The 119564-nt window shown below is 30.5% G+C and overlaps 1 protein-coding gene and 1 long non-coding RNA gene across 2 annotated transcripts; one reads left to right on the top strand and one right to left on the bottom strand.

The window, feature by feature from the left end:
* Nucleotides 1-15035: 15035 nt before the first annotated feature.
* LOC126734300 (uncharacterized) lies at nt 15036-118173 on the bottom strand. Its single transcript, XM_050437861.1, has 14 exons — nt 117806-118173; nt 95540-95617; nt 60533-60708; nt 60337-60478; nt 53087-53201; nt 41487-41609; nt 25957-26135; nt 24406-24584; nt 24261-24346; nt 23973-24202; nt 18204-18392; nt 17382-17534; nt 17201-17325; nt 15036-16183 (listed from the first exon to the last, which is right to left on the bottom strand). Exons 2-14 carry the CDS (start codon nt 95603-95605, stop codon nt 15958-15960), a joined length of 1989 nt encoding a protein of 662 aa, XP_050293818.1. The 5' UTR covers nt 95606-95617; nt 117806-118173; the 3' UTR covers nt 15036-15957.
* Nucleotides 46647-47452, top strand: LOC126734301 (uncharacterized). The gene is made up of 3 exons (XR_007660019.1): nt 46647-46795; nt 46852-46997; nt 47073-47452. It is a non-coding gene; the product is annotated as an uncharacterized LOC126734301 (long non-coding RNA).
* Nucleotides 118174-119564: the final 1391 nt, after the last annotated feature.

Below are 119564 nucleotides of genomic sequence, written 5' to 3'. Positions count from 1 at the left end.
ATTTAATGAGCTGGATAATTCTCAAGCTAATAATCATTAAGTTAATATTCATTTAAATGAATTGGATTGCTATAAGAATGAATTGATACTAAATACGTGCTCTACGGGGTAACTCGAGTTGAAGGCTTAGCATAATTATTTAAGTAATTTGCAGCTGAATAAAATATTGCTTTTACCTTCCAAATCAATACTTTTTATTAATACATTTTTTTAACTCTTTAAAGGTTTAGTTGTTTCTCTCCTTTTTTTAAATGTTATTGTAGATGTAAATATATTAATTTCACATTATTAGAAAAATTATTTTAGAATATATATTCTTAACTCATTATTTACTTTCAATCAATTCAATATTGTAATATTCAGTAAAAAAATATATTGCTTAATAAGAAATAATTATTCACTAAAAATAAAATAATATTAATCTTCATGGATCTTTTTTCGGTTTAATTTTGTTTTCAAAGTAAACCCCAGGTGCGACAATCACTTATTCATTTGAGGCATTTTTTTACCTAAAGGCCAATGTTTTTTGAACAAAAAAAACTAAGTTTCTTTTTATTTATGACAAAACACAAAAGTAGTGTCACTAATTGAAAGAACTCGTCCATTATCTCAAAGAGACCTACGTAACTAGAAAAAAAATAAAAAAACTCCAAGTCTCGGTCTCAAAACATCTTTTTATGTGTCACAAAGGTTACATGTTTCGCTAATAAAGCATTATCAGACCTTATAGCTTGATGACCTTCTAAGTACTTTAGTGTAACTCAGAAAAATGACCAAACAATTAATGGCCAAACTGTCATCAAATTTGATCCTACATATCACCTAAAAGTTATATTATGACGGGAAAATATAAATTAAAAATTAGTCATAATCATAATCCCATTATGGAAATAATCATTAGCATCGGATTACTGAAATAAGAAATATTATTTGATTTTTTTTGTTTAATTATGAGAAAAATTAAATGGAATATTTAAATTGAGTATAATTGTCTGAAAATTATTAATGTGTGTATTTAATTAGTAATAAACTTTATGAAAAATCTAAGAGAACAATTTAAAATGCAAAAAAAATAGAGTTTAAAAAAAAAGAGAAAATAAAAATAGCTTAAGAAAAACTAGACAGACGAATTCTATATTTATTTAAAATCAGTTGATCTGTAAAAACGCATTCATAATATTTTTCGTAAAATTTAGATTTTCCTGATCTTCATAAAAATCTTTCTAATTGCTTTGTATGCATATTTTTTATATAAAATAAACTAGTAGACATTGCTAAACAGGAGAAATAAGAATATAACATAGAAATTTAAAGTCAAGGCGTAATTTTTCTGATTTTTTACTAACTTATCTAGTCTTTCTTTAACTTTTCGTTTTATAATTTTTGTTTTGAGAATGGTTGAAATGATTACTTAGTCCTTATGATGGAAGACATTTTCCACTTTCCACCAAGTTTACTTGACTTAAAATATATAATATAGTGTCTCTATCGTTTATAAGGTAAAATAACCATTTATTTATGATAAACATTTTTAAATATTAATCATAATAATCTTTATCTCTACCTAAAACGCAGCATCAGGTTAATAAAATAGTTTGATTATCATTTATTTTATATTACTATATTATTCAATATCATAACCGATTCTTTGTTAACATAAAATAACTTTTCAATAATATACATATTTAAATTGTTGTTACGATGAAATAGTGAGTCTTGTCGTAAATGTTTTAACATAATGCTCAATAAATTATAATTTAAAATAAGACTAAAAAGAAATAAAAACATAATAACACACCCAATTTGGTACTTCTAGCATTTAAATAAAACGTTTACTTAATAGACTGCTTTAAACAAACAAAATGTATTATGTGATAACGCATATGAAAGTATTTCCATTTTTCTTGGAACCTATTTATGTATAATCATGAGTTTACTATACAGTGTTAAATTTCTTATATATTTAAAAAAAAATTGAAATAAAATTATTAAATATTTAATTATGTCTAATTTGATGATATATTTGTAATAAACTCATGTTATAGTTGTTAAGTTACCTCCTAGGTCACTGTAATTATTTAATAATATTATTTATTATTTCTGGGTATAGTTTTAGTCAATTGTTAACTAAAATTAATCTACATGGAGTTTCTGAAGAAACGGCTTTACATAGCTTAAATTAAAAAAAAACTTGTCATAACCTAGAAGGTTATGGAAACTTAGTACAAGCAAGAGTATTATGTAAGTCTGTTTATATTCGGAGTACTTTGTAGACATTGTACATATTTGGTAATGGGCGGGTGTAATTAATTTTAACGTTTATTTTTACTTATAAATTATTATAGTCTTAGGATTTTTATGTTTTATATATATAAAAATAAAAAAAAAATCTTTAAAATGGCCATAAACAGTGTTATTTAAAGCCCCAATATTTACATGATTTACTATACATTTTTACGATTAGGATATTTGAGTGGAATTGTTTTAATAATTCTTTGGCACAAATAAGATTTTCAAGACATTATCAACATATGAAGACTACAGGCGAAAAAGGATGAGGGTCACAAATCCAAAGTTTTGTGCAAAACAGATTTAAAATTTAAAAACCTTGTATTTTCTTATAGCTTAACTCTTTTTGGAAGTTTTTTTTTTTAAAGTAGGCTTGTGTATAGGTTTTTACTAAAAGAATTAAAAACTACAAATTTTTTAACATAAGCATCTAGAAAAAAAATTTAATTGTGGTTATGTACACAAAATCAGGAAAAAAAAAAAAGGTCCAAAAATTTTTTATTCAGTTACATTTAAATTTTCAAAGTAAAGTTGAGCTTCGACACTACAAAAACATTTTAAATCCTGCAGGTTTTGGTATTTCTTAGCATTGATGGGAATCCTGTTTTCATATTTTAAATTTAGAAGTTCAAATTGTCCTGAAGGTTGATCTAATATACCAACTTTATTGTCTGTATTTTTTAATTTGCCTTTGACTGCTTTTCCTCTCGCTTTTCCTTTTTTGGTAGTTCCCAGTTTTTTTTTTTTGTAGGCACTACGACGCTTGAAATACAGCCTCCATTGTACGAATCACGATGATCCATCATTCTGGGCTCTTCTTTTTTTATGAGCAGTTCTCTGATTGGGCGGGTTTCAAAGGGACATTTTGTTACATAATAGTTTGTTAAATGATCAGTCCAGCTTCGAAAAATCTCTTGATCTTCACAGCTAACTACTTTAAAGGGACTTGGTTTAACGCGGGCATTTCGAATGTGATCATTCCAACCGAAAGGAAGTTCGAAAAAAGCTTTGGAATTGATTAAGGCCATATTACGCTCACATTCCATGTAACTATGTCCTCTAATTGGAAAAACCATTTTTATACACTGAAGTCGGCCTACTTTATGTACAACATAATGAAGCATTCGAAACAAAGTATAATTTTTATTCTGTCCACAACACGAATCACAGAAAATCACAAGTTCTTGAACTTCGGGATTTAATTCATTGAGTATGTAATCAACCAGCATAGAAGCAACTTCGTCTGCTCCTTTTTTTTTGCGGCGGTTTCTGTGTACGTATAAAAAAATGCCTCACCACTGGCTAAAACGTGAATATTAAATAAGTAGAACGATAACTGTTGTTTGTAGTATACGTCATTAGTGCTAATGTTTGGCAGTTGCAAGTTTTTTTGATAATCCATAGCAATAGCTTCAATATGGCGGTGTTGTTGAGCTCTTTTGCGTTCGGATCGTTGCCTTCTTAAGGTGAAGTTGATTTGTCACATGTAATGTAGCAAGGTTTGAAGCCTGTGAAGGAGCCTGCAATTTTTGCTTTATATTCATCGTAACTGCTGCATGTGTCACTGCGCGGGTAACCGAAACTAATATTAAATTTGTTTACAAAGATAGAACGATATGACACATATGAAATTGATCTAGTCGGATGTAATTCCTTAAACATTTGGAATATTTTCTTAACGTTTAACTCCTCTGGTAGGTAGATTTTTTTCGACTTGTGAAGGCTATAGTGTGACTGTCTACCTTTAGATGATCTAATATGACCAAAGACAGCATTAGTGGTTTCTTGGTGTAACTTGTCTGGTCGATTGGAATGTCGACCACGATCATCTTTACCAAGCTTTTGCTGAATGTTTTGAATTCGCTTCGTTGATATTCCATTTAACGACAGCATTGCCTTGTAGCAAACAGGAATCTCTTTGGCCCCGTTATCTCACATTACTCGAACCTTGAAAGAAATTAACTACTGTAAAACAAGTAATGAGCTAGAACAATAATACAACTTACCTTGTAAAATATTTGTAGGAGAATGAGTGATAAACTACATCTTCATCGTTAGCTTTTCTTTGGCGCCGCCTTTTAACTAGCTCATGCGAAATGAGACCTGCCAAGTATAAGGTGTGCTCATTATAGGATTTTATTTCATTAAAGTTTTTAATAATCGCCAAATGGTCTTGAACACCAATTACTTCAAAACATTTTAACCTTGAACAATTACAACTGCTACCAGTTTCATGTGTTTGCAATCTTAGTTTTTTTGACGAGTCAAAAACGAGACCTAATTTTGGCCTTTTTTTGGTAACGCTTCAAGATTCACAGTAAGCCATCTTAAAAATACCGTGAAAAACACGTGAAGCAGACAAAAACTCGCAAGTCACATTACCGCACTTAAAAGCAAAAGCAAACTGCTTCCTGTTGACGCCCGAATTTACTAGCATACAAGATCTTTTAAGAGTGGGGAATTTTTGGACTCTCATCCATTTTGTATAAATCGAGTGGACCATCATCTTTTTTCCCCTGTATGGCATATACCAAAACGCACTTTATATGGTCATCTCATTTGTTTTCCTCGGTACGGTATAATAGACGTAAAATACTGGATTTTTTCCGCGATTTGGCCTGTCTATCTCAATTTTTTGTTTTTTGGACCCTCATCCTTTTTCTCCTGTAGTCTTCATATTATAATATATTTTAAGACATTATATTAAAATACGATTTAAGACAAAATTAAAATTTTAAGCGTGGTTGAAACGCAATACATGTTTAGTTAAAAAAAATATCTTATTACCTATTTTTTTGGCAAAAATGTTAATCTGAGAGTTTAATTATTTAACTTTCTATGCCAACTTTTTTTTTTAAACTATATTGACTCGGGTTAAGGTTATATCCTGCAGGTAGCTTATGCATCCTTAGTGTAGATGCTTTACTTTACCTACTAGCGCTGAATATACAACTGGGTTATTTGCTTCTATTCGTGATCCCATATACTGATTTTTTCTCTTCTTTCCTTGGGTTTTATTTCTTTTTTTGGCCTTCTTCGCTCTTTTTTCCTTTCTTTTTCTGGTTGCACTGCCTTGAAGAAGCCAAAAATCAGAAACAAGTTGCATAGGTCTCCATTTAAGATAAGGAACCTTTGATGATCGCAATACAATCATGATTTTTGCATGTAGTGACTCAAAGTGTAACGAGAAAGTGTAAAGCAGTAAAAACACAAAAAAATTGTTTTATGAATTTTTTCTCATAAATCCAGGAATATATGACGACTTAAGTTTTATCATACGCTTTTAAGATTTTACCATAAGCTATAAATACTACCTACTACCTATATAATACTACTAATAAAGTTATATAATTCACTTGATAGCTTGAATTTCTTATTATATAAAATTTAAAAAGTAATGGAAAAAGCTACGTACTGGCAGTAGCAATTCCTTGTTAATTCGAATAATTACCTATGTATGTTCTCATATACAAGTTGGGGAATTGAAGATTATGCATTGTCTTATTAGCAACACAATTTTCTCTTGTCGATAAGTGCGCGCCTTCAGTTGTCTGATATTTAATGCATTTATTTTTTACAAAATAACAATAATAATATCAGATTGCCTCATTTTGCTGGGTGACTGCACGCTGCGCTGTTGAATTTAAAAATTCTATTATTTTTTTGTCAACTTATTATTGCTGTTTATACTCCTTTCGAAAGACTTCAAATAATTAAATGGTTTTATGGAGGTGATTCGGCAGTAAATAAAGGGATCGATTTCTGGCAAAAAAATAATTTTGAATGTGGTTTCGGATTTTAGTTCATGCTTTTTTCTTCATGATTGTGAAAAATGCCGCACTAAACTGCAAGAACCTTTATCGAAAAGGTCCAGGAGTAAAAATGAGTGGAAGAAATGGTTTGTAGTATCCTAGATCGATCGACTAGGATTGGAGAAAAACTGGATATTAACCATAAAATTAAAAAAATATTTGAAAATAATTAAATATTAAAAAAAAACATATATAAAAATGCTTCAAAACTCCAAGAAACTTATTTTTAACGAGATATTTCCAAGAAACCAGTGGCAAAGAATAAAATTTTGTGAAAGTATGATGAAAAAGCGAATGAAAATAATGATTTCTTTTTTACGAAATATTCTACTTGCTAATGAATCTTCTTTTTCACTACATGAAAAACACAATCTCTCTGTTGTTCAATATTACTTTCGGGAAAATGAGTATGGAAGTTTTGAATTCCGAATACCTTATCCATAAAAATTGAATGTTTGATCTGGTATTTTGTGCGAACATATAGGGTCATTAATTTGCTTTCATGATAGATTACCTTATTGTTTAGCCAAAAAAGGTGTGTTTGAATCTTTTATTTTAACAATTAATCTGTGTTAAATTTATTGTTAAGAGTCCTACCTATTTTGCTACTTTATTATCTTACATATTTTATTTTTATTTAATATTTATTATGCAATTTGAGATTGTTCTATGTAAGCTATATACTGACGATATCAGACAAATTTTTTAGAGATTGTAAGTGAAGCTATTTAACAGCCTAATTGAAAATACTCATTACCATGTTTCGTATAACATTAATGTAAAAGTTTATGTAGATTGTCCTTTCAAATTTGATGTTATGACTGCAGAAATGCTAATGTAGGGTTAATCGTATTAATCTAATAAATATAATTTATGTAGGGTTAATTGACTTTTATACATCTCAGATCTGTAATGAAATTCTTGAGGTACATAACGTAAACATCGCTTGTAAATAATAATAATAATAATAATAAATAATTTTATTGTTCCAATTAATTATAACAATTTTGAAAATACAAAACAAATAAATAAATGAAACAAATGGCCTTTATAGTCAGCTTCTCTCCAAAAGGAGAGGCTGTTAAAGCCGTAGAAAAATTCTGAGCTGTACTTACATTTAGTTACCTGACCTAGGCCTAATAAAACCCAATACATTAATGAAAAGCTAGATGACTCGGTCCATTATGTTAAGCGGTACATATGTACGTATCTAACCGTATTTAAAATGACGCGTATAAAAAGTATATCCCGTATTAAAAAGCATCTTTTATTACGAATACAACCATGAGCACAACATGACTCTGCAATATTTAAATAGGAGAAAATTGGTGCAGTAGGCGGTGAAATATCGAAAGCTGGCGCTGAGAAATATCAACATAATTTTATTGACACATTATAGTATTTCTAAACTTTGTTCTTGTGTCTTGTTGCTACAGTTTTTTTTCTATTATAAAGTAAAATGACCTTTTTTCCTGAGAAAAAGTTTGATTTATTTAAAAAGCTATATTCTATGCTACAGCAGCCGGTTAAATTCGGTCGTATGTATTTGAATAAATATCCAGAAATAAAACAACCCAGTACAAACATTTTTAGATTTGAATCTTAAGCAGTCTGGTGTATTCAAGGAATAAGCCCGGCAATGAAGAAAAAGAAAATAATCTATAAAATAATCTTATAGTATTAGCTCAAAATGAAAATCCGAAAATATATATTAGAAAAGTTGACAATACTACTAGAATACCGAAATCTACTGCCTATTTCCTTTTTAGAAAACAGAAATTTCGCTTCTAATAGGAGAAATGCTCATTATTGACCAAGGGACAATTTCGCACTGTTTGTTTCTGCAGGATAGTGCGCTTGCGCATAATGCCTTAATCGTGAACGTGTATCCATTAAACAGATTTCCAAGATACTAGATAAGTACACTTTCAACAGTTCCATGGCCCTCTAGTGCACTGGACATCACCCCGCTTGATTTTTTTCTCTGGAGATATTGCAAAAGTTATTTTTACAGCTGTGTTTTGAAGGATCAGTTTCCTACTTTTTCGGATGTCCTATTAGGTGTAAGGAACTCCATAAAGTTTAATAACCAAACTATGTTACAAGAATCGAGATCGATCTACAAGCTCAGCCTCGAGTTTTCTGGAAGCACTTAAAAATATCTTTAAAAAATTACTTACTCATGGAAACTGTTAAACTACATATTTGCTTCTTTTTTTTTTAAAGGTGTATACTGATAATAATTTACCAATGCCATACTATTCTATTACAGAAATTTTGGATATGAACGCTATCTCACTAACCCTAGGAGATATTTACAGAGTTGACTCATTTAAACAATTCAATGTCCTCTGGCCCGGATGGTAATCCAGCCTTCATGCTTAAGAATCGTACTTGCACTCTTTCTTGCCTTTTATTTAAACTTTTTAATATGTCTCTTCTTAAAGGATATTTTCCAACTTTCAAAAAAAAAGCTACATTCATAAGCCTGGAGCAAAGGATAACATCGAGCATTAAGACAGCGTAAGTATTCAATCAACTATGGCTAAGGTTTTTGAAGTTTGTCACTGCACGGTTAGCTGGGACTTGTCTTAAATTTATTTGTCAGTGTTTCAACCTAGTTTTTGTGTAGATAAATCAACTGTCACTAATCTTATAGACTATATACAGTTTTTAATAACTTTAATGGAAAACATTTATATACCGATTATAGTAAGGCCTTTGGCCAGGTGATTCAAAAACTTCTAATCGGTAAATTGGAGTTAATAAACATTAGATTCCATGCAAAAAGAGACCCTGTCCTTGCATGGATTTACAGCTTATTGTATGAGAGGTTGCAATGTGTATGAGTCGCTGGATCTTTATTGTCTGAGATTGTGGTCACTTCTGGGGTATAGTAGGGCTTTCACAATAGCTCCTTGTTTTATTTGCTCTTTACTTATGACATCAGCTATAGCTTACTAATTATATATAATTCATTCTAATCTTTTATAGAAATGTGTCATCCATTTCTCTCCAAGAGACCAAACAAAAACAAAACAAAGGTAAGAACACAAAGCGACGGTCTCATCAAATCCATGTAATTTTTTTTTCAAAAGCTACGCGTGTTTCGCTCCTATCGGAGCATCATCAGGCCCTAAAAAATACATTAAGATATTTTTCACAAAAAAAACGCTTATAAATTATGATAAAACTTATTACCTAGACCTACACAGATCACATTACAACTAACAACAAAAGAAAAGCTAGGTTAAGTTAACAATTCCTACAACAGATAAAAATGTATGTTTAAAAAATAAAAAATAGAAAAGTAAAAATGTAAAATGTCACCAGTGGAGAATGATCCAGCAACCTTTAGATTCATAGTCGCGCGTCTAACCCATAGGCCATCAAGTAACATAATCAAACATGGGGAACAATCCGAACTATATTACTAAGTGTGAATATAAGTAAACAATCTTAACAATAAAAACCAAAAATATATAAAATCGATACATCGAAATCTCCTGAAAAGGTGGACAAATTGGTTCTGTCATGTTGTGCACTACACAACTGGATGTGCAAGACTTCTTCTTATTATTCAACTGCAAGACTAACAGATTCGGAAAATTTAGAGACAGGGGAAATGGTATCAGGTACATGGCGAGAAATTAGAAGAGATGGATTAAGCAGCATCACGAATATGGAAAGTCATAACTATCCAACGGAAGCTGAGGCAGTAAAAAATAAATATGCTCAATACTTCGTAGGACCTGGAAAAGTTGCATGGCAAAACGAAAGGATCTAATTAATATTTTACACATTACGTATTACTTTTAAATATGCTTAATAAATGTTTTACTTACCGTTTAAAGTGTTTTTTGTCTCCCTTGATTCAACAATGACTTAACTTAAATTTATCAGCACTTAAAAAACGATCAGCAACTGAAAACCATCCTAAAGTTGGGGTATATAAATCATTTGTAGATGATCCAGTTTTATGAGATTTTAACACCTTGTTATGCTCTAGGATGTAAGCATTCCTGTATACTATATATTCCTTATACTACGAATTTTTGCCTTTGCCGAACTCACATCAAACTGGCTGATTTCTGAAGATAAGAAGAAGACTGAAGACTGAAGATAATCAGACATGATACCAACAATTCTTCTTAAGGCTGCATCCCTTTTAGTTCGATCCTTATAGTCACCAATTTTATTATTCCATAAGAAAAAGGTTGTTGCTCGTAGGCTTCTAAGAACTTTATTAGTAACTCAGTATTAGACCATTTTTTTGAAAAATTCAACATTTTTTTGAGAACGAAAATTAATCCAGCTTATGTTTACACAAATACTGGCGCCAAAAAGTACACGAGCGTTGAACTTTACTGGCGCATGGTTTAGTGGCGCCACTAAACTTGCACCAGTCGCTATTACAGGTTTCTACATGCAATAAAACTGGCGCCAGTCGAACGGCCAGTAATCCCTGCATGTGGAAACCCCGCTTAGACCATGCCAGTTAAGGACTATGTCAGAGCCGCCACAGTATTTTTCTTAGTTTTGTTTAGATTTAATTATGAATATCCTTGATAGTTATAGGGCCTCGCGCAATACACATAACGATAACATATTCTTGCTTAGTATGTTTTTATCGGCGGTTTGTAGTTAAAACAAATGTTTCATGAAAGAATCTTTTATGTAGATCGCTTTAGCTTTGGCGTCGATATTTTTTAAGAGTAGTACCACAGATGTAAATAGCTCCGCTCCACACTCGTGCGGAGCTATTTATATCTGTGGTAGTACCTTTTTAACGTTGAAAGATTTTGATCGGTGAACGGGCTCTTTACCGTGCCGCGAAATTTAATTAGTTTTCTTCTTTTGTCTTTTTTACGTTGATTATAGTTTTAGTACATCGTGTATACTTTTTTAATTGCTTGATTTTTCGTTAATAGAATTGTAGTCAATATTTTTGGGCTTTTATTTCGAACGAACCGTGTATTGGTGTACGACAGGTAGTTTTACATCAATGCACCCGACAGACGAGAAGAGGAAGAAAATCAAATAAAGAAACGAAAATGGGTACATAAAGCTTGGATGAAACGAGAAACTGAAGGAGAATTTATAACTCTATATAAGGAATTGGTTGGTGGATGATGAAACCAAATTTTTTGAATATTTCAGAATATCTCAACATTGTTTTAATATGTTGTTTCATAAAATAGAAAGGCATTTAATAAAACAACACACTCATTGGAGAAAAGCTATTATACCAAGGGAACGATCGATTAGCAGTTTGTTTGAGGTAAGTAAAAATAAAATAATTTTTATTTATGAAAAAAAAAACGTAAAGTTTTATTTATGAATTTTATAATTTTTTAAATTATATTTTTATTTTTTTTTTATTTTTAAATTATTATTATAATTAAATATTATTTTATTTATAAGTTTTTTATTTATATTTGTTAATTTTTATTTATGAAAACAAATCATACAATACAGTAGGTATACAATTTTTTTTTCTTACATCAATTTTTATTTTTGAAACATGATCTACTTTATCTAAATACAATGTTTATATATTCGTACAATCTACGTATTTATTCCGGCTGATAATTACCAAAAAATGATCGGAGTGTATTTGGAAAGGATGTTTGTGTTTGTAATATATCACAGGAGATGTCAAATTTGTATAGTGGCTTTCTGGAGACATATTATTTGAAGATGATTCTTGTGTCGTATCACTGCGAGATATCAAATGGCTTTCACGGTATATTCCTGAAGATCCACTTGGATGTTCACTGGATAATGTCCCAGATGTCTGTGCCGACGCCGTAATCATTCGCATTTCATATTTTTAAACAACATCAAATATTTCTTTTCTTGCTAAGAGTAAATCGTACGAGTTAAACGTTTTTAAAGTAGCACTTATACCACCTAAAAATGCGTCAACGGGATGTGTTGGCGTCGACGTTGATGTAGCAGGTTTTTCCGATTTTTCTTTGATTAAGGACTCCATTAACTGAGAAGATGCCGAAGGTGTCCTTTTTTGAGAAGCTGTTCTTTTTATAGCCATTTTGGGTATTTGGTTAATTCGTTTCACTAGCCTTTGAGTAACGGATGATTGACTTAATTCATCGTCAGTTTGTTTTGATGCAGTTGAAGTGTTTAGTTCATGTACTGCGCCCGGTATTGTGTTCTCCTCTTCACTGACTTTTTCTTCAAAATCTTGCTGTACCTCAGTCTCATCTTTTTGAAATTCAATATTTCCTTTCGTATCTCTTTTATCAAAAATTTTTTTTTTAAATCCTAATGCTTCGGCATATTTATAAAAATTGATTTTTTTTGAGGCTTGTCCACTTTTTGTTACACTTTTTTTATAGATTTCCTGAAAATTTCTCTGATATTATTCCAATTCGTCTAACATGATGACCCTAAAAATAATTTAATTTGCAGTTTATAAACATTAAAATTATCATAAAATAAAGTTTTTCAATAAATAATTTGTTTCTTTTAGGTTCCTAGCTACTGGAGATTCTTTAAAAACTATATCATTTAGTTACCAAATGGGGCACTGTACGGTGCAAAACATTTTTATAAATGAAACAAAAATCTTATAAATGAAATGTTGCCGCAACCTTCAGAATACATGTGGAAAACTATTGCTGACAGCTTTTTTGGAATTTCCCCAACTGTTTGGGAGCAATAGATGGTAAATATTTTACAATTCAAGCACCCCCAAATAGCGGCTCGCAATTTTTTAATTACAAAAAAACGTTTTCTATTGTATTGTTGGCACTTGTTGATGCACATTACAATTTCGTACCTGTAGATGTTGGTGCGTATGGCAAAAATAGCGATGGTGGCATTTTTGCAAAATCCAATCTGGGAAAAGCACTTCAAAATAATAGTTTATCTGTCCCACAGCATGCACCATTAACAGGTACAGATATGGAGGCTCCTTATGTAATTGTAGCTGATGAGGCATTCCCTCTAAAAAACTATCTCATGCGCCCATATTCAGGAAGAGAACTGAATAATTCTAAGCGCGTGTTTAATTACCGTTTAAGTAGAGCTCGGAGGACCATTGAAAACGCTTTTGGGATTTTAATACAAACATTTAGAATCTTCACTAGAAGAATCCAGGCTAAACCGGAAAATGTAGATTACATAATATTGGCAGCTTGTATTCTACATAATTTCATAAAAAAATATGATACCATTACTTATAATTATCCAAATGCAAACTTCGATAATGTTCCGCAACAACAAGTACACCAAAATCTATCTATGCAGGGGGAAAATGCCACTGCTGATGCATTTCAAGCAAGAGAATTGTTTACAGAATACTTTTCTTCAGAAATTGGACGCGTGCCATGGCAAAACGAAAAAAATTAAGTTCATCATTGTTTTTTGTGTGATATCCGGCATAACCTCTAATCTAAAACCTACATACTAATTTTTAATATACGAAGTACCCACTTACCTTCGAGTTTTAATTCTTCTCCTATGATATTCCAAATATTATTTTTAAAACTGACATCCATATATTTTTTGTAGTGACAAGTCATACAATTCTAGATAATTTCGTACCAACTCGATTAATTTTTCATCCATATTCAAACGCAAATTCTAAACGGTTTTCGTTAGTGAAATACACAGTTCCCGACTTTAATACAAAGAACGGAACTGAAACTGAAGCAGCAGTGATGGTAAAAAACGTCACTGCGCCGGACTTGTCTGAAAAAGTTTATTTAAAAGTAATGCAGCGATATTTTATTTTTCACTGACACTGATACTGAACTGATATGGAACTGATGTGTGTAAATAGTCCTTTAACAGTATTATATTGATTTGTTAGAAGCTGTCCAGTGTAAGTCAGGCTGCTGGATTTTAGGTTAACTAATGATACTTCACATATAAATTATCTTGACGCATGTACATTTTTTTACTTCAAATACTAAAATCTAGACGACATTGCAGTTAGATGTTTTTCTTACATAAACTCGCTAATATGCGGCTTAATTTTACTAAACCTCTGAGTCTTTCAAATTTTCATGTTCCAAGTCAGCATACTAGAACTTTTAATCTATTTAAAGTGCCTTTTCATTGTACCAATTATACATACAACCATCAAATTTCTGTAGTGCACTAAGACGTTTTAATGAGATATCTAGTCAGGTTGTTGTCTGGATTTAATTCAATAGGTTAAGTATAAAATATAAGGGACTGCTTTAGTTGATCATATTTTTGTATTTTATTCATTATTGATTATCAAAAGTTTGAACTTTTAAATTTTTTGTTACCTTTTTGTTATGATATTTTTTAAGGCAACTTTAAAAATAATGATTTAATTGTTAATGTATTTTTATGTATAACTAGAGTTCTCTGTTGAAAAATAAATACATAAATAAAAAAGAGTTACTATTTTATTTCAAAACCTTCTATAAAAAACGTTATATATAACACTTTAATCCTATTAAAAAAACTTTAAAAATCAATACTTAATATTTTTTAATATTATGCAAATAAAACATCAAAATAAGAATTCTTTAAAATATTTGTCCACTGTTTTATTTATACCCATAATATATATACAGTTTACAAATTATTATAAATATAATAGCCTCTTTAGTGAATTATGAGCAAGTGGTCAGAAACAAGTTTTTTCTTAAGAAAAAAATGTGAAATGAGCATAATATAAGAAAAAAATAAACTAAATAATGAAATAACTAATACTATTTGTAAGGTATGTCTATACTTAATAGTTAGTTTAAGAAACTACCAATAAGATAACAAAAATAAAGTCTAACTCAAAATACTAGTTGACACTCTGGGTTTAAATAAACAATTTTATACATGATTATATATAGATAGTAAGCAGATTTATATAAAAAATATATTACCAATTATAAACCTAATAAAAAATTATAAACAAAAAAAAATGAACGTGACTAATGTAAATTAAAAAGAAGTATAAAAATCTGCTAACCAAAAGAATAACTAACACTAATATAACAATAAACTTAGTTCATTGTTATACAACTAAAATAAATAACATTTTTAACAAAACATTAATTCTCCTTTGACCCCTAAAATATACTTTATTACAATTATTACATAAAATGTCCACCACCATAATTTTCTAATAAATATTTAAAAATTAAACTATTTCAACTATTATTACTACTATAATAATTTTTAACTTCACGACTTTGATAAATATTTTTAAATTTTATTTATCAGTTATAAAATATAAATTATATTGAGCAACCAATTTCTCAACTTAAACTTTAAGCCCACGTATAATATTTTAGGGGTCAAAATAAAAATAAAATAAAATAAAATAAATAAATATGTACATTGGGTATTAAACATAGGTTATCTACAATCTACAGTATCTATTTCGCATGAATTCACATGCAATATTGCAAATTTGCCCGAAACAGGTGACTTACTACCAGCATGTAAATAATAATATGGTTTAAAAATAATATAGTACCAACCTAAAGAAGAAAAAAGGTTTGTAAATAATTTTTCTGCTCTGAAGGAAAAGAAAGTGTTAATTTTGCTATTAAGAATTAACACAATATTACCACTTTTTTCTCTTCAGGTATAAAATTGTGCACTTTTTATGTTTAACTTTAACAATTTACCATCGCAATGCTGTTAAATTTTAAAGTTGGGATAAAAACTGATTATAAAAATATCTCAAACTATACACTAATATAAATTAATCGCTAATTTTTGTATAAATTGTAAAAAATTTGAAGTTTATATAAACAATGTCTTTTTCTCTTTACAATGATTTAAAAAAATCTTTTATAAGGAGTGTACTATATAACCTTAGCCTAATAAAGATTTGACACGCACACACATATTAGTCTTGACTGCATAAAGTTTTTCCATTAGAACTATTAATGGATAGAGAGGTATCCATGGTACCATTTTGATCAGATATAGCGGAATCTGATCTGGGCATGTGCCCTGTCGAAACATGGGGCTTTAGTAGTTTTAGTCCCATCCAATTGGAGAATATGCTCATTGGAATGGAACCATTTTGCTGCTGTTGTTGAGTTGCTAGATGTTCTTTTTGCAGTTGGTATCTAAAAAAAATTAAAATTATTAAAGATCTGTAAGAAAACGGATAAGGTACCTATAGAATTTTAAAGAAAAATTAGCATAAAAGGAAAAATAACTATACAAAACATATAACAAATTATCCCGATCGAAGATAAAGCGGGAATAATAAAATCTTCTGAATATATATTTTATGCACATACTATTTTCCTAGAAATTAAACATTTTTTTGCCCTGTCTAGGATTATTAGGTAATGTTAATGTCTTCCAGATTTTAGACAATTTTTATGCTATTTAGAGTTACAAATAATTTTTTATATTTTTTAGGTACTTAAAGTAATTTTTCACTTTATTCGAGGCATTTAAAATTTATTCTAGGTATTCAGTTATTTTTGCTTTATGTATCGAGTAATATTTCTGCTTTGAATATACGGAGTGTCCCAAAAATCAATGATAAGCTGAAAACGGGCAACAGCTCGATGCTCAGGGATTCAAAAAAAATCTATCTTGAGTACTTTTAAAATTATAGGCATTTGTATTGCTTCATCATCACTTGCTAGATTATTGGTTCAATAGGGCTGTATTTTTTTTAGTACATAAGTACATGAATTAAAAATAATATTATCTAGGCACTTTAAATAGTTTTTTAAGTTATTCCATTTATTTAAAACTTCTTCTAATTACTTTGTTAATTTTCTTTTATATTAGTTGAAACTATAATAATAATATAATTTTTTTTTGGGATTTTAGGGGTTTTGGTAGTATTTTTTATGTCATTTTTATTTCATTTTCTCACTTTATTTTAGGCATCTAAAATTGCTTCGGGATATTATGTTAATTTTTTTATGTTCTTATTTCATTTCATTCAAGATAATTTTGCTAGAAATATTTATGTTTTAAAAAAATTGTCGAAATTTCTATTTTGACTAAAAGTAATTGAAAATATTTTTTGATTTTATTTCCTACATTTAACGACATTATTTATATTTTTTCAGGTATTGACAAAATGTCTTCACTTTTTTCGAATACAATGAAATACTTACCTATATAATAAAGTTCCAGCAACCAATGCTGATACTACTGCAGATACAGCGACGAGGACAAAAAGAACACTAAATCCAGGTACTGGCATGCATATTCCATAAACAACTTCTTCTCTTATACGCCCCTGAAAATATATTTTTGTAAAACCAATTTTCAAAGTCTTTTAAAAACTCAACTTACTTGAAATACAGTGACGGCTTCTGCCTTATTATCGGGACTAAAAGCTAAGTCAGCTTCTGATATAACCTCGTAAATGCTGCTAACGCCAACGTCTGCACTTCTCGCTTTTCGGTCAGAAATAACCATTGATCGTTGTCGTCTATTTGTTTCTCGCTAAAAGAAGTAATAATTTTTACCAAGAGAAAATTAATAGTATTTCACAAAGCAAATTTATTTATAAGATACAGGGTTACTAATAAGAAGATCTAAATTACCTCTCTGGAATTGGTCATTGCTTATATATCTAAAAGGCTATATAAACTATTTAAAAAAATTCTGCTTAAAAATAAGTTTCTGTACATTTTTGATTATTTTAATTGAAAACAAAAATGTTTTCTTATGACCTATCCATCATAAAGTATCGGCAATTTCCTAGCGGTCCATTATTTTAGAGTTTCGGACGAGGAGATTTGAATAATAACATTGAAGCTGACCTAGGAGTAATAGATCCTCTGCTAGACATCTAGACCTTGTTAATATGACCCTGGAATGAACTTAAAGGAAATCGGATCATATGACTTTAATGTATATCCAAATATAAGATTTTCTATTCAAAAAAGAGTTATAACAAATAAATGTTGACTTCGAATTAACTTTGGATGTCAACTACAAGGTCAGCTTTAAGGTCACTATTCAGGCTCTCAAACTTTTATCTGAAACATTTTTCTTAACAACGCGTATTTTTGCTGATCAGATAATTTAATCACCTTGTACAGTAAGTATTTTATTGTATTTTTTAACTTTTTATTGTATAATTTTCGTACTTTTATTTGATAATCTTACCAAAAATCTTTTTTCTGTTTTATTTTGTTTGTTTCCTGTGGCCGTTGTATTTTCTGTCGATTCTTTGGTTTCAGCGAAAGTGTTTAGTACCACTGGATTACCATCTTCCAGACTTCTTGGTACGGCCATTGGGATGTCCAGTTTCCTGGGTCCGTGTGGGAACTTTTCTCGGTTTATTTCAAATAGTTCCTAAAATTAATAAAGTAATTAAGGTAAGTGTACATTTCGTTGGTTGAGCACGAGAAAAATGTAATCTAGATTGAAAAGAAATATTTTTTGTAGGTAATATTCAACTTAATGTGAATTATATTTAAAAAACTTTCACGAAATTGATATAATTACTTATAGCTTTATCTTGGTTATTTTTTCTATCTTCTAGTACATCTTTAGGTTTTGTTTTATCAATATTTACTTTTAAAAAGATTTCTTTTAATTCTACTTTATTAATTAAAATTTTAAGGCCACAAAATTGCAAAAAAAATATGATATTTATACCCTTCTTGTATACGTTTGTCTTATCGACCGTAAAAATAATATAGAGCAAACGTTCCTTAAAATAAATACCACATGGAAAATATATTTCGCCTCATCAATGAAACTATTCTTCGTATACTTTTAAATTATGCACATTAATAATATTAAACCAAATTTAAGTTTTAACAATTTGTTATAATATCAGATTTAATTTTATTATTATCATAGCTTTATTCTTGTAATTTGAATTGATTTAAAAGTAGTGCAAAATGAAGCTTTGCTTTCTATTTCGGCGAGTTTAACAGTTTGGTGTAACTAGTGCAATCAATAACAGTTTCTTGATTATTAATCCCATAAGAGTTTCTATTTTCCTATCTCTTCAAATTTTATGTTATCCAAATTAGTTTTGCTCTTCTAATTCTGTAAAATTAGGTTATTGATTAGTATTAATTGAAACTTCTAAATTTTTTTGTCTCTTCAGGCTTAAAATTATTTTAAATACTATTTTAAAGAAACAATTGGTTTGTCAAGAAATATATTTATTAGTAAATTTAGGTTGTAGACAAAAAAACGTAAATTTATTACGTCATTTTAAAAATACTTTGTGTGATTCAATATTATTATTGGATAACATTAGCAGAAATAGTCTTTGAACAGAAGTCAGAAATAAATATTTTCCTTAAGGATGTTCGTGCATCCATTGTAAAAATCAGTAATGATATTGAGTAATCTGAATTTAAAAAGGTGTATAAAGAAGAACGTAAAAAAAATAGTTTAAAAAAAATATAGCTTGTTTAATTTTACCAATTAAGTTGAAATTGAAAAAACATAATTTTAAAGACTCATTCAATTAAAAGAAGGCTTAATCAAAGCGTGTCAACGTGTCAAATTTATTTTATTTATATTAAATATTTTTTTAATAAAAAGAAATAACCAAATAAAGTCTTAGAGGTGATTAAAAGCTAAACATTGTTTAATAGCTTTGTTTTAACTGCTATATATACGGAATTATCGATTGGTCTTTAACAATAATAACTTAGTTTCTTATAATAAAGATATTTTATACTTTATTGTATATACAAGAAACAATTATTAATAAAATTAAAATTCAACACTGTTTAATTGTAAATCCGTGGAAAGTAAAAAAAAATCAAAAATTTATAACAAAATTTTAAAATAATTTTTTTTTGAAATATTTATAAATAGAAAATAAAAAAAAGGCTAATTGCCAAAATATATACTTACTACTGACTCATAAGTTATCTTACTTTTGGTAACATATTATGTAAGTAAGAAGATTTGGTTTTAAGTTTTCTTTTGAAACGCAAATTTTGTTCAATGCTTACTTTATTGACGTCTCTTCCGCCTATATTTGGAGTATTTTTTTGTTGTGTAACTTAGCTTAGCTTAGTTGCCCAATTAAAGTTAGTGTGATTAAGGTTAGTGTGAATATAAGTTGAGATTCTTGTACTGCAAGCGACCAGAATTTAACATAACCATGTTACCACACTGACCTGCCCGCAGTGCACCAAGGACATTTAGCCCGTACAAAGTCTTAAAAACCCTCAAATTGTATCGCAACGTTCAGTTCGCACCTATCCTGTGATGCTTAAGCCTTTAAGGAAGCTTTTCTACAGGCCCAAAGGACGCAGATAGCCTTTTTAATTCTAATAAAGTCGAAATTATACCCATTTGTAATGACGTCATTTTTGTTTATCTTTGTTTAGCATATTCCAAACAGCGGCTACAACAAACTTTTGAAAAAAATTGGTGTCTGATGATTTCATCTTTTATATCCGTCAGTGTCAATCAAACATATTGGTTTGTCAACTTGTTCTTGAGCCGACCCCGGTAGCACCGTGGGCAAAGGGTTCACGATGCAATTGTGTGGTCTTGGGTTCGAATCCCGGCATGGGCATGGTTGTTTGTGTTTGTCTTATAAAAAGCAAAACATTGCGGTTCGGAACCCACGTTAAACTGTAGGTCCATAAACAACAATATTGGGCGGCCGTCGAAATACGACGCGAGTCCATTGTATTTGAGGAAGAAGAAGAAGATCCTGTTCTTGAAAGCAATTTCGAAAAGTGTTAGATAATGCCTAAAAAAAGATATAATATGTATAATGAACTATCTCAGCTGATGATTTTAAATATATTGGCTTTTTTTCAACTGGAAAAGGAACAAGTCCGAAACGGAATTGCACTTCAAATGACAAAATGTGATACAGCGAGCCGCAGATGCAACAAAATTGAGCACAACAACGATCGCAAATATAAAGAAGAATGAGATAAAATCAGAACAGGATTACGCAGCCCGTATATCTTCCAAGCAAAAGACAGCAAAAACCAAAATTCCAACATATTTGAAACAGAATTCGGGACACAATTTATTCTATGTACGCCAGAAAAGAATGTGTAATATTGGCAACAATAAGAGAAAAGTTCAGGGAAGAAATTGAATATTTTGAGTTTTCCTTTGACTCCTTAACAGGATGGATCAATAGTATAGGCTTCAAGTGGAAAAAATCAAATAACAGAAAATATTTGATGGACTTGCCAAATATTGTTCATAAAAGCATCAATTTTTTTAGGGAGTATATCAAAAATAGAAATCTAGGTCCGGAAGGTTTTACTCCAGTTTTCATTGACAAGACGTAGATTTTTAGCAAGGGATCATTTCGTAATAGCTGGCAAGATGACACCAAGCACACGGATTCAAGTAAAAATAGTGAAGGTAAAAATTATCTGGTTATATTTTTAGATTTTTTTTTGAATAAAAACTATTGCCCTTGTAAGGGCCCTCTAACTTCATAATTTCATCTATTTCATAGTTTCATATAATTTCTCTCTAAGACAATATGAGGGAATTTAACTCCATACACTACTCGTATGTGCATGAAACATTACTTATTAATTATATTAAATTTATGTTCTGGAAGAATGATTTCTAAAAGAAGAGAATTGAATTATCTTTTATTTTTAAGGTCATCGTTATATCGTGGTCCACGCCGGAACCAAAGATGGCTTCATCAAGGGTGCAAATTTAATATTCAAGAGTCGATTAAAGACGGGAGATTATCATGACAATATGAACAGGAAAAACTTCGAAAACTGGTTTAAAACTCAGCTGGTTCCAAATCTTCCCCCAAAGTCATTTATAATCATGAACAATGCAAGTTACTATTCTGGTTTGTTAGAAGAAATCCCGAGAAAATCTTGGACAAAGCAGAGGCTGACCGAATGGTTGAAGAAAAAGAATATTGGCTTTCCAGTAAAAGCCATGAAAGATAAAATATGGGGTATTGTACGCAGAAACTGCCCTAGTGAAAAAAAGTACTTCCTTGATGAATATGTTAAACCTTTAGGACACACAATTTTGCGACTGCCAGCATATCATTGCCAGTTTAATGCAATTGAAATGGTATGGTCGGAATGTAAACGAAAATATGATCAATATATTTCCAATTTTAAGGGGTCACCTTCAGAAGCTCTGACTACATGGGAAAGGGTAATAAACGAAATTTCTATAGATTATTGGCAAAAATATGTTTTTCATACAGAAAAGGTTATTGAAAAGGCTTGGGAGGCAATACAAGTATGTGATGCCTATGACATTCTGCCACTTGTGATTACGACTGACGAAGACAATATCTCTGATTTAAGTTCTGACTCTGACAATACTGACGAGATTGATTAAGCTTTTTTTGTTCTAGCAAATTTTATTTTATGATCGTCGTTTAAGTATTCTATCATATCGTTGCAATTTCATTAACTTGGTAATGCAATATGGCGTGTTTGTTTTGAGTTTGTATGGTTTATTTTTTGGAATGGTATTTTCATTTTAATGTGTTAATATATTCCTTCAAGCAGCATTTTTTTTCATGAACAAGTAAATTAAATTGTTAATATTTAAGTTTTTCCCAGTGAGTTAAAATAATTTTATACAATGGTATGGTTCACAATTTTTGTAAGCTCGGTTTTGTTACATCTTTTGCTCGTACCGAAGTCTATTTTTCAAATATGTTGTAGATTTGGTTTTTGCGGTCTTTTGCTTGGAAGATATACGGGCTGCGTAATCCTGTTCTGATTTTATCCCATTCTTCTTTATATTTGCGATCGTTTTTGTGCTCAATTTTGTTGCATCTGCGGCTCGCTCTATCACATTCTCAATTTGAAGTGCAATTCCATTTCGGACTTGTTGTTTATGTCCTATTATTTATAATTAATTATAATAATATTTGTTAATTGTTAAGTTTGTTAATAATACAATAAATACTACATGATTTTTTTAAATTTTTTGCGAATGACAGTATATACACGAATATAAAAATATAATATTATGCTGCTAAAATAAATCATTTGTTAATTTCTGAACGTATAAAAATACATAGCAGACTATTAATTTCTGGAGGCGATGGTAAAGTTTCTAACCTAATATTGATTGGCAAAAATATCTACGCCATACGTTTTTTCTCACCTGGATGACGTAACTACAAATGGGTATAATTTCGACTTTTTCTAAATGATCGTACCAAAAGAGCTTACGCACGATACATAGGGCGTTTATCGTCTGTCTCAGCCCACGTTATCATTGTAGGCAATATAAATATTTTTAATTATTACAACAAAAACATCTTTTATTAGTCAAATCGATATGCTGACTTATAGTGGGGCTGACTTTTAGTAGTTCTTACATGTCAAATCTTCCAAAATATTAAATTTTGCATCGCAATGTTATTTCTTTGGAAGAAAATATTGAAAAAAATTAAGGTTTGATATTTTCACTTAGTAATCATCAAATTGCACATAACTTAGAATAAATCATTATTTTCCTACTTTTGCTATCTGCCAAAACTTTAGGGACACACCATGTAAATAGTTCCAAGTCATTTCTTCTATATATCCTAATTCTACCTTATAAAAATAAAAGGTTTTCTCGATAACTCAAACAAAAAAAAAACAACATGAAGCTTTTTTCCGTCATACCAGCGTAACGTTTTAAAAGAACAAACGTAAGAACACAAAAACTTTAATTGAGTAAACATAACGGCAAAAAAGCCATAAAGACAAATGCATACCTGTTAATTACTTTTCTTAAAGGCGATTTCAAATCGTAAAAAACCGCCTTAACGTTAGTTAGGTATGTCTTAAGCTATGTTGTTAAATGCGGTATTGCACCGATGGCATATTATTTATTTGCACATAAATGAGTACATTATCGACCAGTATTTATGTCTGAAGTTATATCAGTTTTATTTTACATTGCTAAGGCAGCTTAAATCTGTATTTTTTTTACCTGATGTGAAATAGGATGTATTTCCATTTCTTCCATATCAAGATCATTATCGTCTTCTAAACTGCTATCTTCATCTTTCGTTTTCTCTTTAGTTGGACGCCTTTCTGTTTTTTCATTTTCTTTTGAGTTTTGCTCTTGCATTGATGCAGGTTTTTTCCACGCTTGTTTTCTTATGTTTTGCTGGTTCATGTTGGCATTTATTGACATCTTTATTGCAGGAACATTCTCACCTATTAATAAAACATTAATAAATAGAACACTTTTGAAAAAATTAAAAAATATGTTTACCTGATGAAATTGCTGCCTCATTTTCATGAATAATATCATCATACAGCATGTCCTGCTCGCTAAGTGATTGATCAACGTCTTGAGTCCTATTTAGATTTTTTTGTATTAAAATTTCACTTTTGTATGTAAAATTATTGATACTGACCTATCTTTGATTTCTGAAGAAGCTATTTTATCATCTTTTCTTTCTAAGGGATGAGGGTGGTGTTCGTAACTGGTATCTAAAGCTGGAGGTTTATTTGGCTGTAGCTGACAGTGGTCTAGACAGCCATGCCTACAAATCTCCACTTTGCATTTGATGTGAACACTTAAGGCATCTGGAAACTTAATTAAAAACTTACTTAATTAAATAGAATTGGAAAAAGAAATAATAAAATAGTAAAAGTGAATGAAAAAAAAAGATAATTACAAAACAACACAAAGATGCTAGAATGAAGGGTATCGTTATATTCTTCTTGCCAATAAACATTATTTACTGAAATCATTAAAAAAGAATAGTGATAGTGTAACATTAAAAATAATATCTAATTAATAAATGGAAAAAAGTAAAAGGATAATTAAAAATAGGCACATTATAATTTAAAAACATCTTTTTCTAAGATTCTCTTGCTTTTATCAGGCTAACTAAAAAATAAGGAACTATAAGTTAACGAAACATAAGTAACATAAGATAAACAACTTATAGGATTATATTAACAACGGAAAAATAGTTAAAAATATAGTAAAACTAGAACTCTAGAAATTTTAGGTACATATGTATAATTTGTACGTTGAAAATATTGCACTACCTGTTTATAAACTTAAAAACTTTTAAATAATTTCAAGAAAATCAGAAAACTAAGAAGTTATTTGTCGGTTTTATGAATTGAATAGAATTGTGATTGCGTCCTGATCCCATAATACAAAATTAAAAACTTTTTTCAAATTTTTTCTATTTTATTGTACTTTACGTAACGAGCTTAAAATATCTCTAAATATTTTTTTTACATTTTGAGCTTTAAATGTTAATTGTGCCAAAAACCTATTCTATCAAGCAATGACAAATAAAAATAAAGAACCTTTAAGAGCTTATTAAATGCAATTTAATATTATAAAATTCTATTTCTTTAATAATAATAGTTCAACTGGATTCATGTTACAGCGATCAATTAAAAAATTATTAATGTACAACCAGATATTGGCACAAAAAATTTAATTGAAGTTTAAATACTTAGAACCTTATTCAAAGAGCACCATAATTGATGAGTATATAAGTGATTATGTATTAAATATATTTTATAAGAAACTTAACTACATAACTTGCCATCACAGTTACGCAATAAAATCACTTTATTACCAGCAGGTACATATTATCCAAATTAACATATTTAAATCATACACCGTTTATCACTTCTATTACTTCATAAAAGTCCGCGATATGAAATTCTGAAATTATAATACAATGATCTGTGTTAATATGTTAATAAGTAATGATATATTGTGCGACAAAATAAACCGTTAACTGCCGATCAGGTTGATTGAATAATTTGGAATTGTAACTGGTATATTTTACCACATAGGGGGTCTAATTGGTATAATATAAACGGCTTTTATTTTAAATATAAATGTATCAAATAAAACTGATAAGAATTATATAGATTTAATTATAATAAAAGCATAATTTAATGGGATATGACGCTATATTTAAAAAACTTACTTTAAATGCATGGAAAAATGCATAAGTTATTACAGATGCTCTCTCATCGGCTCCTCTGGCTTTTAGGAACCTGCTGATCATTTTTGGTCTAAGGACGCATCCGAATTCGTCTGAAAGTTGTATCACGTGACCACCACCATCCGAAGCTACACATGATTTTACTCTCATGTCAAATTCACCTAAAATTGAAAAAAAAAAGTTAACAAATTATTGCCAAAGTTTGCATTAATTATTAAAAACCATCTGCCATCAGTAAAATGCTAATATTGAAGAAATTTTTTTCTGATAATATACAAAGAAAATTGTAACTTTGGAATGTTTTACCACTTTATCAATTGGTAAAGGACTTGACTCCTTGAATATGAGCTTCGCCACATGACCTTAAAAGCAAACTTAACAACTCTTAAAGAATTCCATTTTCGATCGAATACTCAATAATTCATATTTTATTACAAACGTCTGCATCAACTTTAGCCTATAAGTACTAATAAGAGCTCTATTACTAAACTTTTACAACAACTTCTCAATAAATCAATTTTTAATTTTCTTATATATAAAAAACCTATTCTTCAAATAAATATTCATGGATTTATCAAAGAAAATTGCGGCTAAGGTCTGGAAGTTAAGAGATCGACATTGCTGCTTCACAATTTGCATACTATTTTCGTTTTTGTAACCTTACACGGTAACGATATGTCTTTTTATATGAAATATAATATGGCTAGAAAATAGATAAGGAGCGGCTAACTGAGTAAACTGCAAATTATCCTAATCAGGTTTTCGAGTAACTCCAGAATTGTTTATGTTTGCGTTGGATTGATTTTATCTATTTTTGCAATTTATCACTAACAGATAAATATATTTTGGTAGATGTAATAAAAAGTTTAAAAGTTGAATATATCTTTAGACGTAATAATGTAATAATGGGTCTTTATTACATTATTAGAAACTGCAGAATGACAAGAAACTTCTTGTATTTAATAACATATGTTTCTCAAGAAAAACATAATAAATTGACCTGTTCCACTAGCGTACTTGGGAATTCTGCCTTAACAAGGATTATTCCACAGCAATAATTTTAACTATTTAAATCATAACATCTTAATTAAATTTGCATCACCACCCATTCAGAGAAGCACCTCTTGAATCTCATATATTAATAATGACATCTTCTTGTAAACCTGTAAATGTAGGCTACTTCAAGGTTCAAATCTAGAGCCTATTTTGTGTCTAATATTTATAAATGTCAACGGTGACAACGCTGCACGTAATACGAAACAGTGATTTTTGATTTTTATCTGATTAATTCAAATTATTTTAGAAGGTTTTTAAAACAATGAAATAATTAGCTATAGTGTTTTAATACATTGCGACTTCGTTAAAGACCTATGAGTAAATACCCTCTTTTTTGCATTAACAACAAGCAAAATTTCAACTGTCCTCACGTGTTTGTTTACGAGTGTCGATAAAAATATCAATACACGGTCAACTCAGAAACACAGCTTGCTGAGAATTACAATTTGCTGTTTTGCCGGGCTGCTAGTAAGGTCTCTAGGTCGAGAATGGGGTCTGAATCAGTATGCGAAAAATGTACAAAGACAATTTTTCCAAAACTGCGTGCAACAGAATTCAGTTTGTGTAGTAGTTGGTCAATATCAGGGTTAGATGTCGTCTATCTCTCGATTTTGAAGAGGTTGATCGATCTATTCAGTCATCGAAAAATCTACTCAGGCTGTTCAAAGCTCTCATAAAGCTCTGTATCCTCCCTTGCTTCAGCTTGTAATAGTGTTTATTCTCGGTCTCGGCCAGAGCCGTCACTATCAGATTACTGGAATAACTTAGCGACAAAAAATCTATCCATAATCGACCTGATCCCATAACAAATTCTCAAAAGACTGGACCAGGTGATGTTTATTCTGAAATCCAGGATCGCAACCCTAGGTCAAAGAATGTATTAATTTTGAACTTTCCGGAAAGCCATGCAATGGATTCCAGGGCGAGAATTTATTATGGCAGAAAACAGATTATTTTACCAAAATAAACGTATAGCGCGACAATTTTAAAGCATTCTGTTTGGCTAGACATGCTAATAATATTATAATAGGTAATATATATAATTTTAAAGTTTCTCTCTTTAATACAGCTATTGCATCGCTAATCGCTATATTTATAGAATAAAGATCTTTTAAATAATCCTGAAATCCGTCTACACCAGATTTAACTATTTTGCAGCGCCATAAATTTACAAAGGCATATAAAAAGCTCAAAGTCAGGTCTGCAACTAAAGAACACTTGTGTGTCCGTCATATTGATGGAATGCCAAGGGTCTTGAAGAATAATAGCCACAAAAGAGGAAAAAAACAGTCAAACACACATGTTGACATGATGTTTACATGAAAAACAGTTTTTCATGTAAACATCACAGCTATGTAGTGTAAGAGCCTGATAATGATGATAAGTGAACTCATCGAAATGCATAACTATTGACAAAATTTACTCATTGCCGCTTTGTTGAGAAAAGTCGTCCTGCTCTTTCCAACCCGCTATATTATAGCCACTCCATTTTAAGAATGGACTTCTACTTACAAAAATTATCAAGATGCTCTACAATTCATTTCCTCATTTGGGCATGGATATATTCTAACCATCTGAGAGCAATTGAGAAGCTGGTCAAAAAGTATTTCTTCGTTCCCTAGTCTTCAAGGCTCATATTAAAATTTACCAGAATTTTCATATTAAATATAAGATAATGGAGGATATATTTAACATCAATAGTCTTAAAGTAAGGAGTAAGGTATAGTAAGGACTTGATCAGTTTTACTCACATCTTATGAAATATAAAATGGAATTTTTAATTGCCCTAATGTTTCGAAAACTGTGCTATTCAATATCAAGATCAATAATAAATGTCAGAATCCTACTATGTTTCGCCTGCCTTTCTATCATGATACTTACGGTTTCTTTTCTTCAGTCATCAAAATGTGAAAATGATAAGAGCATTTAATGAACTTAATTTTGATCCCTTCGTACATAGGTCCTGTATGAAATGAAAAGCAAGGATAAAACAATAAATGCACGTAGATTCTCGCAAGTTGTAATTAAAGATTTTAAATTTCACTTCAGAAAAGGTATTATTTTAAATCCTTATGAAACTAATACAAATCTTTTGTTTGATCAATTTATGATACATTTTAATTGGTATTGCAGCCTTTCCTGTGACAAAACACCTTAGGTAAATACAAAATAAAAAGCCAAATTGAGTTCTCTGTCGAAGTTCTAGCAAACTTAGACAAATTAAAATCGTTAAATTGGTTAAGAAAGCAGACGAATTCTGATTCATTAAATAATTATTATAAAAATTTAAACAAAGTTATTAATAAAAATATACAAGATGAAAAACGAGAGTTTTATGAAAGCAAAACTTATAACTCTAGAAATAGAACAAGAACGCTTTGGAACATTACAAATGAAAAGTTGGGTAGACAAACAAAAAATAAGTAAGATTTCATTATTGCCATTACAGATAATGTAAAAAAAAACTGTTAAGAGTTATACTGAAAATTTGCTAATTTTGCAATTACATTTAATTGAATAATTCAAGATTCGCTTATTAAAATTTTTTAAAACTTTGCACGGGGGTTTGCCAGATTGGTCTCTTCAAAAAGTTATCTTAAATTTTTTCTGTAAAATGTACAGGGAAGCCAATAATTGACCCCCTTAAAATTTACATGGGATTTCCTATGTTCCGCTCGGCGACGCACCACCCGATATGACCGACAGTTGTAAAAGTGGGTGATGATTTCTCAAGTCAGTATAACTGCGGACTTGGAAATTCACAGGGTGGCCCTTTAGGGTCGTTGCTTTTCCTATTATATGTTAACGATTTCTCAAAATTCATTGGCCATGATAAATTGTTCATGTACGCAGACGATACTACTATTGTAAATACAGAAGAAAGTATGGAGGAAATAGAATTCAAAGCCTGCTTTAGTATAAAAAAGTTAAACAATTGATCTGAGGGAAATCACCTTATAATAAATTTGGGAAAAACTAAATGCATAAGCTTCTCAAAGAATATGTTGGAGGCTCGGAGTTTTTCATTTTTCCTTTTCTTTTAGTTTTTTCAGAGAGTTGGATACTGTTTCAATTGTCTGTGAATCGTCAATTCAGTTTTTGGGATACATAATAGACCAACACCTATCTTTTCCTTCTCAAATTGATGAGATATGCAGCAAACTATCTAGACTGTATTTTTCATTGTTTACCCTTAAAAGGCATCTAGGAATGAAGGATCTACCGAGTGTGTGCTATGCGATAGAGTGTCCTCTCTTGACCTCACATGTTGCTGTTTGGGGTAATAGATCAGAGGCACAAAGGGTATTTGTATTCCAAAAAAGATTTATGAGACTGATTTTTGGTTTAAAATATAATGAAGGCTGCCGTGAAACATTTAAAAAAAATAATGTTTTAACAATTTCCGGAATTTATATATTTAAATTATTGTTGTACATATTTAAAAATCAAGAATATATCTCCAAAGTATATGATTTTAATAAATATAATGTTAGATGTAAGGATGCCCTTTATCTGCCAAAATTTAACTTTTTTAATTTTAAAAAGACCCCTTATGAAGGAATTAGCTTATTTAATCTACTGCCTGCTTCGATAAAACAAATAGATAACTTTAATTGATTTAAAAATAGACTAAAACGGTTTATTATAAGTTCTGTCGTCTTTGATATCAACGAATTTAGCAACATGCTGAAAGTCACTCCCTTAGAACATTGAAAGGCTAGAAGTAGCATGCCGTGGAACTATGGGCAGGTTTGTTTGCTTGCAACATCTCTGATGCAATGATGCCAAATGCTTATAGAGAAATGGTAAAAATCACTTTATAATAGCATACAAATTTTCAGTTGTTTCCGAAGGCACAAAACAATACTACTGCTCCCCTTTAATAAAATATCAAGCATTTTTTTAAAATAAATTTGGTAAGATATCGAATATATTGAAGTCAATATACGTTAAATAAATGAAAATAAAGTACGAAGAAACGAGTAAACGGTAATGGCATCGCAACGCCGCTCGATCGCATTGTTGATGTCACCGATACAAGCACTCTTTACCAGTGACGTCGTCAACAAATATTTACCTGATAAATTTTTATTAATTATTAAAGAGTTTGACTATAAGTAATATTACCATTTATGAGCTATTTATGTGTTTTTTTTTTTTGGACTTCATTAGAGGAAGGTCCTAATAAAAGGCAGCATTTTTGTCAAAGCATTTTTAAGGAAATTAAATATTTTATTAATATAATATTATAGATTTCTTAATAAATCATGTTTTAAGACACAAATTTTTAACATTTTGCAAAATTTTATTGTTATTGTTATATTGGACAAAACTCAGTTTTACATCACTTACTTATATCACATAATATATACTTCTATGGTGCTGACTTTTTCAAAGAGACAGTATTGCTTCAGCGGAAAAAGTTAAAACTACAAGGATGTTCAAATTGTGAAGGAGTTGCAGGTTTTTTGTAGGTTATAAGATTTTTATTATGAGTATTTAGCCTATATAATGGTTTTGAGACATTTAATAGTGACCTATATAATTCCTAATACCAATTATTATATCATATTAATTTATACTAAAAAAACAAAGCTTACCTAAGAATAAAGACTATGTACAATAGATTAGATAGTTTATTAGTAGTAATATACAAACAAGTACTTTTACAAGCCAAATAAAATATGTAGTATGTTGCCCAACATTTTTCGAAAATCATGTTATTATTTCTTAAGTATTTTAATAATGACTTGAGATCTAATTCAATTTCTTTGGCGCAAATTTGTTTGTTGCAATCTTCGAATTTTAATTTTCTTTATTTTTTTTTCTATAATTTGGTGACAAGTGACTTAGCTTTTAAAACGGTGGAATCATCAGTGCTTAGGTCCTCAGGATATCATTTTGATTTTACCCTAGAATAATATACATAAAAATATAGTCTTACCAAAATTAAAAAAATGTATTATGATAATCCAATTGATCAATAAAATGTATGTTATTATAAAGAATCTTTGTAATATCATACATTTAATTAATATTAAATATTTTAATATTAAACAAATATAACACAACAAAAATCCTATATCACTTTTAAATAAGATATATTGTAGATTGAGAAGGGAGTCGTTTCGGCTGATCCGCCGCTCAGCACTGCTACCTGTGAGATATTTTGTGCATAACTCTACTTGTCTTAGTTTGTCTCAAAAAGTCTTAGACTTCTGCCGTACAAAGCTATATTTTTGGGAGGTAGTTGTCCCACTTCTTGAGGTGTTGGTTGTACCCCTTCCAGGTACTTGAGCCTCTTGCAGAGTTGGGTCGGGCATTCACAGAGCAGGTGTTCTGCTGTTTCTGTGGCATTGCTGCAAAATCTACATTGGTCGTCCTCTGTTATACCTATTGCCTTTAGGTGATATTTCACTGGACAATGACCGGTTAGGAGTCCGACTGCTGTTCTAATGTCTGATCTGTTCATGTCTAGGAGCTGTTCAGCTCTTTTTCTAGAAGTGGTTATAAACTTTTTTGCCTGTCTTAGTCCTGGTGCTCAAATAAGATATATAGAATAGGATAATACATGGCAAAAAACTAGTAGTCAATTTTGAGTGTATTTTTACCTTTTCCTTGGCAGAGTCAGGGAATGTGTACCAGTTAAACAAAAACGGCTTTGATGAGAAATTGTAATTGTTGACCTAGACCCCACGATTACTGTGGAACTATTAATCTCAGATGCAGTTATTGTTGATGATGAATGATTGGATCTGTAATTATACAAAATTTGGTGTATCAAAAATATTAATCTGTTTTAATTATCCATACTTATCTATATTAGCTTCACTGTTTGTACTGTATGCCATTTTGGAAGCTAAAGAAGTTTTTGCACTCTTCAGGAAAGCTGCCCCTGCAGCTTTGAAGGATAAATCACTTGGTAAATTAACTGAATTATCCGCTGCTGTGTTTTTAACCAGTGCATCAGAAATCCTAGTAAAAAAATAGTTTTACACACTTACCTAATTTAATTAGTATTAGTTATAAATAAAGCTTATATGAGTAACACTAATCCTTTTTATGATGATTTTTTTATACTAGAAAAATATATTTTAAAAAAATTATCTTTGAGGTAGAGCTGATTTGTTTTATAGTCTGGCTACTGATAATATTATCTTCCTTATATAAGAAATCACTTCTAAGGATGTGATCTGAACAAACAAATATGTTCTGTTTAATTGTGTTGATTTCCATTAATGAAATCCATTGTTCCCTTTGGGCATATATTAGGCAGTCTATAATAAGTATTTGATATTTAATCAAAAAGCAAAAAAAATTACAGTAATGAATTAATATGTGGTGCCAATTACTATATATATTATTGTAAGTTGCAATATGGTAAAACAAAAAAAATTATCGACCAAATTTAAGGGAAAGACAAAATTAACTTTATACATAGATATCAATATCTAAATAAATTTCAAAATTCTTTAAAGGCAATAAAAAATTAGTAATTTCATCTATCTACCTAATGTCTATATTAAAAAAACATAACTATACATAGATAGGTACATGGGTATTAGGTATGCCTTCTTTCTGCCAAAACAACAAAAAAAAACATAAAATCCTGCAATAAAACCAGGGACAAAATTCTAGTTTTATATTTTTTATAGCCTATTGATAGATGAATATGTTCAAAAAAATATAAATATTTAAAAATATAAATATTTTGGTATTTTACGCACACTTTCACATTCAAGTTTTTATTAGGTTTATATCTATAAGATCCCCTATTCTACGTTTATGATGATGGTTACCCCATGATGTGATGTTATGAAAGTATCGGTACTTACTTGTGAAAAGATCGGCTTGAATCACCTTTTTATCATGATGCGGCACAAACGACACAAGTTTTTTCCATCCTAGCAATTTAAAAAAACACTAAAATGTGGCCTTTTTCCTTTTGAAACCGAAAATTAAAGAAAATACACGAATTCCGAAAATAAACAAAAAGCCGTTTGACAGATGACACTACGCGTATGGCTCAGGCGCTTAAGCTCCGGTGTTGTCGCTTCAAATTTTTTAGGAGCAGTTTTAGGGATAAGAATGTTAATAATTTTGTTTTTTTTTTTGCTTAAGGATATTATATTTATTCTTAAAATAGGTTCATTGTAGTATTTATACTTTTTATTTTACATTTTCCTATAAAATACAACACAAATAAATTAAATTAACGTTATAATGGTTGTTAAAATATAGCTAAAAATTTCCTCCGTTGGAAATTTGCGTCGACTTGACAACAGAGAATCGGCAAATATGTTTGTAAACAAAACACCCCTCTTGCCCCTGTGCACATGTTGGACTCAAACAAAGTTGTTGTTTACTAATTCTAGCCTTTCAATGTTCTAAGGTCACTCCTGCCTAGTCAGTGTCTGTACTTTGTTTGTACTATTTGTTGGTAATTTTGTGGTTACTATAGTTTCTAAGTTTTATATGTGGCTAATTAAGTTTTTTTATAATAGCTTTACTCTTTTAAATAAGTTAGTTAGGATTATAAGTTTCTTTCTCCTAACTTGTCTTATTTTATTGCATTAAATGTATTAAATGAGTATTAAATGACCAAATAAATCAGCAATCAGTAATCAGTTAATTCATTTAAATTAAGACTTAAAAAACTAAGTGCTGAAATTGTCTATAAGGTTATGTTTTACGTTTTTGTTTTTTTTTTGTTTTTGCTATAGTTGCTATGTTCATTTTCATATTATTAATTATATTCTTTGCATTTTATTGTTATCATTATATATTTTATTATATTCTTGTAAATTGGCTATGCCTTTGAAATATCTTTGAAATTACTTCTCTAGTCTGGACATCAAAGGTAACTATGTCACTTTGTAGAAGTTTAAGTTTTATTGGCGCAATGTTTTGAAGGAGTTGAACCTGGAAGCGTCAATCAGTATATTACGCCTTTTTTTTGAGTCGTATCTCCGATATACCCTTTTATGTTGCGATGCATGTTGCGATGCGACCAAATTTGAGCGTTCCAACCCTTGGATCAGAGTTCTAAAATATGGCTCAGTGGCTCCAAAATATAAGCTTGTATTGTAACAAGGCAAAAAAATCTCTGATGTTACATTTACTGAACCTTTTAAAATTCCTTTATTTAAATATTTGACTTTTTTCGAATTAACCTATGACCGTGTTCTATAATTATACTTGTAATGTCCATGTAAGACATAAGAGGTAATGATTTAATATGTATTTATATTCCATGTTATTGTGTATCATTTTACTAGCTTTATTTATAAAATTTATACTTTTTTTGCAAGAAAGAAAAGTTTTTATTGTATTTTGTACAGTACCTTATCTGGCAATAAAAGAATATTTTATTTATATTAGACTTGCAAGCACGTGAATCGCAGTAAGGATATTTACTAAAGAAATATACAAAAGTTGAAACTACTTGAATATAAATAAAGAAGTGATTTTGAAGACCAAATTACTATAATAATCAAGACTACTTTGTAACAATGTTGTAAAGAGAAAATACTTAAGATTTTTAAGGGAGAATACTCAGAATGCAAAAAGAACATAATTAGGTTTTTCGGTTATGAGAGACAGAAATAATAAATCCTTTAAAGAACGTCCTTAATTGTCATTCTTATAGGAACTTGTATAACATATACATATTTTCAAAAATTCACTACAAACTGCATAAGAAATTATTAAAGTAATAGCAGAATACTAAAATATTCGGTAGAATTATACTGAATTTATAGTTGAAATAAAAAAAAGCTGAGAAATATTATACTTTGGTATTTTCAGCCATGGTTACTTATTTCAGACACAAGTATAACTAGAAAAAATATTTTATAATACGCAGCATGAAAATGATAAATTATCACTTTTTTAGGATTTTATTAATTTTTTAGGTTATTAGGTTATTTATTTATTTATTACTGTTCACATATAAAAAGTATTGGAAATAGAAACAACTAATAGTTTCCCATAGTAATTATAATGCCCATATAAAATTGTTTATAATTTACTTTGTTTTACCGCAAATTAGAATACAATACATTAGAGCCGAAGCAGAAATGAGGCTACCGAAGCAAAAGATGGATCAGTTAGATACAGTAACCGCAGGCCCATACATTGTTCTTCTGAACGTTTCGAGAACAATAAAAATAAAACTGATAGTCATCTGGCATACGAGCTTGATATATTTATGAATACTCTTTTGCAACATGAAGTAAACATAAAATTGTATTTCTTTTAAATGTCTAGCAAGATAGCGACTGAAAGAAGACATCGTTATGGTCAGTTATTTTGATATTAAATTGGGCATATCTGCTTGAAGATCAAGATGCACATCGGTGATATTGTAGGTAATCTCTTTATGCCATTTATGTAGTTGAAATGTTTTGCTTTACAGGATTGTATTTCAAATTTGTCCAAGTTGGCAAAAATAAGATAAATTTTAATTTGTAATAGTCACTTTAAACAAATTTTAATACTGATAATGATTATTATCATCACAATACAGCAAACACTTTTATTAATTTTAATGAACTTAAAGATTATCTAGATATACTTACTAAAAAACTCTCTAATGGAACGATAAAATAGATTAAATATTGATTAATATAAAAAAAGTGAGTGAACAACTGGGATTTTTAAAGGTCATATGTTCAGAAAGCCGGTTATTTAATGGTAATTAAAGAAATGTGTTTGGCAGGATGGTAATATATAAAAAATATATTTAGCTTAAACCTTGTTTATTTGTTTAAGAAATGTTTTAATAAAAAAAACCTTAAAACTCTCTGCGACATAAATTATTATTCAAATTAAACTTGAAATGTAAATGTAAGAAGACCGCAAAATCTATAGTATCCAGCTTGTGGTTTTTCTTTATTAGGTAGTTTCTTCGGTGGTTTATTATTAATTTACGTTTCTGAAAATAAATAATGAATATTTGAGTGAAATTTTATATATTGTGACTAAAAGCTATTTCGTCTTAAATTCATTTGGAAAATGTTGTCAGTTTTACAGAAAATTTCAAAGTACATTCTGAGTGGGCGAAGAACGTTCTAGTTAGTGTGTGAGTTATTTTAAAATAAAAATATATTAAATTTGTAGAACGATGGTCTTCGGTTTTCGTCTATGCTCATTCTAGTTCATTCAGTTGTCGTTTAACGAAGTCATAGTTTATATGATGGCCTACGACCGAAAGCGCAAGGCTGATATTAATATATTTCTTACGCTGAATACGTGTTGCTGTTCTATTTAGCTTGGTGCAATTTAAACAGTGATTTATTTATAAATGATATAAAACAATAGTTTAAGTCAAAACAGTAATTTGTTCACCGCTGAGTATTATTTTAGTGAACCACGTGAACATAGAGTGATGATTGCTAACCAAGTATTGAATAGTAAGAAAACGACTACCAAAATTGATACACACCAGAAAAAACCACTGTATCGATTTTGTCAAATAGATAATAGTTAATACATATTTAAGGAAATTTCTGATGGTTGTAATAATTTTAAGCACTTTTTGCATTATCTATACACGAAGGCTAATAAGAAATCTAAGATTGTTTTTGCATTAAGAAATTAGATCTTCTATTACTAGTGCCGCTAGTATTGGATTTGCAAAAGATTTTCCATCGAAGCCTTATAAGATTTTGATAGTAGTTGGTATCAGACATGCTCATCAATTCTATTATAAAAGAGCATATATTTATTCACTGATAGTGAGCCATCAATTTAAACTATTATGTTTAGGTAATCATCGTCTTATTGAGGACTCTTGAGTAAATAATTATATTATATCTAAAGATGTTAAGATATACAATAAGTTTAAAAATGGTAATTAGTTTGTAACAAGATAATATAAGAATCAGAATAGATGAAAGAATTTGAAAGAACATTAATTTATACAAAAAGTCTGATGTGTGTGCGATAAGTATGGTTTGAACTTTGGATTTTGAGGATAGTTTTCAGTAAGATAAATGTACATTAATAATAATATAACTTGTTAGAAGGGTGACTAAATCTTGACATCTTACAATTTAAAAGCAATCTTCCATATTAAGCACCAAAATGGACAATATAACTAGGTTTCACTAATCAAAATAATTTCAGTAATCTAAATCAAAGTACCTTCAGTAATGTAAACTAGTTAAATTAAGTTAGTTAACAAAAAATAAAGCAAACAGCTATTGTAACGTCAACCAGAATAATTTATTTATAACCTAATTTGCTAAGTAGTTTTAAAAGGATTAGAGTAGTGATGTGAATACTCAACCGCAGTGAAAATTCCTTACAACTGGTTGATCAGAACTCAAGCCAATAAATTATTATAAGAAAATTAACTTAAACGAAACATTAAGAAACAGATAAAAATAACAAACTTAACAAGAATAACAGAAAAAGTATAATAGCTGAATTTGAGGAATTCGGTAAGTCACTGAAGTAAAGATTATACCAAGTAAAAACCAACTCAGTTACGCATTTGATGTATGAAGAAGCTTACCTAGAAACTAAATATAATTTTAATTATCGTAATATATGGATTAACATAATCTGTTACTAATTAAATTCAGTTTTTGAAATTACACAATCTGAAATAATTTTTTCTTTGCATTTCAATAAAAATTATATCCGATACCGGTTTCAGTAGAGTTCCAATAAGGTATCATGAGTAATTATTAAGACTTAAATATCTTGCATCATTAATTCTTTTGGTAGATATAACATATGGCCTATTTCATGGCACCACTTAGAAAAATCGTTAAATTTTCTCTCAAAAAGAGTTGATGCTAAGCAAAATTAAACGTCCTTAATTAAACTTGGCATTTCGTTGACCTTCCAAATTGTTTTTCTAATTTTAATATTTAACATCGATCTTCGTGGTTAATTTGCTTGGTTTCTTTTCTGTAAGGGGATTATCCGGATGATCATTAATCAAAAGTCTAAGCATTTTACATTGATATCAATGTATTTCGAAAACTATATTTTCACTCTCATGTTAATTGGTATTCAGATTTTTAGACAATTTCTATTAAGGATAGTTGCTAGAAGTAATGCGATTTTCATCACGAATGTTCTTGTGCTATTTCAAACGTAAGTTATAAAAAGAAGCCCATTAATTCTAAAGAGTTTAGCAGCAATAAAGGTCAATGATCTCAGTATATATTGGCCAATCAAAGATAACACCTGTTTCGCCAACTAAAAGACATAATCAGATCTTCAACCTTAAGACCAACAATTCTGTCTTTACAGCAAAAAAAATCTGTTTATTGGTTTCTTCAAACTCATCAAATTCATCACGAAACAAAGATTAGATAAAAAAGATACCTACAATGTCAATATCATATTAAATTTGAATTACTGGGATGATGTTTTTTACATCGTAATTTCCGACAATAGTAATACTTGCAGTATTTTATAATTTCTGTTTTAAAAAAAGATCGCAGATTGCTTTATCTATATACAATTTTTATTGATATTTCTTATTTTGCGTTAATTTTATTAATGTTTCTAGTCGTTGTTATCTTTATATGTACTATCGTGTCGAAAAAAAACTGGGACAGCAAAATCTCCTAAGTCTCTTGGTCTATTAGAATAATATATTTTGATGTTGTCAAAGTTAATTTAATTTTGTGACAGCCGCGTCAACAAAATCGTTCTTTCAAAATGCATTATCATCTCAACAAAAAGCGATAATATATATTCGTCTCATGGATGGAGTTCCTATAAGAAGAATCGCAGAAGAATTGGGCATTAGTAAAAAACCGTTTCCTTAGCTAAGGCAAAAATTCCAGAATATGGAGCTATTGTAAGAAATTCAGGTTCTGGTCGACCAAAAATTTCAAACAACATTCAAGATAGAGAGTTAATTGGCTTTCTAAGAAACAATCCGTTTGAAACAGCAATAAAGGCGAAAAAAGACACGCATTTTCCTGGTTCTGCTAATACAGTTCGTAGTAGGATAAGAAATTCGGAAATTGAAAGTGGCTGTGCAACAAATAAAATATTTTTGACTGAAGCAAACAAACAGAGAAGATTAGAATTCGCCAATCAATATGCACACTGAAACAACATATGGAAAACGGTAATATTTTCGGATGAAAAAACCTTTCAATCGTGCAATAATAGCAAAATCCTCGTTTACAGGCCTTCTAATACCAGATATGATGAAAGATATACACATAGGACTAATCAAAGTGGACGTTTTAGCCTGATAAACGTTTGGGCCTGAATTAGTTTTAGAGGACCAGACGTTTGTCAAATAGTGCGGGGAAGGCTTAATGCCTTAGGATATTGCAATATCCTGGACAATGTTATGATGCCATCGGTTGGTGTAGTCTATGGGCAAGATTTTATCTTCCAATATGATAATGCTCCTACACATAGAGCCCGTATAGTTCAAAACTATCTAGACGAATTCAAGTTTTACCGTGGCCCTCGAAAAGCGCTGATATCAACCCAATTGAAAACGGTTGCGGTAAAATGGTAAAATATATGTATAAAGAAAACTTTAGGCCTAGAAATCAGGATGAATTACGCCTAAAGATAAATGACGCATGGGACCAAATAACCGAAGAATATCAGAAACTTAATTTTAAGTATGCCATAACTTTTGCAATCTGTAATTGATAATGACGGTGCGCTTACTAAGTTTTAATAATTTTTTATTCCATATTATCAAAAAGATATTAGTTATAGTTAGTTTTGGTTTATTTATAAAATGTGTTCCAAATAAAAAATAAACGTCGAAAAATAAAAATGTTTTGTATCAATATTATTATTTAAATATGTAATTATTATTAAGACTCCAAAAATTTATAATGCGTAAATATGCATACCATACCCAAGGAATGCGATTTACTATTATAGACTAGGAGATAAATCCCTAGCTAAATTTTAATGTGTCAGTTTTTTTCGGCACGATGGTACAATGGAGGCTGTTAGTCATAAGTTTTACGAAAACATCAAAACCTCTAAATTTTTTATATTAGCCTTGATAAAGATGAAAAATATATATCGTCGAAACGTCGGCTTATTAAAAACTTGAGGTTTGATTTGTTGTCTCTAATCCCGCTACCTACATTTTCACCATAATACCTAATTGAGGGTACTATACTCTGTCAACATGCAAAATTATTTAAACCTAGACCTACCACGGAATCCAAATAAATTAATAAATTACATCACGTCATTTGTAAGTATTTTGAATGCTCGCCAACGAGAATTTAAATTTATGTCACATATTAGGACGAGGGCCGATATAATGCTAATTAAATGTAAAAAAATTCCACGTTGATTTAATAGCAACGGTATACACGAGTTCATTGCTATTTTTCATGTTGCGAAAAAAGAACACGTACCTCGAAATAACTTATAACATTATGTGAAACAGTTAATCCTGTAATATAACCAACACGTATTATTAATAATATCCTTACCTCGATAATCATTAATGGCCACGACAAGAGTTAATGTAGATCCTAGTGGCACTATCCCACTAACTGGTGGTGCCCACGGACCTTTTCCATGTTGGATTTCCATCCAGCAGTCTACATTATCTCCTGAAAATAATAAATATATATATTTTTATTATATATTGCTGCTACCCTGGGTCACCCTAAGGAAGAAACTATATAATGTAGTTAATAGGCCTAACGGCAGGAAAATTAGTTTCATTGTAAGCGAGTGACTTATGACCTTTACATAAAGAATAACTAAATGGCGGCAACCATTGAATGTCTGTGCAAATTTTACGATTCGTTAACCTGGGTTTATTGCGTCGCGAATGTCGGTAAGCCGAAAGGGGTATTTATGTTAATTTTAAGCAAGTTTTTAAGCAAGCAGATAATAAATAAAGGATTTCCTGGAGATAAATAATATTTTATTTTATTTACAATATTCATACAACGTGTCAGAAATATTGTAGAATTTATAGCATTTTTTTGTTGAACAAATTTTCTTAAATTGGAAATACATAAAAAAGTAATAAAACATTAATTACTTATACATGATGATTCATCTAAAAAGCTTCAATCCTTTAAGCGCGGGGTTTATGCGTAGTTTCTGAAAATATCCTTAATCTTTAAGAAATTATAGAACTTTGAAATACCAAAAATACGTTTTAGAATTTAACTGAAAATAAATTTAGTTTTACTTTAAACCTAAATTTATTAGGTTAAGTAAATTCCGTTAAGAGAATGTGCTATTCCATTATTGTTGATTTGTAAATAATTTAGGCTCATTTTAGCGACTAAACAATTCTCGGTTCGTGCTTCAAATTTAGACAGACCAATTAGTTGTTTTGTGAACTATGATTAAATTGCATGAAAATTGTCGAAAGTTTTAAATTTGTCAGTTATGGTGTACTTAAATGCAGAGAGAGTAGAAATTATTTGTTTTTTTTTTTAAATTGAAGCTTAATATTAAATTAAGTGAAATAGGTTCTGTGCATAACAACAAGAGGCAGCTTATAAATCATATACTAAATGAAATTGCAATGGATAGTACATCAAGTGCAAGACTATTGGGGGTTACGATGAGGGTGACTGGTACAAGTGTCCAACAAATATTAACAAAATAGAAGTTGCATCCTTATAAGATTTGGTTATGTCACAGTATAAAGAACAAAACAGTAGGTTCACTCTCTTGCGGCCGTTTGAAGTAGGGACTTCTAAACAGTGCCGACTTTTTTTACGCGGTCGTAAATCATTATTTAGTTTCGGCGGCAATCCTTTACGATACGGGGGGTGTTTGAAACATTTTTAATAAGGAATATTTCCGTACATCGCGGCGGGCAGCGTATAATATATGGAATTTTTTGAAATTAAAGGCACTTTGTATTATTGTTAAAATGAAATTGAAAGAATATTATTAAGTGTCTCTTTTGAACAAATAACTGTAAGAAAAACACTTGGTAGATAGCTTTAAAATTAAGTTTATTAGAATGTACACAATTAAATCTTAGTTTTACGTTCCTTTCATGCTCTTTTCTCAACTGACCAAAAACTACCTACCTAATATTACATACACTTAATTAATAATAACTTTGTTAATATAGCCATTTTTTAAATATTTAATAAAATTTACATAATAATGTGATAACAACACTTAGCATATGGAACTCGGTAACAGTGAAATATAAAAAGGCAGTTAAATAAAAAAAACTTATTAAATGCCTAATTATTTGCTTTTAAAATAGGGGATGAAAGAACAAACCACTAAAATTAAAATAAAACGAAAATAGGTGTTTTACAACCTAGAATTCATATAAATATGCAAAATAAATATAGTTTTACATTGGGGATTATAGTACACATCAATATTTTGAAACTTAAACCCTTAAAAGCCACCCTTAATGACGAAAAAAATGCAGTTTTAAGTATGGTTAGACGGTATAAGTGGCTAAAATTTATATCATTCAAATGATTGCAATGCAACTAATAATAAATCGGATAGCTTTCACTATTAAAAATCACCACTAATAACAGAATATTACCAAAAATTTTGCATTTTTTTAGATTAAAATCACGATTTAAAAAAAATATGTACTCTAAATCGCTGATACTTTTTGAACATATTATTGGTACCTATATATAGTCCATTGTAGAAGGGTACGCTTTAATTTTTGAAATAAATACATAATTTTTTATGATAAATTTTTTTAAAACTGCAATTATTTTTATTTTATTCCTAACTTTTTTAATTTTTATGCTAATGACTTACAATCAAGTTTTTGATAGTACATACTTGAAAAAACGTGCTAGATATTTGTCTAAGAAACGTGATTTTTTAAAATTATTTCAAGTTATTATTTTACGTCATTATATTTTGTTATCTAAAAAAAGGGGTTATGTTCACACAGTTGTATCTCGGCGCCTATAGAGCCATATTGGCTTTATAGAGCCTATAAAGCCAATCTTTTATTTTTAAACCAACTTTTGTTTATTAGATTTTTTTGTAGGATCTCAATTTTCCGAGATATTTAAGAAATACTGAAGAAAAGCATGTATTTTTTTCTATGAGCTAATCCATTTTTATTTAAAAAAAAATGTATATCCCCTTTTACTCCTGCAGCCATCTACGCAACATATCGCCGGCATTTTTGAAGTACAACATTTCCGCACAACGCTATTATAGTTCTAATATTGAAGACGCCCCTGTATAACGCAGTCGCCACCGGGCAGCAAAAAAGAGTAGCATCAGAAAGCGAGTGAGAAAGGCAACATTTTGGGCGGCGCTTAGAGTGATCCTTCTATTCTAGTTTATGTTCGGTGGTTATGTACAGCTCTAAAACATATAAAAAGAAACAATGAACAAGCACTGATTTTACTGCAAGACGGAACTCCTAAATGTGCGCAATTATTTAAATAACGTGTTGATGATTAAGAAATTTACTACTAATGACGGACACTTGGGTCCCCCCAATAATGCTGCAGTTGAAGTAAACAAGCCTAAAGTTTATAAAAATAAATGTATTATTATAAAGTAAAACGTAGTTGGGTCAAAAATATAAATTTGTCCCAACTAAATTAACTAACTATCCTGAATATTTAACTAAAGGCCTATTACGGCATAGTAATATAATAATAATGCTGCAGTTGAGACAAACAAGCCTGAAGTTTAAAAAAATAAATTTATTGATATAAAAAAAAAATTAGTTATACTAACCAAACTGACTGTCCTAAATATCCCAACTACAGGTCTATTACTGCATAGTAATGTATTAATAATTCTACAGTCGGAATAAACAAGCTTGAACTTTATGAAAGGAAATTTTACAGTTAAGAAAAATAAGCTTACATTTTATTTAAAATAAATTATTAATTTAAAAATAAAATTTAGGTAGGTCAAAAATTCAAATTTTATCCCAACTAGCCTAACTAAGTATCCGGAACAACTAAATGTCTATTACTGCTTAGTAATGTATTGTTTTAAGGTAAAAGGATACACTTTCACTATACACTAAGGAATACACTAATAAGTTTGCTATCTGATTATGTTAAAAATATAGTTATTGAAGATATAAACGCGTCATCGTTCTACACAGTTATGGCGGACCATACATCAGATGCAAGCAATAAGGAGATTCTATCTATACTTGTACGCACTGTCGATATCATGGGTAGCCCAAAAGAAAGATTAGTAGATGTTAGGAGAGTAATAGATAAAACAGGTTAAGTGTTTTTAATTGAAAAAATAATCATTTGTTGGAAAATCCATATGCTCTAAAGGAACGACATTTTCAGCATGAATTCAAGGTAAATATTTGGTGTGGTGTAATATCTGGTTTTTTTATTAGTCCTTTGAACTTCCTCCTAATCTAAACGAGCCCCTCTATTTAAACTTCCTTGAATAATATATAAACCCACTACTAGAAGATGTACCACTAGCCATAAGGCAGGAGCATGTGGTTTATGCAAGACGGGGCACCGCCACATTTTTCTCTGCCAGTGGGGCGATACCTGAACTTTTTTCTCATCGGTCGATTAGGCGTGGCAGCAGAGAAAAACAAACCACAAAGGTGGTTTGTTTTTCTCTGGTGGCAGTGACTTTGTTTAGCTACCTAGAAATCCAGACTTAAACCCTCGAGACTTCTCAATATAGTCACACATGAAGGGCATGATTTATAAAGATACAATTAATTCCATTGAATAATTACGACAGAAAATTCAAGGAGCTCATAATATTATCAAAAATAATCGACAAATGTTTTTTTTTTTTGATATTCAAAGACGAGAGACGCCTTATAAAGTGTATTGAAGTGGAAGGCGGGCATTTTGAGCATTTACTTTGAAGTTTCCTTTTAGTATTGTTACTGATTGCTATTTGTTGTCTATACTGTTGCTACCCAGCATAGTAGTAATTTAAAAGAATAAATTTCTATTAAGCCAATCTAACGGCGGTTTAGGATTTTTTACGCTGAATGTTTAAAATGCAAATAACTTAAAAACTGATAGAGTTACATGAAATAAACAAAAGTACCTTTTTTATTCAAAATTGAACTGCCTTTTAGCTTTTTTAGTCGTTTTAGCCATAACTGATTAGGCAAAAAAGATATGTTGTAATTTACTTAAGTAACAGGGTATAACTAACGCCCTGTATAAATAATGCTAAATTCACCATAAAATTCGTAATTTTCATGTCAAAACACATAAAGTCGCCAATTTTCAAGACGATACTGCTTAAATTCACAAAATTATTAATAAATTTCAAATTAAAATTCCAACTTTAAATATCCTGTATCTCCTAAACTTGCAACATTTGTATAAGACATGCTAAACTCAATAGCCATATTTTGGTGTGTAGTATCTCCAGTTCAGAGATTGCCTATTCTTCATGAATAACTCTGTATAATCTATAAGCGGATGTTGTAGAGTATTTTTATATTCGTAATATGATGATAGAAAAATAAAAAGTACATATTTTAAGTAAAACAAGAATTTATCATTAGCTTTGTTACTGACTGCTGACTTTTTTCAAAACTTCAAAACTATGAACTTTTGTCAAATATAGTAACACTACCGAATATCTTATAAAAAAAATAAAAAATTGACATATCGGAGAGTTTCTACCAGCCAATGTTTTCAAAATTACGTCATTTCGTAGAAAGTTTTATTGATTTGAAAATTTGTTTGTTTTATAATGATCAATAGAGCGTTCTCTCTATTAAACAAAAAATGTTTCGGAAAATTGTTTTAAATTGTTTAAGCACCCACTAAGTTTCCAGGACGCTGAATCGGACATAAGGGTGCAATAGAGTGGTCCCCTCTTGGTAGACTTAAGTCTCCTGTTTTTTTTTTATAGGAGTACAAGTGTGCAGTACTCCAGCTGACACAAAAGTTTTGGAAGTTCAGAATCATTGACGTATATATATTGTGAAGTGACACCGTAAATGTTCCAGTATAAACGCTAATGGTTTGAAGATATCTGGTATCACTTTATGGATGTTGGTGGGCAGTTTAAGCATTTACTAAACTAATACGGTAAGTTTTAAGCTGAAATTAAATTGATTGATGTATTTTTAGGTGTTATTAGTGTTTCAAGGCTCCATATTTTTCAAAAGAGTTGATCGATTTTTAAAGACTAAACAGCAACGTAAAAGCAATTAACAGACTTTAGAATTCCATTTGGGGAAAACTGGGAGATTACATAAATTGGATACCAAATGATAACTCTTAAAGAGTTAAAGGTTTTTCTATGCATTTTGCGTCAAAGCTTATTATCCTTCAACTTTGTGTATTTTTGGAACTTGTCAAAGTTACCGAGTTTTTTCCCACTGACTGAAGCAAAAGGCGTATTTTCTTGCTCTTACCATTATACTTCCCTAAAACCTTTAAGTATTTACAGTTCTAAAATATAAAAACTATTATTTACTTATATTGAATTTCTTAAATGCTCATAAGGTTTTAAGATATCACTGAAAATTGAATTAAATAATTTATTTTTTATATCAATACCAATTTGAAAATTAATAGAATTAATAAATTGAACTTTTGTTCCCAACTTTAAAGGAATTGATCATTTAATAAAATTTTTATAAAAAAAAATGAAGTGCGAATTAGTATATAAGTAAACATAATTTAACTAAAACTTGAAATAGAATTATGAAAAAGAGAAGTTTTTCTTTTATGATATATGTAAAAAATAATTTGACTTAAAATTTAATATTTTAAACCAATTTATTTTCAACTAACTAGAAACAATTTTTTTGTTAGTTTAAGTGAAGAATAATACAAAATTATTTAATATCGTAAGGAATAAGCGATACAACCAAAGTAACATATTAATCCTATTTTTAGTAGCTAGTCTCCCTAAAATACATCTATGGACTATAAAACGGGTCATCCAAAATTACTTAATGGCAGATTTTTAACATATTATATATTTTGTTTTAGCCCAAATAATATAATATAAGCCTAAGACGACTTTTTAACGTAACTTTGAGATGTAATTTTGATTGTGGCGTTAATGGTTTAATGTTTAATGATGTCATCAACTCGTTTTTTATGCCTTCAAATCGTTTTTTACTACTTGCACTATAATGATAACGAATATTCGTATATCCATAGGATTATTATAAATTCACTTTAAAATAGGAAAAAAATAGTTATTTATGTAACAAGTGTGTAAGATGAGCCGTTTTTGAAAAATGGGAAACTCAACAAATGAATACACTTTATAAACTTTTTATGCACTCAAATAAATGTCAAATTACTTTTTACGCACTAGTGCGTAGTTCCATTTAAATGACAAATAAAGATTTTTAAGATCATTTTTATTAGTTTTCTAACTAATGTCTTAAGAAAATATTGTGAAGGAACTATGGCGCAAGTTTTAAATCTGAAAAATATAATAGTGTAAAATAAATGATAATAAAGGGAAGTATTATTAAATTTGAAAGCTGATGTTTGATATTGTTTTACTGTTCCTCATCAACTTTTTTTTTTAAATACTACCCTGGACTTTTTAATCGTTATGAACAACATTTAAAAAAAAATTTTTGAACTTCACTTTTTTGTCTTACATTACAACTGCTATAACTATCTCTCACCAAAATATAATCTTATGAATAGTACTAAAATAACCGAATTGGTGCAAGCTGTTAGTTACTACAGTACTATAGCAGTAATAACTTATTGATATATTAAGCTTTAAATATTTATAGTATCAGGTCTCTTAAACATAATCTTAGTTATAATAAAAAACTTTTTTAGACACATGTCAATAACAATGCACTAAAAAGAAGAGCATAGCTTTACAGAGAGACAGTGAAAAAGCACAGTTGTAAACAGCTCCGCACTATGCTAGTTACATCTGTGGAAAAAGTAATGAAACATCGTTCAAAACTTCAAAACAAAAAGTACAGGGCTGTAGTTGAAAATCCAAACCTTATACTAAGCAATTATTTGTTTAAATAAAAGCAGAAAAATATTCAAGAACTTTCCAAAATCAGAGGTTTTCTGTTCAATATTATTATTTCATAATAGGTATTTTGTACATGTGTAATATCTTATACGGTTATAGAAAGCCTTCCTCATAAAAATATTTCCTCATAACACTATACATATACTTAATTTTAATTACCAATAATTCAACTTTTCAATAAACCTGAAAAAAAAACTAGAAAAACACGTTCAAAATACAATATCAACGCATATAAAGAATAGTAGTGTAGTAACTTATTGGTGTTAGATTTTGGAATAAAAATAAAAAGTAGAAACTTGTGCCGTTTGTGCGGCATCATAGAAAAAGTGGTGATTCAAGGCGATCTTTTCACAAGTAAATACCGATACTGTCGTAATATCATGATATTGTCATCATAAAGGTTGAACAATAAAAAGTTATTAATTAATCTATATTAATTATAAAATATTTAATTTCCAAGAAAATTTTACCAATATATATAGAGTTCATAAACGGTAATATTTTTAATAATTTAAAGTCTAATATATTATTAATAAATATTTGTTAAGGATTGCTCCACATGAGTTGAATCCACAATGCGATGAAGCAGCGTTGCGATGTTGTTGCCTTTTTCTCTAATATAGGGACCTTATCTGCATTCATTTAAGTTTAAAAAATTACTTCTTCATAGAGTATCTCAACATATTTTATTAAAGAGGAACAGTAGTATTGTTTTGTGCTTTTATAATTCTATATAAGCATTTAGCATCATTGCATTAGAGATGTTGCCAGCAAATAGACTGCCCATAGTTCCACGGCAATGTTAATTTTCAATGTTCGAAGTATGTGCCAATGAAAAATAGCTCCTAACTTGACACTTGAATTTTTCAAGGGAAGTCTACTAAAATTGTGTGTCGTTTGTAACATAATTAAACTGGCTCTAACTTCGCAAAATATAATAATTTTTATACAGGGTGTTTGGCGGAGGGTTAGCCAAACTTGGTGGGCATATAGATAGGCTCAGATAGAAGATATTTTCTTAATAAACTTGTGTTCTAAAAGTCTCGGGTTTTTTTATATCATTGATTTTGTGTTATTTTCAGGATTTTCAAAAAATTATGCCTTTTGACATCTTTAAATTTTTTCAGCATATTTTTCACGTTTTTTTTTTACATTTGTATTTAGTCTGTAATGTATCCTGAATCTAAAAAAATCAATATCAAGTACAAATAATACCGAAATAATTCGTTTTGAGCTCAAAAAGTTAATACAAGTAGCAAAAAAAGTTATGAAAGGTAACTTTAACTTGACGCAAAAAAAAAACTAAAATTTATCAATACGTTCAGATAGTTTTAAAAACATCTCCAGTTAATATTCTTTTCAATGATATACGATGTGTAACACAAAACCGACTAACTTGCCACAATTCATGACTTTAAAGGACAATAAAAAAAAAATATATTTTTTAAATTTTATGTATTTATTTCAAAATTACAAATTTTATTAAAACTGCGCTCCCCTGGCTCTAATACATGCCCTACGTCGCCGTCGCATTTCCACTGTCGTAAGACGAAGCCGCATCTCTTTTCTGATAGTTTGAAAAGCGGCATCGATTCTTTGAATGGTCAAATGAGGAGATCGTGGAACATGCTATGGGATTGTTGTGATAACAACAATATGTGCTACATATTGTTGTTGTCATTCGACATTTCTCATTTGTCGTGGTGTAACTTTTTAGCTTTCTTACGTACCCAAGTCGTTAATTTAGTATTGTATCGTTCTGTAGTTGTTATTGTTATTGTTAATACTGTTGTTATTGTTGCTGCTAATTGAGTTTTTATATTGTTTTTGTGACTTTCCTTATTTTCGTATTATTATCGCCACAATGGCTGCATACACTACCGAAGAATACGCCGATTTTGTCTTTGCTTATGGAAGAGCCAATGGTTATACGCGAGAAGCACGAAGAATTTATGAGGAGCAATACCCCAATAGGCGTGTGCCCCACCACGACACTTTTGCTAACACTTTTCGTCGATTAAGGGAAACAGGCAATCTAAATTTTCAAGAACCGATGATTAATCGGAGGCAGTATGATGTTGCTGTAGATGAAAACGTAATTCGCGCATTCGATGAGGATCCCACTACTAGTACAAGGAAAGTAGCTACAGATCTGAACATTTCTACATGGAAAGCATGGTCAGTTGTTAAGGCAGAAGGAAGGCATCCTTTCCATTACACCCCAGTACAAGGTAATTTCATACTACATCAACAACTTAATTCCGCAATTTTTACTGGCATCGTGATACTCTATTCTAGGTCTTATACAAGCCGACTATGAGCGACGGGTACAATTTTGCCGCTTTTTGCTTCACGCAGGCGTTAAAAATGGACACTTTTTAAAAAGCATCTTATGGACAGATGAATCAATATTTACACGTGCGGGGATATTTAACCAACATAATTTACATTATTGGGAAAACAAAAACGTAAATCCGCATTTGCCAGAGCCAAACAAGATTCAGTGTTAATGTTTGGGCAGGTGTGATTGGGAGACACCTCATCGGTCCACACTACTTGCCGAGAAACCTCAACGGGGACAATTATTTACATCTTTTACAAAATGATCTCCAACAATTATTGGCTGATATACCCATATTTAATGAAGACGGGCCAATCGTCTTCCAGAATGACGGGTGTCCTGCACACTATCGGGTCGCCGTTAGAGAATTTCTGGACAATACTTTTCCTAATTCGTGGATCGGAAGAGCAGGTCGCATCGCATGGCCTCCACGGTCCCCTGATTTAACCCCTCTCGATTTTTACGTATGGGGACGTGCGAAAGAACTCGTGTACGAGGTGGAAATTGACAATCTAGACCACTTAATTCAAGGAATCAATGCCGCTTTTCTAACCGTCAGAGAAGAGATGCGACTTCACCTTACGACAGTAGAAATGCGACGGCGATGTAGGGCATGTATAAGAACCAGGGGAGCGCAGTTTCAACAAAATTTGTAATTTTGAAATAAATACATAAAATTAAAAAAATATTTTTTTTTACTTTATTTTTCTTTAAAGTCATGAATTGTGGCAAGTTAGTCGGCTTTGTGTTACACATCGTATATCATTGAAAAGAGTATTAACTGGAGATGTTTTTAAAACTACCTGAACACAAAATCAATAATAAAAAAAACCCGAGACTTTTAGAACACAAGTTTATTAAGAAAATATCTTCTATCTGAGCCTATCTATATGCCCACCAAGTTTGGCTAACCCTCCACCAAACACCCTGTTTAAAAAAAATACCAGGATGAATATATTATTCAATTTGATACAATCTAACAGACGATAGCGGACAGATATTTTTTAATATACTTTGTCAATAACAATCGTGTTTCACCACTTGAAAGTTTTCTCATTTCATTATAACACACCTTTTGCTTAAATTTTTTTACCGCATTTTTTTTAACGCGTATATTGTTTAAAAAATTTCATTGATGGTTCTCGATTCTCCTATAGTTACGGGATTTTTATATTGCATTTTTTACACCCTATTCACATTAAAATATACTAAATTAACTGTAATTATAAATAAATTTTGTTTCAAATTACATGTTTCATTTTCTTGTCATATACCAACGTATAGAGGAATTGTTAAATAGATAATAATACCATAAGATGTAAAAAATCATAAAAAAATATAAAAAATTAAACTGAAATATATGCATATTGGATCTGAAAATAACAGACATATAATCCGTATCTGTCTTAACCATCTATACTAAAAATTATATAAATGACTTAGGTTGTTCTAAATGTTTGTACCGATAGGTTAAAGTGACTAATAATTACAGTTTAAAACTGGCGCATGCACTTAAACTGGTAAATTATAGATTAAAATATCAATTAATTAATAAGCGGTTATTAAAATAATTAACTAAAGGAAATTAAATTAATAATAACTTACTTCTTAATAATTTATCAGAACCTGCTCTGAATCTTTATAGTTAGTTTTATAGGGGCGTTCAAGAAATTGAATTTTAATGTTCAGAAGATTTATATTATTAGATGAAGGAATTAATTGTTATTTAGTCATAAAAAACATTAAATAATTAAAGTTCGGCCAAATAAGTACCTCGAAAGTCGAGCTGAATGACATCAAGGTCGGCTATGACCATAGGTGGCTTAGACGCAGTCTTCTCGTAGTCATTGAACCATTCGCACCTGAGTCGTTTTGCCTCGTCCCACACCTGTTAACGAAAAAAAATCCATCATCAAAAAAAACTCGTTAATATTTGCCGACAAACTGATTTTTGAATGAATTAGATTGGCAGCTAGTACTAGCATGATTGATCCACTAATAATAAGAAATTATTAAAATCGTTTGTCTAGGAATGTTGATAATTGAGAAACTTCAATGACCTAGATCTTAGTATCAATGGAATATTATATGTTATTAAGTTATTTATCAGAAGATGATTTTGCAGATATTTTTTTGTGCAAAAAGGAAAGAAGAATATAAAATCTGCATTGCCGTGTTATGGAGTAGAAGTCCATTCTTGACGCGGAGTGACTATAATATGGCGGGCTAGACAGTGCGTGAAGACTTTTTTTCCACAAATGAAAATTGCAATTTTTTTTGTCACCCTTTTTCTAACCCAATATATTACCATGTTACGTTCGTTCATATTTTTAAGATTACGTAATTAATCTTATAAAAGCATGATTAGAATTTCAAAGAAAAAAATCAGTGAGGTAGTAAAAAAAAATGGTACATAATAAAAACTGATAAACTATTTTAATATTGATTCACATACAATCTATTTGGCAGTTTGACTCTTTCGTTGATATAAGAAGATTCTCCATCTTCAATTTAATTTTTAGCCGTTATTTATTAAATAAAGCAAAAAGCTTCTGGTTAAAAGGAGTACTCAAATTCTACTATAGACAGCTAAATTAGGCTTTAATAAATTTAAGTACTAATAGTTTCATAGTATTGCCTATATTTTCTTTAATAAATATATCTAAAAAAACAATTAGATAGATAAAAAACTGCTTGCTTATCTTAAAAATTAAAAGAATGGGGAGTTAAGAAAAATACACAAAATTATAGATTATCAAATTTCATTACTTATATAAATACATCAAAATACTTTAAAAGAGAAGGAAAAAAATCCGTTTATTTTTTAGACGTTTTAAGACCTATTTAGTAAAAATGAATTATGTTTACTAATTGCTTGTTTAAATTCGTCAAGGCGTATTTGGGAAACTAAAAAATGTATTTAATACAATTTTTGCTGCCGATGTAGTGAGAATTTATTTTAGAACACTATAGAGATCAGAGATTTAAAGAGATTGATGATGTCAGAGAAAGAGAAGTGTAACAGAACCTATTCATAATAGGTTTATTCGCCTTCAGGTATTATAAAACCTCTATATTATTATATAAATGCCAACCAGCCGAGGAGTGAGGTTGAAAATATTTATGGTGTTAGTGTCACTGCTCATTCAAGGATGGGTTACATCAAAACAGTCTTTACCCCAGATATCCCGTTAGAGGCTCAGTGCTGTGCTGTAGAAGGAGATTAGGATGGGCCAAAGAAGTTCAAATATGAAATGAATTTAGATGTGTCTAACTTCAATATTTTCCAAATAAATTTTCATTTAATACCTTTCTTCCCTAGACCATTTCAATGTTTACAGTTTGTAAATATTTGCAATCGAAATATTCTTTGAGACTTAAGAGACTTTGAAAATTACCATAAAGATGACCATTACCCCTTTATGCAAGATATAAGATTTAATCTTTAAAAAAAGTACCTTTTAATAAAAAGTAGGTTTATGTTAATTAGAGAGGGGTAGTATTATTATTATTATTATGTTTTAGCTCGCTGATAGCGGTGTTGTCAATTTCATCGGCCTGAAGGCGAGATGAATTTTGCTATGGTAGATTTAGGAACTTTCGAACAATGTTGCATGTATTCAGTATAACAGATTTCTGTATAGTGATAATCGTCCAGGAGGAAAGGCCCAGTGCGTTAAGGTTTTTGGATAGTGTTAAAGAGACAATTCCAGTGGATAAAATAACTAGAGGGAGTATATATACATTATCTTGCCTCCATTGTTGTTTTATCTCGTGAGCTAGATCTGCGTATTTAGCAAGTTTAGTATGTATCGTTTCTAGAACATTATTGGTATTTGGCACTGCTATGTCAATTAGAAAGGTTTTCTTTTGGGCTTTGTTTATTAAGATTATATCTGGTCTGTTTGAAATCAGCGTTCTATCGGTCAAAATATTTCTGTCCCAGTAGAGGCGAAAGTTGTCATTTTCAAGTATAGTTTTTGGTTTTTACTGGTAATAGGAGCAAGTTTCGTCAATTAGATGATAGTTGGATGAAGTTTTGCCAATTCTTGATGAATAATTTTTGCCACACAGTTCTGTCGGTGCAGATATTCGGCAGCTGATAGAGATGTACATCCTGATGTTGTATGTTGAATTGTCTCCGGTACGCGCAGGCATTTTCTACATCAATCGTCGATTACTTTCTCATCTTTAGTAATGTACTTAAGGAAATTTCTTGTAGCAATCACTTGGTCTTGTATAGCCATCATAAAGCCTTCAGTTTTAGGAAATAGATCTCCACGAGTCAACCAGTAGTTCAACGTTTCATAATCGACATGTTCGGCATTAAGTTCGTGAGGATGCTTTTCGCGTATTGCCTTCTGTTGTATTGTATTTATTTATTTATTTATTTAACGGTATCCGCCAAATTTACAAAATTAAAATAACACAAAAAAAACTAATAATAATACAACTTAAGCTAGATAATAGTAAGATATAAATCAATCAAAGTTACAAATTAATTTAAAGAAACCTGTTAAAGTAACAAGTCACTAATTAATTAATTAATTTAAGAGAACTCCTAAAACTGCTAAAAGAAACGTGGAAGTCAAGACTATACCTATCGAAAGAACGTTGCATTCTAGTTATATGATTATGCTGTCCATAAGAACTACTATCAAAATCTACATAGAAGAGTTTTTTCAGTCTAGTCAATTTTTGCGCCCGAAAATTCAGCCTATTTAAAAGATAATCACAAACACAATATTTTCAATATGCGATTTATAAAATGGAGACCATACGGGACTAGCATACTCCAAACCAGAGCGGACTAACGAACAGTACAGAACTTTATAAGCAGAGCATGAGAAGTCTTGACTGCATCTAGTTATAAATCCTAGATTTCTATACGCTTTCTGAACTAACTTTTCAGCATGAGACAAAAATGTCAACTTAGAATCGAAAATTACTCCGAGATCCCTACCTTCCGTTACCCTTTTTAAAATAGTGGAACCTATACTATAATCAAACAATGTAAGATTGCGAATTCTTCCAAAAGTTATTGAATAACACTTCGGAACATTTAAATCTAAACCATTAAGGTTGCACCATTCATAGAGATTATGCAAGTCATCCTGTAACAATTGACATTGAACATTAGAATCAATAGACAAAAGCAATTTTAAATCATCAGCAAATAATAAAAATTCACAATTTCTTACAAATACTCCTATATCATTAACAAAGATTGTAGAAAGCAACGGACCCACATGTGACCCCTGAGGAACGACAGATGGCACAGAAAAGCTGCTAGATAAGAAGTTATCAAGCCGTATACATTGCGATCTACCCAGTAGATAGTCCCTTAGCCAACAAACAACATTTAATCCAAAACCCAAAGCTTGGAGCTTTGCCAGTAGAAGCGCATGATTAACTCTTTCGAACGCCTTCGAAAAATCCGTATAAACAGCATCAACTTGTGAACCCTTACCAAAAGCATTAAACAAATAATCTTCATAACATATTAAGTTAGTAACAGTGGCACGACCTTTTTTAAAACCATGTTGACTGTTAATAATAAGGCTTTTACATTGCCATGACAATTGCTTGGTTACAAGTGCATCCAAAAATTTAGGCAAGGTTGACTGTATACAAACTCCCCGATAATTACTGACATCACTAGTATTACCAGACTTAAATATCGGCGTAATATACGAATTCTTCCAAAAAGAAGGAAATACTCCCGACTTTAAAGACAGATTGAATAAAGTGCAAATAGGCTTCGACAGGGTACATACACATTCACGAAGTAGCAAGCTGGGTATTCCATCCGGTCCCGCAGAAGTCTTGCTCTGTAAGCCAAGAATCTCGTCAAAAATCTCTACCAAAAATAACTCTACAAATTTGACATCGAATTGATCTACAAGCGCTGTCATGTAATATTCAGGTATTTGAAATGCTTTATCAGAATATACGTTTGACAAATATTTGGCAAATAAATTAACAGTCGCCACCCTCATCACTAGTTTCATCATTAAAAAACATATGTTTAGGAATAATATTTGACTTTTTAACATTGCTTACATGTTTCCAGAATAACCTAGGATTTAACAATAGATTATTCTCGGTACGAGAAATATAATCGCGGTAACACTGACCGCTCAACACACTGCATGACTGCCGAAGCCCAGAGAAAACCAAGTAATCACTTTGCAATTTAGACTCCTTTAACTTCTTATGAGCAATCCTCTTACGTAAAACTAAGCTTCTTAACTCTCTTGAAAACCATACAGAAAAGCTAGCAGTATTATAGAAATTAATAGGCACAAAATAGCTGATTCCTTCATACAAAAGGTCATAAAACTTATTTAGGGAAATATTTATATCAGAAGTGTTGTTAATAAATGACCAGTCGATAGATGCAAGGAAATTATTTAACGATACAAAATCAGCACTTTTGAAGTCAAAAAACTTTACTGAATATTTCTGAGACCTTGACATATATGGTACTGAAAAGACACATTCATACGGAGTGTGTCGAGAACCAGTGACCGGCAATAAAAAATCATCCGCCAATCCAGAAGGCCCATTAATATTAGAAAAACAAAGATCAAGAAATGTGCCTTCCGGATTTGGTAGCTGAAACATTTCTTTACCACCGAAGTAATTAAATACCTGTCCAAGCAGTGAAGCTGGTGCGACATTCGAACACCCATCCGAAAAGGTAACTTTTAGATTTTGATTTTCATTAAACCAAGTGCAGCCAGGTAGTATAAAGTCTCCTGCAATACTAAATAAGCAATTCGGATGGGCCTCAAAGATCTCCAGTACTGTATCACAGAAAGCACTGTATTGACCTATATCAGATTTTGGCGGCAGGTAAACCACACCAAAAACAATATTCTTAAGATTAAGTTGTACAGAAACAAAAACTTGCTCTAACGATGAACAAGAGTGTTTAATTAATCGCGGTTTTAACTCCTTTCTCACAGCGAGTAAAACACCCCCACCATCCCTCTTAGCACTTGTTAGGGCACTTCTATCACATCTTAATACTTCATATGCGGTAAACTCCAATTCAGATGACAAAATGTCCAGAAACAACCATGTTTCAGCCAACGAAATTACATCATAACTGCATGAGGATATTGTTTGCTTCAAATGCTTCAACTTAGACCTCATATCCCTAGCGTTAAAATAATACATTACCAAGGAATCACTTAATCGTTTTTTTGGACCTCGTACAATTCTCTTAGAGATTGATAGAACCCCATTGGTAAATTTAACTATCACATCTTCACCTTTTTCCTTTCTTTTTGCCAATTCTCCATAAACTTCTCGGATTTCATCACGCTGTAATTTGTTGAAATCCATTTTAATTACTATATTGCTACCACCTAATTTCTTTTTCTCTCTCAAACATTTTTGTACAATCTCGGTATTATTAAAGCACACTTTTATAGGCCTATTACTGGCTCCACGACGTCCAATTCTATAGACCTTAAAGGGCTCAATATGATCTATTCCCAACTTATTGGACAGAACATCAAGTACGAACTCCTTATCATGACTAATTCTAATATTCACATCATTAGAATTACTTTCCTGAACATTAAACATCATAATATTATTTTTGCGCTCATTTCTATCATTTATCTCAGAAATTATAATGGAATTACTATTCTTAATCTTATCATTTGTTGGTTGAGCAGGGTCGTTTTTAAATGTTTGAAGTTTCTGTAATTCCTCCACGAGTTTATTAATTGTTGATTGCTGAAAAACAATAAGTTTATGCAATTCAATAATGCCGTTCATCAGATCACCAATGGAAGCATTTCTCTTAGACAAAATCTCAGGTAATGATATTACATCGCCCATTCCTACATTTTTCTGAACAGTCTTTATAGAACTAGAGCTTTCATTATCATTATGAACACCAATACTTGACAACCGTCTGTTGTTAACTGTACAACAAGAACTACACTTCTACTCATGACTCTTCTTCTTTTTGTATTGCACGTATTGTATGTATATTGTATGTATTGCACGGAGATTGAAGGGTGTGTATCCGTTATCCGCTAGCACCACTGCTCTATGAAGAGAAGAGGTTTCCCTCATAGTGAGGAAGTATTTCTGAAGATCTGCTACTTGTTTTTTAAAGAGAAAAGAAATATCAGTTAGTCCATTGCCACCCTTGGATCTGGCAAGAGTAAGTCTTTCGATGGCTTTCGATCCATTATATCTACCTAAATAAAATAGCTTGGCAAATTGCCAATAATACTAAGGGACTTCAGGTTAGATGCAACAATAGAATCATTAAACTTACCAAACTACCTTAAACGTTAAATTATTTGTTAAATTAAAATGTTTGATAATGACATGATATATGAAAGACAATACTCAGCTTTGCCTCACTCAGAAGAATTAGAAACAGTACACACGTCTTTATAAAATCCAATTTTTAATTATCCTATCTCTGAAAGAATGTTTATGAAGATCAAGTTCTTATTACTAAAGGCGATATTCATACGCTTAAATGTGAGTTTTTAACTTTTTGTAAATTCTTGCTTTAAATTTATTCAAACAACTAAATTTTTACAAGATATAGAAACTCCCGATGAAAAATTAAAACTTTATGATATTACTAAAACATGTCATCGAGGAATCTCCGAAATGAAATCCGCTTTAAGTATTCGGTTTTATTGGCCTAAAATAATTGAGGATATTGAACGGTATGTCAACTTCGTCATATATGTCAGAAAAATAAATATGACAGAAGCCCACCAGCTATAAATTTCAATTCAACCCCTTCTACTTCAAAATCGTTAATATTTATCAAAACCGTTGTTAAGTATCAATAACTGTTTTTCCTACCACTTTATTTTAAAAAATAATGAATAATTTTCTCAATGATTTATTACGAGACGTGATTTAATCAAGAAATTCATGCAATACGCGAAATAAATGCAAATGAAAAAACTATGTATGTAAGTAAAGAAACAAATAAATTATTTTAATATAAAAACAATTACCTACCTACTTACCTCTAACAGATCTTTGTCATATTGAACGACCACTGTATTCTCATAAAACTGACCATTTAAATCAGGTTTAGTTCCACATCTGGCGTACGCTATCCGAAAGGAAAAAAATGTTTGGCCAGATGAAGGAGGAACATAAACACACCTAAAAAAACGTTACCCTAGATTCTTAATACATACCTAATAATTAATTATATACCTTGGATCACCATGTTGTCCTTTACTAGATACAATACCCTCAAATGGTTGACTAAAAGTTAGATGAACATCCATATGATCTTTGCCACACATAACTTCTAAAGATTGGATAGAAGGCATACCTTCCGGTCGGTCTAAGGGCCAAAGGTCGCCTGCAGAATTTACTGCATTAATTATCTGTAAAAAACAATATAAGTTAAAAAGTATGAATAAACGAGTTTTGAAAATTCTAGAATTACGTACTTATTAAAATTTTTGTTATATCCTGCTTGATATACATAAGCAATGAACAAATATATTAAAACTGGTAGTTGGAAAAAGCAATGCAATATTTAAAAAATGTACCATTCATGGCAACGTTGCCTAACGCGCTTATGCAAATTTGGTCATTGTCCGCTTGCCTTAAAAAGTATTTGCATTTATCAAAGACATTAAACTAGCGCCAATGTTGCAATACCCATTTTGCCATAGTTTATTTGACCTACGATCTTGCTGGCTGTCAAGGATTATTATTGACGAAAATTTTTAAATTTACCTAACTCCATAGGATAACTTTAGAAAGTACTTGACAAAGTTTCATAAAATCTTATTACTATTGGAGTGATTAAGTAAAGCAATAAAAAAAGGAACATAATTTATCAAGTCTATAAACCTGCATGTCAGAAATCGATAAAAGCGATGATCATATTGACCGATTTATAATTTAAATCGCTTGACCATCCAGCGTGTACTCTAGAACTGAATTCCAGTGATTTTTGATTATGTGTAGATTTCGAAAATTGCTCTAGGGAATAAGATGTAGCTATAATAAAAATGTAATTTTTAAGGCTAAAGTCAACTTTGAAAGAAAAAAGTTATTATCCAGCAGAAAAGGTACTAAAAATTAAGAGAACTATTCTGCCCTGCAAGTTGTCCTAACTGCAAAAAATGGTTTTTAAGGTTAAGACGGTTTTGCACGTAAATGGCGATAATCTTTCGGCCTACTAAACGAGAAAGTCCTATGTGTATTTGAAATACCCGAAATAGTACTATTCATTTTCGCCTAACTGCAAAAACTGCATTATCTTAAATAGATTTTAGAAAAAGTTTATGATTTTACCGATTTTAGAGACTCAGTTCAAAATGCCAATTCAAGGAAAGTTAATGTCTTGGAAATGCAAATAATTTTTTTACTTTTACTGATTATACTTCAAAGCAGAAGCTACAGAAACTCAATGACCGCGTTTATTTAAAAAATATAATTCAAATAAATTTTGAAAGAGGTTGTAAATTTTTATATTCTAAAGAAAAATTTTCTGATGAGCTTAAGGAGTTGGACAATATATTTTTGGCTAAGTTTTGCAAATATGAGCTAACCAAGCGAAAACTAAGAAATGCTTCTAAGGGAATTAATTTAATTAGAAAAAAACAATTTAATCAGTAAATTAAAGGATCATTTACTACCAAACAGGCTTTTATTTTGGGAAAATCTACCGATTTCAATAATTGATGATTCTGGTGACATGAACTGAAAATGAATAGTTTTAAAAATTACAGGGTGTTTGGTGCATCATTTGGCAAATTTAATTGGCTGAAAGAAGAGTTAAAAAATGCCTTCTTCTTTCAGCCAATTCAATTTAGCAATTAACGAACCCAACCCGGTATATGTACCTTGTCATCTATTTTTGTTTAAGTTCTTTTAGGCTCTAGAGTTGCTATTATTTGTTTTTCACTTGTAATATTTGAGCTTAGGATTTTGTATTTTTTTATTGTTTAAATTGTTCTACAAATATTTTGGAAAATAAAGAGAGTTAATAAACCTAACCCTAAATTGACGTATAGTGTTATTTATTTTACCATATATTTCAGAAAAAAAATATTCGGTAAAGTTAAATAAGTAAAAGAAGTGCATTGTATGTACATTGTATGTAAGTGCATGTACTTGTAATATTAAAATGAGAGATTTCTCAAAACTACTATTTAGCAGTTAGGACAACTTGCCTAAGTAGGGCAGTATTGGAGCACGTATCATTCTTGTATTTGAATATGTTGATAAATAAGGTGAATTATATTATTAAATACTATTTAAATCAAAGCAAATATTTACCACAATATTTTCATCAAGCTTTTAGATCCGATTGCATTAATCAAACCCCTTTTTAAACAGTAGCTATCTGAGTTATATCAAGATAATTTATTGATAATTTCAGGAGGCTGAGACATTTACTTAACTCTTCCAGATAGCTGACATTTTTTAAAATGTAATTTTCCATAAAGAGAATTGAATTAGTTGGGGCTCTTAGGCTTTTATATTACATTTTTTAATATCTATTAATTATTTTTTCAAAAAGTCGGAGGTTCATGAATATCGATTGTTCTAAGGAGTTCTTACTCTTTGTTAACTATTTCAGTTACTTTGTTTATTATTTTTAACTTCATTGTTCATTGTTTTTTTCATTTCATTTTAGTAATTTTATTTTCATCGTTTAATTTCCTTGCTTTGCGTAAACGAATTTAACATTCATTTGCTTGACTATTTAGCGTACTCTCTAGATCTGACTCAATGTCTACTGGCTGTTTATAGACCTTAAAAAATACTCCAGAAAAAAAAATGGCTCCAATAAAGAAGTGATTGCTAAGGCTGAACACTATTTTAAAGTCAAAGATTTGACGTTGCACGGAGTACATGTATCCATCCCTAAATTAATTCAAACCTAAAAATGGTTTGAACTATTGAAGTGGATTTATATTAAGTTCAAATGGATAACACTGAATTGGATTGGTCAACAGAAATAAATGGAATTTGAAATTAAAATTGACAAGAATAACACTGATCAGCAAATGTAATAAATTTAAAAAAATACCACGTAAAAGGAAAATGATAGGTGAGAAAAAATAAGAATTTAACTAAAATATGAAAATGAATTGATAATTTTTGGTTGGTATCTTTAATACTCTTAGATTGGATAAAGCAATGCATAATAGCAAGTAAAATCAAATAGTAATCTCTATAATTGGCTTGCGGGCATCTAATCAATAGTTCAGAACAAAAGTAATATAATTTGTCTTATCAATGTTACCAAAGAGCAGAACTTGAAATGATCAAGGAACTCCTAAGCATTTATTTCGGGCTGACTATAAAAATTATTAGAATTATAGGCTAGAGCAGATTTTGCGAGTTAAACCTCTTTTGACTAATAACCTTTTCTATTAAAGATGACAATTTTGTTATTACGCATTAATCTGATTTTTTATACGTATACATAGTTGCATCCTATATCGCTATGTCCTCATTATTATTTCCTATTTCTCTCTAAAACGCTTTTAAACTGCAAATGCACTTAAACGGGATTTGCTAAATGTTGCACAAATGTATTTAATCTTCTAATGGCTAACTATTACCACCTATTTCGTTTTACTTAAAAGTACTATTATGTCGTTTAAAAGCTTCAAAGTAGCCATTTGGAGTTAATTATTGTGAAAAGTAGCGTTATGTAAGTTTATTATTAAATTGGGTTTACAGAATTTTATTGGTTCGTTTATAGTAAAATTCCTATTTAATTCTTGCGTAATGAGGAGTTCTAAATGCACTTGAAATCTAAATAAAACTTTTATTCCAATACGATTTACTTGGAGCGGAAGTGCTGTTATTAAATATTCATCGGAATCTAATAAATTTTTACTTATTTGATTTGCAAAAAATAAATTAAAATTTTGTCAGTATCATTGTGAATGTCCCATTTTAAATAAGTACGATGCTTATTCCTATTATAATGAGGTCTAGATTTATTATTCTTCACACTTTTGACTTATTTTATCAGTATCATTTAATCTCACCTAAAGACCTAATTTCAGTTGAGAGTTAAAGTGTTTTTAATGTGGTTGATTTTGCATGATGACAGTTAATTATTCATTCTTCCAGATAGTTTAAATCCTCTCGTCAAAAAAGATATTACTTAAGAAAGAAGATGAATTAATAAATTAACACTTCTAAAAGAACTAAAAAGCAACTTGAATTTATAAGATATGATATTAACTCAAATCCCATCTTATCAGAATTATAACTATCAGGGTAAAAATGTAAAATAATATAAAAATAATATAAATAAATCCAAAGAAACTTCGTGATAGCCACAAATAATTTTTTTTAAATATCTAAAGCTATATAAAAACACGTTTGCTTGATAAAATAAAAAACTCTTTAACTGTTAGTATTATTACAACAAAGAAATAATTGACCTAAATCTAAATCTAGCTTAACTTAATCCAGATTCGAAGTAGTAAACTGATTCCAAGTAACCTTTTTTGTACACATTTTCTTTTCATTCCTCACGGTCAATCTAATAGCTTGATTTAAGCCCGGATTAACCTAATTGCAATTTTCTTTATATAGATTATTGGCCATAAGTATGTTTTCATATTTCTTATATTAATTTCTATATTTAAATCTTGAACAAAAATCAACTGTCTCACTTATCAATCTTACCAGCAATTTTCAGTAACGCGCATGTTACAATTATATGCAAAAAAATATTAATATAGGCAGCTAAAAATCCTAATATACAAAAAATCAATTTCAATAAATTCCAAACTAGGCCGGTTATACAAAATATTGCTGAATTCTCAAGAAAAATAAAAAAAAATATTTTTTTTTGAATAAAGTATTATTTAAAAATAAGGAGTAATGAGGAAAGTAAAAAAAAAAACTCTTAAAATTAACAAAAATTAACGCTAAGGAAAATCATAAAAAGCGCGTGAAAAACATGTCAGAATAAAGAAAAAAATTAGGGAAAATATCCGATAAGATTTTAAATATATATGACTTCTGACCAATCCCTCTTGTGAATATGACTTAAAGTTGTGATGATCACTTATCACCTAAATATTAAAATCAAGTTTTGGCAATTGCTAGTGCCTCATAATTTTTATTTATAAATAAGATTTGATTACTCATTTGCTTAGATTATATTATCAAGTATTAAAGACTAGTCCCTAATCTATGTTTGAGCTTTAAATAATAATTTCATACAAAGGTTGTTATAAAATATAAATATTGTTCCAGTAATGCGAGTCGGTGCCCGCAGATCTCTTAGATCATTAATGGTTAAAGACATAAATCTGGAACGATATAGGATAATCATCAATTAATCGGTTATGTCTCTCGTCCATCAATGTATAAGATCTATCTGAATATTAAATCTAATGCAATATAAAAAATGCAAACTTTCTCTATTTTTAATAGATACATTTTACATCACTAGGAAAGTAATGCTGACGATGTTTAGATAGCAGTAAACAATTTGAAAACTTTCAATTCAAATATCTCTGAAACTAAAAAAGTTAAAAACCGCAATTTGGTACAAATGTTATACGAATAGGAACTACAAGCACTGTATTGTATGTCACCCCTTAAGCCCGATGCACCCCAACCCCAACATTTTAGATGACACCACCCCTTTTGTGATACTAAAGGAATTTTGTACTCACATTCACCTGCACAATAATTTTTCCTAAATTTTATACAGAGTCACAGAATAGTATAAGTTAAATAAAATAAACTCTGTCTTTATGAAGTGCTATATTTAATTAGATGCTCAAAATGCATTCTATTTTGTGCTTAATACTTCTCTTGGCATAGATGCACATTCTGTAATAATCCGTTGCCGAAGATCATCGAGTGAAGCTGGTTGCGTTTTAAGCACAACGGTATTTAAGAGACCCCAGAGAAAAAGGTCGAAGAGTGTTAGATCTGGTGATCTTGCCGGCTATTCTTCTTCTGGTGATCTTGCTATAAATGGTGGCTTCGAACATTTTCAAGTAAGTTTCGCTATTAAGATTACCATTAGGAAAATATAGACGCCCGACAATAGTATCAACCAATATTCCCGCCCACACATTGATTTTTGCTGGATACTGTGTGTGTGTGCTTTCCTGAAAGTCTGCATATTTTCATCACTCCAGTATCTACAGTTGTGTTTAATTACAGAACCATTAAGAAAGGTAACCATTAAAAAAAGCAATCATTAAGAAAAACAACGTGCATTCATCACTAAAACAATTAGCAACTCAGGAGTCTTCTGTCATTCCTATTTATTTAAGTTTGAGAATTAGTTGCCTCATGTAAGTAAGATTTAAATTTTTTTTCATATTTTTTTTCAATCACTAATTCATCAGTCCTAAAAGCACAATGACTTTGAGAACTAAATATAAATTATTTCGCTTCTTTGAGCCATACTGTAAACTAGTAGAAGTGAAAAGAAGTATTTGAGTAAATCCGTGAAAAGTCACAAGATAATATACAATGTAAAATATTATTAAAAACTAGGTCCAAGCATCTACTTTCTGATACAACCTGATACAGTTCAATATACTGCATTCCAACTTAGTAAGCAAAATTTTTTATCGGATTAAAAAACTTATTCTTACTTTTGATTTTTTTAACTGTAAAGTATGTTCTCATGCACTTGACTTAAATTGGATATTGATCAGTAGCAAACAAGAAAAAAAACCGTTTAGCGTAGAGTACTTGATTATCTTTGGCAACGGATTTATTACAAAACTTAAATTATTTCAAGGCTTTCAGTATATTACAAATTATTTAAAAAAATATTATTATTTTTGTTTAACCCAAGATAAAAAGTATTTTGAGCATTTAATTAAATAAAATAGCACAAGTTTTACCTTTCTTTACCCCTGTATAAAATTTTGGAAATACTCTTCTGTAGGTGAATACTACTTCAAAAGATCTTTTATTTAAGGTATCCCAAAAGGTGTAGTGGCATTTAAAATTTTGGGGTTGGGAACATCGGGCCCAAGAAATGACTCCTTCTATAACTAAAAGATGATGGTTGTAGTTCCTCCTACCTGTATAATATTTGTACCAAATTGCGCTTTTCTGATTTTTTTTAGTTTCAGAGATATTTGCATTCAAAGTTTTCAAATTGACACTCTGTATATAAATATTTGATATTGCTTAATGCTAAAAACCTAAGCTAATATCAAACACGATTCTGATAATGGCTACTGACGCTGGATCTATCTTAAATAGTCTTTTCGTTTAATTTCGCAAGTGTTTTGAATCATTCGAAATTCTGAATGACATTTTATTGTTAGAAGCCATTCTTTATTAATAAAGAATGATATTGATCCTTTCCTTACCTAGTTGAGTAGGTGAGATACATTTTTAACTAAATATTAACTAAAGAAAAATTACTGTACTTCTCTCGATAAAATGTGCTGTTCTAAAATCCTTAAACGTGATTCATACTGACAAATAAATCGCAACCTCTTTAACATTGTTACATACGACTATCTTGGTCGGCATGGGTCATTGGTCAAGTCAAAGAAAACAATTTCGTAACGGGACGCGGCATTTGGCCACAAACAACAAAGCAACGGCCACTTGGTGTAATGCATAAAAAAGCTGCAGGGTACGATTTTGCATAATAATTTAAATTTAATGCAACAAGCCTGTCGATTCGCTTTAATATGAAATTATGTGGACCCAATTTTAGAACATTTTGCGTAAATGATTCTGGGATATTCTTTAGTTTACTTCCTATTAACTACCTATTATAAAATAATTTTAATAAGTACTGAGTTAATATAGGTCAGATTAAAATGCATTCGTAATGCTAAAAAAAGTTTGTTGCCAACCTACTAAATCGTCTATTTCCACGAGCGATTTAATTCCAAGTTCTGCTTAGTTAATGAAGCATTCATGGTAAAATCCATATTACACTCATATATTTAATTGTTGGCTAATATGCCTATTTACGTGCTTACTTCACTTACATATTTAATTTAAATCATTAGCTAGAGAGTTAATAATTAGTTTTTTAAAAAAGCCTTTTTTTGAAATTTTAGGTTTTAATATATTTCCTTAAAACTTATATTTTTCATAAAAAAGTAATCGAATATCACTTTCGGTTTAAATACACCTAAGTCTATATTTTACTACGGCTTTTTTTTGTAAAATGCCGGTACAGAAGTTATTTTTTTCTAAATCAATATAGCGGTACTGTAACGTTATCAATCTTTTATCAAATAACGTAATAGAATCGCAAATAAATGAAAGGCTTAATTAGCTTATAAAAAATATATCTGATATGGATCCTGGACCTTAATAGGGTTTAAGAATGCATTCATAGTTAAAATTATTGTTATTACACTAATTTCTCTACAAAAAGTCTGATTGAAATGTAAATTTGATATTTCATTAAGCCGGCAATGTCGATGGTACAACAGCGAAGAAGCTCTAAAAGAAATTCATTCATAAATATTCAAAGAGAGCGGAAGTCAAGCGGGCTATGATGAAATTTGCGTAGAAACGTAGTGCGACGTTGTCATACCTACAATTTTTAAAACATTTTCGGTTACTTTTTTGTCAAAAGCAAAATTTTATTAAAAATAGAAATAAAAAATATAATTTGTCAGGGTACTGGAAAGGTATCAGTTGTAGGACCAGTAATATTTACTTCCTTCACAAATTAAAATTTAATTGAATTACTTTCATAAATTTAAAAATTATTAAGTTAATAAAATTAAACATAAATCGTTAAAAAATTAGTTATAGTCTTATTTGTACTAGAGAAAATATTCCAAGATAGTAGATGTTACTTGACCAATTTCTCTGTTTAATTAGGTCAGTTAAAGAATTTTGCTATGCCGAGGATTAATATACAACTCTATTTTGGGAGAAATGTTGAAAAAGACGGGAAAATTTAAGACTATTAGTCCTTCCAGTCCAATACCATTCTAGCTATTAGGTTATTTCATTGAAAAAAATCTCAATTGTTTGATATGTAGTTATTACAATTAATACTAATATAGTATTAGTAGCAAATGGTAACTGACATGTCAATGGTACCCTGGTTAACTGATAATGATAAACTAAAATATTTAGTACTATAATAAGCTCTCGGGTTTCTCTTCAGCTCCCCATTTTCATAGAATTTCTTAAACGTAAACGTCCTTTGTACGTCCTAACAATTTTACTAATCATCGAAAGAAAGAATCAATATGCATTGCGGGAGGGCTTTTGTCTATATTGTATTCTTCTGCAAAAATAATTTTTCTCGGAATATACCTGTTTCAATTTTTCTCACTTTTTCGCAAGCAAACAGACATTGCCTCAGCTTTATAATTTAATAAATCTTTATGTTTTTTGAATTGATCGACATTTAATTTAGGTAAAATACAAAAATATGCACATTTAAAAATTGATTTAAATCGAATTTCTTTTGAATTATGTCATTTAGTAAATATATTATGTCGTTATGAGGTTATGATAGAACTATTAACGTCTTTGATAAATATTATACGAGATATGAAATATTAGTTACTTATGCAATATTAATAACTAAGCACTTTTATTTTATACAGGTTGGGGAATCAATCATTATGCATAAAGACTTGCTTAAAGGCAAAACATGGCAACGCGCACACAGGCATTTCTTGTGCTCTGCTACTCGCCTGCTACGTCATTATTTAAACAAGTATTACTTGCAATAAAATTTCCCAGAACATTACGCGATAGGTCAGGATAGGATAGGATGCGATGATCAGAAAAAAATGTTAGAAATATCAATGTACAACCCACATAGAATCATTATAAAAGTATTTATTATGCTTTGTCATAATGAAAATTCAAGCATTATTATAGTGAAAGTAAAATATAAACTCTGACAAAAGTTGAAAATTTTAAACACTATAAAAGTTAAATTAGAACTCTTAAAAATAAACTTCCAGAAAACAAATTTAATATAGCAGTTCAAACAGACCTTCAAGAGATTTTCTGGTAAAACGCAATTGGCATATTTAATAAACTTTTCTGACAACTCCTCTCAATTTGTTGGCCTACTAATACTAATTAAATGGTCTCCTTAAGATAACACTAAAAATTAAATACATTTAGGGATAAATCTCGAAATCTAGAAGGTTATTATATATTGCCAGTGTTACTAATAAGACTTGATTAAAATAGACTAAGCCAAGGTCCTCGGAAAGGTAGTAGAAGATTTAAATAGTAGGAAGAACTTAGTTTGCAGCAATTCAAGGTACTTTTGGGTGTTTATAGTATCATCAATCAAAAATGGTCCGTAAAATGGTCGACTAATATACCAGCTAAACATTTATTTTTGAGAATACTGAGTATGGAATTGAAAATGCTTATTGCTTGTTTTCCCGAATTGTATTTTTGATTAAATGAAAAAGAAGATCTAATAAAATATTTCATACAAAAATTTAATTTTCACTGGGTTTTCCATCATGGTTTCACAAAATTCCATTCTTGCTACTGATATTTAAAAAATATCTCCTGAGTTCTAGAATATTTCAACCATTTGTACCCATGTCACAGTTTTATGGCCCATACCCAGTTTCTCTCTAACACTTCTATCTGATCGTATCGAATCTACTTCTTGAGCACTACAAACCATTTCTTCCAGTCCTTCTTGCTCCTGAACCCTTTCGATACACGTTTCTTACACTCAAAGGGTTATGTTTATGTGTTTGTCTACATTTTTGTGTGCTAAGTTTTTTGTTAACTTAAGAGTTTAAACACAGATTAATACCATCAAAATGCCCTCTGAAGGAACTTTATCAAAAGAATATTCAACTCAGCCTTTAAATTTTATATGACTTTTTGCGTTTATCCTGATTTCTGAAAGCTACGAAAGATTTATCCCCAAAAGCATCATTTAAGCATGTGCTATAAAGCTATAAATGCAATAGTGAATATGTCCAGAAGGAAATGAATTGTTTGGATTTTCATATGGTATATGTCGTACATTAATATGAAAAAACTGTTCAGGAGTGAGGAGTTCTGAGATACGAATTATTATGGTAAAGAAAATATGCTTGCGGCACTTCTGCCTGAACTGCTTAGAGTGATTTTTGATGATGTCTAGCTTAAAAGAAAAACTAGCCTTACTAAACTTTTATAAAAGGTAAAAAACACCTTATTAGAGTCTGAGGTAAAAAGCATGAAACTTGAGAAGTCAATAATTATTTCTCCTGCTGATCCAATCTAAGATAAAGACCCTCGTCCAATTAAGAATGTGGTCGATGGTATTTGTAATCAATTGAAAGGTCAAGGAGAACTTATTACTGAAAAGCTTAATGAGACAGCCATTGCAACAATTTAAGCTAATAAAGAGTTACTTTGGTTTATGACTACTTCTACAGTGTTAGAAAGCAAATATGATGTCATGAATGTCTCATCCATTTCCTATACCACTTTAGAAAGATCGATAAATAAAAATCAGCAAGGAATATTGTCAAGATTTCTACACAATCATCTAACCTGCCAAGTAGCTTGAACTTTGTCAAGGGGAATAATGAAAACTCCAGATCTCTATCGGCTGCCCTAAAAGGAACTATATTTGCATACTAGATGTATGTTGGAAATCTAAAGCTGGATTGTAGTGAAAATACGATAAAAGCACATTTGGAGTCAAATGGTGTGGAGATCCTTAGCTGCGAAAAACTTGATCCGAAACACAAGCATATGGCTTCTTTAAAAATTGGTGTTTCTCCAAGTCTGCAAGAGAAGATTATGGATAGTGAATTATGGCCCTTAAAGGTAACTATATAATATTTTACGTATGACCATGCTCATATGGGGAAATTTACATAGAAGATCTCAACACAGCCGCAGAATTATAAAAAGCCAATTAAGACACTTGCCTATTATCAAGATTTAAGTAGTATAAACAATAGGCTTCTTAATATTAGGACCTCTGCAGTGGTAGATAATTTTAATAATATATTTTTTATGGCTGAGAAGTGATGTAGCAGATGAAAAGATTAAACTTCATAATTTCACTTGATACAGGTGCGACCGTTTCACCGTAAAAGTGATACTATTGCAAACATTCGGGGAGGGTGTATTTTGATTGCTATAAAGAATCATTCCAACTTAATTTAAATACTGTGCCTAACCTGTCTAATGTCCTGTCTAATGCTGAAAAAATGATGAATATGGTCTTCTTCCCTTAAATAGCACACCTCCTAATGCTGATGCCCTTTTGGACTTTTTATTGTACTCAAATTTATATCAGTTAAACTCATTTCCCAATATATCTGGCAATATACTAGACCTTGTAATTAGTAATAGATCAAAGGTAAAAGTAAATGTTTCGAATACACCTATTACTGCATGTGATGTTTCCATATAGTTAGGTCGCCTGTAATAATTTTAAAAATTATAATTACCGTAATATTAATAATTATTTGTCCTGTTTTGACTGGCAGCTTTCCTTAAATGTAAGAGATGATGATGAGAGAAAATGTCCATAATGGTTTAGTCATGAATTAAGAGGACTGATTTTTGAAAAAAAGAGATCACACTAAAGTTTTACAGTAACTAACTCTGTTGAAGACTATACTTTATTCTCTGAATAAAGAAAATTGTGCAAAACTCTATATGAAAATACTTATGCACATATCTTAGATGATGAAGGATCTATATATTCTAATGGTAAATCTTGAAGTTACGTCAAAAAAAATTATAAATATTATTTTCCTAGCTTAATGGTTTATGGTGATTCCTCTGCAAATAAATTTTCAGATATTGTAAAGCTTTTTGGACATTATTTTTTCTCTGTCAATTGCAATACACTCTGTACTCCTCAGTCATATAACTATCTAAAAACTACCTATCTTGGCTCAATAAGTTAGGGGATGGATGAGGTGGTATTCCACTTTATTTTATTAAGAATTGCCAGTGTATTTTATTTGGTGTGCTATCTAAGATATTTAATATATCCTTGTCCACAGGTATGTTTTTCCGATATCTAGAAAATAACTTATATTACTCCTATACATAAGAGTGGAGGCAAAACAAATGTGGAGAATTATATGGATATTTTTAAGTTTTCTATTTTTGGAAAAATTTTTGAATAAATTGTTTATCAGAAGACATTTATTTTTACTGCCCAACATGTATTTATTCCTGGTTGCTCTACTGTTATCAACTTGCAAGCATGTGAACAGATCTTGTTAAAATCCTTGCATAGACGATGTCTGATAGATGTCGTATATATCTTCTCCAAGACCGAGTCCAAGACTTTCGACAGGGAGAATCATCCATGGCTTTTGAAAAAACTTGAAGGCTTGGGGTAGCGGCTGGTATTTTTCCAGTCATATTCAAAAAGTCAAGATTTGGAATTTTCAGTCCTCTCACATATATGTTGCATCTAGAGTGCCCCAGTCTGATCATTTGTCACTTTTTCTTTTAAATTATTTTACCTACAGAATTGTATATTTGCAAGCTAGTTACTTTTATTTTTCGTAAATTCTGTACCTCAAACGGTGTTTCGCATTTAATCTCTTTTTAATGAGTTACATTTCAACAAACTATGCATTAATTCCACATGAATGTATATTATGTATCCCCAGCCAGAATGTATAGAGAAGTAAATCTGCTGCCGGGAAGCATTGATGTTTTTAAATTCCCATAAAAAGCGTGTATTAAAAATTGTGAAAACTTTCAAAATGTTAAACAAAAATCAGCGTTTCTTGTTCTATAAGAGAACGTCCGATAAATAAAAAAAAAAACATTTAATACTTGCTTACAAAAATTTTGAATAATTCTTAAGAACTTTATAATTGTCATCGATTTCTTACTTACACAAACCCAAGTACTTAATACTATGAAGTATGAGCATGCGATAATACTTTTAACTTATGGTAGCTGATAAAACATTTTTAAGTGTATATATTTTATGCACAACTTAATTAGATTTAATATTATACAAACCTGTTATCAAATTACATAAAATTTTAAGGATGTAGTGAATTTGTTTTTTTAATGCCTTAAAAAATGTATGATATTAAAATGGGTGATATTCATTTAACTATAATTGCGATCAACTAAGTAATGAATGACGTTATAAAAAAAGAGCAGTAGTCATACCAGTTTTTTTATGAAAACCCTGTAATTATTTTCGTAATCGGTGTTATTATTTCACGCAAGTACTATTGTTTAGACTACGTGCATTTAGAACAGCTTCTGAATAATTTTACCAACTATAGTGAAATTCTTATGAGAATGGCACTGAGTGATAAAAAAACATTGGAAATCCGGCTTAAAGCTTATATTGATTGTAAATTCTTGCATCGAGATCGTTACGTCTAGTCTTACGCGATCACGTACCTAATAAACCATGACCGATTTTCATATTGCTTTAACATTAATTACTTGTTTTTACTATGTATTTTGTAAGGCTTGCTCATATCGCTACTTGAGTTATTAGTTTAGGTATTTTGATAAAGCAAACTGTGAATTCCTGATTAATATCATCAAATTAGAGTATCAATCAAATTTTTTCAACCAAGCAATTTTTTTTCCAAAAAAAAAGCTTAAATCACCTTACAAGATTTGAAAAAATAAGATTTTGGAACAATTTTAAGTTAATAATATATCTTTTTTTAACTACCTTATGTCACGTTCTAAAATTGATTCTGGCTCTGGCATATATCTGATAGATTCTGAATACTGCACCTTACAGTGAAACTTATATATTCAGAAGCTTATTCTTCCTCCTGACAACGCCAGCAGAAGTCAATGATTTATAGAGCAGGTATATATTATAATATCCTTACTACTTTTCGGTTATAATTTAAAAAGTCTGTTTTCTTCTTGGTCTATAAAACTACTAGATGTGGATTTGTCTGATTACCCAGTGACTTTTGTCTAACGGGTTATTTCAAAATGCCATAGATTCGTAATTTTCATTTCCTAGCTAGCAAGTCTGCTTCTTTATTTACCGATCGTTAGCTATGGCTCTCTAGGGCACTCACATATTCTTCTATTAACCTGAGTTTGACTAAGTGGTTTATGGAAACTGGGTTGCTTTAAGGCCTAAACATTAAATAACCTAAGACATTCAAAATTTCAAGGGCCTAAACTGTAAAACAAACGATTTATATGTTTATTGGCAAAACGCTTTGATCGTAGCATCTTAAATACTTTAACCAAGGGGGTATTAGGCTATGGTAATTTTTTAACTATGTTACTTTAAAATAAAATATTAAAAACTATGGCCTATTATCAAAAATAAAATATCAAAAAATTCCGACACATTATATAATAAAGGTAAAATACTTGCAAAATGTATGCAAATGAAAGAGAAATAACCCTACTACTTACATATTCGTTAAAAAACTAAGGTCTCTTACAATATATATATTTTTACTATTAAGATTATATTTTTTGTAATTTTATGTAAAGACCACAAGAATAAAAGTTTTTAAAAAAACTTCATAACAAGAACCTCGAAAAGGGTGAAGATTCGAAGTCCAGTTATCACTCCGTTTAAATCATGATACCTGGTTTATTTCATTATTTTTTTTTTCCAAAATTTTGATAATTCAAAACAAACATTTTTTTCATTGTATATTGTTTTCCATCTACTATAAGAAAATTATAAGATGTTTTTTTTACCAAAAACCAATGAAATTTGTTAATACCTTTATCACTTTTTGAATAAAAAAATATCACATATTCTTAAGTTTATGCCCTAGGAAAAAAATAACATGATAAAAATAACAAAAAATCCTCAAATGTATTTTAAAAAATTATCTATATTTTTAAATTATTACTTCTGCTAAAGATTTTTTTATATTTTCTTCCTTTCCTCTTTCTGTTTCAGAAAAAAATTACCATAAACCAAGGAAAATTACTAATATCTCCATATATAGTAAAAAAAATCCCTCACTAATATTAAACTAGTGAAATAAATTTAATGACGGAAATGGTACTTCTCTTATGGAAACCTTAAAACCTACAAACACCAATGGTTTTTCAAACTACAAATGAAAATACAACGCAAATCAAGACTATGACTTATAGAAGATCTACATTCAAAAGAAATCCCTTTCAATAAGTCTTCTTAGAATCACCTAATATACTACCTATTAGACTGTAGCGTTTTATTTTTATAACTATATTAATAATTTCAGTCAACTTTTTTTATCGATATTTCTTTAAATTCACACTGTCAATGACACATTACTACTGTAACGCATCACTCTCCTGGTTTTATTATTCATGCTTTCTGTTGACGGTCCGTCACTCTTCTGGTTGCTCTTAATTAATGTTTTCTCTGATTGAATTGACATTGACAGCTCAGGCGAGAGGTGGGGTCGTAACTTATTTAGTCGGTACTGCATCCATTTTTCGAGGACTTGTTTCCGTGTCGTAGGTAGAAGCGCACGTAAAAGGCCAGTTTTTTATTTCCGAAATTTGTGAAGCAGGAAGTGGGCAATATGGTTTATAATTTATAGTCCTTAATCTTGTTCCTTTAGGGAACTGTTTATTTCATAATTCTGGTGCAGGATGCCCGAGATTTTGATGGATAGATAATGAAACTTAGCAAGGGTTTTACTTTTCCGTTTTCCTCTTTATTCGTCTTCAATTGTTGATGGCTGCAGGCTTTTGATTTCCCCGAGAAATTGCCGAAAGCGGTGGAACTGGAGCCAGAGTTAGAGCTAGTATTAGAGATTCCCAGTCCTGATAGCTGAGCTACAAATGGCATACATTTACAGCCTCGATTTTGAAGGCCAGCCGTTCAATTCTTGGAGGAATATACAGGCCAGTTTATTCCATTTATTTAAATATTGCTAACCATAGATTTGTCTCACTTATTTAAATTTTTATTAATATATCTTTAAAATCAATTTGTTGCTACAAATATTTAATCAATATCATAATTTAATATGTCAATTTCTTATCTATAATTCTAGTTATTTTTTTTGTTCAATATTTTTCAGTACCTTTTTTGATAGATAGATCAAAATAACTCGGTTAAGGCTGATATGCCTTAGGTAAAAAAGGTTCATGAACTTTCCCGTGTGTAATACAAATATTTACTAAAAACTTTAATAATTGCAATTTATTTTTCAAGTGCTGAAATCTACCTAGTAGCTTAATCATAATTTAAATGTTACTTTTGACAAACTTATTTTATTTAATCATATCAACATTATTCATATTTTAATTCATAATAAATTATTAACATTTAACAGATTAGAAAATGAGGTGTATACATATCTTTGATGTAAATATAATTTGGTTGTATTGTTAAGATATTTTTTTTGCCTCTTTAAATCTACTCTATCCAGGGTTATTTAATTGTTAATTGAAACCAATATACCAAATCTTTTTTCTTAGTTTTCTTTCATTTATAAAAAAAACTAAGTGGCGCCTTCTTATTTAATAGTTATAATCAAGATTATATTCTTTAATAGCCAGTCATAAGTGAACCTTCGAACAATCCCAAGCCTCCAATAATTCTGAGCTACCGTCTGCAAACTCTTGGCAAAATAGTAACACTGTAAAGTTAACGCCACAAGACATCACTCATAAATTTGACTCTGGATATATATACATTCAGTTTAATTCAGACAACATATCCCCAATGTCCTCGAGTGAATTTTAAATTAGCTGTACTTTTATGTCTGATTTGGATAGTGACGTTGATCAAGCAACATAAAATCGCAAAAGTAGCAAATTAAAATCTTTCATACTCTCATGTTCTTATAGTTTATTCAGCAACCGTACTAAAAAAATTAAATACCTTACACATCTCGTGAGAGTAAAAGATCAAACAATCTTGTTTGACACATCTGTTAGTTTACCTTATACTATAGTTTTATTATATTTTGTTCAGTAATTCAGAATTAAAAAATTAATCGGAATTCAGAACTAAATGAGTCACTATAATATCTAATAAAAGCCCAAAAATAAAACCTAATTAAACCAAGTCAAATAGAGATATTAAATTTATTCTCACGGCCAAATCTAACTTGAGACAATTAGAAAAATAAAGTCATTATAATATGATCTTAGTACATTAACGTTTTTTTACATCACACCAACTTAAAAGCAATGCCGTGACTGAAGTTTTTTCAAATAGAACCTTTATTACCTTTCTTTATTAAAATTAATAGCATTGCGTGTCTTTACATGTAAACATCGACAAAAAAGCGTGATGTAGTATACATTAATGAAACATGTTTTATATCTTATACTCTTGATGGTAAAACTAGTATGCCCGCATGAGGAATGTACAACTATGTGCTATTTCTTACAGAGAAAGTATAATATTTATGCATTTTTAGTTTACTCGCACTGATGTCTGTTGCACTTACGAATAGAAGTATTGCAAAGATTTTATTGACATAAGCTTGAGATTTACTGTATAAATATGTGCTTAGTATATACAAGTTCAAACAATAATAAGGACAATTGCCAGTTATGATTTTTTTTAAAATTTATAAGTATTAGAAGTGGTATTTTGTTGGTGTCTTGGTCAGTGGTTAAAGAATACTATTTGTTACTAGCCAACGTTTCAAATTATATTTAATTCATCTTTAGGGCTCTATAATAGACAGAAAGAAATTATGTTTATTTTTTTTGTGTTTATATTTATGTATATATAAATGATAATAGATATGGTTTCATATTTTAGGAATAGAGTGCTGTTTGTTGATTGCGACATCTAATTAGATAATTTATAAACATTATATTTGAGTACTCAGAACTTAGGTTTTTAGTGCTACGTCTACAGTTGGCACTATTTAAGTTTTATATAAATTTTTAATATGTATGTTATTAAAATCGAAAGAATGACGCAACTCCCAATAAATGATACAGTGGCTAAACAACTAAAATGCGAGAATAGGATAATTCTAAAAATACATTGTCTACCTAAAATACATAAACAGGAAAACCCCTTTATACCTATAGTACGTTTTATTGGTTCTTCTATTTTTTAATATCTCCAAATGGATTTCTGAAATTTTAGACTATGCCTTTCTAAGAGATCAGTATTTTGTGCTCTACTCCTTTGAATTTTTTAGTTTTATCCAGTCCGTAACATTGCGCAAATATTATAAATTGATATCTTTAGAAGTGGTATCTCTATTTACAAATATCCCTATTGATCTGACTAGAAATAATATCGTCAAATAATAGTCAATGATTTCACTTAATACTACTCTATGCTTGAGTGATTTTTTGAACTCGTTTGATTTATGTATTAAAAGTAGCTATTTTGAATTCAACGAAAACTTCTATGAACAAACTATTGGCCTTGGCATGGACAATTACATGTCACCGATTTGCTTAGATATAGTGATGAGAAATACTTACAAAATATTTGTCTAAGTAAACTATCTTTTTTTGTGCCATGTTTTAAGAGGTATGTCTATGATGTCCTGACCTCTGTACCTACGGAGCGTGATAGCGAGATTCTTCAGGTTTTTAATTCGTTTCACCCAAGATTATAGTTTACCATAGAACTTGACGACAATCGCTCTATCTCATTTATGGATAAGTCATAAGTAACTGCAATGGACTCCGCGTAGATGGTATCATAAACTCACATTTTCTGAGAGATTCAAAAACAATTTTTCAAACCATTTCATCAAAAGATCATGAAAAAATATTAATCTCATTCAACAATTCTTAATCAAAAATAATTATCCACCTTTGCTTACTAGAAAGTACTATATTGCTTTTAATAATATCAATAAAGAATATCAGAAAGTTAACTTTTAATAATATCAGAAAAGAAAAGTAAAACCCCTATGCATTTGGAGTCAGGTGTTATATAAAAATATCCTTGTAAAAAAACTGTAGCAAGAATTATGTAGGACAAATTGGTAGTAGATAGATATCTCGTATTAAGGAACACAAAAGAAATGCCCTAAAGAAAATTCACTCTACAACACTAACTGTGGGACATGTTAGAGAACTCGATTTTAATAACATACATATTCTGAATTAACATTTTTAACTAAACGCAACATAAGTAAAATGCTACATATTAAAAAACGTAGTAATCTTGACGTGACGACGTGACACTGAAAACGTTCTGCATACTCAAATCTAATTTATAAATAACCTACTTACATATCGCAATCATGGAACAACACTCTATTACTAAAATATTAAACCATATCTATTATTAATTATTTAAATATATATACATAGATAAATACACATATCTGTTCTGTACTTTTTACAACTACAAGTAAATTCTCTAGTTTACCGGTTCGTTCGACTTTATATTTTTTAATTTGGCGAGAGAGAACTACGAGTTCGGTAAGTGTTTTTAAAGTTTTTCTTTCCCCCCCTTCTTAAAACTCTATGATAGGCATAATATATGTTAAATTTAATTTTTATATTATTTTAACAAATATTTATCAAAAATGAAAAAAAAATGAAACATCATTTCTCTATATCTATTGTAAAGCACTGAAGATGAAGTAAATATAATTCGAAACGTTAACTATAAACAAATAGTTTTCTTTATCTCTGACCAATATACACCCACAAAATATTACTTTTAATACAGAATCTTTGGTCACAAATTCTTAAAAATAATTTACAAGCATTTTCCAAATTCCCAAATAAAACATTTTCGGTTGAAAATGTTAAATAAACAATAATTTAAACTAATTGCTCTGAGAACACAACCTCACAACAGCTCACAAAAACTATATACAGTACAATCACGATTAATGTGTTAAGCATGCCTCTGATTATTGTTTAAAAGTTGTGATTACTGGTCGTTCCCAAAAAAAAACCAGTACTACGTGCTAGACACTGTGTCTGGCAAGCAGCGCGTGTGAGAAAAATATGTTGACCTAGAATACAGTAGAAGTTGGCATTAAAATAATATATTATAGACTGGTTAGATTTATGATAGCCAGGAGCTCTGTTATGAGCGTGGCGTTGTTTGAACGAAGATTTTTTTTTAGTTAATTTTTGACAGTTTATATTAGTGATTTTATAAAAAGCGTGTTAAGTTGATTTTATTATTGGGCATTTAAACATAGATTTTGATCTTTTGGTGAAGATACTACTTATTTTAGTAAGATAGCAATAGGAAAAGATATTTTATTTAAAGAAATTATGTAATCATCTCAGTCAACTGCATACGACTAATAGCCATTTCTCTCTGCCAATCATGTTCTTATATCAGGTATATCCTGACTACATTTGTTGTAAAACTTGCAGTACATAATGTTCTACTGCTCACCATAATGCAACCATGCGTAAGAATCGTACCAGAGGGTCGAAATCAATAACTGCCTTGGTTAAAGGGCTCGTTGAGATACGAGATACGGTGAGACTGGCAATAAGGCAATGCCGTTACTGGTAGATTTAGCGACAGGCATTTAATCCCAAAATTTGTCCTCCTCTCATCATAGTTATATCGTTGAGTTTGAGTATATGATACAAGATATAAAACCAAAGTACAAAGCGTAAAATCGATGACAAATAATTCACATTTGAAGTTTGAAAAATTACTTTTCATAACTTCTTACATCTCGTAAGTTATGAGAAAAAAATACAGAAAATATATCTTTTTAAAAAAAATAATAATAAAAAACGTTAATTTTGTATAGGGTTACAAAAAAAATTGTGTTTAGTGCAAAAAATATGTAAATATTTATTTTATTACAATGAACCCTGTTACAAGATCCACCAACTATTACCTAGTGGCAGAAATTTGTATATTATATTCCTATCTAAGTACTAATTTTAACGTGCTAAACAAATTAAACATTTATATATTCTTTAAAAAATTAAATTTTTTTGATTTTAAAAATTAATTTGTTATTGCTATAAACCCAAAATTAAAAAAAAATCAGCTTTCAATTTGTACCAAAACAAGAAATTTAAGCTTTATTGATACTTATTTTAAACATGCTAGAATTAGCACCGCCTTGAAACTATGGGCATTTTGTTTGCTTGCAACATCTCTGATGCAATGATGCCAAATGCGTATGTAAATGTAAAAGTTAAATGAACGCAGATAACGTATATTAGAGAAAAAGGCAACAACATCGCAACGCAGCAGATGCCATGGACACAGGGAATCTTTACCAGTGACGTCGTTAAGAAATATTTACAGGATAAATATTTATTAATAGATTATGATAAATAATAAATAAAAACATAAAAACTTTACAAATGCCGAATGCAAACACAAAGCCGTTTGACAAGATGACATTTCGCAAGATGAGATCAGCATTTGCTTGCGGTGTGGTCATTAAGATTTTTTTAAGCGGTTTTAGGAATAAGAATGTTAATAATAAATAATAATTTTTTCTTTTGCTTTAAAGGTGTTATTTTTGCGCTTAGAATATTCTATTTTTACTTTTTATTTTTAATCCAAAATCTAACACCAACAAGTTAAATTAAATAAATTATTATATATGTTAATATCGAGCTGAAAATGTCTTATTTTCAAAATTTAAATGTAAACTTGACAACTGAGAATCGGTGAATATGCTTGTAAACAAAACACCTCCCTTGCCCCTATGCACACGTTGAACTCAAACAAAGTTGTTGTTTACTAAAAAGTAGTAGTAGTAGTAGTTTCTAGTTCTAGTCTTTCAATGTATATAAGGCCTAAACCAATATGAAATAAAACAAAAAATTAGTTATTTTCCAAGTCACTGCTACTGCTTGAAGAAGGATTGGTCATAAACGATTCAAGTAGAGACATAGCTTTAGCAATAAGCTGCTTTTTTTCTTAAATTAACTATAACATGATTATAGTATATTAATAAATTATTAAAGATATCTATATTGGTTTGAGTTCGACTCATTTTTCGTGAATGAAATTCACGGTACCTTCAGTACTTTGGCAGCACCTTGTTTTATATGATCGATAATTAAGGCTTAAAGTTTTAAATCTTTCTTTTGCTCTTTAGTGAGATACTTCTAAATCCCCTTGAGCTTGATACTTTTTTACATTTTTTTTTTCTGGTAAACGGTAACTCATTTTAAGAATGAACTTAACCGAATCCAGTTAATGTTGATATTTCAAAGTCTAAGTATTCTCCTTTCGTTTTTCACTATAAAAGAGCATCAACTATTGAACTCATTTGAGTTGGCGAAGCTCCGCAAATATATATTTTTGTCTTGATGTTTCTATTATCGAGTTTATTAATTTAGTATCGACTATAGTCACAAAAAGCTAGTGTTTAGCATACAATAATTATTTGTTTTTATTTTAATTTTTGTTTCAACTACTTCATTAACAATGTTTTCTTTTAATTTTTTGATATTTAGATGGATTATTTAAAAAATTGCACCTATATTAGACAGTCGGGGATGCGAGGCGCGGCCATTACCATAAAATAATTTGTACTTTTAGATTTTTCGGTATATCATTCCAACGGGACTAAACAAGATAGAAATAAGTTACTGTTCCAAAACTTTATTTGTATTATTTTTAATCCGTGCTCCCATCGCACTTCCACTTGCTTATTATATTTGAGTTAGTTTTAAAAGAATAGCAGATAATAATCTGGTGACCGTATGATCAAGCAACGATTGTAATTAAATTGTTACTGAATATTCATTAACTATTAGCCTTACCTTATTTTCAGTAGGGTTGTTTCTTATTATCTAATATTAATGTTTTGACAAATTTTTATTAAACACTAGCGCATGTGTCTTAGCAAAAGACACCTGGAAAGAATGATTATTAACGGACACACTAGCTAAAAAATTAGTTGAGGCTTTAATTTATTGATTTGACTACTTAGAAGTCTTAGACAATAAATTTGATACTGACGAGATTCCAGAAGATCTAAGTCATATTTTAGTAGCAAATAAAAGCTCAATAGTTTCGTAAGATGATAAAGTTTTAATACTTTTATATCTTCCTGCAAAGCTCAGATCCTCCAATTTAATACATGGTATATGTAAATTTTTTCACATCCATTCTTTATTTTCTGCTTTAAATCTTGTTTTTGTTCCCATTGCATCCACCCATCTCTTAAATGAATGAAAATAATGATGTGCCAAAGTTATGACATGTTGCTTATTTTGCTTTTGGCATGTTTCGTATAAAATAGACATACATTTTCCTTTAAAATTACTTGTTTTATGGCAAATAGAAATAATAGATTTATTTTAATACTTAACTCATGAGATTTTAGTAAAATCACTATTTTCAAAAATTTCATCATTTAAACATTCATAAGGATTTTGCACAATTTGCAACCTCAAATTTTAAAACTTTTGACAAGTTTGCACGGGATTTTTGACGTTGTCGCCTTGATTGTATTATTTTAACGATACTTCAAAGTCTATTTGTTATAATTTTGGCAATTATTTCTTGGGCTTTTTTAAAATTTAAGACCATTATTGGCTCACCGTGTGGCGCTAATATTAATAATAATAAATTCTCCTATCCATTTTATTTAGAAAAGTAAATATCAAAAAAAATATTTCAAGCCAAATTAGAAAAATTATTTTAAACCAAACTAAAATTATTTTAAATTAAAATTAGTACAGGACTAAAAAAGTGCAAAGAAAAATATATTGATGACTTTTGCACCTTCTAATTTTGACCTCCTTGGAGGTGCAGATTTACTCCCAGAAAATAAATTGTAAAAAATTTGACTAATTATTATTTTAGAATTTTTGCTGTATGACTTAAGGCTTAGCCAGAAAATCAAGTTCAAAAATTTTTAACTTTTCGTCATATAGCACTAATGCTAACTGAGAAAACTGCATGTATTTTTCGGCTCTGTAGCAGAGTATCTTGTTTATAATATATTGTCTTCTCCTATTGTAATAAAAAAAGAAAAAACAAGACCAAAAACTAAGAAACTTCATACAACTAAAATTTTAGGTAGGAGAAACCAATAATAAATTAAAAACTGATACATATATCACATATTAGACATTTAATCTATGCATTCAATTTTAATTTAATTATTTGCATTTTTAAAAAAAATAATTTAAATTAATGAACCGAATGAATATGGCAAAATATATTTTTAGCTAAGCAAGTCTTTACAAAACTCAACAAAATTTAAAAATGTCTTCTATAATTGTAAGTGAAAATATTGCAATACTCATAATACGTATATCTGTAGATTTACATTAGCTCTACTAAGCTACACATATACCCTATAAGCGTATTTGAAAACCCATGGTCAAAAAAAAGATTGTAAGACATCTTTTTCTTCAAACCTCGACATCATGCTCCCAAATAATACCAAATTTTAAAATTTCCAACTTTTAAGGGTACATACAAGAAGCGGATATTTTTGACAGATAATAGAAAAAGTTTTTACTGATTTAATTAATTTCAAATTTAGCCAGCAATACTGTTTACTTCAAATTTAGTCGACTATATAACTTCTAACCTAAGTTGCTATAGCATAGGGATTGCCAAACTGTGGCGTTATCTTGACTTCACATCATATTATTGAGGCTACATTTATTATTTTCAAATAAAAATAGTGTACACATAATTGTCAATTACCTGACATAAAAGCCTGCACGACTAAAAATGTTCTGTTTAAAAAGTGTTTAATGGTTATAAAGATATACTTCGCAAGCTCACAAATATGTAATTTGTTTTTTTTATTATTATTTTTAAAATTGTTATCATACCGTATTGGATTTATATTAAATTCGTGGGGGATAATATTAAGCTTGTTCGTTAAAAGTTGTAAACTTTGTAAACTGTTTTAAAAAAAAGTTTTTATTAAAAGTAAATTTTTCCCTATATTTCCTATTTAAAAAATAAGAACTAAAAGCTTTAATACAAAATCATATAAACTAAAAAGTTGTTTTAATAAAATGATTTTCTTGAATAAGATAGAATACATTCTTCGTTCGGAAATCACGAATAAACTATCATACTCTCAATAATATTTCATACCAAAAATTAATGACCAAATTATTTTATTTGTAAGCAAATGACTATACACGACCAATCAATATAAAAATATTACCCTTTAAGTTCATTAACCCCTGAAAAGCTTTACAAATTATAAATGTGCACAGATTGCAAGCCAGCTCTTTCGCCCTAACCTTTTCTAATAAAAGTAGCTTTTCCCTTCAATTATCATTCTGAGCTGACCGGCATCAGCGAGAAATGGCTCCAACGAAGCAAGTAATCATAAATTGAGCGCAATACATGCCCGTGCGGACTTATTGTAGTGATTACTCTCGCACTTGCCGCCCAGTAGCGTACACCGCTAATTTTATTGTAATTGTTATTATTACTATTATTTGGATAAGCTGTATTATCTGTATGTACTGTAATATTGCCTATTATCCGCTCTCTGATACGGTGTAAAGTTAGTCATTAAGTATGATTATAGGTTGTCTTCGTAAATGTAACATTTAAAGCTGGTTTATTTAGATATATGTATAAAATAAGGTTGTTGGGTTCGGCTTTGAAAAATAGGTTTTACACTAGATTTTTATTTTGTTTATTAATAGATGGGTAATATAAATCCTATAAGCTAAGAGGAACAGCATTTATTGCAGAAATACGGTCAATTTTCTAGGCATAACTCGAATGGATACCGTTAATACTCTATTTTTTGTATTAGAATCCAAAACTTAATTGGTTGATAAACTCTTTTTAAATTTTATTAGCAAAAATTTTATAATTATTAAAGATTGTCTTTGGTTCTAGTCAATATTTATTTAATATCTTCTTATTAATTCTTACTTAATAGCAGGTAATACGAAACTATGAAATTGCTTTAATGTTAATACAGTTACGAAACAGAATTTGCATAGTCGGATAAGAAAGATGTAACTGAAAAGAAATATAATATTTGATGTTTACTTTTCTAGTTTCCTTAAGTTCCTTTTTTCCTTCCCTACTTCTTAATATTCAAAAACAGTAATATTTTAAGCTAGTCTACAAAATTGTTTGAACTTGCTGTATCTCTATTTATTAAATAAAAAGTTTTTTAAAACGTTAGTATAAAAAATAACTAGTGCAGTTTGGTAGAATTGGGATAGTTTGCGGTTAAGGGTTGCAAGTAAATAACGTAAAATTACTCTCTAAGACTTAGAATGCAGAAACTAAGCCCTAAAATATCAGAATCTTTCTGAGGTAAAAGATCAACAGATACACCATTTAGCAGCGCGTTCGCAGCAGCGGTAAAGTGGAATGTATTAAAGGCTTTTTTTAATCATATGATGTAAAAAAGAGTTGAATTTTCTCAGTAACTGCATATCTTATGATTGAGTAGTTCTGCCAAAATGTTTTAAGACCACACTTAGGAAAATAGAAAATTTATAATGTTACCTTTAGTTAAGTTCAACTTGACTATCCCTATCATGTACTACATCATCTAACAGTATGGTTTAAAAATTCTTACAAATATCAAAGTAAAGGTACAACGAATGTGCCAAAACTAGCCTTTCCTTTTCATCAATACATTTCATGTGATAGAAATACCTTTAAAATTCGATATCAATTTGATAGGCTATCGATATTAAAATCAAGAAATTGTCCTGAGAAGTAATCCAATGAAAAATCTATACGACCTAAAATTTTACGAAAAGACACAAGCTAATGAATGATGATATTCCTGTAATTGTACATACCTTATTTAAGAATGCAATGAATAAGATAAATAATTGCATTTAAACAATTGATTATTACTATATTACTGTTATGGGATGATTCCCTCTATTTAATAAATAAAATATAGTAATACATAACTCAAATGAATGCAATATGAAAAGTTTACTTCTTAATATTCTCTTATACAGTGCGGCTCTTAATTATTGTCACCCCTTCTTATCTTTTGAATGCGTTCATATAAGAATTTTAAATTTAGCATACATCATTATCAATCTAAGCACTACATTTTGCTCTCTAACTCATTTTGGAAAACTTAATAATGGTGGCGGAGCGCCATTTTAAAAAGTAAAATTAAATAGAAAGGAGGATCATGCGATACATCGTTTGAAAGCTCCCACTGAATGCTTTATGATCCTGGAATATTAAGTAATTACTTTTACCCATAGGAAAATGGCAGTCTTTTAAAATCTTATTTTTCAGGTGTAATTTGTTTGTAGGTGTGTTGTTGTCTGTAGAGTTTGTATTTTTTGTCAATATCAATGTCACATTATTATCATTAAAATTACTATTTCACACAAAAACTTATTCGGTTTACCAATACCTTTAAAAGCAAATAATCCCAAAAGGAAAGAATATTTTCGCTATTTCGTTCAGTGCAATTTTATTTATACCTTGATTTAGTCGATAATGTCCGATCCACATCCCATTGCTGAAAAAATTGAAATTGCATGTCGCAATTTTAATATTGCTACTTTTCAAAATGTTCGTGAAAAGTTCTCCAATAGATTATTTTACTGCCTTGAAGTTAACGGTGTACATTTTCAACATCTTTTGTAGTAAAATAGTTACATTTCTGTGTTACCTAAAGTTTATTTTTTTGTTATCTAAAAATTATTTTATATAGAAATAAAAATGCAAAAATAAAATTTTGAAAGGCTGCCATTTTACTAGGGATAAAAGTAATAGACTTAATATTTTAGGAACATGGAATATAAAATACATATAAGCATTTAGTGCGAGCTTTCAAACGATGTATCACATGACCCTCCTTTTTATTTAATTTTATTTTTCAAACTGGCATACCGCCGCCATTTTAAAGTTTTGCCAAATGAGCTAGGGACCAAAGAGTAGTATTTAGGTTGCTTATGATGTGTGCTAAATTTCAAATTTGTATATAAACGCATTCAAAAGATAAGAGGGGGGGTACAATTAAGAGCCGCAGTGTATACAGATCGCGTTTTCGTTCGTTACTTAGGCCGGGTATACACGATCCGGTATGAACGGTCCGGCGAAAACGGTCCGGCGCCGGATCGTCACGACAACACATAGGTTTTAATAGAAGACGATACATGGATGCGTCAATGCCGGATCGACGGATCAGCGCCGCAGCTTGCTGCGGCAAGACCGCGCGCCGGATAACCGGATCATCCTGGGCAACACACGTACTTCAATGTATCGCGATATACGTTCCGGTTGTAACGCGCGTTTTTAGTTATTTTCACCCAAATTATTACATTATATATCTTGTTTTAACACAGTCAACAATTCGCCAAATGATTTTTTAGACATTCTGTAATAATTAAAAAACTTATTATGATACTGCCGAATATTTGTATGAAATTTGTCGATTTTTTTCTACACCACTTTCAAAATATGGATGCCTTCAATGTTTTCACGTTATACTGACTCTCGCAAAAAATCTTTTGCTTCAAGACCACAAATAATTCTTGATGAAGAATCTTGCAATGAAAACATTATTTCCCGATGAAAGTCTCGAAGCAATCAAATTTTTGAATTTTTTTTAATACCTATCCGTTTTTAACGCAGTGTGTATCGCGTATATCCTATGCGGTAGAAACGCATCCGTTTCTACCTCATCCGTTAAAACCGGATCGTGTATACCCGCACTTATAGGAAACCGCATAAGCCCCCCCCACACGAGGACTTCAGCGCGCGTGATTGGAGTGTGCCGTTCCAACCCGCTGGATTGGCACGTTGCGGGCCAAGAATGTGTCCAGCCACAAACGTACAAAATAATCGCGCGGGTAAATCCGACACTTATGAGTTTCACATTCAAAGACTCGCGTTTGTGGCAGAAAAGTGTGTCGAGTCCTGTAGACTTGGCGGGGCGTGTGGCATTTTAGAAATCTGAAAAGGATTGGCGTTGGTAGTGTTTGCTTGTTCGACAGAGTATACTAGTTAAAATCATGTTAACGTTAAAAAATAAAAGTAGGCGCAGAGCAGTAACTTGTGGAATAATATATGCATATATCGTCCGTACAAAATAAAAAAAATAAGAAACCAAATAAGTACCACTAATTGACACTTTTTCGCGGGGTTTTTGAACGGCACACTCCAATCACGCGCGCTGGAGTCCTCGTGTGTGGGGGGCTATAGAGGCGAAATTTTGTAACGTCGCGCGTGTACGAGTGCCTGCGATAGAGCACCGCCCCGGCCGGCTCAATGACGGGATTAGTAAACATCTGACTTTCGTGGAAGCGTCAGCTTTGGGACATTGCGTCGTTTGGCGACAAAATGTCCCAAAGTATTACGCGAAAATCCAGGCTTATTTAAAATATTTATTCTAATGCGGGTTTTACAGACATGACAATGTGTAAAACCCGCATAGAATTGTAATCTTAAAATGGTTAATATGCTGTGTTTTGCATAATGAAAATTAAAGCGTTACTCAAACAAAATATCAAATCTGATAAAAATATAATAAAAAATCAGAAATAGAACTCTAATAAACAAACTTAACAACGTATCATTTTTTAAATAAAAGGCTCAAATAAACCGCCTTCTTCCGCTAAACAAAAACTTAACCTATCGTAAAAGCTATTTCGCACCTCCAAAAGAGTTTCAGGTAAAATGGAATTGACACCTTCGATAATTTTATTTCGCAACTTCTCTAAATTTGTTGGCCTTCTAAATTTATGCTTGTAAATGGTCTGCTTAAGGTAACCCTACAGATAAAAGCCATTTGGAGACAAATCTGAAGATCTAGGAGGCAATTTAATATCGCCAGTCCCACTAATAAGGCGGTTAGGAGAAGTATTTGTTAAAAATTCTTATACCCTAGCCGCGTTATGAGCAGGACAGCTATCTTGCTGAAAATAAACCGATCTCAGTTCTACATCAGGTAGGATTTGAATAACAAGAAGAACTTGGTTTTGCAGCAACTCAAGGTACTTTTAGGCGTTTAAAGTGCCATCAATAAAAAATGGCCATATAACATTGTCGTCCAAAATACCTGCCCAAACATTCAATTTCTGAGGATACTGGGTACGAAACTGAAAACTTCTGTGCTGGTTTCCTTAAGATCAATAACGAACAATGGAAGGATTGTATTTGCCATGTAATGGAAAAGAAGATTCATCAGAAAACAAAATATTTTTTAAAAAATATTCGTTGTCATTTGCCTTTTCCATCATGGTTTCACAAAATTCTTCCCCACTGGTCTTCACGAAATGTTTCCTGAGTTTTTGAAAACTTGAAACATTTGTACCCATATTTTTTCCAGATACGAGCAAGAGTTTTATTGGTCATTCCCAGTTTCTCTCCAACACTTCTAGTGGACCATGTCGAATCAAGTTCTAGGGTACTGCAAACCATTTCTTTCCGCCGTTCTATATCCTGGACCACTTCAGCAGATGGTTCTTGACGTTTTGTGTGGCATTTTTTACAATCTTGAAGACAAAAAGATGTCTCAAAATTTGTAACCACATTTAAAACCGTTGTTGCACAAGGAATCGGTCTATTCTCAAATATCACTGAAAACAAATCTCTACATTGTACTGCTGAATTGCCTCCATAAAACTATTTAATTAGTTGAATTCTTTCGGAAGGGGTATAAACAGCCATAGTAAAAGAAATCAGGAAAATAAGGCTCAAAAATTATTAGTGCAACGTGCAGTAATACAGCAAAGTAAGGTTACTCCCGGTTCAAAAAATAAAAACGAAAAATTCCGCCGCCTGCAAGCCGCAACCAAGCGGTGTTGCCATTATTTTGGGTAATACGTAGCTCACGATAACACGATCTGTATATAGTTCTTGCTTTTTGCTTATTAAAATGAGGTAAAAGGAAATGTAATTTTTTAAAGGTTTTTCCATATGCATTTTTTATCTTTTCTCTTTTATATTATTTTTTTTTTAAAGAAAAATAATATAAAAGAGAAATTTCTGTTGTAATTTAATTTGAACAAGTATAAACAAATGATTGATTTCAAACATCCGCGCCACTGGCATAACAGCACATCGATCACCAATTATTGAAACCTGTCATATACCTGCTGCATACGCCCATGCAATATCTCATGCAAAACTCTGTGAGATATACCGTTGGTCTGCTTTTCATTTACTTTTTTTCTAGTTCAACCGCCAATGAATCGGGTACGTCGCACGCTCATTATTTTAATTTCATCAGTGAACTACGCCCATAATTATGCGATTATGTATTATTTGAATTGGCGCTCGTCAATAACGAGAACGTGGAAAAGTATTATTTAATTTTTTACTCATTAAAATCAGGTTCTTAAAGGCGATTGTTTAAATAAAAAAGTTCAATTTTTGGTATTATTGAGGTTAAAAAATGTTCTATTGACTTTATTTTTGTAAAATAGTTAAGAAAATTCTAATAGTAATTTTGACAAAGCTAAAATCTTGAGTTTCCATCCTACCTTATCTATCTATTTTTTGATCTATCAATATCAGAAAATTTATCTCTTTATCATTCTGTAGATCTACAAATGTAAAGAATATCTTAACTTATTGTAATTTCAGAATCTGGAAAAACAAATTTCTAATAACTAAGCGCTATCTAACTTACTAAAGTACATACTAGTGAGCAGAAGATAAAGATCATTAGTGGCAATTTCAGCGATCTTTACTTTTGAAAAGTATACTACGATCACGTGTTAAAATCTAAGCCATATATTAAACATTTGTAGCTAAATATAAACAATAAGTCAGAATAGATATAAACACCACAATTTAAAGAATTACACATTGGATACACGACATGCATCTAGGAGTTATTTTAAATATTTAAATTACAATTAAAGCATACATAGAAAACATGTTTACATAAGTTTAAATCTTTGTAATAGAACGATTTGTAAACTTTTTGCTGCAGTTTTCTTTTGCTAATAACACTTAATGATATTTTAAGTGTAAAAAAATTCCATTATTTTTGCGTTGCGCTCAGTGTGCCTGAAAAACCTAGGCAAGGAGTTTGTTAAAACATTTTTTGCTAATTTCCAATACTACAATTTCCGACTAATTTATGCATGATTAGTTGGGCTAAGACCTTGTGCCAAAAAACTAGGCTATGCCCTTGGTAAATTTAAATTGTCAGACATTTAAGAGTAAAACTCTAACTGATCCCAAAGTAAGTAAAGTAATGACAAACTTTTGAGTATACTTTTTAATCCTATATCTTTTTACGAGATTTTATGATAAGTCAAATACAAATTTTGTAAAAAGACCAAAGAAAACACTTTTTTGCACTTTCTTTCCTACTTTCCCTACGAAAGCATTACTGGTTATCTCTGACACTCTAATTTTACACTAAGGAAAAACTATAGTTGAAAAGTGGCTTAAAAATAAATCATTTTGCATATATCACCAAGAGGATAAGTCTAAGAAGCTAAGAAAAATCAAAGCTAGAAAACTCATTTTAAATTTTGATATATGCTCATACTTTAAAATACTTATTTTTGTTTGTTTTTTGATAAGCACTCTTATATGTTAAAACTGTGCAAACACTGGTAAAGCCGAGCGCAATTTTTTCGCATAGCGTTAGTTGAGGCTCATAGAAGAAAGATACGTAAGCGATTAGATATGAAATAATTAGAATTATTAGAATTAACAGATCTTACAGCGAGAGCTGAAAAATAACTTGAGGATAGCTTATATAAAAGAATATTCCTAATACATTTTTTCGGAATGAATATTATAATAAGGTGTTGCATTTGTCTATGGCATACTTGTCAAAAAAGAAACAGCGGTAGTTACCACTAAAAAGTTTAAATGCTAAGCCATATAATTGACAGATGAATATCAACAATGCGAAATAAGTACCAAAAAATTAAGCTATACTGTTGGAAGAACGAAAGAAATTTACAAGATTCGTGATTGGAAACTGTGGAAGCCTAGAAAAGCATTGTCGGTAATTTTTAACATACATTGATAATCTATTAACAATTTGCAGACCATAAAAAATTATACTAAGTAGAACCTACAATCAAAAACTGGCAAAAAGAGAAATCATCTGATTGATAGCCGAGCAAACCCAATCCGAATAGCCAAGGTGGTAATTATTAATTGAAGCTCATAAACCAATGATAGGTAGGCGATAGATTACTTTCAGAAAATAGATTTAAAATGAAATAATTGGAAAAAATTGAAAGCTGAAAAAATTCTTGATGATAGCTTATATAAAAGTACACGCACTATCCCCTTTTCTGGAATATCTATTACAATAAGGTGTTGAAAACAGTATCATACCTATTAATATTTACTAATAACTTAGGAGTAGTTGCCACTAGAAAGTATAAACATTGTGACGCATCACTGTCAAATAATATGAAAAATTTGGAGCTAGTTCTAGAAATGGTGCTATAGTGTTAGAAGATCGTAAGAAATTCAAAATATCACCAGCTAGAAATCTTACAAGTCTACGAAAGAATACTTTCTATTACACAATCTACGGGCAAAAAAATCGCTCTAAAGAAAAATTATAATTAAAAATTGGGATAAGGGGACATCATCTGATTAATAGCTGAGCATATCCAGGGTGGCAACAATTGAAACTCGATAAGAAGTAAGTGAAAGACCAACTTATGAAATTAGGAAAAATAAATCATGCAAAGAGAGCTGAAGAATTACTTGAGGGTACTACCACTCTCTTCTGCAAATGCTTTCGAGCTATTATTATTAAATTAATTAGCTTCATTACCTCTAAAAAACTGATTACAAACGGTTAAAAGTCTAATAATAATTCTGATACAACGAACTACTTACCAAAAAAAGTAATTGCTAATCTGAAAAAACATGCATTGGTTATCCGAACTTTGATAAGATGGGCGTTTTCACAACTAATCTAGATATAAAAAGCGGTTATTTCCAAAGTTGGTTAACACAGGTCAATTAAATCAGTCTATTTACTAAACATTTCATTTTAATTATTAGGTTAATAAGGTTATTGTCTTTGATAATTAGGGTTCAGTATCATTTCTTATGTTTAAAAATGTATAGGGGCCTTCTAAGACGTCATGTTACTATTTTTTAAAATAGGGGACATAACTGGGTCGCTGAACTAGTAACATAATTAATACAAATGTAGTTTACAGTAAACAATAAAGTCTTAATATCCTAGAGAGTTACTTTTAAAAGCACTTGTTTCTTTACTGAAACCAAATAGCATAAGCTCATTAAGAATGCTGATGAACAGTTGTTGCTTCAGGAATTTTATCTGCTGCTATTTATTAATTCTAACTAGCGGCTAGAAGAGATTTTAACGCTCACAGTCGAGAAAATTGCAATTTTAACTGTGTGAAATTTATCAGTAAATGATAATAATTTGAATACTAATTAACTGTTTATTATTGCTATAATTAAGAATGTGTTTATATTAATAAACTTACCAGTAATAAAGTGCCAGAAATATAGGTTAGTGAAAAATGCCTAAGTAGGCGAATTCGTTTCCACATCTTCTCTAGGCCCTAAAAAAAAAACAAATGGAATAATTTTATTAAAATAAAAAAATCACAGTGATGCTTATCGATACTGGTAATTCTTTTACCCATTTGAAGTGTAACCACGAAAATAAAAAGATAAAACGTCTACAATTTCTCTCATTTTATCATTTTAGCAATTCAGCATTAAAGGCATTTATCAAATGTCACTTTTTCAATTATGGCTATGCAAATCGGCGATTTATCTCGAGTTCTAATACCTTCCGAGTGCAAAGTGTTCCATCATTAATATTGTAATCTCGGTAACGACTTTGAGCCATCATCTATGACAATATAATAGTCATTCAATTGATTTTCCTTTTATAGAGTATCATTATTATAATGGCATAACGACCGTCATGTAGTTTGTTATTTAGATAATCAATTTCTGATTGGGCCGCATTTTATTGTCGATGAGACCGTTGATAGTCAAGTGAAAATTTGTTGAAAAAGTTTTTTTCCTGGTTCTTTCCTTATTAAGCTGTTTCCAATATTCACTAGTACTTAATTTGTAGTTAAAGCAATGACATTAAGAAATTGGCTAGCTTTAAAGTAGAAATATATTAAATCATAATAAAATCACAAGGAGTTTTCTATGAGGTAAAAAAATGTTTGGAAAGTAGTTCAAAGAAAATTAACATTTATAAAAATATTCCGGGACTGGTTCTATTCTACATATTATGATAAATGAGATGAAAAGAAATAAGAGAAAAACCTTTGATTTGTCAACGAATGTAAGCAATACAAGACATTTTATGAATGACCTTATCAAACAACGTTAAAATATGTTAACACAATGCTGCCATACCAGATTTAAATTAATTAAATAATTAGAAAGTAGTCTCAATTAAAAAAAAAAAGGAGAAGTGAAAAGGAACTAAATCCCTTTCATTCTTTTTCGCACATTATGATGATAATTGAAGTACACTTTCATTGTTTAAAGAAATCACTAGGGAAGAGATGAATAATCTGATTTGAAAATTAATCTAATACATATAAAAAAAAACATATTTTTTAGAATAATGCTATTGTAGCCTGACTTCGGAGCCAATAATCTCTTGTTTATTAAAAAGGTCGATCACTATATTACTTTAGTGCTAAATGTAATTTAATCTAGTTATAGTCTTCACTTGTCCTTTTTTCACTAGCGTTTGCAAAATATAGACATTAGAGTTATTAATGTCTAACACTCTTTAATTCAGGTATAAGTGACTTATGCAGTTTCCTAAAATTCTATTAAGATTCAATTTCATTCTTCGTTTACGTTGAGATTAGCTTTACCAAGTTTTCTGCTAAATATAATAGAAAATATCATGGATAATTTACCATTTACCATAATTTACCATTTACAACTCAATTGTCAAAGCATTTACTGTATATTAATAGTGTAAAACTTACTGAATAAGGGTTTGATCTTTAGGATTAATAGGAGCGAGTGTAGAGGGCAAAGGAAGGAAAACTGATTTGTAACTATTTATCAATGTGAAAATTTAAAGAGCTGGAGCAAAATAATATTGCTTGGATAGGTTAAAAAATACATATTAAAGCCAAGAAAATACTAGATGGAATCTTGATAGGCATTGGCAAATATGTAAAAGCTCTCAATGATTTATCTACAAATTATTCAAGAGGTTAACTTAACTTAAGAAAAAAAAATGAGTATATAAAATCAGGTCACGAGCTTTAGTCGGTTCAATATCCTATTGCCTCGGTAAGAGGTCCAAACTGCACTTAAAGATAGAAAGAATAAATCTGCTCGGGGGCCATATCGCACCAATAACTTCTGATAGAAAAAATATCGATATACACCTACACTTGATCAGAATTTTAAATTTACAACTATGCTGAAAGCACTTGAAGATTAGGTTGTTAAAGTGTTCATGGTTTGTTTAAGAGTGATTCATTATTATTATGAACGGGTATTTATCTATTTATCTATGCTTAAACTTTCGGTCTATTATTACTCCAAGTGTTTGATATTGACTTTTTAAAAGCATCTTTTAAAAACGGTTAATCTAAGTAATATATAAAAGCATAAAGAGAGAATGAATTGCGTAAAATTTGGTTGTAGATAGTCATTAATACTTCTGTCATAATTGCATCAAAATTATCATTTAGGAACAAACTGCCAACAGATGTTTAATAAAATAGTCTTATTGACAAATATTCACAGCTTCTTCATGATCTGTGTATCTAAGAGTTTTGATTAACTGATCATCCATATACGGTCTAGACTGACAAAAAGCTTCTGATGCTACTTCCAGCGTTCTCACAAATATATACTAGATAAACTTTAAGTTTATTGGATGTTAAGATAACCGGAACAAGAAGATGCATATGAATAAAACTAAATTTCTTTATTACTAAAGGAATTTAACATTGTTTAAGATTTATTAGACATTTATTATGATTGCATACTGTTCCATTACAAGATCATTCAGTAAACCATGTTCTCACCATATAGTACGACGAAAATCATAAACATGTCATTTTCAATACCGGATTCTACTTCTTTTCTAACATATGAATAGAATCCACAACAGTCCCAGGCATGTAAACCAACCATCCGTTAATGTAAATTAGAAAATTTTACGCCTATATTTATGACAAATAGTGACTAGCAAAACGGCCAAAGCCTTGGTCAACCATTTGCCAAATGTGGCATATTATACCTCCTCGAAAAGGCAAATTATCGCGAAGCCGGTCTATTGTTAGTGGCTAAGAGACTCCATATGGCCAATATAGAAATTATATAAATAAAATCTACGCTGGCATTACGTTAATAGCACTAACGGTTCGGTACTTTGGCCTATTTACGGTTTGTTAGTAACGTTCTACTTATTTTTGCTAAACCTAGACATAATATTATGTATGTAAAGTTATTGATTTGTTCACTTCTATGCTGCAAATTTTAATTTATTATAGCGTTATTATGAGTGAAGGATAATAACATTTGTCAGTAATTTTAGTATTAGTCGTATCATAAGCAGAAATATTTTATATTGTATCGTTTTTAAGTTAGTGATTGTAACTTAATGTGTTATTGATAATTTTTTTTTAAACATTTTGGTGTATTAAAAGCATTCATAATTATTTTTATTGTATTGGTATCTTATTGAAAAAATTTAAAATAATCGGATTATCTTAATTTAATAGCATACGAGTATACTATGTTATGATAAAATTTATAATATTATTTCCAATAGATTTAAGCATCCTAGAAATTTATCATACGAACAATTTATGAACTATTTGTGTTTTGATTTTCGGGGAATGAAAAAAATGTATATGAGTTTCTTTTCTCTTTTTAATTATAAATTATTCTCGGAAAAAAATATAGGTAATTTTAAATTATTACAATAACAACAATATTAATATTAGTAATATATATATAAAATTAATAATATATATAGGAATAATAATAAAAAAAATAATAATAAATAGACTTTATTTAGCAATGAAAACTGTTACAGATACTTTAAATAATATGCCGCTCTAGGCGAAATTCAGTTTGATCAGAGAGAGATTGCTAGTTTCTAGTTTCTATTGCTTAGATAACATACGAATTTTGCTAACTGGCTCTTTCTCTTCTCTGGAATTTATTTGCTAACTGGACATGCATAACAAAAAAAAAAACAAAACGCATTGCAAATATCAAAAACCATGCTTTAATAGTACCTAAACATGGTGTTTTACACATAACTGTTAGTCTAAATATGTAGATAATAGATCTTTTTGGTGTGGTAAGTTTAAACTATCTAATGCTTTATTAATTAGTAAGGCAATATTGTATGAAACGCGATCTTAATTTTAAAAATTTTAATTATTAAGGTATAATCCTGAGAGTATTCTTTGTTCCAAATCAGCAAGAAGCTATTACGTGGATTAGCTTTACCAAGTTTTCTGCTAAATATAATAGAGAATATCATGGATCGATACCTTAAAAAAATAGTTTTAGTGACTCTCGCATCACGATGCTTTTTTCGCACTAATCGGCCGAGCACTGCGATGCTGTAGCTCAGAATTCTCTTTGGACATGCAGTTTTTTTTTCTGCCGAGCTTAATACCGAAGTTGTTAAAATGGTGGTATCTAGTAGTCTACATCGTAATTGATAATTTAAGCAGGAAATGTTTGTATAGGATATCATGCGAGGACCACAATTTCATTACGTATCCTTTAGGTAAATTCCGCATATGCTTTCTTTGATAGAAATATATAATTTTTTTAAAATGTAATAGTGTTATTATGCCAAAACACAATTTTATTTAATAAAAAAATTAATGCTACTGTAAAAATAACTATAAACACTAATTATTCATTGTAAACATAGTCTAGCATGTCTGTCTCATAGTGAGCGGGAGGGCCAGGAAACTGTGCTCCTGCATCCAATCCAAATCCAATTAAATATTATTCAGTCACATTTCTACTACTGTGGAGCGAAGCACCGTCATGCTGTAACCACATTTGTTGTATTTGGATCGGGATATCCTCTAACAACATAGGTATTTCTTCTCACCAGAACTGAAGGACATCAAACATATAATGGTCGACTAACTAATCTAACAAATCGCACCAAACATTAACGGACAAAAGGTTGGACATTCCGTTCTGTTATTGCATGGAGACAAGCTGCCATAAATGGGAATTCCTTAAAATATTGACATCGTCTCGGGTGAATGCAGCCCCATTGGTGAAAAAAAATTTATAAACTAAATTGCGATGTGCAATGAGTCAATTGCAGAACTGCACACGATGGCCCAGCTAAGTAGGCTGCAAAGTTTTGCAGGTTGGTTGCAGATGAAATGTGTAAACCAAAGTTATGTATTGTTCTCCATACAGTCATTTGGGTAAAACCAGTGTGACAGGATATTCTGCGAACACTAGTTAATGATCACGGCTCAATACTATCATGTATTACATTTTTAAAAGCTGGTGATGGACGTATAAGAGAAGAATTTGGAAATGATCATGTTGCTTTCAGATGATAAAACTCTCCCAAATACTCAGCTTTATATCAGGTATTTTTAGATTTGGATACCGGCGACGGCTCTGCTGCACTACCACTTGCGTTTCAATATCCATATACTAGCAATATGTCTGCGCATTCTTTATTTGTAAAAACAAACATACACTAATTTGTAAAAAAAAATTCAAACTGACGCAATAACAAGCGAAAGAAGTATGCATGGCAACAAAAAAAAACAAGTATCCATGGCACTTGACCTACTTGAGGTTGCTAAAACGTTAAACTTGAGATAATTGTTATTATAGTATTTTAGTTTTCCGTACACTAATACTATTGCATTAAAACAAAATTATATCTTGGTAAGAACGCATTTGTGGACCCAAAAAGAATTTTTGACTCGAATTCACCTAAAGAACATAAAATTTTATCCTTTAAATCACAGGACACTCTGCATAAGTATGTAGTTCACTTAGTAGTCTTTTACCTGAAAAAGGAAGGAGCCTTAATGTAGGGCCCTATGATGAGAGCTTCGCGTATAACGAACAGGATGTACTTCTTAAAAACGGTTGATCCTAAGACCAGAGCGCCTACATTTCACAAGGAGAGGTATTTCCAGGAGGCGTGTAGCTAAAACATTTTAGAATAAATTTTGATTTATAAGGATCACACTGGAATTTAAACTCTGCTGATACAATAATATATCAGAATGAAATCCACCTGTACGCCTTACGCCTGGAGGAAGGCTTTCGGTAGCACCTGACTTCTTTCCTCCAAGAAAATTCACTGGATCTACTCATGTATCATTAAATCTCTTCTTACATCCGGGGCTATTATTTAGTGGCCATGCACGAAGAAAGCATACATTCTAGCGCAACTGAATAGAGTGCTCTTATATTGAACGTTTCGCCCCTGAACCATGTGATGGTTGGAATTTATGAAGGTCTTAGAGGAACTAATGAATAAGGGCTGTAGGGTTCAGCTTGTCTGTGTACTTGGCTACTAAGGTACTATAATCGACATAGCCAAATAGCTAGTCGTCGCATCAATAAAGTATCTGGTTGACAGAAAGACCCACTGGAAATGAACAGCAGCACCTGATATGAGCCTAAGGCAGATATATACAACCCTCTGCCTGACTCACCAGATTATTACTGTGCCTTACGAGACACAAAATTCAACTTTGTTAGTTTAATTACAGGATACTGCGGCACCTAAGTGGCTATCTCCACATCCTAGGTATTGACAACTTGAATTGCCGTTTATATTAGGAGGAGAAAGAAACTGCAGACCACGTATTTGAGGAGTCTCCAATACTTATTTGCGATAGGTTTAAACATCAAGACTTACACAGTTTACTCGGCGACATAAGATTTCTCAGAACGGACAGAAAGTCTTATTCAGTTTTCCAAGACTATTGGGCTCTGGTAGCCTTTGGTGGGGTATAGCGGGATTATCATGAGTTCTACATACATAACAGCACCCTGGGCTGCTCAATATCTCACTACTGAATTTAATACATAGTTAATTTCTTATATGATTCTTGTTAAGCATGTTGGATGTAAAGTCAAATAAAACTGAGTTTATAGATTAGAATAATGCTCACATTTCGGCCTATATTAGACTATCTTCAGGGTGGTAAAAATTAAAAACTTTTTTTTATAAACATTATAATTAATAATAATAATAAAATATTATTATTATTATTAGCAAAAACATGTATTTGGATTAGGTACAATAGTCTCTTAAAGAATAGGGTTCCAGCTTTACTAACAAATCCTTAATTGCAGCCTTAAACTTTCCAACTGATGGACAATTCTTTTTATGTAGTCTGGTAGGGAGGTAAATAGTTTTATACATGCATAATGTAGAGATTTTTTTATTAGTGAAAGTTTATGAAGTGGATACCTAAAGTCTAATGTCATTGTGTTATAATTATGCACCGTTATTGATTGTAAAAGATTTGGTTTACATATACGGCATTTTAAATTCTCACGACTACAAATGGAAGAATCTCTATGACAAAATTGATGACATTCATCGCCTCCATACTGTCTCTGAAAATGGACAATAATCTCTTTTCCAATAAATCAGAGATATGAAACAGGAAATTTTCAACCTGTCATCAATTCTTATGGACAACCATGGTGAGACGGTAAAGGTACAGGTCCATGATTCTTCCAATAAAGAGTTAAAAAGTGAAGTAGAGAATCTGAGGAAAGATGTTAAACAAATGGCTCGCACCATAGAACAATTAACTAAAGAAAAATCTAATGTTAAAAGTTACCAACCTGTAACTAAAAGGACGATAGCCTGCCAGACTGATCATACAGAAAAACCAGACCCGGAGGTTCCGACGTCACCGAAGTTCAACACAATGAACAAAGATGAATGGCATTACGTGGTTATATCAAATATGCCACCTTCGTATACCGGAAATCAGCTTGCACACTTCATCAAAGAAAAACTGGGAACGACGGACTTTATCCAATGTTTCCCAATGCTAAAAACCAAGGACATTGCACATTCCGACTTCAAAATTGGTGTGCAGAACTTAAATCACTTAAAGCGGCTGAAGGATATTAGTATGTTGCCACCGGGCACTCTCATAAATTCATGTTTGGAAACCTCTAAAGCGCCAGTCCAAAAAATAGTACCACCTCGCCCAAATCGAAGCCTTCCCAGTCTAAGTCTAAGCCTCACTCTCCAGACAACCATAACCTGCCACATCGCTCAGTTCCATCAACATCTTTGAAAATTAGTTCTGATAGGGAGGCCATTGCTGCCTCTAAATCCCTTGCAACAGAATTATTAGAGGTTAATTTTGTCATCGATTATAATTCAGTGGCGAATAAAGCAGCAAATGTGGACCCGTTGACTCCACCAATAGCGCGACTATCAAGAGGCTCAGATGCGACTGATGGTCGCTATTTATTGGTCAGACTGAGAGACCCTTCCATCTTAAAACCTCTTAGGCTATTCCTTGCCTATCTGCATGATCAACCCTCCAGTATGTGTTTTGAAGGACATACCAACACAAGCATCCGATTGGCACTTGCATCAGAGGGACTTCCTGGTGACGTGTACTCTTTGCGGAGGCTCTACTTTCGGTACCATGATGCCTATTGTATTGGTCCAACTGAACTTAAAGCAGATCTGTCAGCCTTCAGGTCCTTCTTCTCATCAGAAAAGCTGCTACGCCTTCAACAAATCAGAGAGAGTCATAGCAATTATTATTCTGGTGGATCTCCCGCCAGGAATAAAAATTTTTAAATGACTTGACGCGAACAGAGGATCAAGCACCCTCTGAAATACTGGACAATGGCAAGCTTAGTATTTTCTCTCTAAATATTCAGTCCTTAAGACATAAAACTAATGATTTATTTCTTTTACTAGAAGAGCTTCATTTTCCAGAAATCGTTGCCATAACTGAACATTGGTTGCATGTTGGTGAGCCTGTGATGGTGGATAATTACACTACAGTTGCCAGATTTGATAGAACAAATCTAACTCATGGAGGTGCTGTGATATTATCTACTAGCAACGACTTTTCAATGGTAACCAAGTTCGATAATTTAGTTTCTGAAAAAATATTTGAATTTTCCATTGTCTACAATAATAATTTTGATCTTTACGTTGTTTGTATTTACAGAACACCTGATGCTGAGGTAAATGTTTTTTTCCAAAAATTACTAAGCTTGCTTGAATCTCTGCCGTTAAAAAGCAAACTCATTTTATGTGGCGACCTAAACATTGATTTTTCCAGTGTGTGTGCTACTCAAGAATCTCTCCAGTCCATTTTCGACTCGTTTGGCTTAATCATGCACATTAAATCACCTACCAGAATAACTAAAACCAGCTCTAGTATAATAGATTAAGTCGTATCTTCCTTTAAGCCAAATTTCGTCGATTGTACTGTCTTACGCTCAGGTTTCTCAGACCATGAAGCAGTGTTAATAAAGTTTTCCATAACTAAATCTAAAAGTAAAAATGTTCCACGCAAATTAGACCGTATTTTCTCGGATAAAAATCTTTTACATTTTAGGCACCTTCGTCAATAAACTGACTGGAATATTCTCCCTGACGACGTTGATTCAGAATTCTCTAGATTTGTAAAAACGCTATCTAGTCTTTCTCACAAATCCTTTTCTTTGAGACCTCTTAAAAAGAAACAACATAACCCCTGGTCTCAAGGTCCAAGGATATTTACTATAATAGGAGACTGGCTAAATCTAAAAATGTGGCTAAGGAAACATAGTCGATTGTTAATGCTTTGAGAAATAAGCCTTCTTTGTCGAATACTATCTCCACTTCATCTGAGAACCTTAATGATTATTTTGTAAATGTGGCAAATAATTTAATTAGCACCATAACTCCTTCCCATGATCCACTTTCATATCTTCCCATTGCGAATGAGAATTTCCACAGTTTTTTTTTACGCCCGTAGTGTTACCAGAGCTTTGCAGTTCAATTAGGGAAATCAAAAACAAAGGCTCTTCTGGAATTGATGGACTTACTCTCAAAATGTTTTCAAATCTGCCCGAATGTACATTATGTCATCTTCTTACTCTAATTAATCAGTCTTTTCAACATGGTGTTTTTCCTAACTGCCTTAAGTTGGCGATAATAATTCGACTACATAAAGGAAGAGACAAAGATCAGTCTTTCAACTATCGCCCTATCGCTCTTCTTCCCACACTTTCAAAAATTATTGAAAGATTGGTTAAAAAAAGACTTCTTCATTTTTGCTAAAATACAAAATACTTACTTCCCATCAATTTGGATTTTTAAATAACAAATGCACTAATGATGCTATGTTTTCTCTTTTTAATAATGTATACTCTAGCTTAAACAACCAACACCCTACAGCAACAATTTTCTGTGATTTTTCTAAAGCCTTTGATTGTGTTAATCATGACATCTTATTAAAAAAGTTGGAATATTATGGGTTCAGAGGAGCGCCTTTTGAATGGTTTAAGAAGTATCTCAATAACAGAAGTCAAGCTGTGAGAATTGATTCGACTATGTCTTCTTGCAAGCCAGTACAAAGTGGAGTGCCTCAACTTTCCGTACTTGGCCCTATTTTGTTTCTTATCTTGATCAATGACATTGCTAATCTAAATATTAACGGTAAAGTCTGTCTATTTGCTGATGATACTAGTTTTACCTGGAGTAATCCGGATATTTCTACACTTCATAGAACCGTATCTAGTGATTTAACTACTATCAAATCATGGTGCTACTCTAATCTCCTTGGTTTTAACATTTCCAAAACTAAAATGTTGTCCCATAAAAACACCTTGCAATCTTTTGTACTTGGTAACGCAACAATTGACGAAGTTGATTCTGTAAAGTTTTTAGGGCTAACTGTTGTCAACTCGTTAAAATGGGACACACATATTGACTCTTTATCAAGAAAATTAAGTTCCGCTTCTAGAACAGTTTATTTTGCCCTTTTTGAATCGCACCTTTGATACGCCAATCCATCTGGGGTACATGTAGTGCAACTCAATTTGACCGTATTTTTAGACTACAAAAGAGTTATACAGACGTTATACACTGAGACTTAAATACAGAAGTCATTGCCAGCATTTCTTCAAAAAATTTCAAATATTAACTCTTCCTTCTTTATTCATATTTGAGTCCGTTTGTCTAATACCCAAACACGATTCAGCATCTGATAGGCCTTCCCATAGTTATCCACTTAGAAACACGGAACATGATCTATACCTGCCTACCCCACATTCAGAGTTGGTCAAAAGTTCCATATTATATAATGCAAAAAAATGCACAATCATCTGCCATTGGAAATTAAATCCATCACATCTTTTTTGCATTTCGTAAAGCATTAAAAGCATTCTTACTGGAGAGAGCTTTTTACACAGTTAACGATTTTTTTTTGTAATCATTGATTTGAAATTTCGCACTAGCTGATTATGTATTTTTACTATGTGTACATGTTTAGGTATACTGCTTTGTTTAGCTATTTTAGGATTTTTTATAATTTTTTACTTATTTAAACATTTTTTACATTTTTTTAAACATAGAGAGATTTTTTATTGATTTTTTTTCGACATTGTATACATTAAATTGTATATCTTATAATAATATTTTTGACTACTTACAATTTCTAAATTGTATTAATCTGTATATATTGTAGATATTCTATTCTATTTATTTATTTATTTATTTAAATTTCGTTTTGTTTTTCTGTTCTTTAATTATGTGTTTTGTTTGTATTTTTGTGTCTTTTTTGTTTTACAGCTTTGTCCACAAATTATAACAATTTCTTGCATACTAAAGCATTGATTGATTGATTGAACATCTTGGCATTTTCGTTTACATTTAAATCATTATTGCCAAATTTCATTTGCAAAGGCTTTTGTATGTTACATTTTTTTGTTCGAAACATTATAATATTTGTTTTTTCTTTGTTTAAAATGAAACTATTTATATTAAACCAGTATGTGATCATATAAAATTATTAAAGTATTCTTCTGTTTTATGTGATAAATCTTTTAATGATTTACCAGTAATAATAATATTAGTATCATCAGCATATTTAACAATCTTCTGGCTAGGTGAATTTATTAGGAGATTGAGATCATTAATAAATATTATGAACAATACCGGACCAAGTATGCTGCCTTGTGCAAATCCTACATCATTAAATACATATTTAGAATTACCTGTTTTCGTATCCTTTGATATTTTTACTAATTGTTTTCTGTTATTAATGTAGGACCTAAACCACTTTATTACATTTCCCCTTATGCCATATTTCTCTAGTTATTTTATTAACAGGTCCCTTTTCAAATAATCGTACGCTGTGGTTAGATCTAAAAGCATTCCAAGAGCAACTTCACCATTTTCCAAATGTTCTACAATGTTTTTAATAAATGCAAATACAGTAGTTTGTGCTGATTTGCCTTTTAAGAAACCGTGTTGATATTCGCTAAACAGATTATTGGAAGTAAAGAAATTAATCAATCTTGTGCTCAAAGCTGCTTCAAAAATTTTTGAGAAACATGATAATAGGCTAATGGGTCTCTTAATAAAATTATCACAATCCTCCTTTTTAGAGCGCGAATTTATTTGGGCAATTTTTAAGCTTTTCGGAAATATTCCATATTTAAAAGAGTTGTTAATAACATAGCACAGGACATTATTGATTTCAGAAGTTGCTATTGTAATAATACTTGTAGGGATTTCATCTATTCCACTGCTTTTTTTTATTTTTTAACCTATGCGCCATGTCACTAATTTCCTCTGGTGTAACAAAACTTAAAAACATTGATTGAACAATTAAAGAATTAAATGAAATTTTGGTTAGGGAACTTAATAGATCTGGAATAACAGAAATTTAAAATGTATTATACATATTTGCAATGTATTCTGGTTCACCCTCTAATTTAACAATATTGTCTCCCACATTATTATTTATTTCCTTGCAAATAGACTACATACACATATAAAGTATAATCATAAAAGCATAGTGAACCTAAAAAAATGCTTATTATATACAATATCCTTTTTGCTTCTTAAAAGGAAGCGGAGCCAACTAATGATTTAATTGTAATATTCACATTTTATTAGGTTTAACACTAGGATTACATACAATACTTAAGAGGTAAGAATCTTAAATTCATGATTTTAAATAATATTTAGGAATTGAATAGTTAGTAAGTAATAGTAAGTTAGAAAGAACTTAACTATTAATTGTTAAAATATAATTAAATCTTACATAGCACACTCAAGCAAGACTAAAAAAAAACCTAAAAAGATAATTTATCACCATAATATCTTACTCAGAGGTGTTACACCGTTTTAATATACATTAAACTGATATAAAACCGTCGGCCTTCCGATATATCAAGTGTTATTAAGACCCAGAGATAAACCATTTATAACTTTATGCACGACTCGTTTTAAAAATTACAGATTTTGGGTGGTCCGACTAGTACAGTTAACTTGTCAGTAATCTTGGACCGCAAGTTAAATTTTATAAATAAATGTTTACAAAAATCTATAAGAATTCTTCTGGTACCACACCTTTTGTCAGCCATAAAACACAAGACTGACCGACCACCTACCACACACACACATACAAAGAATCTTCCCATGTTAATCAAGCGTGTGCAATCATTTAGAAATTTCTAAATTATTGCCAGTGGTATCGTCCGCAAACCTTTGGTATAGGTAACGTTCTTTTGACAGGTCAAAACAATAAATTCTTGTTAAGTTCGCGACATCTGGGGTCTGGAATTCGTAGAATTCGTGAATCACGATTTCTCTTAAATAATGTCATTATATCTATTTAATTATGCATTATTTATAAATAAAGGCCTTTCAGATTTTTATGCTGCACCATGTTGCCTTTATATACAGCACTTTTTATGTGAATTGTACCTGTTATAAGTCAATTCAGTTATTCCATTTATTTATAATTTTATCATATTTTACCTTGATCTTTAATTACCTTAATTAAATGCTTTAATTAATCTAATTAATGCCGAGAGGTATAAAATGAATTTGATTAAAACAAACGACACCGATAATTGTCAATTATTTCAGATACTTTAATTGATAATGATAGACATTTAAGATTCTGTTATTAAACACCTTATTTTATAAATTGTATTAATAATAGATGATCATGTTGTATTAAGGCAGTTATTATAATATGAAGCACTGTAAAAATTAAAAAAATCGAACCAACTATAAGGTAATTAGAATCCGCTTATCTCAGATCCGATATTGTAACGAAACTTGAGAACATACTTTTATTGGCACTATCAAAAACATTAACCTAACTCGCCTTGACTGTCGTTAAAGGTCAAAACTAACTAAACAATTAAAACTAAAATAAATGTCACAAAGCGCGTCCTTCTTAAAGCGTGATGGAACAGTTGCAAGACATTTAGAATTTTCTTCTTAGTTTTTGCCGAAAGAAACCAATAATTTTAGGAGAATACTAATAGTCAAAGCAAGCAAGTATACAAATTCTAAAAAATTTAAAATACAGAGATATAATGAATGTTTAAAATATAATACTGACTGAAGGGTAAACCAGACTTAATAATCAAGCAATATCGGCATTAAACTGTTAGAGTCCTTCCTCGGGTTGTTGTCTCCTAGATTTCAATTGAGCCTGGTATCCTTGTTGTAAATGAGCTTCAGTGTATCTCATCTCTAAGGTACGCACCAGTACGTTCAAATTGTACTTCTCCTCTAAGGCATAGCTTAAGATTAATTATCTTTTTTTCGTTATCCCAGCAATTTTTCCTAGCAACGGCCTCAAACTGATTCAAGTAGGTACTCCATGCTTCTTTGCCATCGAACTTTGGTGGCTTCACTTTTATCATTGTTTGCATTTCACGATCAGGATAAAGTGGTGTCCGATTTACTTTTATCTCTAGTTCTTGGATCTTTTTTTGTACTTGCCCCAATTCTTCTTCCACTGTTGCTTCGAAGTTAGTCATTAATTGCTTCTGATTCATCTCCAGATCTTCTCTGTTGTAAAACTCGTTCCTCTTGTTTCTTGTCTCGTTTATTCTGCTCCTTTTTAATATTATCTTTTAAATTCAGTAAGTTATCTTTCATAGTCTTAATGAGGTCCTCATTTTGTTTCTTTAGGTCATCTTCCATGGTCCTAATCGGATCTTCATTTTCTTCCTTTAGGTCAATTTTCATGATCCTAATCAGGTCTTAATTTTCCTTCTTCAGGTCGGACTTAATTGTCTTTAGTATTATTGCAGTCTCATTCTTCTTGTTCTTCTCTCTGTTTATAGTCTCGTTCCTCTTGTTCTACTTTTTGCTCGTCAAACTTTCTTAATAGCAGCTCCATCAATTTGTCGGTTTCTGTCTTGGCCTGACTTCTTGTTAAAGGTATCCACTAAAATGGGCTATCAAATATCCTATACTTCTACCAATTGTAACGAAATTCGGGAACACACTTTTATTGGCATTGTCAAAAACACTAATCTAACTCGCCTTGGTTGTCATTTAATTGTTTTTAAGATAGAAACTGACTAAGCAATTAAAACTGAATAAAATGTCATGAAGCGCGTCGTCTTTAAAGCCTGATGGAACAGTTTTAAAATATTTAGAATTTTCTTCATAGTTTTTTTCGAAAGAAACCAATAATTTTAGGAGAATACTGACAGTCATGGCAAGCAAGTATGCAAATTCTGGAAAATTTAAAATACAAGGATTTACAATAATATAACCTAAATAACCTAAATTGGGACCAAAATGGGACCTTCAAACAAGATGAACTACTTAAAAAGTAAACACTACGATAAAAATATTAAACCCAACGTAAGTAGAACTCTAAAAGAACCCTACGAATTAAATTTAACTACAGAATACGAATAAAATAGTAAAAAAACTAAGAGAATAATTAACGTATTTACATTTTCATAATAATATTATTACAGTCGGTGATTCATACTAATTTAGATTTTATACTGAGTGGGTGAATGCTTGTAGTCATTTCAATACCATTTAAAATTGTTGGGAGAATAATCTAATAAGTAGTGCATTGTAACCTAAACTCAAATAATAATGTAGATATCCCTTATAATATCAAAACACCTGAATAAATATGAATTGTCTGAACTCCGCTATAGTAGAGTAAGGATATAGTAATATTAATGGCAGAAATTGGTCTAAAAAGTGCAACGATTATTTTATATTACGATTGGAAATCAATAACAAAGAGAAACAGTTGATTCGGTGTAGTTATAAATAGACAAAATATACTATATATTCATCTTAAAACATTTGTTCATAAAACCTTGGAGTTAAAAATAATAAATAGCCAGCAAAGTATGTAATTTCATTACAAAGTACGTATGTAATGAAAGACGAAACTGCCATGCGAAGGGAGACTACTAAAGAAGACTGAAGATATTAGGAAAGACATTAATCGACTAAACAAATAAATTAGAGGTATCAGACCCAGAAAATTACAAGAAAGAGCAGAGGACATAATGCATCTGACCTAACAACATAAACAGCAGGACCCAGAAATCTGTACCGAGGAACAATGTATAGACACATTTAAACAGAAGTTATCAATTTTTTCAGGTCCCTTAAGAAGCTATTAATCCAGTAATAAAATGAAACAAGACAAGTTACATTTTGAACGCTTAGAGATCCAAGTATATCGAAAGCTCAACCAGACTGCTATTAGCACTTAAACAACTAAAGAAAACATCAAAGAGTTCTGAGGCACTCAATTAACAACACCTTGTGAATGCAACCTCGACCTGAATGGCTAGATGAAGAATAAGCAAAGTGTCAAACATCATTAAATTACATTTTTACTATTTTCAGTTGATGAAGTGGCAAAAGTCATAAAAAAGCTTACCATCACTGGAAAGCTTCAGGCTCCTGTTTCGTCCAAAATTACTGGATTAGGAAATTGTAGTCAACACATCAACAACTGATCTACCATCTAAACAACTTTCAATTTTTTAAAAGAAGGTACCACTTACGTCTTGTTCAAGGACTCCCAAAGCAATCAAAATCCGCCCAAATATTGCTCAATAACATACTTACCTACACTCTATAAGCTAATTACAACTTGTATTAGACAACGTATTTACAGACATTGTGACAAGAATAGTATCATAGCGATTTAACAGTATATACCAAAGGTGCTATGGGGTGTAAAGAACAGCTAACTATCGACTCCGTGGTTTGCAAGCTGGTATTTAACAATAAAGAAGCCTTTTTGGCAGCGTAAGCTGACTAGCGAAAAGCTTTTAATGCAGTTCCACATAAATGGCTGATCAATGTACTTAAATTGTACAAAATAGATGACCCCATAATTTCCTTTTTAGAATTTACTATGGTACCTTGATAAACATTAATAAAACTCCAGGTACCTAACAGTAACTGTATTGAAACAAGTATGATTCCTATTCGTAGAAGTATATGTCAGGAAGATTCCTTTTCAGAAAGTCCATTTTGGTTCTGCCTTGCCATAAACACACGCTCTAGCCAACTCAATTCAACTAAATATGGATTTCGCCTTAAAAAGAATAATAACTAAATAAACGAACTAACAAGAGTAAACCTACTTTATATGGATGATTAAATAATTCTTGCAGCAACACAAAATTAACTGGAATAATTGCTTAAGATAGTGGAAAAGTTCTCTGAATGACCTTCGGGCTGAATAAGTGGCTAGCTGTGAATATTATTAAGAATAACCTACAATCATGTGACTTAGATAGGAAATGATCAGATAGAAACTAATGCTATGGATAAAGAACAATCCTACAAATATCTCAGAGTGAAGCAGGCGCAAAGAATAGACCATAGAACTATAAAAAGTGAGCTGACTACTATGTTCACTACAAGAATGCGACGACTCCTTAAAACAAGTCTTAAGAGCCGAAACTTATTTAAAGCTATTAATACATATGGAATCAGTTCACTAACTTACTGTTTTGGTATTATAGGATGGACTGAAATGAACACCTAAAACTTGCAAAGAACAGCTAGAGCAACCCAATAAGCATCACCTGCGTAGCGCCGTAGAACGAACTACGCTACCTCGACATATATTAGGATTAGGAATAACCGACATAGGAAAGCAACTGACTCAGCAAATTAATAATTTGCAATCCTCCTAAGAAAGGCTGAAACATGAGATATTTATCGTGCAGTATGTGAAGCTGACTACTCAACACCACTTAACTCCAGGAGCTTGAGCTGCCCATAGCATAGCACCGAGTAAGAAAAAATAAAAACTTGGATGGAAAAACCACGACATGGAAAGCATATTCAGGGGTCTTAACAAGATTATGTCGACATAGTGGCGTCCATAGATATAAAATAGTATTCGAGGATTACAAATAATTTCGGGTAAAAAGGTAAATCATTCTGATACATTAAAGAATCTGGACAAACTATTGGATACATTACAATTACCATACTAAAGTTTTTTCCTCATATAACCCTCAAAAAATATTATGTGTAGAGAGGATCCAGTAAATTCGCTTATAAGTCAAAGGCTTTTGTGAGATCAAAGAAGATAAAAATTCTTTTTTGATTCTTGCCTTATATCTTAAATTTATAAAAAGATATGATGGTTTCTAAATTAGTACTTAGTATTAAAAAAATACCATTGCTTAAAATAGGTACTTAAATTAATAATATTTGCATGATAGTCTAGTATGGTGTCTAACGCTCATTGCTTATTGTTTTAAACATTCAATCATTTGCAGTATCAATAATATAATGCTTTTCTTCTTCGTTGTTTTGGCTGTGTTATTTATTTCTTTATTAGCAATCTTTAGTACCCGTTCCTGTTCTGCAATATTCTAGTAATGCTTTTCTTAAGTTAATAAAGTTGTTTTTCGACATTCCCAAATCAACTTTTTAGTTCATAAAGTAAAAAATGGTCTTCTTCACCTACCTTTCATTTCCATCTTCATTTTATATCGACAAGCAGTGTATAAAGTTTATACTTTTCTTCTTGTGAGCTATAAAAGCTTTCTAAGTTTGTATCAAGTCCTAATTCATACGATTAAAATCAAATTATCAATAACATATAAGAATCCAACAAATATTTCTTACTTTCAAATTAAAGTACAAGACACGTTCTGTATAGTACCAATTTTTCTTAATGGCTGTATAATTTTACTCCTAAGTAAAATTAATAATGTCTTGTTTCATATCAGTTAAGGCGATATATGTTGTGTATTTACTCCACAATAACGTGAAATAACAGTAATTTGGCCTTTTCACACGTTATTTATCATCTGATTTTGTCTTCTTGTGCAGCATTGGTGGTCATGTCATCTAAAAATATTCAGGTTCATCCTTATTCTAGACTTGCCTTCAAATTAACTTCTCTAGTATCTGATGAAATGCAGCAGGTTTACAAAATTCTTACTACATAGATCAGGTACTAGTATAGAGTCTAGCATGAACTTTATTAAATGAAAGAGCTTACCCAATTTAGAGTCTGTTAATGTATAAAGGTTATCCAAAACATTTATCAAACTTACCAGTAAATGATAGGTTTTAGGTTATAGGTTATACCAAGAGCAGTTCAATAGTTAAAGTATCTTGGCATTCACGTTTAATATAATTTGGTTTTATGCTTATATATTTATTCCTTATAATTATCACAAATTATATCTATATTATATACAATTCTCGTCTTGTATTTATTTATACGGATTATTTATTATTGGAAGTTTTGATTATATCGTTGCATAAAATCTAAGGATATCATTTTAATTAAATAGTTTCATTATTCACAGAATATGAAACGATTTAATTTAAATATAAATTATTCAAAGAAGTTATTATTATTTATTTGTGGCCTATTTGTTTCAATTTTTATCTACTGTATATATACTTGGCAAATACCTGTAAAAGGTTTTCCGGTACGTTCCAAACCAAAGCAGGAAATATGATATAGTGGTCATAATGAACTTTGTCAGTAAATGGGTTGAGGCATATGCTCCACTAAACCAGAAAGCCTCTACTATCATCGACGCCTTAATAAATAGCTCTGCCGATTTGATGTACCTTTAAGACAAATTTCAGACCGAAGACGAAATTTTGAATCCAGCTTAATCCAAGCATCTGTAAGATGCTTGGAATTAGGAAAACGACGACCACTGCATTACACCCGCAGTTAGATGACTTCATGGAACGAATGCATAGTACAATTAAGCAGTATTTGGCCATAGTAGTTTTAGACACTAAAGAGACTGGAATAACTTGCTTCATTTGTTCCTGCTGGCTTATCGATCGGACATCTATAAAAGCATAAGAGGGTCTCCGTCTCCGGCAGTATTAGGAAGAGAACTCTGTCTTCCATGCGATCTGAAGTTTGATTGTTTACCGAGTACCGATGTTGCTGTTGAGGACTACGTTAGTGAGCTGTATATAAGAATGGATGTCATTCAGAATCAAGTCCGCGTTTTCATTTAAGATCGAATTGCATTTTCAGCGATCGAAGAAAGGACGCATATAATGTTAATGTCAAAGACAAGAGATACAACTGTTTGGCTTTATGACCCTAAGAGACGAAAGGATCTCTTACCGAAACTTCAAACATTTTGGGATGCGCTGGACGTCCTGGAAGCCATCAACGATGTTCTTTCCTAGATACAAAAGCCACCGTAGGGTATAGCTCGAGTTATTCATTTTGCAGACTGGCTCCTTAATATGAAAACCATGAAAACGCTGAGGTGCGACAAATAAGAGTCGAATTTGGCATTGGATTGTCCGTTATTCTATAATTTCCAAAACGGCAATACGGCGATCTGTGAAGTACACTAAGATGTATTCAATGCTTTAGCTTATTATACTTTGCCATATTATGTGGCTAAGGATTTACAAATGTCTGGAAAAATACCTTTCTGCAGAAACTTAACTAAATGGAAAAATTCAAGAGCTACCTCGATGTAACCCCAGAGTCAAGCAGGAACTTAAAATAACTGGTAGTAAGATTTTTTACTTGGTTACTAAAGAGGCGTCACATCAGAAACGAATCTATTTAAATATTAGGAACGGTTTGTGTTCTCTAAAGTCGTGCAATTTCGAAGCTGGTATGCGAGCTCGATAACCTGGACTTAAGGATAATTCACAGCATGCTAGAAATAGTCTTTGTTTCTACAGGCGTGCAAGGTCTTATGTGCTTTAATGCTCCTTAACGTCATTCTTTTGAGAAAAGCGTTGATTTTAAGCAGTGTAGCGATTTATTTCTTAGCGACACCGCGAGCATATGAGCTGTTCTCCCTCGTTTCAGAGTTATCACAATGACCCAAGCAGGCACACCGCACGATATCTCTAGAGTCACGTGAAAGGCTATCGAATCTTCTGGAACCATGGTCTAGCGAGTATATGAGAAGACCTCGCGACCAGAAGACCAGTTTAAGTGGGAATATTGGCGCGATTTTTAAATTGTTTAGCCTTAAGCTATTGTTTTAAACCAAAAATATTTGTTGAATGAGCTTCTTAATTTGTGTAGACTTATAGGCGATTTGTATTTGACTCTGTTTAGACACGTCAATCTAAGATTTTATTTAAATTTATAAAATTCCTAACTTTAATTAAATAAATATTCATAACGTTTACCCTATAATTACCATGATATTACAAGGCAAATAAGCATATTATTTCTTTTTTTTATAGCTAATTGCATAAAAAATTAAAGATGTACGACATAAATGAAACTTTGAACTAACTAAACTAAGACGCCAGGTTATTATTGTGGTGAGATCATTTCAGATGTTTATTTCTCATTAATTCGAGATACTTTTGCGACATCAAGTCTGTATTACATCCCTCTCACATGCATTTAAATGTTCAATATTACTCGGAGTTTCGGGAATATCATCTTTATCGTGATCAGTATGGTTCAATTTTGCAACTGTAATTATTTAATCAGTAGCGACACCTCATCAATATCATCATCTTTTTTCTATTGCTTTTTCAGTCTCGGGCATTCATTTGAATTGGTCATTGTTAGCTCAACCTCATTGTTTTTCATATTTTATCAAAGCAACTTTCAGCTTTAAATCAGAAATATTTCTAAGCGTTTGTCATTAATTTTTTCATATAAATATAATATCACTTCCTGGTAGTTTAATTTATTACTATTTAGGGCCCACATTACCTTCTAAATATTGAATTTCCCTCAGAGTTTTAATGATATTATTTTCATCTTAAACAGTTTGGTTAAACTTTTGCACTTCATTTCTTTTCAGTAGCGATTTTCAACATTCATTACTATAGAAGTTGATATTTTATTTATTAAAATTGGTTAAGGAATTTAATAAGGAGTTGGATTAATATTATAAGGTTTTCCGTGAAAACCTGAAAGCTCATTTTATTTTAAAAAATAGTAGTATAATGATAATGAAAAAATATTAAGAAGTAAAAAATGGACATTTTATTAATAAATATACTAACAGCTAAGCAAATAGCCATGCAAGTTTTGTCTAAAAGTCTTAAGAAAAAAAATAATATTCATATATATGCCAATTCAGAGAGAATTTATTGGTTCCAAAAATAAAAAAAGAGAGTTTAAGGAAAAGGTACTTAAATTAAAAAAAAGTAGCTCACAAAATCTATTTCTTTTTTAAATTTAAATAAAAATATCGATTCTGCAAAATACTATGAATTGGTGAATATTATATTACAAATATTAGAAGAGGCTGTTAAAAATACTTACGGTTCGGCAACTCCAAGAAATAACTTGTCATAAGACTAAACTGTCCCGATTTCCATGAGCTCTCATATCACCAACGAACCTGTCGATTTAAAGTTTAAGAGTCAACGTCACCGACAAAAGGTTACCGGCATCAAAATATAAAAATCACACGCGGTGTAACATAACGGCAAACCCGTTAAACTCAGGACCAAATAAATAATGAAGATTTGGCAGGCGAGGCGGCACGAAAAATCAAAGAAGAACGTACGAAGAAGAAGTACCTGTAATACGACGTACGTTTGATGACGGTACTACTGCTAGACTGAAGACATAGCGGCAGATGGGTTGCAAGCAAGATGGGTTTTTGGTTCACTATGCGCGACTGCCGGTACTTCTTCTTCTTCTGCTGCTGCTGCTGCTGCTGTTGATGATGGAGAATAAGAAATCGACGGCGAAGATGTGTGGCACATTGTTGCCATGTAAAGATATGAAATTGTTGTAATTTTTTTGCCCGATTATAGGAATCTGATAAGTTTTAATGATTGAAATTAATTATTCTTTAATTGCTTTTTTATGGCACTTTTTTTTACTTTTTATATGACATAGATATAACATTTTTATAAGATTTTTTTTTCAATACTATTTTTTTAATCGGCAAAGTATAATTTTAGTTTAGTTTTATGATAAATATCGATTTTCAGTTACCAAAAATATTTTTAATTTTCTTGTACCTCTTTAGCACAAAGTAGTGCCAAAATGTTGGATTTGCAAAAACAAAGTTTTAAAATAGATTGTCTTCAAAAGCTTTCTTCTTAGACTTTATTTACTAGGTGAAAAAATACTAGGTAATACTCTTTTTTTAGAGGGTAATTAAGTATTTCATTTATTAAAGTTCTGTCAAACACCTACAGCTAATCTCACCTTCACATATCAAGTGGAAACCCAATTGTGTGAGATAATAATAATAATAATAATAATAATAATAATAATAATAAATGCCTTTATATTACGAAAATAGTTACAAAAGTTATTAACCAAAAATGCGGCGAGATCTAGCCTGGGGCTACTCTATCTAACCGCACTGCTCACTTAACATACGAAAGCATAACAATGTAAATAATAAATAAATTGAATAAGTTTTAAACATTATGAAGAACATACAGAGAAAGTAATAAGTAAGTAATTAGTGATATAACTTAAAATTAAATGAAATATATTTTTTATATTTTAGTTATTAGTTCGCAGTGTTAGAAAAGTAAGATTTGACAGCTTTTCAAAATAAGACAGCCGAGGTTTTAGCTTTAAGGTTATTTGGCAATGAATTATATACCTTAACCGCACTATAACTGAAAGACCCTTGGAATTTGGAAGTTCTATGATTTGGTATCAAAAGGTTTGCAGAGTGGCGCATTTCACGGCCATGTATGCTGTTATGACTGGATAATTTGTCATATAGATATTGGGGAAGTTTATTATAGAGTACCTTATAAACAAGAACAGCCATATTGATTTTATAACGTTCATCCAAATTCAACCAGCCAGAGGCAAGAAATAACGGGGTGACGTGATCAAATTTTCTTCTATCGTAGCAAAACTTTAGGCAAGCATTTTGTAGCTTTTGTAGGCTTAACTTGTCCTTTTGAGCAAGAGCTGGCCAGAAGAGTACACTACCATAGCTAATTAAAGAGAGAACCAACGAATCACTTAATTTGAGTTTAACATCAAAAGATAAAATATCTTTATGCATGTATAGAATTTTCAATTTTTAATAGGCTTTTTA

The sequence above is a fragment of the Anthonomus grandis genome, chromosome 3, assembly GCF_022605725.1.
Source record: "Anthonomus grandis grandis chromosome 3, icAntGran1.3, whole genome shotgun sequence".
NCBI classification, from domain to species: domain Eukaryota; kingdom Metazoa; phylum Arthropoda; class Insecta; order Coleoptera; family Curculionidae; genus Anthonomus; species Anthonomus grandis.
This window is presented reverse-complemented; position numbering and strand designations above follow the sequence as displayed.

What these genes read in the sequence shown, in the direction of transcription:
- LOC126734300 (XM_050437861.1), bottom strand. Translation starts at nt 95,605, where the DNA reads ATGTGGAAACGAATTCGCCTACTTAGGCATTTTTCACTAACCTATATT. An exon ending in GGCCATTAATGATTATCGAG is followed by an intron (nt 26,136 to 41,486) that starts GTAAGGATATTA and finishes TTTCAATTTTAG; the next exon opens with GTGAATTTGACATGAGAGTA. An exon ending in TCTTCAGAAATCAAAGATAG is followed by an intron (nt 24,347 to 24,405) that starts GTCAGTATCAAT and finishes AAATCTAAATAG; the next exon opens with GACTCAAGACGTTGATCAAT.